Raw genomic sequence first — 144179 nt, forward strand, 5'->3', positions numbered from 1 at the left:
GTGTTTAAAAATTTTTTGTTATAATTTTTTTGCTACCTAAGTTTATTTGTCTTATACTGATTTTTGGCACTAATGAGGCTTGCTTTTTAGCCTAGTATGTGATCAATTTTAATAAAATTTCCAATAAAATTGAGAAGAATTTTTATCTAAATCACTTGTTGGATACAGGGTTCTTTATATGTCTAGTAGAAACCTGATAAATGTTGGAATCCAATCTTTTGTATCCTTAGCAAATTTTTATCTTCCTGCTCTCTCAATTATTCAAATACTAATGTTATGAACAGAATGAGGCAGGGTCGTTACTGGATTGTGCCGACCATTAAGATCCCAGGTTAATGTTAAAGTATTTTGGTATAATGGTACATTTACCAACTTCTCTTTGCAATTCTGCAAGTTTTGCTACAGAATTCTGCTATGTAGTTCTTTATAACTACATATCTATCTTTTCTCTTAGGTATATATATACTGTTAGGTACATGCAAGTTTAAAATTATTATATATTCCTGGTTTAATAAAAAGCTTCTTTTATCACCATTTAATTCACTACTTCTTAACAATGAAGTTTGGCTTGAAATATATATTGTCAAAAGTATATGTAAGGTAAATATTGTCAAAAAGACATCAGCTTTTCTTTTTAAAGTATTATCTCAGTATAACACTTTCCTTTCTTTTATTTTGAATTTTAATGTACCCTTATGTTTGGGATATGTCTCTTTTAAAATAGCATACAATTGGGGGCACCTGGGTGGGTCAGTCAGTTTCAGCTTGGTTTTGGCTCAGGTTGTGATCTCATGGGTCACTGAGATCAGCAGGGTCAGCCTCCAGACTCAGTGGGATTCTGCCTGGGGATTCTCTCTCTCTGCTCCTCCCCCCTGTGCACATTCTCATGCATGTTCTCTCTAAAAAATAAGTAATCTTTTAAAAAATTTATTAATATTACATTTGGGTTTTTAAAAAATCCATTCTAACAAAAATATCCATTCTAGCAATCTCTTAGCCAGTCAATTTTCCATTTACATTTAATATAATTACCAATTTATTTCTAATATACTATTTTGAACTTTGTCCTACTGTATCTGTTCTTCTCCTTTTCTTCTCTTGCTCTTTTCTGACTTAGAGAAACAGAGTGAATCCTCACCCTCAAATTTTTAACACATTTACTTAAAGTCTGGATTAACAATCAGCAAACTTCAGCACACAGGGCAAATCCAGCCTGCTGCCTCTTTTTATAGTCATATATATATATAGTCAACAAAGATTAGTTTTTGCTTTTTAAATGGTTGGAAAAAAAATCAAAACAATATGTCATGGGGGCGCCTGGGTGGCTCAGTGGGTTAAAGCCTCTGCCTTCGGCTCAGGTCATGATCCCAGGGTCCTGAGATTGAGCCCCACGTCGGGGGAGCTCAATCTCCTCTTGAGATCACCTGCTTCCTCCTCTCTCTCTCTCTGCCTGCCTCTCTGCCTACTTGTGATCTCTGTCTGTCAAATAAATAAATAAAAATCTTTAAAAAAATATAAAAAAAAACAATATGTCATAATATACGAAACACATGACATTCACATTTCAGGGTCTATAAATAAAGGTTACTAGAGAACAGCCAGTTAATGAGCCACTGTACTTCAGTTACATGTAGTCTGTGGCTCTTTTGCACTAAAATGGCAGGGTACTTGCAGCAGGGATTGTTGGTAGGAGAGAACACTTTCTCTGCCAGGGCCCAAGCCAAGACAGACACATTTCCCTGTTTTCTTGTGCTGGTGGCCAGGTTTGTCAGGTGTTCTTTGTCAAATTCAATCTTTCACGCAAAGTGAAACTCTTCAAGAGTCCTCTCTTTTATCTAGAGGCAACTTTTCATCTTGTGTAATAGAAGGTCATATCTCTCTGCCCTCACTCCACTTAGTCCACATCCTTGTCCAAGGGTTCACTAAAACCTAAGAGTGCCCAGAGCATTTGCTTTCTGTTTTCTGAGGGAGTAGGTGTGGTGATAAGGAACTGGTCTAGCTATATTTTATATGCACTTCAAACTCAGTGGCTCATCCCTGTCCCCTATAATCACTGGACCTCCAATTCCTGAGACTTTCTGGTGTTCTGCAGGGTAAACTGTCTCACCCTCCACTAGTACACTCCTCTGCCCCATGTAGACACTTAGGGAGTGGTCGTCCTTCACTCTATGAAGTCATTGGCAAATCCTAGGTCTACTTTTTATCTTCAAATGTTGTGGTGCAGGATGATAGATTCACTTCACCATGGACAGAGTGTGTGCTTCTGTTAAAAGTCCCTCTGTTTTGGTGTGTGATTATCAAGACAAAGAAGAAATGGAAATGTCTTAACCATTCCTGACACTAAAATTCTCCCTTTATTCAATTAAGCCCCATAAACTATTTCCTAGGCAACTACAGCTTAGTCACTCTTCCTGCAATTAACCATGGCCAAGTCTTGCTGATTCAGCATTGAGACATTGGGTCCCCTTCTTTTTCCTCACTTCATGATTTTGACACTAATTTTAACTGCTGTCTAATTTAAGATATCACATATGACATCTGTGCTTTGTCCTATTTCTCAAGAAACTATTTTTTCTTTTATTAGGTCTTCAGCCTGTATCACCTACTATCTTTCAAACTGTACATTTGTATTTAAACATATTTTACCTATTAAAATGCCTCTTTTCTAACAGTTTTTCCAGTATTTATGTAGAGTCCCCATGTGCCAGTTACTAAAAGAATATAAATTAAAAAGACACAATACCTCTTTTTAAGATGTTAGTCTTTTGAGGAACTAGATCAACTAACAATCCATATCCACTGTTGTATGTTAGACTGTACTGAAATTATATACTGTATTGAATGCTGTATGTTGGACTGTACTGAATTTGCACAGTTGGAATATACGCTGTTGAATGTGGTACTGTTGGGATGTGTTGTCTTGAATGTTTTCTGTTGGACTGTGCTGAAGTTGCATAGTTGGAATGCACAGTATTGAATGTTTTATGTTGGACTGTATTGAATGTTGCAGTGTTAGGATATATTGATTGGATGCTGTATGTCAGAGGTGTACTGAAGCTGTAATGTAGACAAAGGAAGGAGCACCACGTCAACTGAGGAAAGGTGGCACTTCTCTGAAGAGAGGACACGTGAACAGATGCCACATTTGTAAATAAAGGTGTGTGTGAAGGCACATTTTAGAAAAATAAAAAACTTGAGCAAAGTTAAAGAGGATGTTACAGGAAGGGCTAAATTATCTTTAGAGGGAATCAGGTTAAGATAAGTCAAGGAGATGGAGAGAACCTACTCAGAAGTGGCGGATATTTGAAGACTGGGACAACTGACAACAAGTTGACAGGTATGAAATCCTAGACAAAAGAGGTGACCCAGGAGCCCACACCTGAGAATGCTCGGATGAGTGGCATGGACAGAATTAATGGCGTCAAGCTTCCAAACTTCACAAAACACTCATGTTTTGGAGCCAGAATGGCTTAAGGTCTTAGGACTGTCTGAAAGACATTCAGGCCCTTTCTACAGTTGCTGACCTCTCCACTCCTAGCCCTGAAAAGCAATTGTATTCACGGATATATACAAGGGCTTCATTTCAAGGAGGATGATAATACTAAAACATAAAAATGGCTCCAAAGCAAAAATTAGGACTCTCCTTGTTGGGAATGACAAAAATATATCCTTAAGTAGGTTTGACAAAAATATATCCTGAAGTAGGTTTGGCAAAAAGGCCAATTAGGCTGTGGAAACAAAAGCAGGAAAAGCTGGGCGTTATCAGATCGGAGAAGACTAAAGCCCACAAAACTCTTTCTCCCTGCACCAATTTTTCACTACTTTCTGCACAGCTTCATTTCTTTCCTATTGCAAACCCCCTTTTCCAAGCATCAGGAGCTAACTTGGGATTCCTAATCTCCCATTTTCCCCACCAGAGAGAAAAGGTCAGATCGACATTGAAAAATGCTGGAGGAGGATTCAAATGCTTCAATCCAGCATTCCATGATGATAGCAATTTGGATACCTGAGGTTTATTTGGTGTCTTGAGGTTTCTGAACTATACTGTAAATACAAATTCTTGAGTTCTGTGCCCAGCCTACAGACGAGCCACTGGTACAGAGAGGTGATCAATTCATCTTTGATCTGGGTCTATCCCTTGACTAATCACTGTGGCCAGAGAGGGGAGTTCATATAAAGATAGGGCATCTCATGTTCCGAAGGCAGTTAGTGGGTACAAAGGGGTGGTGAAGACAAAGAGGTCCTCAGAGGGGAGAGCTTGTCTGAGGAATAGGTGGTAGAAAGTTGAAACAAAAATCCACTTAAACCAAATACAGGATAGGCTAAACTGACTGTGATACATTCTCACAAAGGAATGTTGTGCAGTTCTTATGATCTTTGTAGGAGAATACTGAATAATGTGGAAATATACTCAGAAAATTTAAGCGACAAAAACAATGTGAATATGACTCCATTTTAAAGAAGCAAATACGTTTTTAAAAAATACATGTAAGGGGTGCCTGGGTGGCTCAGTGGGTTAAGCCTCTGCCTTCAGCTCAGTAATGATCTCAGGGTCCTGGGATCGAGCCCTGCATCAGGCTCTCTGCTCAGCAGGGAGCCTGCTTCCCCCTCTCCTTCTGCCTGCCTCTCTGCCTACTTGTGATCTCTTGTCTGTCAAATAAATAAATAAGAAATCTTTAAAAAAAATACATGTAAAATGTGATGAGCACTAGGTGTTACACACAACTGATGAATCACTGAACACTACACCTGAAACTAATGATGTATTATATGTTGCTAATTGGATCTACACTTCTAAAAAGGGGAAAAAATACATGTACAAATACAAATAGAAAAAATACTGGAAGGCTGCCACAGGCTGAATGTTTGTGTCCCTCTCCAAATTCATATGTTAAATCTCAGTGCCTAATGTGATGGTATCTGAAGGGAGGTCTTTGGGAGGAGATTGAAATCATGAAGGTGGAGCCCTCATGAATGAGGTCAGTGTCCCTATAAAGGAGGCCCCAGAGATCTCCCTTGCCCCCCTTCCACCATGTGAGGTTACACATGTCCATCTGGGGACTAGGAAGTGGGCCCCCACAAGACACCAAGTCTGCTGGGGCCTTGACATTGCACTTCCCAGCCTCCAGAACTGTTAAGAAACAAATTCTGCTGATTATAAGTCATCCAGCTTGTTCCTCTGTTAAAGCAGCTCAAATAGGCTAAGACAAAGGCAATACATAAATGATTCACAGACCTGTGCCCCTGGGGCAAACAATACATTATATGTTAATAAAAATATATATTTTTTAAATGCTGATAATGGTTATCTCAAAATAACAGTGATCATAGATGATTTTCAATTCTATTTGGAAAGAATGGAAAGGAATTCTTTTTTTCCTTTTCCACGTTTCATGTTTTATAGTAATATACATACACTAAAGTAAAAATACTTAGTTTACATTAAATTTGATGCAATTTCCATTTATCACACATATATTTTCTTCCTCCTGAAGCAGAGAAGGTGCTATCCATCCACTAATTATATTCGTCCTTTCTTTCTGTGGGGTCAGAGAAATGTTCCTCTTAGTGGGAATTCAGGCCTTCTTGATACGAATATATAATGATTTCAAATACCTATTTTACTGCACTTACTACAAAATTTGGTTATCCTGCTTTCCTCGTTCATTTTTAAATTCCCCAGATGAACTTTCATTTTCTATTTTCATTTCCTAATTTCATTTTTGCATCATGTTCCCCTTTAAGGTAGTCAACACTGACTAGTCTATACTTTTAAACTTCTTCCAAATTTCCTTACTTTCCAGTTTTATGGCTCTACAGCTTGTTTTCACTCTTGTTTGAAACCTCTAGCAATCTTTTAAAATTAGAAAGGATCTAATTTCTATCAACAAGGAAATAAATAAATCAGCTAACAAAAACTGGAAGTAGAAAGGTAATTTCAAGGCACCTGGGTGGCTCAGTCAGTTAAGCATCTGACTCTTGATTTCAGCTCAGGTCATGATCTCAGGGTCGTGAGATCGAGCCCCCACATGGGGCTCCATGCTGGTTGTGGAGACGGGTTAAGATTCTTCCGTCTTTCCCTCCCAGCCCCCACTCCCCGATCTTATGTGAACTCTCTCAAACAAACAAACAAACAAACAAAAACATATGTAAGTTAAAAAAAAAAATACCAAATGAAGCGCTGTATTGTTTATGAATCTGAAGCAAATCTGAGTGGTAAATGAATTTATATTGCTCTCTGAACTTCATATTTGAAATATTTTGTAATAAAAATGTGATGTGCAAAACCTTTTAGAAGAAACAAACCACGTTTAGAGTAAAGCACTCTTTGGTAGCCTTGGCTCTGAATTTTTAACTTTATTTCCTATTCCTGCTCAGAAAAACAATAAGATAGATTAAAGAGTATGATGGCCATGGCTAATGTGAAATATCTCTATGGCATATCTAGCTTACTATAGTCTTCATGGGCTTAAAAGAAGATCAACTTGTCTAAGCATGATATTTTGAAAAATTCAAATATAATAAACAAAATAAACAACCTCCCACATTCTAGAACTTTCTGGCAATGTGCTATCAACTATTTCAAGCCTACCTGCATACATCACTGTTTATGAAATATTCACTTCTCCACTAGTCTTGCAACTTTAGCAGCAACATTCTCCAAAAATATATTGTAATCAATAATGTTGTTAACCTCTAATTCCTAATACTGTTTCTCTTTCTCCTATTCTCTACAGATTTCTTTCCTAGGCAACTTCACATTTTATAATTCTACCTTTGGAAACAGTAGCCAAATGTAGCCAAGTAGCTCAGCCTTTAGCTCTCATGGCTTCTCTTCTTCAGGCTGATAACTTCAGTCTATCCTTTTCTTGATCTATAAAGTCAGCTCAGAATTTGTCTGGTCCTTCCACCTCTGAGGGACATCTTGAAATAAACTCACTTTCTCCCCTTTTATTCTTCACCCTTGAAAAAGTTCCATGAAAAACATTCCTCAGCTATCTCCATTTTCCTATTCAGATGATCTGTTCTCTACTCTAGGTTAACCCCACAAGTATTTCCTTTGTGACTATGGTTCTCCCTTCACCTTCTCTCGTCCATCACCTTCACCAGCCACAGTATTTTTTTCTCAGTTTACAGTCCATGATCCAACACACATCCATTAGAATACCAGAGCAGTATCACCTAAAAAATCCTGTCTCTTGCAGGAATGAATATTTTGAGATGGTGAAACACCAAGTTACCCCAGATTCCCAGTCTCTTCCTACATAAAGGATCTAATAATAAGTTGTGACCCAACTAATACTTAGAAACTGTTTCTTATAGATTTTCAGCAAATCATAAACCCACCAAGGACCTCAAAGAAGGAAATCTAACTCATACCTTAAAAAAAAAATCCAGAGGAAAAGATAGACATGCAAAAAAAAATTACAATATAATGTAGTAAGTGCATCAGCCATGCAAAAAAATTATAATGTGGTAAATGTATCAACAGATGCTTATATGCACATAGCTACTCATTTATTGATTACCTACTTGTACCAATTAAGTGGGGAAACAGTGGTTCACAAGACAAACCAAATCTTTGCCCTCACAGAGTTTATATCCCATTGGTAGGTGGGGCTTGTAGTAACCTAAATATTTTCACGGTGTTTAGTGACTGAAATATGAACGAGATAAAATAAGTTGTGATATTGGGCAGTCTCTAAAACAGGACTGAAAGGTGACAACTGGCCTGAGAGAGGATAAGGAGTCGATTAAAGTGAAAAGTTATTCCATGTCCAAGGACAACAAACACAGCAAACTGGAACAGTCACATGCTTGGCAGAAATCTGCCTAATTTTTCTAGAACAGGTAGAAATGTACAAGTAAAGGCAGAATCAAAAGAGCTAAAGTCAGAAAGGCAGGCAGGGACCAAGTCGTTTGGGGCACAGTAGGTCAAGGATGGAGCTGGAGGCAAGTTTGATTCATGGTTTTTAAAAAGAGACCCCTTTGGCTGCTGTGTGGATTAAAAAAAAACAAGAGTGGAAGCAAGCAGGCTAGTTAAGAAGCTTCAAGCGTCAGATGAAAAATGGTGGTACTGACTGAGGGTGCTGACAAGGGAAATAGAAACAAGTGGATGGATGTAGAATTGTGTCTGCAGGAGGAAAGGATGAGATGTGCTGACTGACTGGCTGGGGTGGGAGGGGAGCAGAGTTTAAAATAAAACAGTGGAACCATGGAGAAAGGGTAACTCACCTCTCCTTGGTGGAGTGGAGAAGTATGTCAGCGAACACATTCTCAAAGAGGTGACTTTCACAGGTATGAAAAAATGGAAAATAACAAGTGTGGGTGAGGATGTGGACAGACTAGAACCTGGTTCATTGCCTCCAGGGAATGTAAAATGGTGCGGCCACCATGGAAAATAGTAGGATAGTACTCAAAAACTTAAATATAGAATTGCCATATGATCAAGCAATTCTATTTCTGGGTTTCTACCAAAAGAATGAAATGGAGAAGGACTTGAATGGTTGTGTGCCATGTCCCTAGCAGCATTTTTCATAGTCGCTAAAAGGCAGAAGTACCCAAGTGGCATCAGGGGACAAAAGGCTAAACAAAATGAGTTCTAGAAATTCAATGGAATAGTATTCAGACTTAAAAAGGAAGGCAATTGGGCGCCTGGGTGGCTCAGATGGTTAAGCGACTGCCTTCAGCTCAGGTCAGGATCCTGGAGTCCCGGGGTCCAGTCCTGCATCAGGCTCCCAGCTCCATGGGGAGTCTGCTTCTCCCTCTGACCTTCTCCCCTCTCAAGCTCTCTCTCACTCTCTCTCTAATAAATTAACCAAAAAAAAAAAAAAAAAGGAAGGCAATTCTCACACAAGCTACAACGGGGAAAAACCTTAAAACATAATGCTAAGTGAAAAATGTCAACCACAAAAGGACAAATAATGTATGATATCACTTATATCAAGTACCTAGAACAGTCACATTTGTAGAGGCAGCAAACAGAACAGTGGTTGCCAGAGGCTAGAGAGAAGGAAGGGTTTTGTTTGTTTTTTGTTTAATTTTGCGTAATCTCTATCCCCAACGTGGGACTTGAACTCATGGCCCCAAGATCACAGGTGAATGCGCCACCACCTGAGCCAGGCATGTGTCCCAAGGAGGGAGTTGTTAAATATTTGTTTAATGGGTATGATGTTTCAGTTTTCCAAGATGAAAAGTGTTCTATAGATAGTTGTAATGGTTTCACAACAATGTGAATGACTTAATGTCACTGAACTTAAAAACGGTTAAGATGGCAAATTTTATGTTATGTGATCTCACCACATTTTTTTTTTTTTAAATAAAAAGGGAGAGGGGCGCTTGGGTGGCTCAGTGGGTTAAAGCCTCTGCCTTCAGCTCGGGTCATGATCTCGGGGTCTTTGGATCGGGCTCTCTGCTCAGCGGTGAGCCTGCTTCCTCCTGCCTGCCTCTCTGCCTACTTGTGATCTGTCTATCAAATAAATAAGTTTTAAAAAAGGGGTGGGGAAGAGAAAGCAAAGCAAAGCAAACAGGAGTCCTCCAGGCAGCCATGAGATGGAAAGAAAATTCTAGGTAGAAGCAGCAGTGATGTGTGAAGGCACGGAGTTGGTGAATTATGAACGGTGACAGTTGTTTTTCAGTGGGATATTTAAAACATTATGATCATCATTTCTATTCATTTAAAATCCTGATGCAGAACTCTGGCTTAATCAGATTCAAAAAAGCCTGGATCTCTTTATGCCGCATTTCACATTCTCCTAGATGTCAATCTAGTGGTGAAGACCCACATCCAATTACAAAATTATGCAGCCCCAGTTTTGTTAAGTGCAGTAAAGGAAAAGCAGTTGTGCACAGAAATTGGTTCCAAAAGAGAGCTTAACTGGATAGGAAGTGAGAAAAAATTTCCGGAGGGAAAGACATTTAAATGTAACACCTGATTGATGAGAAGCAATTAAATTAACATCTGACTCAGACAAAAAAAAGTCTGGGATCTATACCAGCCAGTAAGACAAAGGGTAAGACTGATAAACAAAGGGGTGGGGGGATGGAGTTAGGGAAAGGGTAAATGTGATCTTTTATTGCAGTGGGTAATATGTTTCCCAACTTTCAAAACTGCCCAACTTGGATTTCCAGAAGCAGACATCAGAAGCTACAAACCCAGTAAAATAGGTTTGCCAATAGGCTCCTAACGTGTTTCCTGGACCTTTTATCTTATGGAAAATACCTTCTTAAGCTCTCATTCAGAACTCAGAAGGTGTAAAGAATATCCCTGCCTCCTTCTAACACGGCCAAGGTTTCCCCCTGGGGACACAGCCTTGAGAATGAGGCCTTGTTCTCGGAAGGACAGAGCATCCCTGGAAAGGTAGAGCCTGGCTTTCACGCATCCCTCCCACCCCCACCCCTGTCCCCATTATCCTTCCTTAACTTTCGGGTGGGTTTCCTACTTCAGATCTCCGACTATGATGAGCCACCCATCCAGCAGCTCAGCACGATCTTAAGGGCACCGTTAACGGGACGCGACGCCGCGCCCCTCCCACTTCGGGGCTGGGTGCGGGTGGGCTCTGTGCGCCGGCTGGAAAGTGCGCAGGAGGCGCCGCATCGCGCGTTCACGCTGCCCGCGACCCCCCAAGGCTCCGGCTCACCTTTCTCCTTGGTTACGAGGGAGACCAGAGGCACCCGCGGGCGGTCGCTAAAGATCTCGGCCTGCTGCACCAGCGCCTCGCGCACGCTGTGGAAGTCGCTGAGGACCACCACCAGGTAGTGGCCGATGAAGAAGCTGAAGACGTTGCCGTAGACGCGGGCCAGGTCGGCCAGGAGCAACTGCGGGCTCAGGGCCGAGGGCTCCGTCCCTGCGGCCCTCGCCCGGCGGTGCAGCCAGCTCTTCCGTCGGAGGAACGAAGGCAGCAGCACGAAGCCGAAGTTGCCCACCACGGGCCAGGGCGTGGGCCCGGGAGGGATGCCCCGCGCCCGGTGCCGCCAGAGCCAGCTCCAGCCGAGCAGCGCCGCGAGGCTGAGCAGCCAGAGCGCGCCGCCGGTGGGGTCCAGCCGCAAAAGCCCGGGAGGCGCGGGCAGCAGGCGCAGAGGCCAGGGCGAGCCCTCGGCGGGGGGCTGCGGCAGCCCGGGGGAGGCCATGGCCGGGCGCCGGGGTCCGCAGCCTCGGCTTCCTCGGACGGACCCTTGGAAACCGCAAGCTGACAGCGGCGCCGCTCCCCCGGCGCCCGCAGCTGACTGCGCCGCGGGGCGGGGGGCGGGGAGAAGGGCGGCGGAGGGCGCCCCGGATTGGCCGCGCGCACCGCCCGCCTCCAATCAGCTACGCCCGAGCACAAACGGGGACGCGCTCGCAGCGTGGCAGAAGCGGTCCTCTGGGAGGCGGGGCGCGCGATCCGAAAGTTTGACCCCGAAGTCCTGTTGGGCTTCTCCTCCGGTCGGGCAGGGCAGTTACTGCCCTTGACACAGAGATGCTTGCGTTCCGATTGGCTGTCGGATTTCCTCGTGTTACCCATGTGTCATTTGAGTGTATGAACTGTGCCTGGTGAACAGGCCGCTGACATGACTCAGCCTCAACACCAGCGCCTCTACCCTAAGGGTCCCCGTCCCCCCTCTGTAGCAAAAAGTCCCTGAAGCAGGACTCAGGGAAAGAAGAGGCCGTTTCCTCCCTTCAGAAAGAGGAGGACGATGGGAAAGCAAAGTGCAAAATTTGCAGGTGCAGACAGCTAACGTTGCGGGAAGGATGGGCGGGGTGGGGGGATGGGGGAGTAAAGCTCTCAGAACTTGCCTCTGGCAGAACTTTGTGCGGAGAGCGAAAGCTCAGCGTTTATTTAAACATGCAGCCTGGGTAAAGCAGCGAGCCCAATCCAGGGATAGAGTAAAAAAAAAAAAAAAGAATAGACTTGGAAGATTAAAGTAGCTAATACTATCGGGTGAAGAGAGATGACGATATTATTATTGGTATGAGGCCAACCCTGAAATGCTGAGATTGCGATATTAAGTATGAATTGTATAATACGTTTAAGGCAAAGTCCTTTAATCTTCCCCATAATGGCTCCTAAGAGCTTTCCTTTCCATCTCCTATAGGCTAAACCTTCTGATTTCTCGTCAATGTTAAGTTGACACATAGAATTGTCGATAGCAGATGACTTATCTGCTGAAAGGTCAGTTTCTTAAGATTCAATTTAATTGATCGTAATGAACAATGTTCTTTTCCGAATTTCAGATGCCTTTTAATTGTTCCCCATACATAGACCCTAAAAGTTTGAACACCACGGACTACTTATAAAAGACTGACTAAAGCATAGTGAATCCTCTCTATTCATTCTCTGATCTATTCTGCTGTTTAAATACCCAGTGCATAGCACTTTGTTAGGGCTGCCCTCACAAACTAATAGAGTAAGCTAATTTTTTCATAACACCATGGATAAAACTTTTTAAAATATTTTTAAAAAGATTTTATTTCTAAGTAATCTCTATACCCAACAGGGGGCTGGAATTTACAACCCCAAGGTCAAGAGCTGCATACTTTACCAACTGAGTCAACCAGGTGCCCCTGGATAAACTTTTTTTTTTTTTTTAAGATTTTATTTGACAGAGAGAGAGCACAAACAGGGGGAGCAGGAGAGGGAGAAGCAGGCTCCCCCGGAGCAGGGATCCTAATGCGGGGTCAATCCCAGGACCCTGGGATCATGACCTAAGCCGAATGCAGATGCTTAACCAACCAAGCCACCCAGGCACCCCTGGATAAACTATTTTAACCATGTAGCTCATCCAGTGCTTCTTAGGGTTAAATTTCCCCAAATTATATGCAGGGCTTTCTTGCCAGAAAAAAGAAGACTTTCTGCCCCACTCTTCCTATTTTAAATGGGTGAATAAAATGTAATCCTTTGCAGTTAAGGAAGAGAATACTAAAAGATCTTTGGGTAGGGAGCGAGAGAAAGGAACACAAGGAGAGCACTGAGAAAAAAAAATCATTTTTTATTGAATCCTCAAGGATAATTTTACACTAGTCTCTTTCCCACTGAAATCCTTCTTACTGTACATGAATTTCGGTCAGAGGTATTGGTAACAGTATATCTAAAATATCTAAGTACTTACTGTTTTGTTTCCAAGAGTAGTGTTAAATTACTTGTGAAACAATAATTGCCCAGCTGGTTTATAATTCCCTGGAAGTAGAAACTGCACAATACACCCATCCAGTCAGTGAGTATGAACAGAGAGCTTATGGTTCAAGAAAAGTTTGCAAAATGTTGATGAAAAGAGAGAGTAGAAATACTCTTTATACTATTTAGATGCCCAACTCCACAAGGCACTTAAAAATTAACTCCTTCTGTCATCATCAAGACAGCATGGTACTGGCACAAAAACAGACACATAGATCAATGGAACAGAATAGAGAGCCCAGAAATAGACCCTCAACTCTATGGTCAACTAATCTTCGACAAAGAAGGAAAGAATGTCCAATGGAAAAAAGACAGCCTCTTCAATAAATGGTGTTGGGAAAATTGGACAGCCACATGCAGAAAAATGAAATTGGATCATTTCCTTACACCACACACGAAAATAGACTCAAAATGGATGAAGGACCTCAATGTGAGAAAGGAATCCATCAAAATCCTTGAGGAGAACACAGGCAGCAACCTCTTCGACCTCAGCCGCAGCAACCTCTTCCTAGGAACATCGCCAAAGGCAAGGGAAGCAAGGGCAAAAATGAACTATTGGGATTTTATCAAGATCAAAAGCTTTTGCACAGCAAAGGAAACAGTTAACAAAACCAAAAGACAACTGACAGAATGGGAGAAGATATTTGCAAACGACATATTAGATAAAGGACTAGTGTCCAGAGTCTATAAAGAACTTATCAAACTCAACACCCAAAGAACAAATAATCCAATCAAGAAATGGGCAGAAGACATGAACAGACATTTCTGCAAAGAAGATATCCAGATGGCCAACAGACACATGAAAAAGTGCTCCATATCGCTCGACATCAGGGAAATACAAATCAAAACCACAATGAGATACCACCTCACACCAGTCAGAATGGCTAAAATTAACAAGTCAGGAAATGACAGATGCTGGCGAGGATGCGGAGAAAGGGGAACCCTCCTACACTGTTGGTGGGAATGCAAGCTGGTGCACCCGCTCTGGAAAACAGCATGGAGGTTCCTCAAAATGTTGAAAATAGAACTACCCTATGACCCAGCAATTGCACTGCTGGGTATTTACCCTAAAGATACAAACGTAGTGATCCGAAGGGGCACGTGCACCCGAATGTTTATAGCAGCAATGTCCACAATAGCCAAACTATGGAAAGAACCTAGATGTCCATCAACAGATGAATGGATAAAGAAGAAGTGGTATATATACACAATGGAATACTATGCAGTCATCAAAAGAAATGAAATCTTGCCATTTGCGACGACGTGGATGGAACTAGAGGGTATCATGCTTAGCGAAATAAGTCAATCGGAGAAAGACAACTATCATATGATCTCCCTGATATGAGGGAGAGGAGATGCAACATGGGGGGTTAAGAGGGTAGAAGAGTAAATGAAGCAAGATGGGATTGGGAGGGAGATAAACCATAAGTGACTCGTAATCTCACGAAACAAACTGAGGGTTGCTGGGGGAGGGGGGTTGGGAGGGGTGGGTAGGGTTATGGACATTGGGGAGGGTATGTGCTATGGTGAGTGCTGTGAAGTGTGTAAACCTGGCGATTAACAGACCTGTACCCCTGGGGGAAAAAATATATGTTTATAAAAAATAAAATTTAAAAAAAAAGTAGAAGATAAGGAAAATTAAAAAAAAATTAACTGCTTCATTTCCTTTAAGTTTCTATGATTTACTTTATATATATTCATTTGAACATGTTCTATGTATAGTGTTAATGAATTTCTTTCTGGTCTCTCTGAGCATCTGTGTGCTCTACATGAAATTGGGATAACAAATGTACTGACCTCAAGCATAAGAATTGGACGGAATAATTAACACAATGTCTAGCATTTAGTTAAAGCTTGGTAAGCACAAGCTATAATTTTAAGAATTATCGTTGGGGCCTAATAATGCCTTAAACTCTGTAAGTTGGTACTCTTACTACCCTTTTATTTCTTTTTTATTTTTTAAAGGTTTTATTTATTTATGTCATAGAGAGATAGTGAGAGAGGGAACATAAGCACAGGGAACTGGAGAGGGAGAAGCAGGCTCCCCGCTGAGCAGGGAGCCCAACATGATGCAATATGGGGCTCAATCCTAGGACACTGGGATCATAACCTGGCCCAAGGCAGATGATGAACAACTGAGCCACCCAGTTGCCCCTCTTACTACCCTTTTATCACCATTTTCAGCTTTTTCTACCCTTTCCAAAATTTGATTGTGAAACTGGACAGAATATTAACTTGTTTTCAAATTCAGCCTTTATGCCTTGTATTAACAAATAAACTTGCCAATCTTCAATGTTAGCGACTTCATTCCTCTCCAGTTGCGTGTATATACTATGATTTTTCTGCAGAAGGATTTAGTGAGGGAGGTCCTGAAAAATCTGAGTATCAGTGGAAAACAGAATCTCAAAAGTAATGAAATCCAATTCCCAAAACTTCTTTTTGTTGGGATAAAGGGGTACCAGGACTGAAACAATTTTTTTTTTTTAATTTAGTGCCTAAACTGGAAATAGTTCACGTGTCCTTCAACAAAAGAAAGAAGGATACTGTGATGGGTTTATAAAAGACTACCACTCAGCAAGGCAAAAGAGATCAGCTATGATACACTCCATGATGTATCTCAAAAAACATTATGCTGAGTGGAAAAACCCGGACACGAAAGAGTGTGTCATGGGCACAATATGAAGACGCACACGAGACTTTTGTCTTTCCACTGTGTCAGTTTTATTCAGTCATAAAGCAAGGTTGATGTAATTACGAAACAGGCGCAGGATTCCAAACTCAATGACATTTCACCATGTGGTTGAACTTGGCTTCTTATACAGCACACAGAACAGAACGTAAGACAGACCACACAACAAACGAGATAGCAGAAGGGTGCAGGAAGTTAACGACCCAAACTCTGAAGTCAGTCTGTGGGCACTCGGTTGAGATAAGGCCTTGGCCCCCGCCGGGTCAGCTCTGGGCACTTCCTGCTTATTATGTCCAAGCAGTGAAGGAGACGAGCTGGGCAGAGCCTTCGGGGCCAGCTGCTTTTTTCAAGTAGGCAAACATGAGGTCATGTCTGAAGAATCTGACAGTTTGCTGCAAAACCCCTCCTCTTTTTAAAAGGATTTAATCAGTCTCTGGCCCCTGCAGACCTCCGCTGGTTCTACTCGTTATTGGTTCTGGGGTGTCAGCTGACACAGGTCCCAGGGATATCGCCTAGCTACAGTAACTTTCACTGCTCGTGTTCCCTGCTTGACGCAGGCCCCTGCTTGACATGAGTGACAATCTTGTTCGCTACAGAGTACACACTGTATAACTGAATTAAATGAAGTCTTAGCATAGGCATAACTCATCTGTGGTGAAGAAATCAGACCAGGAGGTGGGAGTCACTGGGGAGGGGCATGAGAAATTTTTCTGGGGTGGTGGAAATGTTCTCTATCTTGATCAGAGTGTTGGTTACTTGGGTGTATGCATTTGTCAATACCAAACTGTATTTCACTGTAGGCAAATTATATCTCAGTAGGACAATTTTTTTTTTTTTTTTTTAAGAAATCCAGTATCTTGGAAGGAAAAGGCATGGGGAAGTAAGAAGACAGTTACCAACTGTGAGTGCCAGGAGTAACAGGTACATGATACATTGTTGTTATAACAGTGACCAGTGGTTTAGTATGTAAGTAAAGAGGTGGTTTAGTATGTAACTAAAGAGGAATGTCAGAGAAGCACTTGGGTGGCTCATTTGGTTAAGCCTCCAACTCTTGGTTTCTGCTCAGCTCAGGATCTCAGGGTTGTGAGATCAAGCCCTGGGTGGGGCTCTGTGCTCAGCATAGAGTCTGCTTGTCCCTCTCCCATCCCGTGTGTGTGTGCACTCTCTCTCAAATAAATAAGCAAAATCTTAATTAAAAAAAGAAAGAGGACTAGCAGAAAAAGTGATTAAAGAATGACAGTCCTTTGAAAAAGTAAGTGTTCCCTTTACTTTAGTTAGCCTGGCTATAATTGCTAAAGATTCCTCATATTTGATTTTTATAGGCTGAAGCGTGGACAAAATCCCCGCTCTTCTTTTCTTCTCCCTCCTTTGCTTCTGTTTATTATGCATCAATCATTGTAGAAACCACACAGGAGCTCTGGCCAAGCCTAATTGGGTTGCCATGGACAAGTTGTTAATCTTCTGACTTGTTTTCTTCTCTTGGTAAAATGAGGGAGCTGTAACGTCAGGACTCTGAAGATTCCTACCGTCCTTGATGTTCGCCCTCTCAATCAGATTGTCAGGACTTTGAACTTGGCCCTGGTTAATAATGTCACAATTAGTCAATAAAATCTGAAAAAAATAAAGTGTATTTACAAGGTAAACTATAAGCTGGTTGCCTAACAAAAGTAGGGATCCTGACTTCCTATCGCAGGTGGCATGGTTGGCCCTTCGCCTGAAAAGGAAGCCTCATTTCTAAGGGTCTTGAAGAATCACATTTTAAGTAGGACACGGAAAGTTATCTACTCCTTCCAGGGTGGCTGGCTGGCTCAGTCAGAAGAGTATACAACTCTTGATCCTGGGGTCATGAGTTTCAGCCCCACGTTGGGTGTATTTTTTTTTTTTATTTTTAAATAAAAATAAATTTTTTAATTTATTTTTAAATAAAAGCTTAAAAAAAATAAGTTACCTATTCCTTCCTTTAGTCAAGAACATGCTCATAGCAAACCAGATATTTGAAAGTCAGTCTTTAAAAAGTCAGACTTTAAAAAGAGTAATACATAAGTTTTTTTTTAAGAAAATTTTGAAAATGCAGGAAACCATAAAAGAGGAAAGAATCATCTTTTAATTTTTTCCACTTAGGTAATTTGTAACATTTCTGCATGTATATTTCATCTTTCCCCCCATGTATCTATGAGATTTTAAATCTTTATTAATATTTCTATTTAGAGTATCACATATTTGATAAACATGTGACCAAATATAGATCATTAACATTTGCATGTTTTTTCCCCACAAATAATTTTTAATTACTATATTCTAGTCCAGGGGGATCAGCAACATTTTCCTGTAAAGGGCCAAATAGTAAATATTTTGGGCTTTGCAACCCATACAGTCTCTCTGACAACTACACGACCCTGCTCTGGGAGTGGGACAGCAGCGGTAGACAATACTTGGAGGGAGGGGCATGGCTATATTTCAGTAACATTTTACTTATTAAAACAGCAAAAACAGCAGCTCATCATTATTTGCTGACCTCTGGATTAAGAAGAAATCCATTGTTTAGGAGTATCTTTTTTTTTTAAGATTTTATTTATTTATTTGACAGAGAGAGACATAGCAGAGAGGGAACAGAAGAAGGGGGGTGGGGCAGGGAGAAGCAAGCTTCCCACCACAGAGGGAGCCAGATGCAGGGCTCTATCCCGGGATGCTGGGATCATGATCTGAGTGGAAGGCAGACACTTAACTGACTGAGCCACCCAGGTGCCCCCATCGTTTATTTTGAAATTTATCTGAACAACATGCTGTTGTTGACACATAGTCTATGTCAGGGTTTGTTTAGTTTTGTTTTGTTTTGCTTGCCATTGTGAACAAAACTGATGTATACATCTTTATTTCAGTAGGATAAATACCGAGAAATAGAACTGGTACTAAGGTTGTTGCTACATAAAACAAAGTACCCACACACACTTTGCCTTTCTCCTCTCAGAGATGACCTCTGGTAAGTGTGAAGTATGTCCTTTCAGACTTTTTACCCGCTGTGACTCCTCCTCCCCCATCAATGTCAACACACTATGCTTTTGGTTCCCTAACCCGCCCTTTCTACATGACAGTGTAATTTGAGGATCTTGCCATGTCAGCGACTATTGATTTATCTTATACTTTTTAAATAGCTGTTGGGTATTTTATTAAATGGACTTATTCTCTCAATAAATATTCATGGAGCACTGAGCATCATACTTTGTTCTCAGCCCTGAGAATACCATGTGAACAAAACAAAGTGCTTGCCCTCAAGGAGCTTACTTTCTAGTGCAGGAAGACAGATGAAAGAGGAACAAATGTAAAGTGTCTGTTGGGGACAAATACCATGAAGAAGATAAAGCACACTGGGATTGCTATCTTTGTGCATGTGTGTGTGTGTGTGTGTGTGTGTGTGTGTGTGTGTGGTGGGGGGTGTGCACTGTCTCATATGACGGATACAGGGAAATCTCTTTTGCATGGACAGTTGGTCACCTCATGAAAGGTTTGTAGGTATTTGGGGAAAGAGCATGCCAGACAGAGGAAGCAGCAAGTGCAAAGGCCCTGAGGATGAAGTATGCTGCAAGTTTTCTAGGAACAAGAAGGCCATGTGGCTGGAGTGAAGGAGGTAAAGGGGAGGGTACAAAGAGATGACTTCAAAGAGGTAGGCTTGTAGGCATTGTAGAGACTTTGGCTTTTATTCTGAGTAAGATAGTCAACGACTGAGGTGCTTTTGAGAAGGAATACCATCATCTGGCTTAGGGTATTTTATTGTTGTTGTTAAGATTTTTTTAATTTATTTGAGAGAGAGGGAGCATGGGTGCGAGCATGTGAGTGAGGGGAGGAGCAGGAGGAGAGAGGTAAGTAGACTCCATGCGGAATGCGGAGCCTGCATGGGGCTCCATCCCATGACCTTGATATCATGAACTGAGCCCAAATCCAGAGTTGGGCACTTAACCGACTGAGCCACCCAGACGCCTTTGGCTCAGGTTTCAACAAAGTCCCTTTGGCTGCTCTGTAAAGGGCCAGAGGTGAAACCAAAACCGTTAGGAAATCAGTCTGGCATGTCACACTGTATTAGCCAAATCTTTTGTTAATAAATGCCTAAGTTATTTCCAGTATCTTTCTATTAAAAATAGTGATGGAATAAACATTAACGAGGATTGTTTTTTTTTTAATTGTGGTAAAAGTTACATAAAATTTACTATTTTAATCATTTTTAAGTGGCCTTAAGTACACTCCCAATAACAGTCACAGTTATGTAACTACCACTGCTATTTCCAGAATGACATCATTCCAGATGGAAACCCTGTACCATTAAATAGTAACTCCTCAGCTGCCCTGGCCCCTGGTAACTTCTCTACTTTTTGTCCTTCTGAACTGCAAATATTTTCTCCCATTCTGTTTTGTTTTTTTTTTTTTAAAGATTTTATTTACTTATTTGACAGAGAGAGAGAGAGCACAAGCAGGGGGAGTGACAGACAGAGAGGGAGAAACAGACTCCCCACTGAATGGAGAGCTTGATGCAGGATTTGATCCTGGGACTCCAGGATCATGACCTGAGCTGAAGGCAGACACTTAACCAACTGAGCCACCCAGGTGCCCCTCTACCATTTTGTGATTGTCTTTTTACTCTCTTGTTATTGTTCTTTGTGCAAGGTTTTTAATTTTGATTAAGTCCAGTTTATCTTTTGTTTGTTTGTTTGTTTCCTGTGCTTTTGATGTCATGCTTAAGAAATGATTGCCTAAGGGAGCCTGGGTTTTTGTTTTTTTGTTTTGTTTTGTTTTGTTTTGTTTTAAGATTTATTTATTTGAGAGAGAGAGCAAGCTCAGGGGGAGAGGCACATGGAGAGGGAGAGAATCTCAAGCACACTCCCCACTGAGCGCAGAGCTTGATGCAAGACTCAATCCCATGCCTGAGATGATGACCTGAGCTGAAACCAAGAGTCAGATGCTCAACTAACTGATCCACCCAGGCACCCTAGTACCATACTATTTTGACTACTGCACCATTATTTTAAAAAATGTTTTTATTTATTTATTTGAGACAGAGAGATAGATCATGAGCAGGGGAGAGGAATAGAGGGAGAAGCAGACTCCTCACCGAGCAGGGAGCCTGATGAGGCACTCAGTCTCAGGACCCTGGGATCATGACCTGAGCTGAAGGCAGATGCTTAACTGACTGAGCCACCCAGGAGCCCTACTATCATAGCTTTATAGTAATTTTTGAAATCAGGAAGCATGAGATCTCCAACCATTTCTTTTTTCAAGATTTTTTTTGGCTATTTTGGCAAATTTGGCTACATTGGCAATTTTGCTCTTATTTTGACCCCTTGAAATTCCATATGAACTTTTGGATGAGTTTTCTATTTCTGTAAAAAGCACCATGAAGATTTTATAAAAATTGGATTTGTAGACTGCTTTGAGTAGTATTCTCTTAACCAAATAAATCTTCCGATCCATGAACATGGGATGTTTTCCCATTTATTCAGTGCTTTTAGTACAGAAGTCCTTCATCCCCTTGGTTAAATGTATTCCTATTTTATTCTTTTTGAAGCCATTGTAATTTTTTAAAAATTTCCTTTTCAGATTTTTGTTAAAATACAGAAATGGGACTGATTTTTGTGTGTTTATTCTGTATCCTGCAACTTTGAAGTTATTTATTAGATCTGATAGTCCTTTTAAAAAAGTGTTTTTATCAATTCAAAATAGGAGACAATTATAAGCTAAACCAGACTTTGGCTGCTTCTAGTAACATGGTATCCACTTGTTTAATATTTCAGACAAAGGGCTCAGTAAGGAGCTGAGGTCCATTTCTAGGCAATCCCTGCATCTCTGAAAAGAGAATTTATAAGAGAAGGCTATTTCCTCCTCTCCAAACTCTATAATATGTGTAAGACAATACAAAATGCAACAGAATCTTCATACTTTAGTGTTTTTCTGTTGTTGTTTTTGTTTTTTTTTTGAGAGGGGTCTGATGGGCAGAGGGACAGGAAGAGAGAAAATCTTAAGCAGGTCCCATGCCCAGCATGGAACTCAATGTTGGGTTCAATCTCACAACCCTGAGATCATGACCTGAGGTGATATCAAGACTTGTACGCTTGAGCAACTGAGCTATGCAGGTGCCCCAGAATGTTTGTTCCTAAATATCTATTTATTCCACTCCTGTATATCTTCTAAGTATTGACATTTGTATGACTTGGTCTCTCCTAAATAGGTAAATGCCCAGGTATACACACACACACACACACACACACACACACACACGTAAAATTTAATATATAAATTATAAATTTAAAAAAATATATATATAATTTATATATCATTTTAGACAAGTCTATATATGAAATCTAGAAGTTGTTACAAAACTCATTTTCCTATTTGAGTCTCCTATCAAGTCTATAATTGAGAAGCCTGACCCTTCTGCAGTGACCTGGCTTTTTCCTCTTACCTTGGACACGGGCTTTCAGTCCAATGGTTCCATCCAGTTTTCTCCCCACTGGAGCTGTATATGGGTCTTACAGTTCCAGGATAATGCAGGTGAAGGAAAATAATCATTCCCAGCCCAAGCTCAGAATTAAGTATGTAAAGGACAAATCTCTCTGTTGATTGCACTAAAATAATTTCCAGACTTGTTAATTTTTTAATTCCAGTTAGTTAACATACAGTGTTATATTAGTTTCAGGTGTGCAATATTGTGATTCAACAATTCCATACATGACCCAGTGTTCATCACAAGTGCATTCCTTAATCCCCATCACCTATTTAACCTATCCCAGACCCCACCCTCTGTGGGAATCATGAGTTTGACTTATAATTAAGAGTCTTTTTCTTAGTTTGTCTCTCTCTTTTCCCTTTGCTTGTTTTGTTTCTTAAATTCCACGTAAGTGAAATCATATAGTATTTGTTTTTCTCTGACTGACTTATCTTGCTTAGCATTATACTCTTTCGATCCATTTATGTCATTGCAAATGGCAAGAATTCATTCTTGTGTGTGTGTGTGTGTGTGTGTGTGTATCACATCTTCTTTATCCATTCATCAATTGTTGGGTACTTGAGCTGCTTCCATAATTTGGCTGTTATAAATAATGCTGCAATAAATATGTGGGTAGTATCCCTTTGAATTAGGTTCTTGTATTCTTTGGGTAAATATCCAGTAGCGCAATAGGTGGATTGTAGGTTCTCATTTTAAATTTTTGAGGGGGTCGCCAAAATGTTTTCCACAGTGGCTGGACCAGTTTGCATTCCCACCAATAGTGCACTAGGGTTTTTTCCTCCACATTCTTGACAACACGTGTTGTTTCTTGTGTTGTTGATTTTAGCCATTCTGACAGGTGTGAGATGATATTTCCTTGTAGTTTGGTTTTGCATTTCCCCAATGGTAAGTGATGAACATTTTTTCATGTGTCTGTTGGCCATCTGGATGTCTTCTTTGGAGAAATGTCTATTCATGTCTTTTGCTCATGTTTTAATTGGATTATTTGGGTTTTGGTATGGAGTTGCATAATTTCTTTAATATTTATGCATTTGATACACACATACACACACACACTCTTTAGAGGGTATTTCATTTGCAAATATCTTCTTCCATTCTGCAAGTTGCCTTTTAGTTTTGTTGATTGTTTCCTTTTCTGGGCAAAAGCTTCCTATTTTGCTGAAGTCTCAATAGTTTAATTTTGCTTTTGTTTCCTTTTCCTCAGGAGACATATCTAGAAAAAAGTTACTACAGCCAATGTCAAAAAAGATTACTGCCTGTGTTCTAGGATGTTTATGGTTTTAGGTCTCACATTTAGGTCTTCAGCCCATTTTGAATTTATTTTTGTGTATGGTGCAAGAAAGAGGTCTAGTTTTGGGGCACCTGGATGGCTCAGTGGGTTAAAGCCTCTGCCTTCAGCTTGGGTCATGATCCCAGGATCCTGGGATCGAGCCTGGCATCGGGCTCTCTGCTCAGCAGGGAGCCTGCTTCTCCCTCTCTCTCTGCCTGCCTCTCTGCTGTCAAATAATCTGATTTCTCCCTGTCAAATAAAATACCTGATCTCTTGCTGTCAAATAAATAAAATCTTAAAAAAAAAAAGAGAGCTCCAGTTTCTTTTTTGTGCTGCTGTTCAGTTTTCCCAATACCATTTGCTGAACTAATAGTGTGTGTGTGTGTGTGTGTGTAGTCTTTAGTTTTCTACATATAAGGCCATATTACTTATAAACAGAATTAATTTTACTTCTTCCTTTCCAATTTGCATGCTTTTTCTTTCTTTTTCTTGCCTAACTGTTCTGGCTAGAAGCTCCAACACTTATCGAGTAGAAGTGGCAAGACTGAGTATCTTTGTCTTTTTTCTGATCTTAGAGGAAAAACACCACCTATGGTGTTAGCTGTGAGGTTTTCATATATGGACTTTATTAGGTTGATGTAGTTTCTTTTCATTCCTAGTTTGCTGAGTGTTTTTATCTTGAAAGGGTGTTGAATTTCATCAAATGCTTTTTCTGCATCATTTGAAAGAATTGGTTTCTTTGTTTTTCCTCCTTCATTCTGTTAATGTAGTAGGTTGATTTTCATGTTAAATCACTCCTGCATTCCAGGACTAAGTCTCTTTTGGTTTTGGCATATAATCCTTTTAATATGTTGCCAAATTCAGTTTTGCTAGTATTTTATTGGGGTTTTTGGTGTCAGCATTCATAAGGGATGTGGGTCTGAAGTTTTCTTTCCTTGTAGTGCTTTTGTCTGCATTTAGTGTCACACTCATTCTGGCCTCATAGAGTAAGTTAGGAAGTGTTCCCTTCTCTTCAATTTGCTGGAAGAGCTTGAGAAAGATTGGCGTAATTAATTAATTTTTTATTTCATTTTTATTATTATTAGACAGGGAGAAAGTGGAAAGGGGCAGAAGGAGAGAGAGAATACCAGCCCTACTATGGAGCTTGATCTCACAACCCTGAGACCATGACCTGAACCGAAGTCAAGAGTCGGATACTTAACTGAGCCACCCTGGCACCCCTCGTGTTAATTCTTTAAATAACTGGCAGAATTCACCAGGGAAGCCATCTGGTCCAGGGCTTTTCTTTGTTGGAAAGTTTTTGACTACTGTTTCAGCCTCCTTATTAGTTATAGGTCTATTCAGATACTTTATGTCTTCATGATTCAGCACTGGCTGGTTTTTTGTTTCTAGAAATTTGTCCATTTCATATGGGGTATCAATTTGCAATTACTCATAGTGCTGTTATGAGCTTTATCTCTGTAAAATCACTAGTAATGTCCCCACTTTCATTCTTCTCGCCCTTTTTCATAGTCATTTCAGTGAAACGTTTTATCAATTCTGTTGCTCTTTTCAAAGAACCAACTTTTGGTTCTGTTGATTTCGCTGTTGTTTTTCTATTCCTGTCTCTGCCCCACTCTGTTTCCTTCCACCTGCTCGCTGGGAATCGAGTTTGCTCTTCTTCATCTAGTTCTTTAAGGTCGACAGTTAGGTTATTGATTTAAGATCTTTCTTTTATAATAAATGCTTTTACAACTATTAAATTCCCTCTTTCACAGTATCCCATAAATTCTGGTATGCTGTGTTTTCATTGTCATTTGTTTCAAGGTATTTTCAAATTTCCTTTGTGATTTCTTCTTTGACCCATTGGTTCAGAATGTCTTGGTTGGTTTCCATATTGTGAATTTTTATGTTTGAGCAATTTCATTTTAAAATAGCTCCAGCAGTGGATTTCTTATTTCTCCTGGGAAGGTTGTTGATAGCAAAGCAGCCTTTAATGACTTTTTCTACTTTTGAGTTCAACTCTCTTTAATACAACTTAATCTCAAGTCGGTTTGGGAACTGCCCAAATTCTGGTGTTCTCCCCAATATATAGGCAGGTCATGTAGAAGTCAGCTCTCTCGATTAGTTACTGGTGAAATCTAGTAACTTTGTTGGCAGCACAACATTGAACCAAGCCTTGATCCCACTGTGATGAACCAGCTGTAGCTTCACATGACTAAGATAAAACGATCACTCTTAATTTCATGGTCGGGGTGGTAGGGCCAGCATGAGCCATGGATTATTTTATTGAACGAATTATTTTTATTAGAAAATCAGAAAATAATTATTTTTTCCTAATAAAAAATTCCACAGCAGCAATTCATTTTTTTCTGGATGTTTCTAGATAGAAACAATTCATGTGTCTGATTAGTGAACAAAATGTGGGGAAGGCAGGCAGAGTGGGCCCTTTGGAAATAAACAAACACCTGGCATGTTCTCAACTGAAATCCAAAAGCTTGTGTAACATGACAAGTATTTGTGTCACATATGAAGTAGAAAATGCTTCATTTTTAAGTTCTTAAAAGTTAAAGAACCCTCATATTTACAATAAAACTAAAAATATTTTAAAATTCCATGAGTTATATTTTCCAATTAGACTTTATTAATGTGAGTCAAGTATCAAGTGCTTTATTATATGCGTTACCTCTAATCCTCGCCATGACATTAGGAGATTAAGCTTCTTTAGTCTTATTTTATAGAGAGGACATGATGTTCCAGAAAGATAAAGTAACTTGCCCAAGGTTAGATGGCTGGGAAGCAACTGCTTTAGGAATCAAACACAGGGGTCAAGCCAAAGTCTTTGGATTTTCTGCTTCAATCTTTATTTTTCAATCCATATTTTTGACCAAAATATTGCAAAATACATATGATATGATGGCTACTGAAACAATTTCAAGTTATAAACATTTGGTGGTTTGGCAAATGTCCCTATTATTTTAATAGCAAATTATTTGGTGGCATCATGGGCAATTTACTTTCCAGTGAATCGTTAGGAGTTCTGTTAATTCAAATACACAAAACATTTAAAAACATTCATTCAAGTATTTGCTTACTATCTTGTATGTGGTAAGAACTTTATTTGATACCGAAATGAATACTAAGACTCCCTCCTTTCAAGGAACTTTAAGTTGGCATGGAAATGGGATTTATTTAAAAAAAAAATCAACCTTATAGCAGTGATTTGAACAATTAGCTTGTATGTGCATTTTAGGGAGGAATTCAGAGAACGTGAAGATAAAGCTGAAGTTTTAGGTGGGCAAGACCTGGATAAACATTATAAATTTCAGTGCTGGAATCATGGTGCCTAAAACACTTGTTAACTGAATATAGTTTGCACTTACTAAATGTGTGTAATTACTATTTTTCATTTAGTCCTTCCAACAGCGCTGTGAGACACAGACTATTATTTTCATCCTACAGATAGAGACTGAAGCACAGAGGTTAGGCAACCTGTTGAACTTCCTCTAACGCACAGCTTATTCTGGAAGAACTGGAACTTGAACCCAGGCAGCACAGGGCCACTGTGGCAGGCTGCCTTCCATGGGGGGTGGCAGATATTCTGCGTGGGGGAACACACTGTGCAGTAGGACTGAGCACCGCCATGCAGAGGATGGGGATGACCAGAGGAGCAACCACACCAGGCAGAAGGCACTGTTCATTGAAAACTGTGGGAGGGCGCCTGGGTCACCCAGTCTGTTCGGGGTCTGCCTTGGCTCAGGTCATGATCCCAGGGTCGTGGGGTCGAGCCCAGCATCGGGCTCCCTGCTTGGTGGGGAGTCTGCTTCTCCCTCTGCCTGCTGCTCCCCATGCTTATACTTTCTCTCTCTGAAAAATAAATAAAATCTTACAAAAAAAAAAAAAAAGAAAGAAAGAAACAGTGTGGGAAAGTACCACCCACGGACTGGGCTCACAGGTTAAAAGAGCGATGGGACCCAAGACACTTTAGACTTTATGCTTTAAGCAGTGCACTCTGCTTTAAAAAGAGAGCTTTGTATATTTAAGAAATCCAAGTATTATAGACCATATGTTCGTGTCCCTAAAATCTTGATGTTGAAACCCTAACCCCAATAGGATGGCACTAGAAGGTGAGGTCTCTGGGAAGTAATTTGGTTTAGAAGTCAGGAGGGTAGAGGCCCCATGATGGAGCTTGGTGTCACTGTAAATTGTAAGAAGAGGTAGCAGAGAGCTCGCTCTCTCCCTCACCCACCTGCCACCCCTCACATGTGAGGAAACCAGAAGGAGGTCCTCACCAGAACCCGACCATGGTGGCATCCTGATCTTGGACTTCCTCAGCCTCCAGAACTGTGAGAAATAAATGTCTGTTGCTTAAGGCACCTAGTTTACAGTATTCTGTTAGAGCAGCCCAAAAGGACTAAGACACCAGGGAAATGTCTTTTTCCCAGTGTCCGATGTCAAACAGTCCCTTCAACCATGGGCTGGGAAACTGGATGTAATACAAAATATGTTCAGAAGTGCCATCTCCTCCTGGCAAAGAGCTGCATGGCTGGGAGTCTTAGGTTTGCTCTGGGGGGTGTCTGACAGGCCCAGAGCCCCTCTGCCATTGCCCTCACACAGGTGTGCGATGGAAGGAGGGGGACGGGGGCAACAGGCTTTTGCCCCACTCGCCACATCAATGGCCAAAATGTGGGTCAAAGATGCTTACAGGGCTCACTCTCACGCACTCCTCAACTCTTCTCTCCTCAACACAAAACCTGGTTGTCAAAAGATTTCTAGAAGAGGTTTTTCTTCTTGTCCAGAATTCCTCACACACGGGTGACTCTTCTGTGACTTTGGAGCAACAGGAAAACTATGGTTTCGGCATTCCTGGCCTTGGTGTCGCTGTGAGCCTTGGTTCCTATTTACCTCTGAGTTCCCTCAATTAGAGAGGGAAGTGAGGAGGCCTCCCCAGGATGAGGACGAGCACTGTGAGCCTTAAATACCAGTAAGCCAATTAGGGGCACCTGACACATTGTGGCTAACTCAAATGGATCTTCCCTTCTCTTTACCCAAAGAAACACGTCATTTGGGGAAGGCTGAAAGAAAGAGACAAATGCTTGGGTGTGAGCATTGATGTCATGCACCCAGAAACTTGTCCAGAAGCAAGTGCACATGTTGGCTTGGGCCGATTATTAGAGAACTCACCAGCTCATGGCAGGACCAAAAATTCCTAGGGATTCACTTTGGTCCTATGGGGAGTCTAGAATCAACCCAGACTGCAGTGATTCCCAAGAACCCTGGTCCATCTCCTCAGACTGTTGCTGTCCTTTGAAAGCAGGTCAACCCATCTCTCCTCCTTTTGACCTTCCTCCAGGAATAACCCTGAGAGTCACAGTTAGAGATAAGGCCCTTATGCACTTTGTTGTCCCCTGTGTTAACCTGTTTAAGACAGAAGTGTATAATCGTGTGCTATCCTGTAAGTGATACTCGCAGTGAGTTTGCTTTCGTCCAGCAAATCTGTGAGCTCAAACTCTTGGGAATTCTTCTGCGTTCAAGGCTTTTTTAGTGCTGACTTTTCTCCCCTCCAATATGCAGTAAATTGCAAGTATAAGAAATAGTAGTATCATTTGACAGGAAAACTGTTCCAAGGACCAGCTTCCCTCTTAACAAACTAACTGGCTGATAAGGGACTAAACTCCTTCTCAAAACACACACACACACACCCCTCTAACAAATGGTAATGGCGGCCGTAGTAATTATGACAGGAAGGCAGCAAAAGAGAGAAAACAAAACTCAAGTTCCAGCTCTGACACTTCAGAACTCTTTCATCTCACAAAATGGGGTCACCGCTCCTTTCCTTACCTACTTCACAGGGTTTTGTGAAGATTAAAGAATGTATGTCAAGCATAAAATAACTAAAATGTTATGCCTCATTACAGGTGCTGCACAGGAATTAAATCTGCATGACACAGACACACAGTAGCCCATAATCCATTCCTATTCTAACTGACATTAGGGAGTAATCCAGTATTCTGCTTCTTGAAGTCTCATCCGTTAGAAGCAAAGGAAATGTTACATGTCAAGGTTTACAGAGCATGGCAGCAGTTCCTTGTGTAATGCCTTCTAGACGAGGGCAGTCTTTGAGCTTATGGCCAATGAAACCTGCCAATGTTCCATGCGGGAAAATGGGATCATCAGTGAAATGAGCTTTCCATCCAAGGCTCGGATGTGGGTGGCAGAAAGACTATTCCCATCTGTACTGTGTTCAGATCATCTAAAGAAAAAACGTGACCTGTATCCAACACCTTAACCTTTGAACCATATGATCTTACTTCCCCTTGTCTCACTGAACCGCCTTTACTAAGTCTGTCCTTGCTGGGGTCAAGCCTTCATCTTTCCTCCAGGCTCTGGAAACAACTTGCTGCCATCTGAGGCAGTGACAGTTGCCAAGTCTAGGAGAGGACATCACCCCAGTGCCCCATTTAGGGAACCCAGGATGCCGCCATTTCTTTCAGAACTGAGGAACAGGAAGGACTCTGCTTTCCTTCAAGAATTAATGATTTTGTTCTTTTGCGAACAGTGGAGATCAGAATCATGGAGTGTGTAGTCGATTTTTTTTACTTCTCCACAAATGACCTTACATTGCTCTGAATTATTTTTCACCTTAAGCCCAAGGGTGGGAAAAATAACACAGTCCAGTCTACTTACAGTTCTATTAATTGAAGGTTATCACCTTATTTTTTAAATAGTGCTTGGAGAAAATAATCCTCTTGTGGTTTTAGTAAGTACTTAAAACCAAACAAAAATTTAAAACCTTTAAAGAAAACACATTTTTTTTTAAAGTAGAAAGAAACAGTAATACTAATTTTGAAAAGACTGTTGATGTCACTGTGGTTTATTTGTAAATACAAAGTATAGGCTCTTGTTTTTTTTTTTTTTTTTTTTCTTTTTTTTTTAAAGCAAAGCCAAGGAGATTAGAAACCAAGTACACATATCCTCTTTAGAGTAGAAACATAAATTAGTTTTTAACAATTAGGCACTTAAAATGTAAATGTAAAATGGCATTTTTAGAAGTATAAACTATAGTTCCACTCCTAAATTCCTCCTGAAATGTTTTTACGAACACAGAAGCACAAGCATGGGAAACATTTCTCAACAAAGATAATTTCCTCTTTAAAAAACAGCAACAACAATTACAGCAACAAACCTGAACGCAAATCCCATAGGAGAGACAAATGATTAAGGTACTGACTGGGGGTAGGAGAAAAGAGCTTCTGAAATTTACATGTTTGATTAAAATATAAGCATTTAATAAAACTATTACAATAGCATACAGTATATATTATAATGAAAAATATGTCAAGAAAATAATGAATTCTAGACTTAAAATTTTACTTTACAACAAGGCACTTAACACATTGAAACAGTACAGTAAATTTCTGAAAGAATGCAACTGGCTAGCTCTCACACCTTGTAATGATATTTCTTTTATGAATATACTGTAACATAACCATACATTTTGCAGCATTAATCATTGCATAGGAGGTAAATTAAATAATGAATTCCAACTTGGCAACTAGATTAGCTCATGTTTACAGTTTCTTTCTTTTTTTTCTTTTAAAGGACAGTTTTCAATAATTCCATAATAAAGAACTATTCTCATTCATGATTCATTTAGAACACCACATAATTAGGTTAATGAGTAATAAAATAAATCAGAACTTATAAGGTGTGTATCTGTATAAAAACTTATCTTTGGGTACCTTTGACATGATTTTCAGTGTTTAGGTATTGAAGTCAAGAGCACTTCTTAATAGAAATATTCTTAGCAAGTAAGTCAAAGGAGTTAAATTATTGCAACACAATGACATTAAAAAAAATACCAGAAATCTTTATACATACAAATAGAAAAGCCTTCATCACATGGCATATTACTTATAACATGCTCAATTTAAAACTTGTAAACTCATTTATCAATAAATTCCTTCTTACACTTCCTTGCAGTACAGAAGTGAGTAGGTTAGAACCGGCTTAAATTTTTAAAGAGTTTTACAGTGCAAAACAAAAATGACAAACAAATAAGGAAATGCTTAAAATATTGAAGAAACAAGATGTGAACTTCTAATTAAAAAAGCTGCTTGAGATCTAGCATGTAAAAATAAAATACAAATCAAAATAAGAAAGACTGCCAACCTGGTGTTTCAGAGTAAACAAAGTATAGGTAGTTATAAAGGGAGACATTAACGATTGTGATAATGAGAGGTAAAATGGTCTGCAAATTTTCTTTGATCGAATGGACAAACGATTAGAATTGCAACTCCCTGGGATCTAAGCACATTTTCCCTTTGGGAAAGGTTTAAAAGACCTTTAAAACAATCCCTTTTGCATGGCGCTTTCAGATTACCGGCGAAAACAAAACAAGACAAAACAACACCACCACCAATGCCTTTTAAAAACTTGAAAATAGAAACTTTAAAGTGGCAAGTCTGCGTTCCAAGTCATACAACATATCTCCACTAGGCGGCACTGCTACACAGCAAAGAACCTTAGGCAAGGTCCTCCTTACACCAGACCAGGGGCTCAGGCTCGCTCCAATCAGGCCTTCTTTACTCAGCACAACTTGTTTCCCAAGATGCCAATAAATTAAATAAGAAATTTAAAATCACTCTGGGTGGAATCAGGAGCAATGCTTTATTTTCAGAGCTTTGGAGGAGCTCAAAAAATAGAATCTGAATTTCCATCTGAAAGAATTTAGAAAAAATGTGCCATAATTTACGGGAATCCTGTTATAGATATTGCACAGGAGGACTCAATCCCAAGAAAAGCTTCGAACGGGACTACTCTGGTTTACAAAAACAAGGATAATGGATAAGATCTCATATTGCAATTATCAAGGAAAAGGAGCTCCAAAAATTCACCATTTCAAAGGCATGATCATAATTGTTTAAGTTTTCTATCCCAAAGGAGCGTATTAGGTTAAGCCTCAAGTTTGCTTTGCTAAATGTAAATGAGTTTCTGTATTTCCTTCATTTTCCCATCTTGAAACTTTGATGTTTTCCCTCCTTCTTTTCAAATCATATGCTTCCTTGGTGTCTATTAGACACTTGTGACACATACATGTAAGGAACATGTGAGGTCAGAGAGGTTTTTAAAGTTCTTTAAAAGGTGATGGTATTTTTTTAAAAAACTGCATCACCCGACGAAAATCCAAGGTTTACTGTTTCAAGGTTCTCCTACAATCAACACATCATGATTTTAAAATCTTAAATACTTTTCCTTATTTAACTTGAAGAAAATTAGGTTATCCAAGACACTGCTGAATAAGGCTCTCAGGTCTATCAGGTTAGGAATTAGATGCTCAAGGAATAGATCAAGGTCAGGAGCACAAAACCCAGGCTTCAGTGTCAGATGCTTTTCTTCATAATTGGACAGCAGGAATGGAAATTCAGTATTTAAAGCATGACACCTTACATATCACAAGTGTCAATATTTAGCAAACGAAAGACAGAATTCTGGCTTAAGCACATCAGTAAGCTATAGTTTCTTATTGGTTTATTTAATAACAAATACCAGAAAACTCCTTGCATTTCAAAGCCTGCCAAGGATATTCAGGATTTCCATTCTTGTTTTAAATACTCTTTCCCTGCCTTTGAATTCAACTACCTTTCCTTTAGTGATTCTTCTGCTACTCAGAGAAAGAGATGTACTGAATACAGACACAGAATTTTAGCACCAAAAATAATGACCCTTCTGAAAAGATTTGTATTGTGCTTCTCTCAAGCAATCTGAAGGTCAATTTTGTATATCAAATCATGGCAAACTAGTTTATAATGACAAATTCAGGGGTATATTTCATTCCTATGGGGAGGGAAATTTTTACCTTCAATATAAATGTAACTGCCCCTTCCACACCTCATTGGCCTGTCTTCTGATTTAGTGTTGATGCTTCTGTAACCACAAATCTTGTTCTGGCGTTAGTAGAAGGCTCAAGAAATGGACCAACTTGGGGGCACCTGGGTGGCTCAGTCGTTAAGCGTCAGCCTTCAGCTCAGGTCATGATCTCAGGGTCCTGGGACTAAGCCCTGCATCAGGCTCCCTGCTCAGCCAGAAGCCTGATTCTCCCTTTCCCCCTCCCTCTGCTTGGGTTCCCTCTCTTGCTGTCTGACTGTCAAATAAATAAATAAAATCTTAAAAAAAAAAAAAAGAACCAACTCTGACAGCATTAATCTGATTCAATTTTTAAAAACCCATCTTCTTTTTGCATCACCTCAAAGAACTTTAGAAACGAAGATCCCCCTTTACTGGGTCGCTGTCCCTGTCTAACAGACTGATTCCAACAGTAGATTATATACAGCACCGTGGTGTAATTTCAGGATCAAAGTAAAATTACTCAATTGTGGCATATGTCCTTAGGACCAGTTTATAGAAGCTGAGTCTCTTGCTAAAAAGCAAGGATACACGACACTTTTAGACTCCATCTTGGTTTTTCCAGAAAGTACAATGTACCTAAGAAGAAAGAGTTTTCAGTGAAACGTGACCAGCTGTGTTTCTGAGTTCCAGTGAGCAGCTCTAGAACATCTAGAACATCTCACACAGGGTAGGATGGGAGAGAAACGCCAGCTTGTCCCTCAAGTGGCATGAGTTTCTGTTCACATACACACGTGTTTTTAGCCTGTGCTGGAGCAGCTGTCTGCCCTGGGGTGGGGGGATGGATGCAAATTTACCAGGCAGAGAGCACACACATGTGTGCACAAAGACCACTCATTTAACAGAAATAGCTCCATGTTTCCTGTGTATCTGTCATAGAGATTTTAAAGCAGAATATTTACACACACATAAAAGCTGTGAGATGGGTCAAATTCTTCCACAATAGATCACTTTTCTTTCTTTTTATAAAATTATCAGTTTACAAAAAAAAGTAAAAGTGATACATGGTGCAGTGGGTGGTAGCAGCAGGTGCACATTCCCAGACCTGACCTTGACCTTCCCCAGGACAAGGTGGAAACGAAGTTCACCTCAAGTTCACTTACAACTGACAGATCTTCCCCTCCTTAAAAAGCCTAATGCTAAAACCACTCTCAACATGAGGTTATTCTATTTACACAGTAGCTGTATGTATCCAGACATTTTATTTAAAACATTAACAAATTCTTCTGACCTCGGAGGCAAAAAAAAAAAAAAAAAAAAAAAAAAAAAAATCCTGAAAAATTTCTGTAGAGGGCATTAGTGGCTAAAGTATAAGGAGAAGGAAGAGTAGGTTCTTTGGCACCTCTTTAACAAGCTCATTAATAAAATCCCAGTTTGGGGGCTTGTCACCAATGAAGGAAGAGCTGCAGGAGAATATGCTTTTCTCAGGATGAATAAAAAAACGGTCAAAGGGTAATACTTCGTTCATCTCTCTAATCGTTTACACGGAATTTGGTGCATTTCTTCATTTACCAGTCAGTTCTTCTAAAATAAAAACCCAAAACTATACCTTTGGTTACAGCGTTAACTCTTTTGGTTTAAGAGCTGATGCCTTTGTTTTTGCTCCTCAGGTAGATTTCTCATTATCTTCGCCGATCTTCTGAACCCGGGAATACTTTTTGCATGAAGACTTAAAGCAGCCAGGGGGCCAGGAGAGCGGCCAGGAGAAGCAGCAAGGAATTGAGCCTTGTACGTTTTTCTCGAAAAAATAAAAGATGGGGAACCACCAGGCTCGGGACAAGAAATTAGTCTGTGAAGAGACCTTCAAGTTCTGCAAATAGTAAAAAAAAAAAAAAAGAAGAAGAAGAAGAAGAAGGAAATGAGACCCTATTTTTCATCATTTGCATCCTATCTTTTTTCTTAATTAACTTGTCATTCATTGTACCGTAACAGAGAAAGCAGAGGAATCAGGATCAAGGCAATAAGTGTCTTTGTTTTATTTGTTTTGTTTTTTTTAAAGATTTTATTTATTTATTTGACAGAGAGAGAGACAGATAGAGACATGCAGCACACAAGCAGGGGTAGCGGGAGGCAGAAGGAGAAGCAGGCTTCCTGTTCTGCAGGGAGCCTGATGCAGGACTCAATCCCAGGACCCTGAGATCATGACCTGAGCTGAAGGCAGCCGCTTAACCTACTGAGCCACCCAGTCATCCTGGCAGTAATTGTTTTTGAGTCTTTTCCTTGATTCTGACACGTTTCTGGTCTCAGGCCCCTTTCCAGCTTATGTAAATTCTTCTGCCTGCAATCCTAGTAAGAGACTCGGGCATGGATGTGAGGGTCGGCAAGGAGGACCCGATCTCAGGACATGTGAGCAGGTGGTCGAGGCTGAGGAAGGTGGAGGGGTGAAAGGCGAGCTCACAGGGTAGAGCAGATCTAAGGTGAAAGGTGAAGGTTTCAGGTGGATGGTGTCAGGAGACACCCAGATATAAGTGTAAGAAGGAAGAAAGGTGGAAATGGGAGTCTACAAAATGGGAGGAGAGCTACCCACTGAGAGGGCATCTATCCGCGGATACCACTAAATGAGAGCTGGAATTAGACCCTTTACAGAGGACATCTGCTCACAAATTGTATGCACTGGACAATATGGCGAGACTATCCAAAGAAAAATTGTGCTACACGGGCTCACTCTCTGACACCAGGCACACATACACACCCCTAGACTAGGAAAACAGAGAGAAGGGGAGGAACCATCCCATCCTGGGATGACAGGAAGAGAGCAGGAGTTAGGGAGTCTTCCCAGAAGACATAGCCTTTCAGTTAGCTCTTACAGCGTGAGCAGCAGAAGCAAAGACAAGGTTGTCTGGGGACAGAAGGCAACAGTAACAAATAAGGAAGTATAAGAAGGGAGGCCAGAGAGCCCAGTATCACCAAAAGATATACTAAATCCAGGAAGCCACGGACTACTTATTTTGCCTGAAGTTTAAAAATAATTGCTGTTCTTTTCCTCAAAATTAGGTTCTTTGAGGGCAGGGAGCACGTCTTACCGAGCTGCAGCACAATGCTTCTAGAGAGAAGGTTCCTGTATTTCAAGTTAGCATTTATACTTCTTCAGTTCTAGTACTGATTAGTCAAATGAGGAAAACACTGTGCTCTATAATTTTACGGAACTTTGGTCCTTAAATGTCATTTATATTTGTGACATGACTTGGTTGAAGAGGCCATTATGGGTCTACGTTTCGGTGAACTGACCCAGACCACACACGTGAGTGGCCACCCCATGGTCATCCCCACAAAGCTATCTGAACCCCCGCTGTATGAAAAAAGGGCCACTGCACTGAAAGAAAAGAAATTACCCAGGGATGACTTCACTGCTCTCACCTTTTCATTGGCCATTGAATGGTACCACCAAAACAGCCGTGTTGTAATGTAATAAGCAATGATCACATCAACAGTATAGTGTTCATGAGCTACAAGGATGCAGATGATCCCGGCGGCACTCAGCAGCCAGCAGATTAAATGATACCACCAGAAGTGACGAGGCGAATCTAGATGGTAGAAAAAGCATAGCGTTAATGGGGTTCCCAGAGATGAATTTAACGATTACCCATTACCATCTACGCTAATGACCTTAAGTAGAATAATCTAAGATCAGGAAGTCAGCGGAAGAAGGAAACCGATTAAACCCCCCAGACAGTCACTGTCAACCCCTCAGGATTTGCTGAGACAGGGAGGAAGCAGGAGGGAGACCCCTGGTGGCAGGTGGAACATTCACTGGAGAACAGTCCTCTAGATATCCTAGACCTTGCCCACTGCTAAGCCATTCAATAAGTAAGAGAGCAGAGTTGTTTATTAGGGTGGTTGGAACTGGCTCATACCGGCTCACGGAAGGGATCCCACTGGGAAGAAAAGCAGTAGGCGTCAAAAGCAAGGGTAGTTGTCAAGGAAAATATGGAGGAAAATGAGAAAGCAAGAGTCATTTCAGGTTGTACAGAAACTTACTCTGATTTCTCCAGAGGGAGAAAAACAGCATTCGGCTAGCAATATTTTGCTTCTCAGCAGTTTTATACTGTTATTGCTAATATCAACTATAAATGCTCCCTATATAAAGCTTAGGATCCTGGCTCATTCACTTGTGGATTTTAGCCTTCCTAGTGAGTCCACTAAGAAGGTCATCCTATTGATCGGCTGTAAGAGAGAACCAGAGCACGCATCAGGTGAGACAGGATCAGGCCCACAGCTTGCCCCCACAGGTGCCAAGGCCACACAGGTAGAGACGCAACCTCTGGTTCATTGCCAATATCTTTCTCTTTTCTTTAACAGTGGTTTCCTTTATTTCATTTTATTTTAAAGATTTTATTTATTTATTTGACGGAAAGAGACACGAAAGAGGGGAACACAAGCAGGGGGAGTGGGAAAGGGAAAAGCAGGCTTCCTGCTGAGCAGGGAGCTCATGTGGGACTCAATTCCAGGACCCTGGGATCATGACCTGAGTCAAAGGCAGATGCTTAATGACTAAGCCGCCCAGGCATCACCCGCCTCCTTTTTTTTTTTTTTCTATTTTAAAGCCTTATTGGCTCACAATGTTAATATTCTCACAAACAGAATCATTTCCTATTTACCTGTGTCTCTATTCATAGTGACATTTATTTCTAAGTGCAGAACTATGGTCAAAGACCAAGAGGGTTCATTTCCAGAAGTTCAGAGGAAATACCAAATCAGGTATCTTTCAAATGAAAAACAATTTTGGTCCCGATTTTGGTCCTTATTCCTTCTCAGTTGGTTCATCCTGCCTCTAAGTTTTAGCACATAACTGACAGACTCCTAGAGTTTTAAAGCTGGAAGAGGCCTTACCCTTTATGGCTTGGGTGGCCAGATCCAGGCCCCACAACTGTTCTGTTAGGCGGAGAATGCTCAAAATGGATCCACCATTTAGAAATCTGGAGCCTTCCCTAACTGTGCCTTCTTTAGAATTCCAAACTCCACCCCTTCCCCAAGGTCTCCCACCCACCCAGTTTCCTCCGCTGATAGGTCCCCTGGTACTTATTGCCTTAGAAGTGGGAACTGATTGGGCAAGCCAGGACCATTTTGCCTTTGTTTATCCACAAGAAGCAAAGCTGAAGCAGACAAGGAGTGAAGGGGTGAGCTGAACGGTCATTTTACTGCTTGTGGAATTAAGAACCAAGTTTCAGGAAGGGCTGGAAATACTACCGCTGCTCTTCCACAGAAACGTGTTCCCCGTTATGCAGTCACATTGCGACCACGGCTCACTAACTGAGCACAGTGGCTGACCCGAAGAAAAGATTTAGTATAAATTATCTTGAAATAGAAATGGGAAAATGGTAACCCCTTTCTGCTTTCCCATTCTTCTACAGGAAGAACTGAAATATGGTGATACAAATATTAATCCACTCCACTTGTCTGTGTGGGATCCTAGCCCTAGCTGTCATTGGATAATCATACAGACAATGGGTTTTATGTAGTAGCAAGGTTTAAAAAAAAAAAAAAAGAAAGAAAGAAAGAAAGAAAAGAAAAATTTCCCCCTTTCCTAGCAAGACATTTGGTTTTAACCACTAGGGCTGACTTCTTCAGGCTAATTTTATAAGGAACCCAGGCCCCAGTGATAATATTTACATAACTGTGGAAAGCCCACAAAAACGGTCCTGGTCCCACGTTTTCATCTGTTCTCTTGACGCCATTCAAATCTAGTCATGACAACCACGCAAACAAGGAAAGAGACCAAACAGATCAAAAGGCAGGACGACAAAAAAACATAGGAAAGATGCATCGAATTCTAGAAACAGACTGCTCAAAGAAGCCACTGGGAGCACGGCTTACTCAGAAGGACAACACATGGTATCATTTAGAAGGTGATGGTTTTTCCTAATTGCACAGGAAACAAGTACACGCATGCAATGCCCTGTTCATTGGCAGAACTGATTCTAGAGCCAGGTTTGTATTAAGCATCACAGATCTGCCATTTCATTTCTCACCAAAAATGAGAAAAAGCAGAACGTAATTCTTTCACAGCTGTATGTAAACTTACACAAGTTTTAAAAACCTCAAACCAACATCATGCCAGGGGAAGAAAATCTCTCTACATACTGCATTACTATTGCTCTAAAGTAAAAGAAAGATCATCAGCAAGAGACCCAGACAATTCCTTAGCAATTTTATAAGCTCAGACAACTTGGGTTCCCCAATATTCTAAACAGAGCCAAGAAATTAACAGCATAACCTCTGGGGTCAGCCTGGTTAAGTTGGAACATCCCATCCTCCAGTTACCAACTGGGGACTGTGGGAAGTCATTCACTTGATGTTTAAGTTCCCCTCTGAAAAATGGGGAAAATAGGGCTTCTCTCTTGGGGTGGCTGCAGGGGTGAGTGAGTTATTTTGCATCCAGGGCTTAGAATAGTGCCTGGCACAGAGTATCAGGTTTCTTTGCTATTGCTGACAACAGCCCTTGGTCTTTGGTTATTTTATACAATTGGTCTTCGGTCTTCTGGGGTGGTTCTCTTCGTTACTTTGAACCCACAAGGGCTTTGCTCCAACACGAAATTCTTCCCCATCCTCAGCCTCATCTTCTTCTGTACGTTTCCTATGATTTTCAGATTAGAGAGAAGCTTCTATAACTCCAATACACCTCCAGACTGGCAAATAATGGATCTTACACACCGGTGGAACTTTTTCCAACAAAAGTTAGAGTTAGAATCATAAATGACCCAGATCACTCTATTAGCTCATCAGAACCAGTAACCAAGACTTAGACATGTAGTGACTGACACTTAAGGAAGAGACAACCCCCTGATTTTGGTGCAGAAACAGACTCAGGTTTCTTCCCATTACCACCTCCCACAGCGTGAGGGTGAAGGCAGAAATAAGGGGAAAGTTCCAGAACGCCCTCTGCCATAAAACAGATGTGGCAGATGCTGTGCACTTAACACGCTATACTCTCTGTACCCCAAGTGGGCGTGTGGCATTTACAAAGGAAACAACTCAGAAGCTACACAATTCTTACCAAAAAAAGGCTTCAGTTCATCTACTGTAAAGAACCTCAGTTCTTTGTCATAATACTCTCAAAGCAGAATTTAAACCTAAAAAAAACCCCAGGAAACCTAAAGGACAAGAACTCCTTTCTGGGGGTGCCTGGGTGGCTCAGGGGGTTAAGCCTCTCTCTATGGCTCAGGGTCCTGGGATCGAGCCCTGCATCGGGTTCTCTGCTCAGCGGGGAGCCTGCTTCCCCCTCTCTCTCTGTCTGCTGCTCTGCCTACTTGTGATCTCTCTCTCTCTGTCAAATAAATAAAAAAACTAACCCCCCCGCCCCTCCCAAAAAAACTTCCTTCTGTACCACTAACAGATAAACTCTGACTCCACACTGCCACTGGGCGAGGCTGAACCTGTTTGGATTAATGATAGGCCAAGAGAGGGTGGAAGAAGCAGGACAACAGATGGGGAAGCATCCTTCTGCTGGTCTTTGCCAGAAGACTTCCTTACAATGCTGCATAAGTGAAGAAAGTTGAGATAAAGCTCTAAGAAACACTGGAGAGGATCCTGCAACTAAAGGGGAAGGTTAACCTGACCAGTGTTGCAAGGAAAAAGTATCACTCACTTTGAAAGGACTTTGAGATAATGGGTCTAATTAAATCAAACATCAGAAATCGACAACAAGGGGATCTGCCTGGTGACTAAAATACAGAGCCCACAATGAAGGAGACCTTATACCAGCCCTGAAAACTGATGGTATACACAAGGATTTTGTAGAATGGGAATTAAGTGTATTATTATGGAAAGATACTTCACGTTCTTGCCTACACATTGTTTTGTAGAAAGAAATGATCAATACTGGCAAAATGTTCCTTAAAGATGCCTACTAAATCGGGTCACCTGGGTGGCTCAGTGGGTCAAAGCCTCTGCCTTCGGCTCGGGTCATGATCCCAGGGTCCTGGGATCGAGCCCCGCATCGGGCTCTCTGCTCAGTGGAGAACCTGCTTCCCTTCCTCTCTCTGCCTGCCTCTCTGCCTACTTGTGTCAAATAAATAAATAAATAAATAAATAAATAAGTCTGTCAAATAAATAAACAAAATCTTAAAAAAAAAAAGATCATAGAACTCAGCTGGAAAATGGTGACACTGGAATGGGACAAGAAAACATCTAAAAAGGGGGAAAACATTAAATTATTTGGAATGATGGAATGGACATTCCATACAATGGAATTTTCACTCGTAAGTCATTTACATTTCCAGTGCACTGATTCTTTTTGCAATAAGCCAAACACTTTTTCTTAGTTCCAACGCTATAATAACTTTTCATACTTTGAGAAGAGGAGGGTGAGAGACATTGTGGCGGCATGCTAAATGTTAGAGAATCCAGGTTTTAAGCCTCCAGTGTCCAAATCACATACGGCTAGTTGAAATGATTTAAATATGCACATACACACAGGTGCACACCTGTCTCTTTCATAGCTAGCCATCCTAATGGAACAAGGGTTCCCAGCAGTTTCCAGGCTTCGGGATCCCTCCCACGACAGTAGTCAACAGAGTGGGAAGCAGTTAGTACTCACATTCTTTGATGAACAAATAAGTAAGTGTCAGCACAACGGTGTGACCGCTGAAGAGGAAGTCTCCACACAGGATATGGGATCCAGTTATGGACAGCCCACCACCGGAAATCAATCGTAGAATTCGTTGTATTTTCGCCTGTGAGTCTCCGTTGAGCTGAAAGACACAAGGTCAGGAAGAAAATTTATGAGCCAGTAAAATCACACTTCAGCCTAATTTGTGTGATACTTAGAAGAAAAGGTTGTGCTTTTTTCCCTTTTAACTTAAAAAAGTCAAAAAGAAGCCAAGGGGGAAGATCCTCAAATTCAGTTTGTTGTACTGGAGAGTTTTAGTGACACGTTTTCAATTATTCAGTATGTTACTAATAATATGTTCAGTGGTGGTGTGTCCTTGGGCAAAGCTTTTAAAAATATTAATAACCAATGACTTCACCACAGCTATGCACTAAAAAGATCAAAGCTACTTTCTTTCCTCTTTGTAGGGGGATGTCAGGGTTTCGGATGGTTAATATTTGATTCAGCTGAATACCACATTACTAATATTCTAAAGTGTGTTTGGGGACCTTGTGTTAAGTGGGCAGCCTAAAGTGTGCATAGAGCTGTATTAATATCTGATCAAGACATTTACAGTTAGGAGCTGCAACACATTACATAATTCAAATAGGTTTGCAAATGGTGCATTAGAGATGTATTGAGCTTTAAAAGTGAGTAGCTTTGGTCAGGAAAAACATCCCCTAAGGAAATAATCTGTTGTTGCAGAGGGACAGAGGAGCGCTCTGGTGGACAGTGGTACAAAAGCCCCTAGAAGCCACCATGATGACATAGGAAAGAATGACGGGCTAGGACAGGAGTTTGACCCAATAGCCAAAAGTTTATATCCCATTAAAACTGACGCATATACGAAGGAGTAGACGGAGTGGGTCAAAATGGTAGGCATGGAAAACTGGAATACTGAAATGCTTGGGAGCCAGAAAGAAGGTTTCAGATCAATCTAGTATCAGGCGAGCAGGCATAGAAAATCAAAGAATAATCCTCAGAAATATATTTGGGTAACAGTACACATGAAAAGAGAAATATAGAAAGGCCACTAATAATTAGTCATTGGGGACCTAAGGGGCCAGTTCTAGGACATGCTACCTTTTATATTCAATGATGATCCTTTAGGCAACTGGCCCCTGAAGCATGGCCAGTCCAGCCTTGGTAGTGGTTTAACAGGTGCTGAAAACAGGCAGAAGCCCAAGTAGATGCAAGGGAGTGAAGGAGGGTAGATGCCTACGGGTAGATGGGAGGAGGGTCTGGGAGTAGAGAAATTCAGTTAGCCTCTAAAGCAACTGGAAAACCATCCTATCCAGCAGGACAGGAATCGGGGCAGGATTCCCTGCTGAAAACATGACTCCTGGGGACCCTAGAACCTTCCTGATTAAAAAAAAAAAATTCATACAGATCTGGAAAGCTTTCTGGTATTCAGATGACCCATGTAAAAAGGCAAACACACCGTGATTGGTTGATAGTTGAGAATAAGGCTCTGCGAGAGAAAATGCCGTAAACCAGGATTAGATGGTAAAGTACGAAGTGACTTTCTTCAAAAGTTTGCTTAGGCCAAGCACAGGTGGCAAAACCAGAACATAGATATTTTATCAAGACTTCATAGTCCTTGGGGTGCCCGGGTTGCTCAAACTGTTAAGCAGCTGTTAAGCTCAGGTCATGATTCTAGGGTTCTGGGATCAAATCCCACATCCGGCTCCCTGTCAGTGGGGAGCCTGCTTCTCCCTCTCCCTCTACTGCTGCCCTCTGCTCTGGCTCTCTCTCTCTCAAATGGATAAATAAAATCTTAAAAAAAAAAAAAAAGAAAGGACTTGAGAGTCCTTAAACCAACATGCCAGGGAGCAGGTGATCCTGCCTTGAAAAGATAGGATCTGGAAGGCAGCAGAGGATCCCCACGTGGGGAAGGGTAAACACTGCTGATGGAGTGGCAGGACCCCCTCCAGGCGAACCTTAGGGTGGTGCACTGCAAACTACATGACATAATGTGACACGCCTTGAGGTGGAAGACAGTCTCCACCTCGGGCTTTATCGGATCAGTCACAGTCCTTCAGGAACTTCTCATCACGTGGTTGGTACAAACAACCGTTAACACCGAGATAAAATTAAAAAGTACACATGCTGCCCAAACCCTGTGTTCCCAGTTTAAAAGGACACATTCTTCTTCATTTCAAAACTCTAACATATTTTTTTTAATCTGCTCACCTATCCCAACTCAATACTCTAATTCTCTAAGGGCAGAAACACTTAAAGCCATCAGTCCCTCCCCTGACCCCGGATTAGACGGACCCAAAGGTCTCAGCAGACCAGGGGCTGAACTATTGCCACACATGGTCTTCTCCCCTCTTCCTTTCAGCAGCGAGGGTGAATGGAGATTTCTGAGAGCCCTGGATTCATTATGCCTTTACAGAACAGACGAAGCACGCTCTCTTCTTGCTCTGTCTTTTCGCAGTTCATAATTCCTCGATCCTGTCATTGCTATCCTAGATGTCCATTTGTGCTCCGTGTAAATGCTAAATAGCACCTCAAGAAAGTGGGGGTGAAGAGGTAGAAAGAAAACTGGGGAGAGTGGGGGAGGCTAATGGTGAGGGTTGGGGTTAATGTTTTTCTTTTTTTCCCTCTAATTCTGTTTTGGTTCACTGGGACTGCATTACTCACCACTTAAGACTCTAGTTCTTATTAATTTCCTCATTTTCTCAGACACCATTCCACACCCTGACTGGGTAGGAACAGAAGATGTAGATGACTAAGAGGACAGGCATCGTCGATCACAAGCACCCAGAGCAGACAGAGCTCGGTGCTCTTAAGGGTTCCTGGAGCTGTCCCTGCCGCACGCCATGTCCCACAAGAAAGTACAAGAGAGACCAGACCGGCTGGTGCCAAACCAGAAAACTCACCCTGCACTTCCCTTTAGTTCAGAAGAAAAGTCCTCTGGGCACCCATGGCCAGGAAAGCTTTCTCAGGAAAGGGACTAGAGCTATCCCAGACCAGCATTCTTGCCTGTGGCAAAATGGGTTGGAAAGACTCCATCATTTCATTCAAGTTCTAATGACGGGGCCAAAATGTATTTACATACACTTCTCTGGACACAGGTTTTTGTGACTGCAACCCCAAACTCGGACTGGTGGGCTGACAGCATCTGTAAGCAAAAGCCTGAAAGGGAGCCCCAGGCATAGATAAGGGAGAAGGCAAGGGGAGAACCAAAGTCCGAGGGTTTCCCCAATCTTGTGAAATCACGTGTGGGGACTGTATCCACCGAGGAACAAGCTGTTTTAAGCAGTGAGGATGGTGTTTGACAACCCCTCCACCCCCGCTACCCGAGTGGTATCCAGAAACGCGGTCCCGTCATCGCTCAAAGGCTCACAGAGCAGTCCACTGAGTCAGCAACAGAGAAGGCAGGTAGATGACCTAGGAGCCTAGGAACTGCAGAACTCTGAGCACTCAAGGCCTGTGGCTGGCCCACGTTTAGAAAGCAATCCTGACTTCTGCTCTGTACCACCGTATCACCTCCAGTCGAAGTGATCTATGTGTCCGTGTTACCGAACCCTCACTCAAGCACCCACAGCCAGCCTGCTTATGTGGCAGCAAGAGGTCTTGACAACGGAACGTGGGGGCGGACTAGTCTGGAGGCCACCAGGGCTTCCACTGGGAGTATTTGTAGCTCGGTTAGCCAGTCGTACATGTACTGATGTGGCTTCTGAAAATTGCAACTCTTCCGGGGGGGTGACCTTTAATTTGCTTTCTTTCTGTAATCACAGCAATTCACCTCTGCAAACCTCACCCATTACTGGGATGGGCTTGCCTTCTTTTCTGTGCTCGCTTCTTCATTTAACGCATAGCAATAACCCCCTTCGGAGTGTTTATTATGTTTCTGAGCTTCTCCCATGCCTTAAATTAGTTTCACTAAAAATCGGCCAATGTTTAAATTCAATATGTACACTGTTTTAATTATAGATACTTTCTGCTTTGATGGCTTTGTAAAATTATAGCTTCTCCAAACCACACCTATATTTGGCGAGGGAGACTGTGGACTTCCTTAGAACTCTATTTTTTCTTCCACCTTGGACATCTGCTTAGTGTTCAGTAAAATATGATGTTGGATTTCACTCCCTTGTCCAGAAATCACATGATTTGTAAGTTTCCTTTTTTTTTTTTTTTTTTTTTTTAATAAGCCAGGGCCTCCTGGGGTCTAAGATGATTAACGGCTCCCTCAAGAAAGGACTCTACCTGGAGAGACTGTAAATCCCGCTCAAGACAGTTTCAGTATTCATTCCCAAGTGTATCCCAGCAAAATACCATTCCGTCTTTCCATGTGTTAAAAACTTTGGGGTCCTCCTTGGCTTCTCTTACACTCATATCTGACTTTTAGCACATCCTGTTGGCCTTACCTTCCAAATGCATCCTGAATCGAACAACTTCTCTTCACTTTAGTGGGCCACAAAGGGCCTAGGGGACCCACGGCCTGGGCCACCTCCACCTTTCCAACCTCCACTCAGCCACATGGGCCCCCTGCCATCTCTTGAGTCCGCTGTGACCTGGGGTGCCGCCCAACCACACGGCTCACTTCACCGTGTTGTGTCTTGCCCCAAGGCTTTCTTACTACAGAAGTCTCTCTCTCTCTCTCTGAAGTCGTACCACCCACAGCGTCCCAATTATCTCGGCTCACCTTTTCTGTTCTTCATCTGATAGTGCCTGACTTATCATCACGTCACAAGGGGTGCCTTTAGTTTTCGGCTGCCATCCCTCAACAGAATATAAACTCTCAAAGGACGATGACTTTGCTTTGGTCACTGCTGTGGCTACAGTGCCCGGCCTGGTACACAGCAGCAGCTTTAACGCGTGTAGAATGAAGAAGTGCATGGCCGAGTACATGAGAAGGCCAAAACGCAGAGCTGAAAATCCTGCCCTAAATTTTAGTTAGCAGCACATGAATTTCTAATGCACCAAGATACAGGTCTTGCGAACACACTGGAATGTCTTCCCTCCAACTCCAAAGAGAAACAAGAAATGGACCAGACTGCAGTGACCAGCTCTAAGAGTATCTAAAAGAACCTGCCACAGAGCGAGCAGGTGTCACCAAGTGTTCTCTTCATTCCCTCTCCGCGCGAACTCCGAGGCGCTTACCTTTGGGGCACACTGGAAATGCATTCCGGGCACAGGGAGAGTGGTGACGTACATTGTAATACAGCGATACAGGTATAAAGTCCCAATGATAAAAAAGAATCTGCGTCCCACGATTGACCTGAAGGAAGAACAGGGATGGGGAGAGACAAGTTGACTCGTGGTTTCTGCTCTGAGTGCAACACAAAACAACGTTTAACAGAATACAGAATTATTACAGAGTGGGCACGAGCAGACCCACTTTAGAGCTCACACACAGGCTTACGTGTGAACGGCCCACCCACCGTTCCAGAAATGAAGGTTCACCTATTGGAAGAAATCTGGGAGGGTTAGGACCCAAAAGGAATGTCTGTGGGGAGTGGGGAAGTTATAGCAGATGAAGGTTCTAGACAACCACCTCTCCTTAAAAAGGTGCTCTTCACCAGAGAATTCAATGAACTGGTCTATGTTTTCTGTCAACATGGTGCATTAATAAAACATTCTCTTGAGAACGTATCGAAGGTATAAACGAGCCACGGTCGCAGAGGAATTCAGTAATGAGCTAAGGTGATATTACATAATTGGACACACAGGGAAGTGGGGCAACTAATTTAACCTGAGTTATATAAGCAAGGTTTATTTGGAGACCATCCAAAAGTATTTTCACAGTTTGGGCATGAACTATTCTGTCTGGGATTATACAGATCTTCAGAGGACTAGATTCTGAAACTGTCCGAAGTACCCTTGTGTCTTTGTGGGCATTTAACGGTGAGCTCTAGGCTGATCAGTTTACCTTGAGCTTAATCGACCTAGATCAAAAAAAGCAAAAAAAAAAAAAAAAAGATAAATCCCACAAGTACTTTTACACTTTATATTTTTTGGTGGAGACTATGGTCTTGGAGTAACATTAGCTCTTGTCCTGTACCCCTGAGTCCTCACTCCAAGGCAGTGGTTCCCAGAGGTCTGACTTTGTGCACACAGAGGCGCCTGTTGGCGCCACGGCTCCATGGGTTATTTGAGTGGGCTTTGAGGGTTCTGAGTGTCCTTATGTCCAGCTGAAGATGACAGCTTGTTTTCTGCTGTGTAATTAGGGGTGGGTCTATAAAGTCTGGGTTCTGGAGAGTCAGAGATGGGGGGCCCTGAAAGCTCCTGGAATTGCTAGCTGTAACTTTCCCAGCACATAAACTATATTCCTACAGGTCTCTCATTTTCAGAGTCTCAAACTTTCAAAACTAATACTGATCAAAGACTTCTGGAAAACTAGGTGGTTTCAGGCATGTGGCATATTTTTAGTTTTCTCCAAGACTGTGGTCTGACGTGGATCAAAGTCTAATTCAGGTAACTGCTGGGACTTCTAATTTACAGAATTATGTATGAATCTAATTTTAGTTGCTTGTTTCCAGTAGCTATTTTCAGAATATTCCAGGATTTCTGGGGTCAAAATATACAGTAGAAGACTACCTAGACTACTAAATGAGGGGCGCCTAGGTGGCTCAGTTGGTTAAGTGTCTTGCCTTTAGCTCAGGTCATGATCTCGGGGTCCTGGGATTGAGCCTCATGTTAAGCTCCCTGCTTAGTGGGGAGTCTGATTCTCCCTTTTCCTCTTTTGTGCACTCTTATGCACTCTTTCTCTCTCAAATAAATACAGTCTTTTAAAAAATAGACTAATAGCGTGCCTGGGTGGCTCAGTGGGTTAAAGCCTCTGCCTTCAGCTCAGGTCATGATTCCAGGTTCCTGGGATCGAGTCCCACATCGGGCTCTCTGCTCAGTGGGGAGCCTGCTTCCCCCTCCCTCTCTGGTTGCTTGTGATCTCTCTATCAAATAAATAAAGTCTTTAAAAAAAAAGACTATTAGGTGAAAGTATTTATTTTGTATAAGGCCATTTCTTTCTTGCTATACGAACTCTGCCTTTTCTACTACTGAAAAGGAATGGGTGATAATCAGGGCCAAGTCTCTCCATCTGGTTAAGTGAAAAACAATTCACCCTTTGCTTCAACCTTAGGCCCAAAAAGAGTGTTGAACTGTGTGCTCCGTGCTGTTAGACAAGGTGAAGTAATAAGCAGGAATTATTATGAGTCAATTATATTTATTCCAGCATTCTGAGTTCAGCTGTATTCAGAACTGAAAATTAACTTAGAAAGTAAAATGTGCACTCTGAAACCTTATTTAGAAAAATAACTACTGCTAATGATTTTTTATAAGGTGCTTTTATAAGAGAGAGCAAGTAGGATTTCTCACTCAGCTAGGATGTTCAAAGCAAGTTATAAAAATTATTCTATTAGTTACTGAAATGATACAATTCTACCTCAAAAGCAAAAAAAAAAAAAAAAAAAAAGAAAAAAGAAAGAAAAGAAAAAGCATGATTTCCCCAACAAGTTTCTGATGACAGATTGTGACCAAAACAGTGGACATCATCACAATGTGTGGCCAGCTATATGACCACAAGTTTGTTTGGCGGGGAGAGGACAGACAGAGGGAGAGGGAGAATCTCAAGCAGGCTCCACGCCCAGCGCAGAGCCCTACTCAGGACTTGATCTGATGACCCTGGAATCATGACCTGAGCTGAAATCAAGAGCCAGACGCTTAACTGATTGAGCCACCCAGGTGCCCCCACGAGTTTTGACATGGTAAAGTCCAAGGTGCTCATGGAGAGGCAGCTCATAACTTTCTAGATAAAGATTCAAATAAATTGAGACTGTGCTCTGAAGCACAGTAGAAGCCAGCTGCTTACCAGACCCTGGAAAAGGCCTCTTTTCATATATATATACACCTATATATAGGTGTGTGTATATATATATACCTATATATATATATATATATACCTATATATATATATATATATACATGTCTATTCATATGTGAATATGAATATATATAGTCATATATATGCATATATATGAATAAAAAGTTGATCTAAATTAAGGGAGAAAGCAAACACCTTTGGCTGAGGCAGACTCTTATTTTCAACAGAAGTGTCAACAGAAAGAGAAACGCTAAAGTTCAATAAATCTATTGTTTGTTTTTGGCATAAAGCATACCGCAGCTTAACAACTTTGGCAGCAAAAAGTTCTAGTAAAAGACAGTTGGTAGCTGCCTTTTACTTACACACATGAAAGAAAATGTTTAGGAATGACTTCAGTTTGCAGAACAAGCTTTCAAAAGTGCAAACTTGAATTTGGGGAACTCTGGACTGAAGAGAGATTGAATACCACTCTAGAAGCAACAAACAACTGAAATAACAGTAGAGCATAAATTCTCTCTTCTAAACATGATCTTGTGGCACGAATGCAGAAATCCCATTTTGAACAGTATGGACTAAGTTAGTAGACATTACATTTTTAAAAGCCTCCGCGTATGGACAATGTTTTGATCTTATATTTTAGTGATTTAATTGCTAGCATCTTAGTAGAGAACAAAACATCTGAAGGAGAAATGAGATGGAAAAGGAATTGAGGGGCCTTGTTTTTATGGACTAGCAGTCAGATCTCACAGGGAAGCAAAAATAACCACTTCAGAGCTATGTCCTATTTTTAAGCATCTTTAAAGCAAAAGTGTGTGGCCTCACTCCTTCCTGATTGCCCCTGTTCCAAAACAGGGAGACCGAAACTGGTGAAATAAGAGGTCCTTTGTGGTGCCACAGGGAAGCTGGACAGCACGCTTACTTTAGAAACCTAAAACCCAAACTGCGGGGACCCACGCCTAAATGCAGTTTCTTAAACTCTTGTGACTCGATTGCCAACAGGCTACAGGAAAGAAATGTAAAATTTGTGAACTCAGAGAATGCTATTGACTACAGACCAAACCACCTGTCACATTATGAGTTAACAGAGGAAATTTCCCAGCCACTCCATTCCCCACCTGTTAAAAGCCTAAAATAACAAAAGCATGATGAAGGGAATGTTGTTCCTTTCTAAGTCTCTTGATTTATCATGCAGATCCCACAGCACCAAGGAGCCTGAAACCCTGGACTGCACCTTAAATTCGTCAACTCTGAATCACCAACCATAGTACATCTGGAATGTCCTGATGGTTACCTCTCATACACTGTTGCTCAATAAATGCTTATTTATTCAACACGGTAGATCCTTCTGTTGCTTCCCGTCATCGAATGCCCGGATAGGACTGAATTTATCAGACAAAACCGAGAAAGACCATTTCAATTACACATCTACCCCCTCAAACACACATGTAGGGTAAGCCCTCCCCACCAAATGGGGAAGCCTACTTACTTGTATCTCAGAAACAGCCACTGGGTGATCCATAATCCAACTAATATAATCCCATTGATTTCTGATACAGAAAATGCCCATTTTACCCGATCAATGTAATCAAAAAACTTGTCTGGTAGCGGGGGGCTGAGCTCCTTGGGAGGTACCCTTTCGTGTACAACCGTGATCATGACGGTGGTTAGGACGAGGTTGAAGAGGGCGTACACGAAGGCAATGCCTGTTTTCCACCACTCCAGGGGGAATTTGTTCCTGGATTCAGTGGGCATAGCAATCTGGATATAGTCCGGGTACTTTTTGGTGCCCTTTCGCAACCCATTGGATAAGCTCTTAGGTTTACTGTTGCCATTTTTGTTTTCTTCTTCAGCAGGTTCAGCAGGTCTCGTGTAAGTGTTTGCGGGATCATTGGTTTGATTTTCCATATGTTCTTCGAGTTTTGCTGTCTCTATAATATCCATTGTCCCCCAGTCTTCAGATCAAAAAGGAGATGGGAAAGTTCTTGGTTTTTGTGCAAACTTAACTTTTCTAAATCCTTCTACTTCCGAGATCAACATGGATTCCTATAACTGATTTTGTTTCCTAGCACAAAATGTAGAAGGGAACCATCTGATCACTGTTCCCTCCATGTAGCCGCCTGTGGTCCACTCACCACCTTCGAGAGAGGAAGACAATTTTCTTTCTCCCAGAGGTGTTACTATCCCACCTGCAAAAAGAAAACAAAAACTATGTTCAGAAACTGCGCTTGTCCAATTGTCAACCATCCAAAACAAAAAACATTATTAACATAAGGAAGCAAATACCAGAGCCATTTGCTTTGAAAATATATCGTCAGAACATGGTTAACATTGTTGAGATGGAGTTTATTTGTAAAATATGGAGTTATTTTATCTTGGAGTTCTTGTCTCTTTTTGAGCTGATGTCAGTATAAATAGAAACATTTTAATCATCAATTCCTTTAAAATTTCTTTAAATAAAAGTCAGGACCCAACTTTGCAAACCCTTCACCAGACACTATTACTTGTTACTAACCATGAAGTCATAATAAGCTAGAACCTCTCCAGAGATCACATCACTCTTTCCTAAGACTGCTGCTTTCCATGAACCTGGAAGAACACAAAACTGGGATGAGTTGCTCACATGGAATGGATAACACTCATTCTCTCCATTTGTCAAGTCCGTTTTTTATTTCCCCCTGAAAAAACTGGAGCCTTCTCAAGTGACTACTTTCCAGAACAGATTCAAGAACCACACATTCAAGACACTTAAATGGTATTGCCTCAGTTTATCCTTTGATAGGTAGAGACAGCCACACGCTCTACACTAGGAAAGCTGACAGCCTTCAAAATAATACAGAGAAAAAAGAAAGCGTTAGCTATGTCTCATTGAGGGAACGAATTCTACTTATTCCTCGAAAGGCAAAATCCTACGATTGGCATGGAAAATTAGAAAGGAACAACATTCCGGGACAGCCACCGCAAGATCTACCAGGCAACAGAAACTTGACGCCCAGAGGACCCGCTGCCGGCACTCACCACCAGGACACAGAGGAGGAGAGGGTATCTTTGGCTCAAGCTTCCCCAGGCTCCACAGAGAGCAAAGACTTTGCAACACGGAGCACCAGCACCAACTCTTTTATACTGGGCGGCAACACAGCCCCAGCTGTTCTCAATTTAGGAAAGCCGTATTTTAGTCCCTGCTGCAGAACCCAGCCACCTGAAGAAGTTTCCAGACCTCATAATTAGTCCCCACCCTGAGTACACTGTGCAACTTAAGCATAATTTTAAAGGCCTCCCTTTCAGGGGAACTTTAGGAAAAAATAGGGAGAGGGGGGTAAAAAAATTAAAGTAAGCCTTTCTTTAATGAAAGAAAAAGGGGGAAAGTTAAAATGGCATAGTCAATAACTATAAGCAGTATTTGTTGACAGGATGGACAGCAAATAGAGTGACCACAAGTGTCTACTGTGCATCTGAAACCCCCAGAGCTGAGGGAGCAATGGGGTGGCAATTAAAAAGAGCTTAAAAAACACGGCTGACCTGAACTTTCAATCCAAAGAGCTTGTAGTCTAACTGAAGAGCCAGAATGCAAGTGACCAAAAAACTACTGGGGAATGATCACTAGGTAAAAATGTAGTTTTAGGGACACCTGGGTGGCTCAGTTGGTTAAAGCCTCTGCCTTCAGTGGGTTAAGCTGCCTTCGGCTCAGGTCATGATCCCAGCATCCTGGGATCGAGTCCCACATTGGGCTCCTTGCTTGGCAGGGAACCTGCTTCTCCCTCTACCTCTGCCTGCCTCTCTGTCTGCCTGTGCTCGCTCGCTCTCTCTCCCTCTGTCCCTGACAAATAAAATCTTAAAAAAAAAAAAAAATGTAGTTCTAGGGTCATCTGGGTGGCACAGCCGGTTAAGCATCCGACTCTTGGTTTCAGCTCAGGTCGTGAACGCAGGGTCCTGAGACCGAACCCCAAGTCCAGTTCCGTACTCAGGGTGGAGTTTGCTTGGGATTCTCTCTCCCTCCCTCCCTATGATCTTCTTTTTTTGTCTCTCAAATAAATCTTCCAACAAAACAAAACACAAACAAACCAAACGTAGTTTTAGTTGGATCCCTGCTCCCCTGACAGGATGTGTCCACAGAGAGGCACTGCCCTTTTTCGGGGAAGTGAAAGCACGATGAAAGTCGACCTGCAGAGCAATGGAGGGTCACTGGAGGATGGAGATGGGCTAAGAGATTATCTCTGAGAAGCAGACATCACACCTTTCTCTGGTCCCTGTGCAAAGCCACAGACACTAATATGCTAGAGAAGGATGAGAAGGGACTAGTGCCCCTCTTGGGAGACCAGGATTGACAGATATTCTTTGTAAGATCCCAACACAATGTGGTAGGAAGGGTAAAGACAGTGAAGAGGTGCCTCAGTAAGGTATTTGCAGAAACAAACCTCTGACACCAGGGATTACCACTTCTAACAGAGATGCCCAAACACGAAGTCGGCCATTGCCTGTCTTCATCAAGTTCAGGCTAATCCACACAGAGCGCCTTACCAAACTCCTCAAAATTCCCTCCAACTTTACTACTCCACATCTGCTCCTAGCCTGGTGTTTGTATGCGAAACAAGCTTGAGATTTTTGAAGCCCAGGTCCACTGGGGGACATACTGGCGGTCTTTATAAGGTAGCTACCCAGTTCTAGAACATAGAATGTAGAACCGAAGAAAATCCAATTAGTTACCTGTTTGGTTTTTTTTTTTTTTTTTTTTTTTTTTCCCCCTAAGAGGAAGCACTCAGCCACCCACCTCATGGGACAACTGTGAGGATGACTGAAATAATTAATCATGAAGAGATTTGTGCTCCCGGGAGTAAGAGCACTTCGTGAATGCAAAGCCCATTTATCGTCATTAGTAGTAAGATTGATATTTTCCTTGGGATCTCATTAAGAAGACTGAATATACAGAGCACACTCACCCTGTGTCAACCAATCTTAGGACACAATGATCGTCATCAAGATGACGAGTACTGGGGCGCCTGGGTGGCTCAGTGGGTTAAAGCCTCTGCCTTCAGCTTAGGTCATGATCTCAGGGTCCTGGGATTGAGCGCCGCATCAGGCTCACTGGTCAGCATGGAGCCTGCCTTTCCCTCTCTGCCTACTTGTGATCTCTGTCAAATAAATAGATAAAATCTTAAAAAAGGAAAGATGACGAGTACAACATATTCATTCCTATGGTGATCCTTTCCCACCCGTAAGTATCTGGGAAAGTGACAAAAGCCACAGGAGTTTCTCTCGGTGGATGGCAATCCCATCAGTTTATCTGTCCAGGGTACTAATGCCAGAGCACAAGGCAGATGAAAAGCTTTTCAAGTCCTCTTACATTGCAAAATATCAGAAGCTAACCTAGAGACTATTTTAAAAGTTAAAGACCTCTATAGACTAATCTTCCTTTGAAGGCAAGTGCAAAACTCTGAAAGTTTTAGTACACTGATATGGTTAGGTTTTTGGTGGGGAAACAAAGGATGATGCATTCTAGAAATGCAATTAAGTTTTCCAGTTAGGAAAGGGCTGTAATAAAACACAAACATGTAAACAGAAAAGACAGGATTATCTGGAGTGAAGTTAAAAAGGCGTTTGATACAAATCAATATCCACTTGGTTTTGGGGGGAGAAAGTATTCAATAAGGGAACAGAAACCTCTGTAGAGCCACGTTCTTCAATGCCAGGAGCACATCGTATGTGTGCCGACTACCTAGTAGAAAAAATCTTCCACTGTTACTCCTCTTTCCACCCCTAAGCGAAGTTTAGAATCTTTTTTTGTCAAATTACAAGAAAACACGTTATTAGCTTCTATTTCATTTTTGTCACCTCTATTTTGTAATACCATGTTCATACATACATTAGTCATTTCCCCTTAATAATGTCGATAAGATTTTACCTGTAATTTGATAAAAGGATTCCAAGGTTCACACTGGTAGGTATTAGGCTACGTGACATTAAGTAATTATGCGGTAATGGCACCCAGTTATTCTACTCTGAGTTCACCCAGAGGGAATAAGAATGTACACAACATATTTCTACAAGTATGTTTTCAACAGTCATGTAGAATAGAAAATTGAAAATAATCTAAATATCCGTCAACAGGGGATTAGTTAAATGACTTATAGTTATCGTAACATTATAAAATATTATGTTTGAGATAGTAATGATAAAAGTATGAGACAAGTATATAAATACTACATAAGAAGGACGCATTATCCGATTAAATACAAACTTAGCACTGAGTAGGAGACGAGGAATCTCAATAATTCACATCAGAGGTTATGGTTTTTAAATGGGAAAGGGGCCATGTGATAGATACTCAAGGCTATCAGAAAAGGTACAAGTGTGAAACTCGTGACGCACGTATCTTGTCGGCAGTCCTGACCCATAGCTCACTGATGGCGTCCTGGCGCGGGGACTGAGTATAGACATGAGCTCCCGTCAAAGGGCTCAGAAATGCTCTGCTGGCTAGACTTGTATGTCAGCCTCGTCATGCATTTGCAGTGGTTGAGAAGACATATTAAATATGTAAATATACTTTAAAAATTAAAGAAATTTATCTGAACTGAAATATGGATTTTAATGTTTAGAAAGAGGTCATCTGTTGAGGAAAGACGTTGGACACCGATGAGAGAAAATGCATTTAACATCTGCAAGTTGGAATTATGAATAAAAGAAATTTATACATGGAGCTTAAAGGCTTAGGAAAAACTAGGTCTTGAAACAATTTTATTGAATTGAAAATCCATGGAAATAAACACCTGGTAAGTTTCTTAACACACATAAAAGCTTTCTCAGACTTAAAAAAACTTAGTTGTCAAAACCATAGAGCCATTAAAAAGTCAAGTTGTAGAACAAAACAGCCACACATAGTTCTCAGAAAATACTACCTACCTAATTAATCCTCATTATAACTGGAGGAAGTATTTTAAAGAAACTGAGATAAAATGAGATCCTCAAGGTCAGACAGGTAGAAGGAAAAGAGCCCAGACTGGAAGCAGGACTCTCACCTCAGGAGCCCTTTTTCTTTTTTTTTCCCCTTAAGATTTTATTATGTATTTATTTCGAGAATCGAGGGGGTGGTGGTGGTGGGGTGGGGTAGACGAGAGGGAGATCTCAATCAGACTCTTCAGTGTGCAGAACCTGACCCGGGGCTTGATCTCATGACCCTGAGATCACGACCTGAGCCAAAATCAAGAGTCAGATGCTTAACTGACTGAGACCCCCCAGGAGCCCAAGGAGCTCCTGTTCTTAGCGGCACACCACCACCTCCAGTGCCAGTACATGTAAGACGTCAACAATACAGTCAGCAAGTAAATAAATAAAAGAATGAATGAATGAATGAATAAATAAATGATAATTAGTTATGAGCTTTTTTTAAAAAGAGATACGTAAATACATAGGAAAGTCTCCTAGATAACATCGGAGGCATTTTTAAATCTGTAATTTTGCAAAAATTTGTTAACACTTAGAAAAAATTTAATATTTATAATTCACCCCTCTTGTGGGAGAGGTGAGGGGAAAGGTGCCAATTAAGCATTTCCCATTATTCACACCTATAATGTAACTATAGCTACTGTTACTAATAACCTATGATTTAAGTTTTTATCACTTTATATTAATAAGATCCATTTTAGCTAAGATATTACATGCCCATAGTGTTCTTCCAGAGACCAAGACATCTTAGCTTTTCTTAATTAACAATCTCAGAGCCTAGCTTCCTTATAAAACTCATCTAAAGTGAGTAAGTAATAATATGCTTGCAGATAACAAGGGCATCCTATCAGTCACAGGGCTCTATTTCAAGCACTCACAAAATGTGCTAAATATTTTCACTAATGAGTTTCTGAAAACTGAAAAGAAAGAAAATAATTACTAACAAATTATCATGTATTTTTGTGAAATACTTTCCCCAAAAAAGTAACATGAGCACGTGTCAGACCTTTCTAGCATGTCTTTATGCTGCCACTAGGTCCCCTGTCTGTATAGGTGCAATGACAGACTTAAAACTAGGGAAATGGGCAGGCTTTGTAGGCTGAAAACATTCTGAGAATGGAGTGGAAAAAAAAACAAACACTTTTTTAAATCTAAAAGATAAAACCGAACTTCTGAATTTGGGGAGAGATATGCTTGGATAGAAGACAGATGTTTTGATTTCTGGTGCTGATTTACCATCCCTTATTAGGGAAGGCTGGACATTAGTTCCGTACCCCATTGTTAGAAGAGAAAGATCCAACCTACAGCAGTGGTTGCTTGGGGCTGCTGGTGGGAATGCAGAGGGACTGCAAATGGGCTGGAAGTTTCTTTTGGGGGGATGGAAAGGTCCTACATTAGACATGATGGTTGCACATTTCTGTAAATTTATTAAAAAAATCATTTAATTGTGCCCTTAATGAATTTTATAAATGAATTTTAGTATAAATTAGTATAGAAATTAAGTGTAAATGAATTTTATACTATGTGAGTAATAACCCCCATTAAGCTTCTTAAAAAAAAATACAGCCTGGAGATAAGTTGTTTCTAAGGAACCAGAAAACCAAGGGCTAGTCCACACTCTGTTATTACATTTCCAGGCTCAAGTCTCCCTGTCAAGGCCAGTCCTCACTACTTGAGGACTTCTTTAGTAGTGATTTTGCAATGTGCATTGTCTAAGTTTTCCACAGACAAAATCAAGAACCAACCAATGAAAATCAAACTACTTAAGAAAATTTGTGTCAACTATGCTCCAAAAAAAAAAAAAAAACCCTTCCCGTAACTAAATGGTATGAAGTGACAAAAAAAAAAGTTGGATTTTCTCTGACATAATTAATCAGAATTTACTGAGTTGTATTCAAAGAGAACAAGATGGTCTGTTTCTTTCTCACACACACACACACACACACACACACACACACACACACGGTCACTTTAACTGGTGAGGTAGACAATTTTAAAACCTTTTGAAAGGAATACTTATTTACGCCGAGCAAATATTAGCTACGTAAATTGGAAAACAATAAACCGTGGGACTGGGAGTATTTCACAAGAAGGGACCATCTCCAGGCCACAGTGCAGCTTGAGAAGGGGAGTAGTTCTCAGCTGGCATTAATTGTTTCTGACCTAAGTTTGATACAATAAAGTAGCTTCCCTAAGCTTTGACTTGCAAAACGTTCCATAGGATGTTTTAAAATCTGGGCTCTATTTTCTAGCTGCTTTTTTTTCTTAAAGGTTTATTTATTTATTGGGGGGGAGGGGAGAGATTGTGAGCGAGCACCCAGGAGGGCTAGAGGCAGACAGAATCTCAACATACTCCTCATTGAGCGCATAGCCTGGTGCGGGGCTCAATCTCATGACCCTGAGATCATGACCTGAGCTGAAACCAAGAGCTGGATGCTTAACCAACTGAGCCACCCAAGCTTGGTACCCCAAGCTGCTCTTCTGCAGAACTCTAATGATCAGATCTGATTCCAGTGTGTTTTGAAAGACAAACTGCCATCCTGGGGTTGAGGGACTGAGGTTCTCCAATAGGAGAATAGGGGACTTGGAGAGATGGAGTCACAGGGAAAGACAAAGAACAATGTGTGGGACAATGTGGAACATGTGGTGAGGCAGATAAATGAGTAACTGAATCAGTGTGTAGACAGGTTAGATAGACACACTAGAAAGATAGGTACATGGACAGACACTGACCGACAGACCAGGCACCTGCACAGAGAAGAGGGCTGTAAAACGAGGTCACAGACAAGGGGGTATTTAAAACACCTTTTTAACTTCCTTTAGATTACTCTAAACCAGACTTTCTAGAGTGAAGGGGTAGAGCTGGGGACACATCAAGCACTTTGCCCAAAGGCTGGCTTGTGCTTGCCCTAAGACCCTCTCCCCACCTCCATTCTGGATACATCTAGGAATGCGTAGAGTTCCCAGAGGGTGGGGATAGAGGGACGCCCTTGGTCTTGCCTTCCTCCTTTATCAGGTGTTTTCAGTGTTTCATAAACGAGGCTAGAGTTTTCTACCTCCCACTCAACTTTTCTGAACTCACTGCCAGTGAAGTATGATAAACCCGTAGTCTCAGAGAATGAACTGGATTGAAGTCTTGCCTTGGTGTAAAAAATGCTTCTCTACTTTAGCACGTGAGCAAAAGAAGTCCCTCTCGTTTAAACAGAAATGTGTGCTCTTGATAACCTGAGCCGTAATTACACCATAATTAGGATAGATGTTTGGTCGCTAGCCTCATTCCCGTGCCCCCTCCCCTCAGGACTGGCACTACAGATCCCTGTTTAATTGTCAAACAAAAGCAGCCAGATCTTGTTTAGAATCAACACCCTGGGGCTTGATCGGAAAGGTTGTATCTACAGCCACACTGAACAACAGCGGTGATTACCTGCTTCTACATTCCTCTGTTTCTTTCTTTGCCCCCAAAGATTTCTATACCTAGAAACTGATTCCCTTGGGTTTTAATACTTAGTACTGTGGACTAGGAGCACAAATTACCTATTGAAATGAGGGCTTTTCTGGGAACCGCAAAAACTCCACTTAATATTTTCAAAATATATTTAAGTCTGATATTGGAGCTTGCATTTTCTCTGAAGAACACATGGCAGGTCTAAAAGTAAGTAGAAGCCGAGTCGAACAGTTTCACGTACTCTCCAAACCACACAACGTATTCTAAATGGTATTAGAAGACCTCCTTCTAATTAAGTAAATAGATCACAGTCAACAGTGTACTCCCTCATCGACAAAACCAAATATGTATTTTAGATTTGGAAGCATATCTGGTTACTGGAAAACTGTGATTAAAAAAATGAGAAGGAAAAAAAAGAACAGTTCCTTAAAAATAATTTCATGATTCTCTAATAAAGCTTCTTTATTCCGTATCCTTCATATTACTTAGAAATATACCTATCAAGGACCCTGGGTGGCTCAGTCAATTAAGTGTCTGCCTTAGGCTCAGGTCATGATCCTAGGGTCCTGGGATCGAGCCCCACACTGGGCTCTCTGCTCAGCTGGGAATCTGCTTCCCCCACCTCCCTCTGTGAGCTCTCTCGCTTTCACACTATTGCAAATAAAGAAATAAAACATTAAAAAAAGAAAAAAGAAAAAAAAATAGACTTGTTGATCTCTCCCTCTACCACATGGTGACCAAACTGTGAGGATATTTAATACAATTTCATAGCCTATTTAAATGGGTATTTAAAAACAATATCTTGAAACTTCGCTTGCTGTTTACTAGAATATTACCACTTTGAGATTTGAGTGAAAATCACTTGCAAGCAAGAACGACGGAAGGGACTTAATGGATCTGGCTGGGGGCTGGAGGCCAAGGTGAGGCTTCAGGAGAAGCCCTGAACCAGGCGGTTGCAGTTGGGACATACTGTGGTTACAGCAGGGGACAGAGGCGGAAGAACCGGAACCTGACTCAGTCCCCAGCGATGTTGGGGAAATGACACCCAGATACACTCCAATACAATTTCCTTGAAGAGGTCTAAAGTCTAGTTTCGATACTTATTTAAAATACAGGGTTATTGTATTTCTGCTTAGTGCTGTGCCAACAAACAGGTTCAAGAAATAGCTTAACACACACAACCTGAGAGATTTAGGGGGGCAGGCACTTCCTCGTAGCCAGAATTAAGCGCTGAAAAATTAAGAAGGAAGCTTCTAGAATCTGCACCTTCAGCAGGTTTGCCCCGTCTGCTTGTTCGGATGTGGGTGTGGGGTTATACAGCCTTCGGGAGAGGTCAAAGGTGCGTGGGGAGGATAAAGGTAAGGCACGTCTTTGTGTTTTAAAAAAAAAAAGTCCTGTGTTCCAGCCACCTGGGTTCCTCAAGGTAGAGCACGGCTTTCACTATAAGGCAAAGAAAAAATAGGAAAGGAAAGGGACGGTGGAAGACCCAGAAAGGTCTGTATAATGCCTACATTTCTCATTTTCTTGCGCCAGCCACAAAAATGTTCTTTTGCATGACTGGCCGAACAAGCCACTGCTTTCAAATGGTATGAGGCTATAAAAAGCAATACTTTCACCAAAGCCATTAAGGTCACTCTATTTGGCTCCAGTGTCTCTCAGAATGTAAGCTGCTATGTTGTATTCAAATACATTACTTGTTTCTCAAAAGCGCTTATTTGACCAATGCTCCTAATCTAGGATTTTGTTTCTGCAAAAAACCCAATAATGGTGATTTATGTTTATCCTATGTTTATTCTAATTTTGGGTCTTTGAAGAGGGACCCAGATTTCCAAACCCAACCCAACAGAAGGATTAGCACAAAATGCAGAAAAAAAGTAACTTAAAAGATTAAAATCCTGAGTCTAACAATGCTATTTTAACAATTTACAGGAATGCAACAATTTCAGTGTCATGTTGGTTTCTGAAATACATCTAAAAATGTTTACCTCTTGAATTTTCATTTATCCCAATGAATTAAAGAGAAACTGTCACAAAGTACACATTTCCATAGTTATTACCAGAAAGCTGGCATATTAAAAATTCTTCCGGGGTGCCTGGGTGGCTCAGTTGTTAAGCGTCTGCCTTAGGCTCAGGTCATGTTCCCAGGGTCCTGGGAGCAAGGCCCACTTCCGGCTCCCTGCTCGACGGGAAGCCTGCTTCTACCTCTCCTGCTCCTCCTGCTTGTGTTCCCTCTCTCTCTGTCAAATAAATAAGTAAAATCTTCAAAAAAAAATTTTTTTTTCATCTGGAGGAAATAAAGAAATCTGGTTTATATATCATTATGTTTAATTATTGTCTTCATAAATATTAGTGACTAAGCGTCTGAATAATCAAAATGACTGCCAACAGATACGGTCTGCTAGGGAAAAGGAGGCGCTTTAGAACCAAATCCAACCCATTCAGCAAGAGCAAATAATCCAGGAACCTTCAGCTACATCAGAACACCAGGACGCACTTCTCTCTCAAAACAGGACGCAGCTCCCTCAAGACTTTTGTCTACTCTGCTAACGGCCCCTGTATGGAGCTTGAGTGCTCCCACCCACAAAGCAGGGGGGCTGCTGGCATAGTGAGGATAGCAGAGTGGATGTGTACATAAACCACTGATTATGTAGCAATCCTTGGCCAATTGCCTGTTTCCCTTCAGCAAAAATATAGAACAGGATATGTATTTCTTTCATGTACATCATAGCATGAGACATTTAGTTCCAACATACCTAAGCTGTCCCTCCAGGATATAATTAGAAAAAGAGGGAAGAGTTTGAGAAAGAAAAATGATAGCAGAAAAAGAGTAAGAGGGACTCCTTGGGCTGAGGTCATGATCCCAGCGTCCTGGGATCGAGTCCTGCATCGGGCTCCTTGCTCAGTGGGAGCTTCTCCCTCTGCTGCTCCCCCTGCTTGTGCTCCCTCTCTCTCTTTCTGACAAATAATTTTTTTTTAAAAAGGAAAGAAAAAAAGTAAAAAGAATTTTACAATGAGCCCTTAAAAGAGAAAAAAAATATGGAAAATTATAGATATCTGGGCTGCACTTAAATGGTTCTTTAGGGACCCCAAATAAGCTTTGTTCTGTGTAAGGGCATCTTATAGCTGGGGGAGTGCAAGGAGGCACTGGATGGGAGCCCTGATCCTTATTATCAAAAGCAGGAGAGCCCTGAGTATTTGGATGGGAAACCAAACTGGGAGGCGCTGGGGATAGGCACGGTGACCCAGCAACACAGTGCTGGAAGTCTGGGGACCACCTAGGCTGGAATATTTCTACCAAAGCAATAGAAACATAACCACAATAAAACTTAGCATGTGATAAGGGTCAGATGTTCATTTAGTCCAAACTATTATATGTAAACATATGTATAATTATCACATACATATACACATCTTCTACATAAAGAGTATATAAAATACAATTCTTTAATCCAGGGTCCCATGTGGGGCCTTGGATCTCTGCTTTCTTTGTATATGAAGTCAGCTTTTCATTCTCACATTCTTTATGTTAAAGCCAGGTGCTTTCAGGACACTCACTGGGAAAAGTCCACCCTCAAACGTAATTGGGAAAGCATGGAAAGAGACAGTTTGGGAACAGAGAATAACTTTCCCAGGGCTATCCACAGGGCAAGTGGAAAATGGGCAGGAAAGGAAAGACAAGGAAGGGATAAAATTGCCAAGGCCTGTCTCATAGCCAGAACTCATTTCCTTACTTTCTATTTGGAGCTGATTTCCCCCACACCTCCTCTGACACATCCTAGGCAGAAGAGTTCCTGTGACTAAGTATCTCCCAATTACTAATAACAAACACTTCCTACAGAATGTTTCATTGACAGATTAACATACCAACTTCTACTCTATTTCATCCCTGCATGAGAACACTAGAAAGTGACCTTGAAACAAAGTCCATTAAATTATAATTTAAACTGTAATTGGAAAAGAGCATAAAAACTGCAACGAGGGGCACCTGAGTGGCTCAGTAAGTTAGGCATGCAACTCTTGATTTTGGCCTCGGGTCATGACTTCGGGGTTGGGGGATCAAGCCTCATGTGGGGCACACTGCACTGAGCATGGGGCCTGCTTGGATTCTCTCTCTCCCTCTTCCTCGCTGCCCCCCCTTTACATGATCTCTCTCTAAAAACAAAACAAAACAAAAATCTGCAATGAATTGCTGACAGGATCAGAAATTGATATAATTCTTTTGAAATTGTCTCTTTTTAATCATGTCGAGAACCCTACAAATGCTTTTATCTTTTGACATAGTAACTCTACAACGGTGAATTTATTTTAGAACATGTTTTAAAGAATACAGAAAAAACAGTATCCAAAAATATATTCAGTGAAATAACAATGTAAATGTCTAGAGGAGACATTTAGAAGCATCTGGGAAGTACATTAAAACGTATATATAAGCTTTGCGCAGTGGCCGTATCGTAGCCAATGAGGTTTATCCGAGGCGCGATTATTGCTAATTGAAAATGTATATAAAACTTTAAACACATCTAAATGTCTGCGGCAGACATTCTGAAGCATCCATGAAATACATTCAATTTATTGTTTAAAAAACAACACTTGGGGCGCCTGGGTGGCTCAGTTGGTTAAGCCTCCAGTTCTTGGTTTGGCTCGGGTCTTATCTTGGGGTCCTGAGATCGAGCCCCAGGTCAGGCTCGGTGCTCAACAGGTAGTCTGCTTGAGAGGCTCTCCCTCTGCAAAAAAAAAAAATCCTAAAAAAACAAACAAAACAGGGGCACCTGGGTGGCTCAGAGGGTTAAGCCTCTGCCTTTGGCTGGGGTCATGATCTCGGGGTCCTGGGATCGAGCCCCGCATCAGGCTCTCTGCTCAGCAGGGAGCCTGCTTCTTCCTCTCTCTGCCTGCCTCTCTGCCTACTTGTGATCTATCTCTGTCAAATAAATAAATAAAATATTAAAAAAAAAAAAACAAAACAAAACACAACACCCCCCCAAACCAGCACCATATTATTTTCATAAAAATGTAAATGTATGAATTTTTAAAAACCAAGTTGATAAATACGCCAAAAGAGTATCAGCTGTTAATGTTGGTGGTGAGATTTACCAACTATTTTTATTTTCTTCTATACTTTTTTTTTTTTAAGATTTATTTATTTGACAGAGACAGAGACACAGCGAGAGTGGAGCACAAGCAGGGGGAGTGGAAGAGGGAGAAGCAGGCTCCTTGCCGAGCAGGAAGCCTGATACAGGACTAGATCCCACCATACTGGGATCCTGACCTGAGCTGAAGGCAGTTGCCTAACCACCTGAGCCACCCAGGCACCCCTCTTCTGTACTTTCTTATTTTCTCCCAGTTTTCTGGGATAAAAGTATTCATCCACATATTTGAAGGAGTATTTTCAAATAGTTCTATGAAGACTATGCTTATGATTTTATTGATGAGGAAATGCAGTATGATTTCAGCAATGTAAAGATATATATTACATAGATATAGAAAAAAATCTTAAAATATACCAAATATTAATAATGCTTAATGAATTTAAGATGATTTTAATTTTGTCCTTCCTCCATGTTGTATTTTCTTAATTTTCCACATTCATCATTCTTACAATCAAGAAAATGCTGATGACTATTTTTAACTACAATAGTATTGACAGAGTTAAAAGGGAGAAAGTGCCAGTTTTTAAAAAGGTATTTTGTGTTGTACAATTTCAAGTATGCAAAAAATGCATGTATATAAGAGTCAGAGCACAAGTACACTAAAATATTAAGAATGGTTGCAAGTGGTAGGAGTATGGGATTTTTTTTTCCTTCCTACATCTGTGTATAGTACACATTTCAAAATGTTTTCATTATAAATGTATTATTTTATAGCTAAAAGTATCCCAAACCATAGTGGTTGCTGTTGTTTTCAGGGAGGTACTTATCAAGTGAAATCTCTTTATTTCCTGTCTTTCCTCAGCCTCAGTTAAGTGCAATAAAAAATACAAGTCTACGATGTTGCATTTTTTGTCTTCTGCATTGTTGCTGCTGCTGGGAAGAGCCTGGTAAACTAAGTTATTTAAAGTGTTAACAGCCCCCACTTGACATACACATATAATGAAATCAGTCTCAGGGTCAACTTTAAAAAAGAGACTAAATTGTAACGCAGGGTACTATCTTCTGGGTTTGTTTGCAATAAAGGGGTAAGGACTGCTTTATAAATTTCCATATAATGGATGTCACTCAATATTTCACAAAACAAAACCAGTCACTAATTCGGTACTGTTTCTCCTGAATAAAACCAGGGGCCAGATAGAAGACAATCAAGCCAAACTGGATTTGACAGATGAGACAATTCAGTCAAAAAAGCAAATCCCCAAACCCTCTTTTCAAATATTGGTGATTTTCATGCACTGTGGATGTTTTATAAGCTTGTGTATTTAAGCATTTTTAAAACATTTTTTCCCAATATTTGGTGGATTTTTGCTTTATTGTACTCCGTATCAGTTCATAGTTTTTGTCATCTGTTCTCTGTGACAATAAAACTTTAGAAATAAATTGAAATTGCCTGAAGATCAGTTAAATAAATTACGGTTTTCAAAACAACCTTTGTTCCATATTAAAAAGTTTTTATGAAAATTATAAGAATGATTGGGGGTGCCTGGGTGGTGCAGTCAGTGAAGTAGGTTTTGGCTCAGATCTGATCTCAGGTTTGTGAGATCAAGCCACGAAGATGGGCTCCATATTTAGTGCAGAGTCTGCTTGGGTTTCTCTCTCCCTCACCCTTGGACCTCCCTGCCCAACACCCTACTAAAATAAATAGATAAACCTTTAAAAGAAGTTTTTAAAATAAAAATGGAAAGAATGATCAGGAATATGCATTTAAACCAGTCTGCAAAAATCTATAAATACTACTGAAAATCCCAAGTACTACAAAACTCTAATTCCATATCTCTCTCTTTTTTTTAATTATATTACTGCTTTTCCCTCTAATTCCCAAAGGTATATACTACACACTTTGGAATTACTTCTAGGAGTTTAACTAAAGATACCTGCATAAGCATGAAAAGACTGTTTTCCAAATATGCTCATCAGAACTTTTGGGCAACAGATGCATTTTAAAATTTGGAGCTTTGACTTTCAGAAAAACTGTATGTAGGTATAACATGTATTAGTTCCCAGAGCTCACCACGGCCCCCTTGCAGGATCTGGGAAACACTAGAGACTCAAACACTGATACATCTAAATCAGACATAAGAAAATATTCACACCAAGTTGGGTAAATAAAGACTATAAAGAGCTTTTGGTGAATTCAAGAAGTGTTTAAACACCAAGGGTTATTGAGGAGAGGTAAGGGAAACAGGAGATGGGGAGGAGGGAAGGAGGAACAGACAGGAGGGGAAGGCCTTTAGGTTTTGGAAGTTTAGTTTTTGAAACTATAGATAAGTGATTCTGGGCCTATAAGACTGAAACCACACTGTCCATCAAGATGGGCCTATTACATCGTAAATACGTTTTATTTGTACGATAAAACACTATCATACCATCATGCCATGTTAGATGAAGAAAGGAAGTTGCAAAATGGTGTACATTTATAGCATGATTCTTTTTTGTGGGGGACAAACTGTGCTGTGTGTGTAAATAAATTATATTGTTACTGGAAAGGTGATATTACATGGAACTAAATTTACCTTTTTGTACTAAAAAAATAAATTAGCAGCATGTTTTGATCTTACTGCCTAAAAAGACGAAGATCATTATTTGCTCAAGGGTATTTAGTGTTTACTCTAGGAAATACTGTAGGGACACCACAGTTTAAAAAAAGTCACTTCTCTCACTGAGCTTCCACTCTGCTATGTACAACAACAATCAAAAGATTAAAATTATTATAAAAAAATGAACCAGGATGGGTAAGAGAGTCACAGGAGGGATATTCAAACTAGATCTTTGGGATGATGAGGTAACAGTTCATTTAAACATTTTACTTGAATACTCTTCATCAGAAAAAAAAAACAGTGTCTCATCAAGTCAATGGTACATCAAGACACGTACGTTCCAACCTGCTGAGACCCAATTCATGCAAACAGCTTCCAGAAACCTGTACAAATAATAACTTTTTACAACTTTTAAAAAGGAATTCTACTGGAAATGCTCCAATCATTACTCAATTATGGATTTTTGCCTTGAGTTCTTTTCCCTTTTTAATAGACCAAAATAATGTGTTTAATATTTTAATTGTATTCATCATATGGACTTTTAATCGCTCACCCCAATGCCATCTTCTAATAAATGTTTAACCCACATGACACTTTGAAGGAAAGGTTAAAGATGCAATTTTATAATCACGGGAAGAATAGAAACAAAGGCATTATGTGGGAACAGAAAGGTTGAAGGTAGCAAATACCTAATGAGGACTTGTGACACAGAAATTTCATCACTGAGTCCTAAATAGGTAGGATAGAAACTACAAATATAGAAAATTTCAAAAACTGTACCCCAAGGTTAATGACATAGAGTGACTAAACTCAAGATAAGCAATCCTCAAGGGTCAGATATGTGGTAACTGCTACACTTATTATAGATAGCCTGGAAGGTAAGGCAAACACATGGATGGCCAACATAGAAGGCAGAATTATTTCTGGCCTTCCGTTTTGTGCAGAACTTGGCTCAAAGTGCAAAGGAAAGTAGCAAAAGAGAAGGCTGCCTCCTATTCTCAAGGGATTTTTTGGTTAAGTAACTCCACCCCCCCTCCCCATCTTTCCAACCAGAAGTGACTTAAAAAAGACCAAAGAGCAATAAAAACAACTTTTATAAATTAGATTAGAGCCTGAAATAACATGGGAAGTTTAGTAAAACCATACACCGTGTAGAAGTAAAAGTGAAAAGAAAATTCAAATAATAAACATAAACTGGGGGAGCAGGAAACACTGGAGACATAAAGATACAGATGTATATTAAAATATATGTAACAGAAATTTTAAAAGTCTAGATAAAAAGATGAAAACTGAGAATGTTTTTGAAAAGAAAAAAAAAAAATATATATATAATAGCCTTTAAAAATGCCAAACCCTACCTGGTGTTGTATAGAAGTGTTGAGTCACTATATTGTACACCTGAAACTAATACACTATATGTTAACTAACTGGAATTTAAATATTTCTTCTTTTTTAAGATTTTATTTATTTATTTGACAGAGACAGAGATCACAAGTAGACAGAGAGGCAGGCAAAGAGAAAGGGGGAAGCAGGCTCCCTGCTGAGCAGAGAGCCCGATGCAGGACTCGATACCATGACCCTGAGATCATGACCTGAGCTGAAGGCAAAGGCTTAACCCACTGAGCCACCCAGGCACCCTGGAATTTAAATATTTCTAAGAAATAAAAAGGCCAATCTCTACAAATCAGGTGTGAATGAAAATCAGTGAAGGGAGTGCCTGGGTAGCTCAGTGGGTTAAGCCTCTGCCTTCCGCTCAGGTCAGGATCCCAGGGTCATGGGATAGAGTCCCACATCCGGCTCTGCTCAGCAGGGAGCCTGCTTCCTCCTCCCTCTTTCTCTGCTTGCCTCTCTGCCTACTTGTGATCTATGTCTGTCAAATAAATAAATAAATAAATAAATAAATAAATAAAAAGAAAATCAGTGAAGTAATTATCCTATTCAGTTTAGCACTGGTCTATCCTTGGGAGTAAAACTGTGGTCAGAATTATTTTCTACAGAGTGAAGCAGATTTAGAAAAACAGGATGATTAAAAGCACGGTCTCTAAACCTGAACACGATGCCATGAGGTAGCCATTAAACACTAGAAACTCAATGTTCAATTAGCATCAGGAAGCTGAAAGATGTAATTCCATACTTAATCTTATTTCCACTGAATCTAATTTTCATCGATGACCCTACATAAATAAAAGTATTTGACTATGAATATTACCTGAAATAGTCTTTTTAAGTTATATACTTATGCTATCAAAAACCTATATTTTAAAAATTGAAACAAAGTAACAGGCTCAAAAAAAAATTTTTTTGTGGGGTTATTTTGTGGGTTTTTTTTCCCCCCGAGTTTGGCCTCTTTTTTTTTTTTTTCCTTTCTCTCTCTCTCTTTTTTTTTTTTTTTTTTTTGCCTCTAACATCTCCTGTAGCATAATCTGCAGCAATATTAGGAGATTAGGAGCCTGCTTTCAAAGTTTATACTGAATGAGACCAAAAATTACATTCTGGTTAATATGTATCTGTACTTCAGAGGCACATTTTGAGAATGTCAAAAAGGATAATGGGTTGATGAGAACCTTTGACGGAAAACAGTGAATTCTACCTGGGAAGGTTTACCGCAGAAATAAAACCTCAGGTATCATCTCTGCTTGCAACTCCTTCCTCCGCTCACTGACAATCACTCCAGGTCCTTTCCATTTTCATCCTCCATCATCTACTTAACTGCTCTCTCCCGCTTAGTTCAGGTCCTGAGCATCCTTCCTTACAGAGGGCAGGATATCAATAGCCACAACAAATTTGAAATGGATTAAATCCATCCACCAAAAGGATACATAAAAAAATGATTTTTTTTTTCAATAAAAAGGAAGCTAATATTGTACTAGGAACTTTGGGCACCACTGGTGTTTTGTACTATAAAGCACCAAGTCAAAATATCATGACAGGGGTTTGCGAAGAAGCTAGGAAGTCATGAACAAGAACGCAGAAGGAGAAAGTGAAGGGCCACCGTATTTGTGGGGAAGGACTGACCACTGGCTATTTGGGGCAGCCCTTCCTCCTGCTCTGGTTTTGTTCCCGGTCCATTTCCTGCTTTACTGGCTCCTTTAAAGCCCTTAAATGGCTCTCTGTGGCCCAAATCCATTGCTTATTTTGATTTTAGAAACAAACTGATAACAGAACATTTCAAATTTGTTCTACTGACAGTGGAGAGAACAGTGTAGTGAACCTTATCAGCTACAACAACTGTCACAGGAAATCTTTTTCATCATCCCCCACCCCTGCCCTGGATTTTTTTGAAGCAATCCCAGATATCTCTTCATCTCATCCGTACATATTTCAGTCTGCCTCTTTAAGATAAAGGTTTTATTTAAAAGCAACCAACAAAACACCTTAAGGACCTCCTTATTGCCAAAATTACCATAATTTCCATAATAATAAACACCCAGTCACATGACCTTTCCCCAGTTATCTTTTTTTTTTTTTTTTTTTCCTAGACTTCTTCTCAGAGGGTGTTGCCTCCTTTGTTTGGCATTGCTTGCAAGGACCTTTATAATCCGGCCTCTGCCTTCCTTGACGGGCTCAATTTTTGAGAATAGTTTTTTTTTTCCTTTCCTTAAATCCTGTGCTTCCAGTGACATTTACTTAACTTCTGTTCCCTTCACATAAGATATCCCCTCTCATGAGGCCTATACACATAGTTTTTTGTTTTTTGGTTTTTTTTGTTTTTTTTTTTAGCAGCCTAAACCTCCTCTCACCCCTGCCTCCTTCCTTATATCCCTGCCTCTCCTGTGCCTGGTCTCAGAGCCTCAATGTCATTTCCTCCAAGAAACCTTTCCTGCTTTAATTTCTGGACTCAAATGAATTGTACATCACTCCTGGCCCAGCGAGGTTACAAAGCCTAGTCCCCCTTCAAGTCACCAATTTTTTTTATGTTTTTAAAAAATTTGGGGTAGGGGAGAGAGCACAAGCAAGGGGAGTGGCAAAGAGAGAGTGAGAAGCAGACTCCCATCTGAGCAGGAAGTCTGATGCAGCACTGGATCCCAGGATCCTGAGATCAGGACTGGATCTGAAGGCAGATACTTAGCAGACTAAGCCACCCAGGGTACTGCCCCTCCCCCACCAAGTCCCCATTTAAAAACAAATGCTGATTTATAACTTATGGCCTGTTAGAAATTAACCTTCCTCCTGGGGTCCTTTGTGTCCAATATTTTCAGAGTATGCCTACCATTCTTCACATAGGCCTCTGACCTATGTATTCATGCACAATTATTAGGCAAACCTCTTCTAAATGATGTTCTATAGATAAGTCAGTTCTATAGTTCTATAGTAAGTTCTATAGTAAGTCAGTTTTGTCCAGGTTAAGAAAATCCACAGTATTTTAACTAAACATTATATTTAATAATCGCAAAGCCTTTTGAAGGTGGATGACATATTTAGCAAATATCTGGGTGTAATAAAGACAGGGACAAAAGTGCCGGTGGAAATGGAAGACCCTAACTCTCAAGGCTCTGGACTCCTGCCTGTTGTTACAGGAGCTGAAAACTGCCCCATTTTATTCTCAAAGTGCCACCAACTCCTAAAACCAAAATGTACTTATAGTGCGTCTGGGTGGCTCGGTGGGTTAAGCCTCTGCCTTAGGCTCCGGTCATGATTTCAGGGTCCTGCGATCCAGCCCCACATCAGGCTCTCCGCTCAGCAGGGAGCCTGCTTCCTCCTCTCTGCCAACTTGTGCTCTTGCTCTCTGTCAAATAAATAAATAAAATCTTTTAAAAAATCCACTTATCAAGGCCATTACTGTTCTTCAGCAGATAACGGCCTAGGTAAACAGATTTTCTCTGCAGAGAATTTCACCAAAGCGCAAGCAAAAAACCGTACTTGATTACCGACTATGAAAGAGTTTTCTAGGAAATGTTGGTTGACTACTTTGTGCAGCTTTTCTCCCATATGAAAAGATCATGCATAACAACTAAGTAAAAGTGAACCTTTCTCTGTTAGTGAATCTAACTTACCTTATGTTTTGGGCTTTGTATTATTATTATTATTATTATTATTATTATTTTTTAAAGATTTTATTTATTTATTTGACAGATCACAAGTAGGCATAGAGGCAGGCAGAGAAAGAGGAAGCAGACCCCCTGCCAAGCAGAGAGCCCGATGTGGGGCTCGATCCCAGGACTCTGGGATCATGACCTGAGCCAAAAGCAGAGGCTTAACCCACTGAGCCACCCAGGTGCCCCTGGGCTTTGTATTATTTTAAGAAAGCTTCTCTTGGGAAAAGCTTTACAAATACATACTTCAAACAATGTTATCAACGTGACAATCTTGCAGAGCTAGCTGGGATTTACCACTACTATGCTTGATTCTACCAATAAAATTAATTAATTAACATTTTAGTTAATGAGGGTTGGAATATTTAAGTGTTCAAAATTTTTTGAATTTCTATCCCATTCATGATTTAAATTTATATGACTCAGACTTAAGAATAAGAACTGTAACTAACACTGATACAGTATTTACTATCACCCAAAAGCTACTGTAAATGCTTTACTTACCTTATTCAATCTTCACAAGTATTAGATAGATATTTTATTATTACCCATATTTTACAAAGGAGCACAGAGAAGTGAAATGAACTGCCCACTTCCTAGTAGTACTTCCCAGCTACTAGGTAGAGGAGCCAGCATTTGGTATTTTGGTGGTTCTAATTCAGTATGTCCTTTTGCTACTTTTTGAGAAGGAAAAAAAAAAAAATCTAGAAGAGTGCACAGGGCTTCAGGATGAATTCTTGCAGCCACTTAAAGGAAATGTGATGGCACCCCCCCACCATGCCCTGCATTTGAGGAGCTAACCCCAGAGCTCAGGAGATCCCCACAGGCAGATCTCCTGTGCTGTTTCCTCCTGACACAGAGTGAGAATGTTCCAGAGTCAACAGGGAAGACCTGACATTTCCTTTATGGCTGTGACTCCCAGGCTGGGTCAACTCGCCTCCCCCAACTTTTCCATATATAGTCTCTTTTCGATACAGGGGACAGAAATGATCCAGAAAAGTCGAACCAGACCAGGTTTAGTTTGTTCTACTAGGGACGTGCTTGGGAAGGAGCGAAGGGCCGTACATTTCATCTGTGCTGTGAACCATACTGAAGAGAAAGAAGTACATTGCGGGGCAGAGGCTCAGGGAGACCTTGTGGATGTGTCTCCAGGCCCCCATCTTCAACTAATGGAGCTTGGCTTTTCTTTCTGTTTTGGATGGGTTACCCAAAACCTCATCTAAAATCTGGGTTCTGTGGCTGAAAGTTTAGCCAGTAATGTCATGGTGACGTGCCAAGGCCCTGGATCGTACAGACCAGAATCCTTATCTCTGTATTTGGCCAAAAATAGGCCATGACTAATCCTGGGTACATAATTTGCAAAACTTGGGTTTCAGTTTCATTTGATACATCTCCATTATTTTACTTCTAAGACTCTTTGCCATATTTAAAAAAAATACATCATCCTATGAAAAGAAAGTAAAGATGCATTAGCGATCTCCATAAAGACAGCTAAAAAAGGCAAACAAAAATCCCATTTCTCACATTGAGAAGGGGGGTGAGGTAACTTATTGCTGAAGAATGAATGATTTAGATACTCTAAATCATTCTAGGTACTTCGTCTTAGAGGTCAGGACCCCCATGAGATTAGTCCTACTGGTAAGGAATTGATTCTGTCAAAGATACAAAAACATCTGGTATTTTAATTTAGCCTGATGTAGATAATTATGGGTAATAGGTCTGCAGGGGTTTATTTATTAAGGTCACAAATGACAAAAGTTTACTCAGCAACCACAGCCTCTACATGTTCTTGAACCTACATGATAGTATCTTGGAAATCTAAAACAACCACTTGGTAAGAAGTGAAACAATCTCTTTGGCCCCCAGATCCTTTGGCCTCACAGCTCTCTCTCACATTCTCAAATAAGGGACTATGTCAAATGATTAGCCATTGGCATAGTAAAATAAAAAATATTGTTTATTTTATATCTTTGTTTCTTGTGATCAGAAATCACATTTGCCAAAATATGTCACATGAGGAGGGAAATAAATTCATGGAAGAAACATCCATTAGGTTCTGTTCACTATTCAACCTCTAAATGGAGTTAGGAGACTATGGGGATCTGGCGGCTGATGCAGAACCCTTTCCATACCAGGACTGAAGCCAATTAAATAAGATGTTAACAGAGAGCTGCTGATCTCAGCTTAATGAAGGAATAAACAAGACATTAAAACTGAAGAAAACAATTTTATAATGTTGAAGTGGAAGGTTACATCACATAGAACAGTGATGGTTAATTTAGATGCAAGGTACAACAAAAAACTACTGGGTGAGCTCAGAGGCCCATACCAAAAGATACAAATGAATCAAGTATTGTGCTTTATTATACTAATTCACCACTAAATGGGTGCAGATCCAATATTAAGAAATAATGTGGGGCGCCTGGGTGGCTCGGGGGTTAAGCCTCTGCCTTCGGCTCAGGTCTCAGGGTCTTGGGATTGAGCCTTGCATCTGGCTCTCTGCTCAGTGGGGAGCCTGCTTCCCCCTCCTCCCTCTGCCTGCCTCTCTGACTACTTGTGATCTCCCTGTCAAATAAATAAATAAAATCTTAAAAAAAAAAAAGAAAGAATGTAATACAAGTCAGTATAAACTATATTTAAAGTTGTTTTTAAAAGAGAATTTTTCTAAAATACTTAAAATTGAAAAGTAAAAATATCCCAAGTAACTTGAAATTGTCTAATTTGATTTAAAGAGTGTAACTATCTATTCTATTAGCATTAATGCTTAAAGGCAAAAACAATTTACAATATCAAAAAGAATTTGTCGGGGCGCCTGGGTGGCTCAGTTGGTTAAGCAGCTGCCTTCGGCTCAGGTCATGATCCCAGCGTCCTGGGATCGAGTCCCGCATCAGGCTCTTTGCTTAGCAGGGGGCCTGCTTCTCCCTCTGCCTCTGCCTGCCACTCTGCCTGTGCTTGCTCACTCTGACAAATAAATAAATAAAATCTTAAAAAAAAAAAAAAAAAAAAGAATTTGTCTTCTCTGGTAATGGATTAATAATCCTAGATTTGATTTTTTTTTTCTGGGTAGCAGCTATTCCAGTTTTAACCTCGGACATCACATATTCACACATACACACACCCTCAACATTCATACACACAGACACATATAGACAAACACACGCACATGTGTGCGCATGCACACACACAGAGCCAAATAAACAGTAGAGGATCAAGTATTAAAGCTTTGTTAATCAAAATAACAAATTTCTCCCTCAAAATTTTAGAACAGAGTTAAGTGAATGAACTCCATCAAAGTTTATTTGAACCATTTGAAGCATTATTTATGGCCTCTTCTGTTTTTGAACATAAGTTCTACATGTTCGGTCATCTTTTAGGAATGATTAAGACAGTTTTTCATCAAGTAACAGAGATTTCTGATGAAAGACTGAAAATCTAAATTAACAAAAAAGACTCTAGGTTCTTCATAAAGCCAAGCTTTAAAGCATTTCCCCAGGGGCACCTGGGTGGCTCAGTCCTTAAGTGGCTGCCTTCGGCTCGGGTCATGATCCCAGGGTGCTGGGATCGAGTCCCACATCGACTCCCTGCTCAGCGGGAAGCCTGCTTCTCCCTCTCCCACTCCGCCTGCTTGTGTTCCCTCTCTCACAGTCTCTCTGTCAAATAAATAAATAAAATCTTAAAAAAAAAAAAAAAAGCATTTCCCCAAATCAACCTTCTACCCTTGAGTTATTCTAGGTATGAGACTGCCTATAAAACAGGGATTCTACCTTCAGTGCTAAATTCAGTGAGCTCTATTGTGGCTTCAAGAAAAGTCAGAAAATTTTAGAGTTAAATAAGCTCTTCCCTTACATTTTATAGAGATCCAAAAATTAACCCGAGTTACTCAGCTGCTCTTTTGGTAATACATCCTTATAGCAGCTGAAGAAAATGGTGATAGTTACTTAGATTTTGCCACTAACCCAGGCTTCCAAATTATTTTATTTATTTTTCTAAATAATTTTTCAAGAACGAATGCTGTTAGCATTTGAGATAACCCTGAGAGCCACTCCCCTAATCCCTTTCTTCCCCTTGGTCTTATAGCAGATCCTCCCTCGGGGAAACACTCCCACCTGACAGAACCAGAGAGACTCTCTGCAGGTTCAGGGAGAAGAAAGGCTCCTCATCTCACAGCACTGCTGAATCACTACAGAACATGGAACACCATGGGGGCTCGGCCGTCCCACTAGTCCGAAGGGCAGGAACATACTCTCAACACAGTCTGGTAACATTCTGGTTTTCCTTCAGGAAATACATTGGATGGAAGTTAGAACTCCCAAAAGATCAAACTGGGGGAGCTGCTGGGTGGGTCAGTCAGTTAAGTGTCTGCCTTCAGCTCAGGTTATGATCCCAGGGTCATGGGATTGAGCCCCACATTGGGCTCCCTGCTCAGTGGGAAGTCTGCTTCTCCTTCTCCCACTACCCCTGCTTGTGTTTTCTCTCTCTCTGTCAAATAAATAAACAAAAATCTAAAAAAAAAAAAAAATCAAATTGGGATTAATGCTAGGGCTTCCACCCCTTACTTAAGCTCCTCCCATTTCTTTAGTCCCTCACCAGAGAGCATACAGTTCAAAGCCTAGGGGGCTGTCTCCTCCGTGGGGAGTGGGGGTGCCAGTGGGGGGGGGGGTACAAGGGCAGTCCCCATCTGACTGGGGTCAGTGTTGTTGGAGCCCAGCCAAGCGGCTGGGTTCTAGAGTCCTAGAGTGGCCATGAATGAATGTGTCGGCTTACACACTCAAAGACACCAGCTCTAGCTCACCTTTCTCCAAAGAACCTTAGGTACCTTTCTTTTTCTAAAGGAGTCAGTAACGTAGCTGCATAATTAGCATTTCCAGATGTGCTACAAAGCCCCCCAAATTTACCCAACTTAGGATGCTTTACTTAGTGTGACTGCATTCTTTATTATAATGTATCTTATTTAAGAAGGGGGATATAGGATAAGGTATAAGAAATAGTAAAGCAAAAACTCGTATGTTGCTTCAGAACATGATGGCTCAGAAAACCACAGGCAACCTCTGTGATTATATCCCCTTCCTTCTACACAATTCTAATGTAGTTTTTCAATATATAAATAACTTTCAAAAGTATATAATGCTGAAAACTCCAGGAGAAGTTTCTTAAGGATGCTATGATTATAATTTCTATTAAGTGCAGTTCTCAAAATCATGAAATAATCAATGAATCCTTAAAAGTTCTCCCCTTCAGGTTTGCCTTCATTCCTTGCCAATTCTGCCCCTACCACTTAGATAGTTGTCTGGAGGGCAGGAGGCAGGGTAATATTCCCTGAAGCTTATGATAATAGACATTGGTGCTCCCCAAATACTAACATGTTAATATGCACAACCATTTTGTGGGGGAGGTACCATGATCACCTCCGTCTGAGGCATGAGGAAGGAAACCTAAAATCAATCTAGCAAGTAGGCAGAGAGGCTATGAGCCTAGGCAATTCGGCTCCAGAGTTTGTGCTCTTAGCCACTGTTGCTATGTTGTGATTCTCCAAGATCTTGGTCATTTTTTACAATTAGGAATGAGCAATTTTTTCCCCGAAGACAAATGGATTTCCTTCCTCATGAATCCTTCCAAGGAGAGTTCTTCTCTCCCTCCTCTACCATTCCGCCCCAGTTAGCATGCAGGTAACAGTCCATTTGCCCTGTGAGGTGACTTCCTTTCAAACATTAGGCAGCCCCACCTTCTCATAGTTACTCGCCCTGGGTCAGCTGGTGCCTTCAAGGGCCTCGGTGAATGTTTATCCCACTCCCCATGACTTGTGAGAGGGACATTTCCTGGAAATACTGTGGATGGACATGTCACTGTGGTGAGGTGTCCAGAGCAGCTGAATCACTCCTGTTGCCTAGTAACCTGTTAGTGTTTGGCAGGAAGGTGACTCAGACACAGGTACACTCAGACACAGGACAGATAATTATTCATCATGACCTCCTCCTCCCAGCCCTCGACTGTTGATTTCATGTTTAACCTTCTTTCACATGTCCCTGTTAGTAGAGGCTCCTTCAATTTTTCCAAGTCAGGGGATTCAAAATACAGAACTCTGTGCAGAGCATGGACAAATCCCTTATCGCTGAACTATGGGCCGTGTTATTTTCCCTGCTGAGATCTGAAGAAAAACTTTAAGACAAAAGCAACTACCAGATTCTTACATAAGAAAAGTGAATTGAAAGTATATGCTGTCATGGAAGTTCCTTTCCATTCCGCTGACAATCAGCTCATGAATTCTGTGAATGTAACATATCCCCGAACAGTACTGAGTCACTTATTTCGACCTCTTGCTGAAGAATTTCTCTCAGGCAGACAGGGTTGACCCATCTGGCAGGCCGCACTCTCGGCCAGAAAATCTTTTACATGTATAACACACCTGGCTTGTTACCTGAACGAACTGCTACCCAAATACAAGTGGCTTCAGAACAGAAGGGACTCACTCAAATACCAGCACGAATAGAGAGATGTCGGGGTGCGCCTGAGGTCCCCTCACTGACTTTTGTCTTCAAATTTAAGATATCATGTGTGCCTATGTCATTCCAGAAGCCGAAACACTTTAGAATTAAACACTGTGGACTTGCACTACATGTAAATGCGCCAACAGTTATTACTACTCCCCAGATACTTTAGGGACCCACCATTTTTCCTGGGGATGTCCATTCTTTAAATATTCAATGGAGGAAAAGCGGTTCTGAAACAGGCACATGCGTACACACATACCAGAGAAGGGGGTGTTTTGGCCCTTCTTTTCAGCTATGCCCGCTCAAGACACAGAAAGTAGGACCCAAGAATGTATGTGAATGGTACCTCTAATCTTGGTGGGAAAGTCCTGAATCCTAAACTTATTTAATGCTCACGGACTGAAGGAACAAATATAGTTTAGGAAGTTGTCTTTTTTCTTCCCTGTATCCAATAATATTCATTCTAACAGAGGGGTTCCAGTAGGACTACTATCTATATAAATACTATTGAAAGTCTAATACGTGATATAAATTTTACTTTGTTCTTGACAGCTGTAAAAGGGGTACGTAACTATACTTTGCAAAGATTTTCATCTTAAACATATGATACAACTTAATTTTCTCCAACCTTTTTTTTGAAAGGTATATTTTAATGGGGGGGGGGGTCTTCCCTTGTCTAAAAACTTCTTGAAGTCTGCCAGACAAACTCCACAGACAACTGAAGAAAAAAGGTGCTGGCCGACTAGTTTACAGTTACTACTGGCAAGCAATATTGGGGTGAACTGCTCTCCAAAATATTTTTAAGTCCTTAACCACACCTGAAGTCAGTTCTCCCAATATGGGGGTCACAGCTGATAAATGAGCCTGCTGAGAGCACTGTAACATGTTTGGGCTTGTGCAGACAACTAGGGACGGTCAGCTCTGTTCCTCAGATTCCCAAAACAGTTATTCTTGGGAATGAAGCTTAGAATTTAAGTTCATGAATTTGTTGCTGAGGATCTGCTTCGTGCAATTAATTGTCAGTCACAAAAGAACATTCATTATGGTCAGGGGAGCAAGACAGACCTTTGCCCCTGGCCTCACAGAGCCTGTGGTCTAGCTGGGGAAACAAGGAACTGTAATATAGGGAGAGAAATGTTTGGAGAATGAAAATCAAGATTCTAGGAACACATTGCAAAGGCAGACCCCTTGATTCAAGCGAGGCTTCGAGAAAGGGCTTCTGAAGCCAGATCTGAAAAGTGATGACAAGTCAGGCAAGGTGGAGTAGGGTTATTTAAGGCAGAGAAACAGCAGGTGCAGAGGTCTTAAGCAACAAAGGAAAATGTGGTCTGTATGTATGGGAACAGAAAGAAAGTCAGCGTGGCTGAAAGGGAGAGGTAGGCTCTTCTAGAACCTGAAAACGCTTTTTTATGATATCTGGATTTTGCCCCAGGATAATGGCATCAGGGAGTGACGTGCCCAGTTTTGTATTTTGCAAGGATCCCATCGAGGATTCCTGACACTTAGAGACCAAGGGAATGAGCATTTCTTACACTCAGCAGAAAATGATCAGGTCACTCTTATACCCAAAGGTAAATGTACAAGGTTCTTCATGTGACCTCTTTCCTGTTAACACCAGCGAGATGTTACCATGTGTCCCAGGAGAGTAGAGCGGCTAAGCACTCAGCCTGTGTAGACAGATGACTCACATTCAAACTCTACCTCTATCCTGTTCTACCCAACACTTAACTCTGGGCACGTCCCGAAACCCTCTGCATCTCGAAGGGGACTTACTTAACAGTAGCAACCTTATAAGGCTGCTGTGCAAATGAAGCCCAAAGGTGAGTCCGGAAGAAGAGCAGTGGCCATAATGCCGTTCAATCTCAGTCATTACCATCACAAGTATGTCGGCCAACCAACCGCAAGCCTTAAGAACCACAGCTTCAGACTACATTTAATATTTTTAAGCCATAGAAACCCTCTTCTCTAGAAGCTATCTAATTTCTTTAGGAAAAGTAGCTTGCACAAATAATTCTTTGTCTTTAACACTTACCAGTTTTCCATTTGAATATTTTAACATGGAAAATGGGATGCTAAGATAATACAATTATTTAAAAATAAGCTTTGTTTAAATCTTGGGGCCTTATGTCCTATTCGGACAAAGAGCTGCTGTCCTAAATGAAGTTTCTAGGACTATTTGCAGGTAAGCTTCAGGATCAGAGCATAGTCAGAAATCAGACTGCCTAACTAAACTTCTATGGGCCAGGAGTCTGAAGGAATTTGAATAAATCCATTTATCTAATAATCAGATTATAGAAAATTCAAACAAAAAGGATTTAAGCCTAAATACAGACATTGAGAGGACCAAAGAACCAGTTGTGGACTCACCATTAAACGGAAACCCTCCATTACCCAGCAGCCTTCTTGCTGCCTCTATTTGTTAGACGTAAATGCTAAATCACTGTCCAGAAATCTGAGGAATTAGACGTGTTACAGCAGAACACAGACTACAAGTCAAGACACAATGCCAAAGGTTAATTAACTGCATTCTAAAAATATCTGTGTCACTTACTACTAATACTGCAGACAGACAAGATATTAAAATCTTTGCAGAGCCGATTTGAGTCAGGGTCCAAGACCACTCCCTGCTCAAGGATTCACAAGGAGGACTCGCAGGACCCTGCCTATACTCCTACTCATGGCTATGATTTGTTACAGCAAGAGGATACAAACCAGCAAAGGGAAAAGGCCCCCCATGGGATGAAGCCCAGAGGTGATCAGGAGCAAGCTTCCAAGGGTCCGGTCCCAGGGGAATCACACAGGTTGTGCTTAATTACCCAGCACTGAGTTTTGACAGCTCCTGTGAAATACTGTCTACCCGGGAAGCCCATTAGTGACTCAGCGTCTGGGGTTTCTTTGGGGCTGGTCACACAGAAACCTGCCATTGGGCATGTACCCAAATTCCAGACTCCTGGAATGCAAGCAGGTGTTCAACAGAAACTGTCTCGTTTGCACAGTTTAGGCACAGTGAGCCACACTAATGAGGGAATGGTGGGAACCCTCCCCAAAAGAAGTTCCCAGAGGCCAGCAAAGGGCCAAGGTTGCCACAGGCCTTTCAAAGAGGCTGGTCGGCCTGCTGTGTTAACTCATATTTGGCATACTATCCTATTTCAGTTAGTAATATAGGACCAAATTAAGGAGAAAGGTCTTATTTTTAGCAGGTCACCCAGGTACAGCATGAGCCTGAGAAGCACCCTTCTATATATTTTCAGTACTTAAAATGTAGCATTTTTAGTGTGGACAACCACGGTCTTCAATTATATAACAGAAGATTTAAGATGGTCTCTTGTACAATAAAAACAAAACAAAACTGACTTCTAGTCCTATTTACTTTTCTAAGCATTTTCTTTTATAAAACACCACTGAAAATTCTGAACAAATAATGTTCCTAAACTGACAGGACTCTCGGAAACCATTTAGCCTGTGAGACTGGTGATGAAATTCAGACCCAGATAACAGCTACCCCCACAAGTTTTTAGCAGGGATGGGACTAAGAAAAACTCCCTCTGGGAGGCATTTTGACAAGGTATCTTATCAAAACTATACATACACCTTATGACCTACAATTCTGCTCTGCAAATGTATACACATCAAATTGTGTCCATGCAGAATAACCTAGGTACGAAGTTATTTACTGCAGCATTGTTTAAGAGCAAAGGACTGGCCACAACCCAAATGTCCATCAATAGGTCACTATTTAAATTGTGGTACATCCATACAATGGACTACTCTGTAACTGTTGAGGGGAAAAAAAAAAAGAAGAATGAGGAAGCTCTCTTAGTACTGATTTGTTAAACCCTCCTACATACATTCAGAGAAAAACATACATGGCACAGAAGTACAGTTTACTATCTTTTCCCTTATGAAAAGAGCAAATGTGAGTATCAACTCTGTACAGAGAAACTCTGGAAGGATGTTTCAGATCAGATACTGATAACAGAGGCTGGGAGAGGGTCGTGGAGGCAGAATTTGGGCATTATCCGTGAAACTAAAAAAATACATGAAAAAGACATACTTGACAAATGCTGTTTCTTTGTTTTCTAAGTCCGGGTTATATCAACCTGGCACCTTTCTGGCAGGTGCGGATCTCTTTACAAGGCTTCTGCAGCACTTAAATGAGAGCATAAGACCGCTTTATCTCACTTTCCAGATCGGGTTTCCACTCTCTTCCTTTTCGGAGAGTCTGCCTGTCAGCTGGAAGGGGGTTTCCCCAGGACACCTGCCAGTAAATAAAGTCCTCTGTGCCTTCCTTTGCCCATTTTTCTGCTGAGGAAATGTGGGAGCTTCTTAAAAGCTCCATTTCTGAAAGCAGGGATTTTGTTTTGTTCACTGCCTTATTCGCAACCCTGAACAGAGCGCCTGGCACACAGAAATTGCTCAGTAAGTATTTGTTGAATAAATGAGTTCCTTTCTTCATCCAGCTTCAATGGAACAGACACTACCAGACAAAGAGAGAGATATCATCCGGGTCAAATATTCAGAAATAGCTGTCATTCCTAGTATTGGCTCTATATAGGCATTCTAAATCTGAGCAACATTCCTAGAATTATTTTGAATTTTACAGAAGACAAACAAATAAGTCTACAGAATGCTGTGCTGAACAATGATTCTTAAATATTCATAAAAATTTATTTTTAATTAACTTGGAATTACAAGACCCTGGAGTCCATCTTAGGGCTTAAGTCTTATTAGGCAAACACCATACTAATTTGGTAATGATATAAAAAAGAATGTGTTTTAGAAGAGTCAAATAAGCCCCAGTCATAAGGTGCCCAGAAGCTGTATAGAAGAAAAAATATTTTGCATTGAAAATGTAACTGCTAGGATGCCTGGGTGGTGAGGTCAGTTAAACCTCAGATTCTTGGGACACCTGGGTGGCTCAGTGGGTTAAGCTTCTGCCTTCGGCTCAGGTCATAATCTCAGGGTTCTGGGACCGAGCCCCGCATCGGGCTCCCTGCTTGGCGGGGAGCCTGCTTCCTCCTCTCTCTCTGCCTACTTGTGATCTCTGTCAGTCAAATAAATAAATAAAATCTTAAAAAAAAATTTAAACCTCAGATTCTTGGTTTCGGCTTGGGTCGTGATCTCGGGATCATGAAATTGAGCCCCACATGGGTCTCCAAACTCAGCATGAAGTCTGCTTAAGTTTCTTTCTCCCTGTTCTTCCACCCCCAACTCATGCTCTCTCTCTCTGAAAAAAAAAAAAAAAAAAAGTGAATAAATCTTTTAAAATAATGTAACTGCTCTTTTTATTTAAGAATAAAATTATCCTTCAGGGCACCTGGGTGGCTTAGTCATTAAGTGTCTGTCTTCGGCTCAGGTCATGATCCTAGGGTCCTGGGATCAAGCCCCATCTTGGGCTCCCTGCTCATCAGGGAGTCTGCTTTTCTCTCCCTCTGTCTGCTGCTCCCCCTGCTTGGGACTTTCTCAAATAAATAAAATCTTAAAAAAAAAAAACAAACTTATCCTCCAAATGAGATTCAAATTAGTCTAGATAATGAAATGAATTGTACAATGTCCATCCTAAAAGAGAAAACTTTCTCCTCAGTGGGCACAGAATGGGTGTTAACTACCACATCTTTTAAACCTTGGTTTAAATAACTCTAAAAACCAAATAACGTTGCTAGTAATAATTTCAGTATGGGGCCAAATAGGTGTGCAGCTGACAAATGTTTCTTTGGAGATTTTTAGAGCCACAGACTTTTCTGAAGGCATGGGTGAGGCGGTTCCTGAGGGCTATCATTGGGTAGTAATGCAGCGTGGTTAAGAGGTTTTGGTGTTCCTCTAGTTCTCTTACTGTCATTTAAGGCAACAATCAAATGAATGAGGAAGCATCCCCTCACCTGGACCAGCGTGAAATCTAAGACTTTCTCTCCCGAGGAAATTCTCAGCTAAAGCCTGACTGGAATGTCTTAACTGGAAAGGGAAGATAGCGGAGAAGTTGCAGGACAACTGCTAGGTAACCAGCCTTGAGCTGATGCAAATCACACTCATGACCTAGCAGCGTGAGGGAAGCATCAAACCTGCTAGGTGCAGATGGGAGGATGCTGAACCCCACCTTGGTTCTCGTACCAATCAACACCCCCTGTCTCAGGGCAGACCTTTTCAGTGGAAGAGTGGCATGGGGCTGAGGACGATGGCTCTAAAAGATGGAAATAGTGAGAGGCTCAGTAAGAAAGATGCTCTGTTATTTTTTTCTGGGGTTTTCTGGGGACGGAGGTGAAATGAAGAGCTAATCCTGTCCTCCCGGAAGCGTCACCAGGAAAACACGGACTCTACCAGGCATCTGAGGAGGAGAAAAGCAACCTGGCCATTCATTCCACTGACATTTACTTAATATGTGCCAGACCCTGTTTAGAGGGAGAGCAGTGAAGGTGGGCAGATTCCCGTCCCTCACCATGCTCACTTTCCAATGTGGAAACAAGCAAGCAGATAAACAAGAAGACCGCGAGAGATGCCACCAAGAGAGGGCAATCAGAGACAGAGCAAGGCTGATGGGGCTCATTTAGGGCAAGTGGTCAGGGATGCTGAGGGGATGCTACTTAGGACAATAACAGTGGGGGACCTGGGGGTGGGGCAGCCAGGGAAGAAGAGAGCTCCAGCCAAAGGAGCAGCTGGTTCAAACGCCCCGAGGCAGGATGGAGCCAGGCAGGTTTGAAGAATGGCAAGGCATGCACTGCTGAGGACTGTCATCAGAGGAGTAGTGACATGCTGGGGAGGACAGAGGCTGGGCGCTGAGGGCTCTGCCGGCCAGGTGGACCGACTGCCCACACAGGGCACAGAGTTCAGTGTCTGGAAAGCCCCGGCTGCTAGGAGGCGTCACTCTGTGGCTTTCTGAGACAATGCTGAAAGATTCTCTTTGAAATACAGACAGCTGCTGCAATCTTTTAATGGATTTTTTAAAAGACTTTAACTGTTTATAAGTTGATATTAATGACAGTAATAATATATTCAGCTTATAGATTTTTTCAATTACATCACTAACGTGGTGCTTTTTGTCTAGTCAAACTCAGAACGTGTGTCCCCTTGTCAAAAAGAAGAATGGGTAAGAGGAGGGTGGATGGTAGAATGCAAATCCATGCTTCCTACGCCCAAAACTCTATGTACACATCCTAATGTTGAGTCATAGTAAGAATGGACCCATTTTAAAAAATGTCACAGAAGCCCATGATTTATTTTAATTTGAAATATATGTACCATGCGTAACTTCATAAAGAAATAAAGTAAATGGTAGAACGTATAAAATAAAATGCTACTCTAAGAAGAGTAACAGAGAATGAGAGCCAGGTGAATACACACCAGGGGTTCTTGGTCACAGGCTACATTGGAAGAGGGTGGGGTCCCAGCTGTGACTGAAGATAGTCCCTCCCTGCTCAGGGGATCGAATCACTGCTAAGGCAGCACAGCTGGGAAGTGGGGTGCTTAAGGAACAGGGCTCTGAAATCCAACTCCACACTCAGAACCCGTATGACTCCAGGCATGCTCCTCAACCTCTCTGTGCCTCAGTTTCCTCATCTATAATTGGGAATAACAACAGTACAAACTCCGGGGGGGCCTTTAACAGGTCTGAAGAGGTTAATATTTACAAGGAGGTCAGAAACAGCACCTGGTATATTGTGCACCCTTGTTAAGTAACTAAAATAGAGAAAGACAAGGGGTAATCGAATGTACTAACTCTTACAATGTGACAAAGATGGGCCCTGCGCTGGCTGCAGTTACCTCATATCCTTTGTCCACAGTAAAGCAGGAGATGAAACCGGGTTTCCTAAACTCAGAGAGAGAATGTGTATGTATCTTATACCCGTAATTTGGGAGAAAGAGGAGTGGGGATCTAGATTTTCTTCCCCAGGGGAAAAAGCTTTTCTTGACCCTGAGCTCAAGCATTCTGCCGCAGCGGGTCTGCACACAGGAGGTGGGCCATGGGCAACAGCGCAGACCGGGCAGGCCATCGCATGACGTCATCCGATGGTTTTTCTGGGGGTCCCTCAATACATTCCGAAGCATAACTCTCTCGAGTTGCTTTGGTCGGAAGCCAAGGCGACATGGTACAAATAAGCAGCTATGCGGTCCGGCTCATTTCAGAGACACAACTGCACCAGAAATCCCTCCTGCCCCTGCATTTCCTTCAGCCATGCTTCTGATAAGAGCTGAGGAGCAGACAGCTCCAGATTTGTAAAACAATTTCTCCAATATCAGGAGATGGACAGAAATCAGCCACATTAAAAAACCCAAGTAACTGGATGCGTTGAAAGCAACTTTCCCCAGAAGCATCTGTTTTTAAGTCTAAAGGACTTGAGAGTCATTGTCTGGCAAAGAACAGCCATAATTGTCTCAGGGGATTTAACAATTTAAAAGAATATTCCTTTTGTCATAGTCATTTCAAGCTCTACCTGGCAGTAAAACGCAGTTTCCAAATGGCAAAAGCCACCATGGTTAAGACGCCTTTTATTGCAAGCTGGAATGTAAAATATAAGATGGAGAAAAGATGAATTTTTATTTTACTAGAGAGCAAACCTTAGCTAGAAAAGGACTTTGGCTCTCCAGCTATTTCCGTCCTCTACACAGAGATGTGGGACCGCTGAACACAGTTATTCCCCATGTCTGCGAAGAATAAGTGTCCCCGTGATCTGTCAACCTTTTTCATTCCAGCAGGCTAAGTATGTTGTTCTTAAGGCTCATTAGTTAAGAGTTTTTCTTTAGTGTTAATCTTCAAATTCTTACTCAACTCTAGCGGTATTATTTTCTTGTTAATACTTGTGAGGTATTGGGGCACCTGGGTGGCTGTGGGTTAAGCCTCTGCCTTTGGCTCAGGTCACGATCTCAGGGTCCTGGGATCGAGCCCCGCATCGGGCTCTCTGCTCAGCAGGGAGCCCACTTCCCGACCGCCCCCACCCCCCCGCCTGCCTCTTAAAAAAAAAATACCTGTGTGGTATTGTTAAGCCACCAAAGAAAGCAGAAATAGATGAATTCGCGTGCAGGTCACAGGCAAGGGAGAGCCAGGGACAGTGTGTATCAACTCTTCCAAGGCATGCACAACAGGCATCATTTCCTTAGAGAAGGCTTCCTTCGTTCCCAGGCTACATTAGGGCCCCCTTCACCAAGGCCACATTATCCTCTTTCTCCATCATAACAGTTCAGTAAGTATGATTATAAAGTCAATTGTTAGTAAAGATTTACTTGTCTCTTCTCTGGACACTTCATGAGGGAAGGGACCCTATCTGTCAGGTTTTCTGCTGTCTCCTCGGCACACGAATCAATGGGTATCTGTTCCCAGCCTAACTCCCTCTGTGTAAGACAGTCAGCTGTGTTCCCAAAGAGTCCCGTGTAAGCTCCCTGCAAGTCAGATAAGGAAGTCACTGAATAATCCTCTAAAGGGCGGGCAGAGGGAAAGCACTGTAATATTATACAACCAACAAATGTGATGCCATGAGTATTTTCAGAAGCAGAGTCCTCGGATGTACATACAGCAGATACGAATGAGAGAGGGAAGGAGACAAGGAGGGGGAGGAATGACCCACCAATTTAGATGGGTAACTTAAGAGTAAAATTATGAGAACTCAAGTAGTGTTTTCTAATTATAGACTCTTAAACTTAAAATATCTTGAAAGGTCACTCTGTACTTCCCTCTGCCTCATACACACTGCGTTCAAAATATCCCAGAAATAGGAGTCAAATTTTTTTTTTTTTTTTTTTTTTAGGCTAGAGGGAAAGGTTGAGCAACAGATTAAAAAGCCCTATGTCTTACAACCTCCGGTTTCTATAGTTTTTTCTATTAGGTCTTCCAGAAATCTAGTCCTTTCCTTCATGAAGCAAAGGTATTACTGTTCTATCCAAACTCCTAAACAAGTTAGAGATTATGTCATTAATGTCATTAAGAAATGACAAAAAGGTACAACAGTGAAACTTAATTATTTAAATTTAAGAAATGCCTTCCGATCTTCTGCAAGAACAACAAAAAAGAACCCTTTTGTACTTTCATACCGAAGGTGAGAAAATGTTTAACCTTGCTGGTGAGCAAAGAAACCCATGTCAAACTGAGATGTCATGCTCCCATAGATCAAAGTGGCTAAAAAACAAACCAAATCATCAAGCGTCTCCAGGACTACAGCAAAACCTTTCTTATGCTTTACAGACAACCTAGGAATGTGAACAAAGATTCAGCTCTGAGCCTCTAACATTGTTGACAACAGTAAAAAGCTGGAAATAACTAGGTGTCCAACAAAAGGGGACTGCTTAAATACATGGTGATGGATGAACACGATAGGGACTGAAACTCTTCCTTACCATGTTTAGTGGGGCATGACAAGAGGTTCATGATATATTCAAGAGTACAAAATAGTACTGTGTATAACCCCATTTATCCTGTAAAGTTGCCTGTGTAAACACAATGCTGGAAAGACAATGCAAAGGAGGAACAGGTGACAGATTTATATGTGACTTAAACTTTCCTTCTTATCCAGGTTTAAATGTTTCTAAAATAAACACGAGTTGTTGTTACAATTAAAAAGTTAGAAAAGATGAGGCAAAAATCCCAACACACATTTCCAAGTATCAGTTACCATATTAACAGTCTCTAAAAAAAAAATTTATTGTAAGCACAAAGTCTGTTTAATATCATTATGTATTAAGGATAAAAATAATAAACCCTACTTTTCATTTTGGTCACTGTGTGTGGTAAGCAAATAAAAATGCTCTGTCCTAGAAACTTAAAAGTTTTCTTTTTAGCAAGATGCCATTTGTGGTAATGCCCCACCAAGTAGCAAAGAGGTCAGCCTCTCTGGTTAAATAGGGCATAATTATACAGCTCATAGAATGAAAGCAAAATGTACATATGTACCATGATTACTCTGGCTCAAATAAAATTGTGTCTTTTAAAATAAAAATGAGGCTAGAAGTAAAATTGAAATGAGACACGAATAAACATGAACTAAGATGGAAACAAATTTGGGAGGGGGTTGTTATTAGGAAGAGACCACTGGAACATTCACCTCTGGTCAGGGAGAGGGTACATTTGCTGGAGGCAGAGTAGCTCCTCAGGATACACGTATTAGAATGCAGACCAGCAGGATCCTACAGTACCCTGAACGTACCTGAGGAGCTTCAGAGAATGAGCAACACATGCTACACCTACATCACTTAATCCAGCGCTAAACTGTGCGAACCCTCCGTCTCTTGCTCAGGAATCTCCTTCAGATTCCCAGCCATTCCAGTCTCTTGGATCCGGGACCCTTTCCTCCAGTTTTTATTTTTCTGTCCCACTCTCTTGTACTTGCTCTTAAGATTTCTGTGAGGTGGGTCACTCCCTCCTTAGCAGTTTGCTTCTCTTGTGAGAAACTGGGTTTTAAAAGTGAATAACTTATTCTTCCTTCTACTCATTTATGAAGAGTTTACCCAGGGGACACCTGGGTGGCTCTGACGGTTAAGCGTCTGCTTTCGGCTCAGGTCCATGGTCCCAGGGTCCTGGGATCAAATCCCACATGGGACTCACCCGCTTCTCCCTCTTCCTGCCACTCCCCCTGCTTGTGCTCTCTCTCTTTTCTCACTGACAAATAACTAAAATCTTTAAAAAAAAAAAAAAAAAGAGTTTCACTGGTTTACCTTGTGCATCATTACCCATGATCAGTCTCCTCCAACAGGTTTCCAACATTCCTTCCAAACAATGCCATGGCAAATTACAGACTGGCATACTTACATAATCCTTATTTCACAAAGCAACATCTTTTAAGGTCTTTTATTTATTTTGAGAGAGAGAGAGAGAGATCTGAGAGCATGCCTGTAAGACTGAAGAGAACAGGAGAGAGAGAGAATCTCAAGCAGACTCCATGCTGAGCCCAGAGCCTGAGGCAGGGCTCCATCCCAGGATCCTGAGATCATGACCTGAGCTGAAATCAAGAGTTGGACACTAAACCGGCTGAGCCACCCAGAGGCCCCAAAATCTTCTTTTAAGAGGAAGGATGATGTTCAGAAAACAAAAGGAGAGTCAAGAAAGCACACTCTCATGACTCCAAAGAGTTATTTGGTGTCCAAACAGAAGAACAATTGAGTACCAGGATAACTGGAAAAGAGGAAGAAGAAAGAAAGAAGTGAAACGAGGGGCTGACTAAAAGAACTTTTTGTAACTGAATCTCGAGCAAGATAAAGGAAGATGAAGCAAAGCACCCAAAGACCTGGGATGATGAACACTTTTTGGGGGCGGGGCCAGAGCTGAGCATTAAGATGCAAGATTGAAGTCCGGACGGTGGAAGCTGAGGCACCAGCCAGGCACTAATGAGCCCCCACAGAACGTGATGGGGACGCTGACTGAACAAAAGGGATCAGCCACATGATTCTGTCTTGAGCTTCTAAGTCATGCACGGTCAGAGGTTACACCTCAGGCACAGAAAATGAGAACTGGTGGAGGAAACATGAATGTCATCATTAGTGACCATGCCTCTCTCTCTTGCTTTCCAAGTACTATGTATGGGTCTGGACACCTCAGATGCCACCCTGACCTTAGCAGATGCTACCTTCAAGAGGAGGAGGAGGGTCAGCACATGTAAAAAGAACCCCAGAGTCATCTGCCCCCATCTCCCTAAAATGTCTAAAAGCTTGCTACAGGGGAAAGTAAACAGTAATTCTTGACTTATCCTTGCAGATACATATATATATATATAATATATATATATATCTGTATATATATATTATATGTATATTATATATACATATATGTATATATATCTGTATATATATTATATGTATATTATATATACATATATGTATATATACATATATGCATATATATACATATATGCATATACATGTGTATGTATATATATTATATATAAACCCAGTTTTCCATCAAATCTTTTTTTTTAAAGATTTTATTTATTTATTTGACACAGAGAGAGAGATCACAAGTAGGCAGAGCAACAGATAGAGAGAGAGGGGGAAGCAGGCTCCCTGCTGAGCAGATAGCCTGATGCGGGGCTCAATCCAAGGACCCTGAGATCATGACCTCCGCCTCAACCCACTGAGCCACCCAGGTGCCCCTGCCATCACATCTCTAAACAAACAAAATGAGTAAAAGAACTGCACGCATGTCAAAGGCACTTTTCACGGTAGTTTTGTTCAACTGTAATAGTATATTACATATATAGTAATAGTATATTAGTGGGTGAGCTACTCTCTGTCAGCAATAGGAAATACAATGAAAACAAGAAGCAAAGAGGCTTCCTAGGGGAAACATCACGGGCAAAGAATATTTCATTACAATTAGGAGAACTGGCTTTCATCTGGATTCTGATATTGCTAATTGTGATCTTTTAATAGGTGATTAAAAGATCCACTTTAATAGGTGCAGCAGGCAGGAAATCAGGGAGGACATAGTTGAACCCAACAATAAAAATCAATCAACAGTGGGGCACCTGGGTGTCTCAGTTGGTTGAGCATCTGACTCTTAAATTTCCACTCAGGTCATGATCTCAGGGTTGTGAAACTGGGCCCCATGTTGGGCTCCGTGTTTAGTGTTGAGTGGGCTTGGGATTCCTTCTCCCCCTTCCCTCTACCTCTCCCCCAGCATATGTACTCTTTCCCTCTCTGAAATAAATACGTCAAGCAACCTTCTACCAAGAACCTTCCATCAGTGAATGCCAGGAGTTAGGGCAAGGGAATGAGAAAGTGAAGCACTGGGAATTTTTAGGGCAGCGTAACTATTTCATATGATACTGGGATGGTGGATACATGTCATTACACATTTTTCAAAACCCATAACACAAAGAGTGAACTCTAATGTAAACTATGGATTTTCATTAATAATAATGTATCAATACTGGCTCATCAATGATAACAAGTGTATGACACTTAAGTAAGACATTAATGAGAGGGAAAACTCCAAAGTCTCTGCTCACTTTTTCTGGAAACCTAAAACTGCTCAAAAAAAAAATAAAGCCTATTAATTAAAAAAAAAGTACTTCTTAGATTTACCTATAAACTCATTCATATTTAAGACAGTGATAATGTTTTAAAAGTATTTAAAAAATACTCCAAATATTATGATTCAAGCTGTACAGCAATATTCCTACATTAATGGCAAAAACCGCTCTGGTTATGTCCTTCGAGAACAAAGACGATTTGCTCAAACACAACTGCTGATCTAAATTTGCCCTATAATTCAAAAGCACTTAAGCCTTCTAAATGTAGAGAGCGTTCTAAACACTACTTAATGTGGACGGAGCAACCTCTGTGGTCAGGGCAGCACTCCACTTTGTGGTAGAACATGTTTAGATCTGTAACTCCATCACTGCCCTCACAGGTTTTCATATGCCACATACATATTTATCCCAACCAACATGGAGGCTGTGCTCTGGATACCAAATGGCAGGGCCCAGCTCATGCTGAAATTAAAGGCCTCATTCAGTGCAGCCTACACACATGGGAGGAGGCACTTAGCACAGATCCATAATGTGCCATTTGCAAAACTGTACCCAGATGAAACCACACTTAAGAGAAGACTTGTTTTGCTTCCAGGAGGACATCTAAGATATCCCTTAAGAACATCCTTGTAGCCAAACCCTCATGTTAATGGAGCTCTCGAATGGAAGAGTTCCCAAGCTGTGTCTGCCTCAAGCAACCTTCTACCAAGAACCTTCCATCAGGTAAGATGCCGCTGACATGAGGCATATCTGCCGATAAGATGGAAATAGTGGCCAGGTCCAAGAGATATTTTTCTGCCATTCTGCCTCCTACTGTGATCTTAAACATGTCCATTTCAATCAGGCCTTCTTAAGGCTTCTGTGAATTACAACTTCAGTTCACAACTGCACATGGAACCTGGTTATCCTGAATGCCTTTTGTCAAGTAGAACCCTAACTCATGACGATTTTACTCTTTAGTCCTAACCCAAAAGGTGTGGGACCTTGGAACCTCTTCCTGTGAAAGCAGCCTCTGTTTGGAGGCTGACTCTGGGGAGTCTGGGCCTCATACTTCCATTTCCAATGTCCTGTGGCTGGCACACCCTCAGCATAGTCCACTTGTCATTAACAACCGTGTGTGTGGCAATTCATAGCTGACACTACATTACTTCCACTACTTCCGTTTCCACACAAAACATTTAGAACTACTAGTAACATGTATGGTTTATAAACAAATAATAATAAAGGTGGCTTATCAGACAGCTATATTTGTTAAGTTCTGCCTAGGTTTAAAGACTCAATCCAAATCCTCTGTAGAAGATAATCAAACCTCATTTTAATGAATAAAAATGTTTTTGAGGACAAATGACTCAAAAAGGCATTTTAGCAACATTTTTTTTTTCATGTTGGAAGGAATCAAAGGATTCTTAGAATTCAAAACTAGGTAATTAATTACTTGTATAAAAAAGTATGTATCCAACCCTGATTGTTTCATAAATCGCATTTTAGAAGCGTGGTGCAAGTACATAATTTAAAACAAACAAATTCAGGGCACCTGGGTGACTCAGTGGGTTAAGCCTCTGGCTTCGGTTCAGGTCATGATCTCAGGGTCCTGGGATCGAGCCCCACATCGAGCTCCCTGCTCAGCAAAGATCCTGCTTCCCCCACCCCGCCTGCCTCTCTGCCTACTTGTGATCTTTGTCTGACAAATAAATAAGTAAAATCTTTAAAAACAAACAAACGAACAAATTCAGTTTCATTTTCTTAATGATGGCTGGGTAAGGCCAGGGCTCCCCTGCTTGTGTAAATGGGGCAAAAAGAAGAGAAATGAGGTTTAGGGACTGATACCATACTTCTACTTTCTGTCTTCTCCACTTTACCCTTTGGAAAGAATTTATAAATTACATCCATCTGGCTGTAGTTTCATACTTTTTCTACTCCTTGCTCACCTACTAAAGGTGCTGGACTTGTCAAGAAGGTAAACAAAACAACTAAAAAGCACGATTAGAAAGGGTTGGGCTGAGGGGGAGTAGACTTGGGTTACACCACTGAATACAGATCTTGAAAAAAAATTAAAATTAAAATTAAAAATTTTAAAAATTAAAATTAAAATTAAAAAAATTAAAATGTGACTGATGTGGATGAAGATACAGTAAAAGGAAGTAATGGCTGCAAAATTTAGAAGTCTGTGTCATCTACTGAGCCAACCTCCAAAATTCACTAAGGCACAAGAGGAAATTACAAGACAGGTTATGAAGACAGCTACACCTTTCTCCAGTTTCCCTAACTATGGGCCAGATAATTAGAACAAGCTTGAACGAAATTTCTCTCTCCCATACGTAAACACATAGAGACTGATACAGAGAAAGAGCCAGACTAGAGGTTCCATCACCTAATTTCAGATATATTCTCTGCATTTCTCCCAACCTTATATATTACATGAACTATCCTTGATAAACCCATGTCCTTTAGACATGTATGATCCCAACCCTAATGATGAAAAATCTGAGTGGTAAAGAACAGTGACATCTTAATTCCTTCTCTTAAAAAGCTTACTAGTATCCTCTATCTTTAGTTCACTTTTCTCCTACATTCCTGTAGAGCTGCCTTTTAGACAGATGTGTGGCCTCGGAAACACAGAAGTGATTGCTAATCAGATTTTCCTTTTCATCCTTGTTTTAGAAAAGTATTGGAAGAATCTGCCAATCTCATCTCCCTAGGTGGGATTGCAACTTTGTGCACACATGCGCACATGCAAATTTTCAAGCCAAACAATAAAACCTGGACTGCTCCTGATGATCACCACCTTCCTAAATCTGCTCCTTACCAAGAGTGTCCTGGAAATGGCGCCAAAGTGGATTCGAGAGACTGATTAACCCCAGCCTTCCGAGTAGTCTTTGTTTCTTTATCTAAATAGGAAATTAGATGAAATAGGCCATTTAGGGCTTTTCTACTCTACTTCAGATGCTTTTATTTCCCCCTTCCCAACCTCATGGATGTTTAAAAAAAAAAAGTGTCACAGTCAGTGACACATTATTACTACTGTCCTATTGGAGATGGTCTCTGCCTCAAGAAACTTCAAATCCAGTTGGAGATCCAAGGATATTATGTTAACTCAATAAAAGCCCATTTCTGACTACCCTAAAATGCACCCCGCAGACAATAACTGATAGAGTTTGCATTCTCTGGCGAAAAGTGGTGCTCTAAGGGTGGAAGAAATGGTTTGTGATCCTCCGAAGGGCCTTAAAATTTCACACGGAGGAAGGGAATAGTTAGAAAAAACTATCTAAAAAAGGCAATAATGAAAAAAAAAAAGTTGAGAAACACTGACAGAGGAACCCAGAGGGCACCTTATTTGCTACTAATTGACTAAATGATCCAGAATAATTTAATCTGAGTCCCACCTTGACAGAGCAACACCATCATTGTTCTATCAACACCACACAAAGGGCCAGAATCTTCTCAGCCTTCTCAACTTTAATGTTCCTTCCCCAAGGGCTGTTTTCATGGCCTAAAAAAAGTCTCCCCTCTTATTCTCTCTCAGCACTATTTCACAGTTGGTGATTATATACTTGTTTCCTGGTTTTAATCGGATGGCTCCCACAGTAGGTGGTAGGCTCCAAGAGGGGAGGGAGCATGTCTGTCTGCCTACAACAGCATAGCCAGCCTGGCACAAAATGGCTCTCTCTGCTTCCTACCAAACCCCCTCCCTTCCACGGACTTACATTCCCTGACATTCTGAAGGACATGTCAGCACCCTTCTCCAGAGACTATCCCAAGAGCTTGCTCTTCAATACTGGCAATTCACTAACTCTTACTTTTCAAGCCACTTCAAAATCCCCTTGGCCTCAGAACATAAACTCCCAGAAATTTCCCCAAGGATCTTGGATCAATTATAAAAACTTTAATATGGCTTTCAGAGTTTTTACAATAATAAACTTGACACTAACTGGGATGGGTCAGGGAAGGAATGTGTATATTTTTAAAGGTAAGTTTGAATATCAAAATGGTACTTTTTACTCTTCAAGGTATCCAAGATTTTAAAAGACCTTTCTTTTTTTATTCTAATGGCTGTTGTCCTACCTTTGGGTAGATCAATAACTGAGCTGCTAATAGACGATACAATGGGATAGTCTAGGATATACACCCAATTCTAACACAGGCAGGGGGTAAAAATCTAATGTTAACAAGAGGTGAGCATTTGTATTGGACAGAGGGAAATCAAATGAGATATGAGAAGTCATTTCAAAACAGAACAGTCAATATTTGGACATTAATCCTTGAAAATTGATCCTGTCCATATAGGAGGAGCCAGGTCAAGCATTATTATAGTAAAATGAATTTGAGTAAAAATATAACATAAGGGAATTATGAAGATGAGAAATTCATATATATATGTGTGTGTGTGTATATATATGTTTCTACATGTATGTATAAGTATATATGTGTCTTTCTATAGCATCAAGACATTTGGCAAGTTTTAAACCATCAGCTGGAGGAAGTGAAAGAAAAAATATATACACATATATGTATGTGTGTGTGTATACAATCTACACATGTATACCCATCTCTATCTATCTAAATATATGTATGTATATGTTATCTGGATTAAAACAAGAATATATAAAATACTTCATTCCCTTAGTTTCCTATTAAATGTGGTCTTTAGGGGCACCTGGCTTAGCCAGTTCAGCATCCTGCTCTTGGTTTCTGCTCAGGGTATGATCTCAGGGCCCGGAATGGAGCTCCAAGTTAGGCTCCATGCTCAGCGAGGAGCCTGCTTGAGATTCTCTCCCTCTTCCTCTCCCTCTGCTCCTCCCCCCAAGTAAATAAATCTTTTAAAATTACCAAAAAAAAACAAAACCCAAATAAATGTGGTCTTTAATTAGGGTGACCATATAATTCAACATCCTAAGCAGGACAGTTCTGAGAGTATAAGACAGACTCATTAGTAATTACACCAGGACGACAGTTTACACACTGGGGCTGTCCTGTGTAAACCAGGGCACATGCTCAGCTTCATTATAATAAGTCCATGGAGGGGTCCCTGGATGGCGCAGCTGGCTAAGCATCCACCTCTTGGTTTCTGCTCAGATCGTGATCTCAGGGCCATCAGATGGTGATCTCAGGGCCATCAGATGAAGCCCTGCATCAGGCTCTGAGCTCAGCTCAGCGAGGAGTCTGCTAGAAGTTTCTTTCTCCCTCTCCTCCTGCCCCTTCCCATGCTCACACGTGCTCTCTCTCTCTAAAATAAATAAATCTTAAGGAAAAAAGTCCATTGAAACTGTAAGATTTCATGAAATAGAAATGAGATGAACAATATTAAAATGTGTATCCTTTAGTAAAGTTTTTTAAAAAGGATTTTTTTAAAAAAATTTTAAAAAAGCTTTTAAGAAATAAATTTTAGGGGCACCTGAGTGGCTCAGTGGGTTAAAGCCTCTGCCTTCGACTCGGGTCGTGATCCTGGGATCGAGCCCCGCATCGGGCTCTCTGCTCCATGGGGAACCTGCTTCCCCCTCTCTCTCTGCCTGCCTCTCTGCCTACTTGTGACCTCTGTCTGTCAAGTAAATAAAAGCTTAAAAAAAAAAAAGAAAGAAAGAAAAATTTTAAAAGATGAAGTCTACAAAAAATTTGGTCTATCTGGGACAACACCCTCCTGGACAAAGAATATAAACTAAAGAATGAATAGTAAAGTATTAAACTAGGGAATTAATCTCTAAGAGGACCAGAAGCTTAAATTAATATTTTCTTTCATTAAGAAAGCCAATCCTTTTTAAAAACATAAGCCAACCCCATATAGACATTTCTGCACCACAGTCTCTATTACCACTTAGTTATTTTTGTTACTAGGAAACATTTGCACAAAAACAAGATTTATATTCTCCTCTTGCTTCTATTCTTCCACCTAAAGGAATAATCCTCCATTATTAGCAATGCACTTAATATCTCCACAGCAACTAGTATAATTGCGGTGTTGCAACAGGAGGATAATGAAGTGGAAAACAAAGTGATAGAAACAGTGTAGAAGAAGAAAATTTTCCACACAGCCCTGGTGGGAAAATAACCACACAAACATACACACACACACAAAATAAAAATAAAAACAAAACAAAAACAAAAAACAAAAAGTCCCCAAAACAAAACAAAAAAAGAAGAAAAGAAAAAAAATTGCTAAAAAGACCCCTCTTGAAGCTGCTATGATCAGTTGCTTCGAGGCCTTTAAGACACGAAGTATGCAATGGGGTAAAAGTGGTAGGTAAATTGTATGCAGTAACTGCAGATGACTTCTCCCAGAGAGTCTAAAAGTGGGGAAGAGATGTAGTTCCTGAAACAGGGACGTGATCTCCACAGGTGCTCGAATGTGGCTCCCAAGAAGGTACAAGGTATGATTGAAAGGGCGAAGAAGAGAGGATCACAGGGAACCAGAGCTAAGCAAGGCTTCCAGAGCAGCCACTGGCCAGGGGCATGGGGGGAGGAGGGGGCAGTCCTGGGCAAAAGCTAACCTCGGCCCAGCAAGACCATGGCCGTAGAAGGCAGAGGAGAATCTGAAAACCTGTGCTCTTTGTTGGCCTGTGCCTGCCACAACACAGGGGTAAATAACACAAGCAAAACCACAGTATTCAATGATCTTCAACACTTTGATTCAGAAAACATGTACTGAGTGTCTGCATCATGCTAGGAAATACCAAAACAAAAAACAAAAGAAAACAAAAAACCCACCAAACAAAACAAAGCAAAACCCACCTATAAGTTCTGCTGTTAAGGAGCTCATTCTGAAAGAATCTAATTTCAACAGAAAATCATGTTACGCTATGGTAGTCCAGGGACAAAGAAAGGCCTCAGTACTCTGGAACAAAGAGAGAACATCTACCCGGTAGGGGTGATGTTGAGAAGGGAGAGGGTGAGGAAAGTTTGCTGCAGGAGACAGCGGAGGTCAATTTATTTGTGCCTTAAATCACGTCTCTAAAACACAAGACCATTACCTACAGGAATCCTCCATATAAGCAAACCCAGCGAATACTGTGTTTTCCTCTTACCCAACTTGTCAAGAACTTACAACAGCACCAATTACTCCATCCTGCTCTAGACACTCGGTTCTGTCGGCATCTGGAACATCCTTCCCTTCTGGTCTTCCTCCTGCCTCAATGGTTCCTCCACGGTCTCCTACTTGATCTCCCAACTGTCATTGCTTGAAGCCTTATCTCTCTCTCTTCTCTACCTGTGAAGTCTCCCTAGGTGACGGCAGATTCCTCAAACATCTCAGAACCCAACCTCACCCCTGAACACAGGTCACTGCTGGCTGACATCTGTCTCCATGAGAAAGGACTAATAGGCAACTCAAACTTACCAGTGGCCAGAACAGAACTCTATTCCCCACAACCCTCTTACCTACCTACCACCCATTTGGCAGTTCTGCTTGACTTCTCCTACTCTCTCGTGTCACTCATCAAAGCCTAACCATAAGTCTTGTCAACCCTGGGATGCCTGGGTGTCTTATTCGGTGAAGTGTCTGCCTTGGGCTCAGGTCATGATCCCAGGGTCCTGAGACTGAGTCCCACACTGGGCTCCCTCCTCAGCAGGGAGCCTGCTTTTCCCTCTGCCTGCCACTATACCTGCTTGCTGTCACTCTCTCTCTCTCTGATCAATCAATCAATCTTGTCAATCCTATCTCCATCCCTCTCCAATCCATCCAGGGCTCTCCCTCTTCAAAACTGCCCCCTTACTGCTGGCCACATACCTTCTCAGGCAGTAGCTTCACAACTGATCTTGCTTCTACTCTTGGCCCCTTCTACTTCCTTCTTTGCCCAGCAGCCACAGTATGTCACAAATCTAAATCAGATCATGCCGGCTCCGTCTTAGACCACTTCTTGACACCTTCTCACTGCATTTGCAAGGAGGCTCATGCTCCATACCAAGTCTGCAAGCCCCACCCCTCCTGATCTGGAGGGGCCTGGCCACTTCTCACTCCCACTCCTGGTGTGACCAAGCACTCTCGTCCTCCGCCTGCTGCACACGCCCTTCCCTCTCATCCTTTACACTTCAGTGCAAGTCCCACTGCTTCCAACAAGCCTCTCCTGACTGCTGGCACAGGCTTTCCCAGTCACTCGACACCAGGTGACAGAGCTGCCTTTGAAGAATGGGTCCAACACTGAACTTTACCTTGTTTATGTACTGGTCTTACTTGTTTACATTGCTCAACCTCTCTGTGTAGCATCTTTTCTTCCCTCAACACATTAACTCCAACAATCTCCATGAGAGTAGAAACCTCAACTCCTGTTCACTGAATCCCTAGAATCAAGAATAAAGTCTAGGGGTGCCTCGGTGGCTCAGTCGGTTAAGCATCTGCCTTGGGCTCAGGTCATGATCTCGGGGTCCTGGGATGGAGTCTTGCTTCGGGATCGCTGCTCAGCAGGAAACCTACTTCTCCCTCTCCTACTCCCCCGCCCCGCTTGTGTTCCCTCTCTCTCTCTCTCTCTCTGTCAAATAAATAAATAAAATCTTAAAAAAAAAAGAATAAAGTTTAGCACATAGCAAGTGCTCAAAACATTGTGTCGAATGTACTACTCAATTTCAGAAGGAACTGAGAAGGGCCTGGGACCATGTCTCAACTGTCTGTATCCAAGAGGCATTTGAATAAAGTCAATACATCTGTGAAACCCAAAGCAACCCATCTTGAGAATTTCCTGACAACAACGGCTTGCCCAGTAGCTGGAGAATTTTTTGCTATGAGATCCTCTGCTTGTAGTCATTTTCCCACACAGGACTGCGCTCTTCCCTTCCTTCCTCCCTTCCCTCCACTTCCCTTTCACGCCCACCATGCCTGGGCCTTCTTATATTCTAACCTTAAAGTTCCTGGCGCATGGATATTTGATATCAAGTAATGATTTCCATCATCCTGTTTTTACAGGAGTCTTGCTTCTCAGATTGCTACAATAAGCAACGGAGTAAGGGCATAAACTAGAGAGCAGCATTATGGATATAAACAGGGCGAGGACAGGACGAATATAACAGGACAGGTGGCAGATAAACAGGTCAGACAGCAAGGTGAGAGACAAGAGGAGTTAAGTGCGCTGAACCCTGAGGGGCTGAGGCCAGGCCAGACACCCACACACAGCCCATGGATCACAGCTGTAAGCTGTCATCTCTTCTGTTTGCATGAGCCTAATTATCAAAATAATTCTTTTCTAGGCCCAGAGACACCTCCTGACATTGAAATTCACACATTACGTCACCAGTAACTGTAGAGGCGTGTTCCACCATAATGCTGAGCCTGCTCAGTCTTCTAGCAAAAGGCACGGGAACCAGCTTTCTCTGGGGCTCACCAAGGTGACTCCATGACATCATTTAGTTTTAGTTTTTGTTTTTTGTTTTTTTGCCACTGAGGCATTTTATTCGCACATATGTATTCTATCCCTAGAAAAAGAATCCCAGGATTTTCCCTCCTCTGTGTTTTCATCTTGCTCCTTCAGGATCCATGATGCCGGTGGAGGCTGTCAGGACAATGAAACCAAAGTGGCAGGATGAGAGCAGGTTATCCTGCCATTTTTCTAGATCTTTCAGTTGTACATCAGATCTCGGGCTGATCACTCCACACTTGTTCAACCTGCCTGTGAGGTTCACAGAAATTTCCCTGCTCTGTGATCATCAATGATTTCAAATTCGCCAATGCAACCAGGCTTCGTCATCACGGCGAGAAACCAGGCGATGACTTTGGAGCTGGGCCTATTAAGAAGCTGGAGTCTGCCTCCTTTCCAGCATTGTTACTGCTCCTGACAGCATCTGCCATGACATTCCTGCACACCACTATGGTGGCAAGGAAAGATGGCGGGAAGAGTGACATCACTCAATTTTTACACAACACACCAGAATCACTGGATGGCAACTATTCAAGAATTCTTTCCAGATTCAAGGAGGGTATCCCTGCTTAAGGGTAAAGCTGGTCAGAGCGGCACTGCCTGGTAGGGTAGCTGCTAGCCACATATGGTTACTAAGCCCTCTGGATGTGGCCAATCCATGGAGAGATGTGCTATGAGTGCAGATTAAGGAAAAAAATGTATAAACATGTCAAGAACTTTTAGACTGATCATAACTGATAATATGAAATAGAACATTTTGATATACAGAGTTAAAATATGTTCTTAAAATTAAGTTCACCTTTTTTAACTTTTTGTAACAAAAAATGTGGCTGTCGGAAAACTCAAATTATGTATGTGACTATCATGTGTGGCTCATATATACTTCTACTGGACAACCCTGGGTTCTTAGTGGATGGTTATCTCCTGGGGTAAGGGTGGGAGGGCAGGGCAGCACACTGGTCCCAGGTCTGGGCTTTGCCCAGAAACTCTTTCATCAGTTCACCCAGGAGAGAGACACTAGGGAGCTGATTCATGCTAATGAAAGATGCAACAGAAAATATCAGTCTATTAACTTATCAGTAATGGCTAGGGGACCGGACAGATACCTGCTGGTATGAGCGAAGGTTCCTAGGCCTCTTACATAACCTAGACATCCTCATTCTGCTATGGAGACACTGGCAGGGAAAAGCAAACCATTCACCAAGAATTACTTGATGGGGATAAAATGCAAGCGAATGAGTCAAGGGTCAGATAGGAGCACTGCATGCACAGAGCCGAGGCTCAAGAGGTTCCTATGCTAGAGAAGGGAGAGCCCAGAAAACCTCTGCCCAGAGCATGTAGAACACAGACAAAAACTTTCTTTCTTCCACATCGTTTTGAGTTTTTTCCAGACCTTCCTTCATGTTTATAAGAGGAAATCAATCCTACTTTTTTATACATCTATAATTTCCCCCCCTAAACTAACAAAGTGACTCCAAATCTAAAAGGGTATATTTAAAGGAGATGCAAATATGAATATGTCCTACCTCTGTGGTTTTTAGGAGTTTCCATTTTTTTTTTAAATTTTTTTTTAAATTTTATTTTTTATAAACATATAATATATTTTTATCCCCAGGGGTACAGGTCTGTGAATCGCCAGGTTTACACACTTCACAGCACTCACCATAGGAGTTTCCAATTTTTAATGCATTTCTATGCAAGGCAGTCTCCTCCTCCCAGAAACTGCCATATATATATTTATGCCATCCTGTTAATTTTCCACTCATATTTCTTTAAAATTATTTTTAAAAATCTTACATTAGCCTTTGTTTCATTTTTTTATATAGGAAAATGCCCAAGATTTTATTCCTTACACTGCTATTTCTACATTGTAACAAAGGAGAGACCCTTAATTAATCAAAGTTGTCTCCAAATCACAATGTAAGATTAGGAGATTAGTTACTGGAGGAAGCCTTAAAACAAACAAATAACAACAACAACAACAAACACTAACCCCATCCATTAAAACTATTATCTTTAAATACCAATAATTGATACTTTGATTCTAAGATATCACCTACTGGGGGGCCCACAACCCTCTGGATACTTGCTATAGACGATCCGATGAACGATATTATCTTTTATTTAATGTGTTACAGTTTGGGAAGTCTTTGCCTAGATGTATCCTTGCTCTCCGAGAATGCATATTAACATTGTTAGATAAGCAAAGAGCTAATTTTAAAAAATTAAAGCAAATCTGTAGTCAAAACTCAAGTGATCATCTCCACCACATTTGGGCTATCATCTTACCCCCAGACAAACGCTGGGTGGTGACAAGTACTCTGTGGGATGCAGCCGCATTTCTGTCCAGCAACTCTGATGGGTAAGGCCCAAGGGCCACTACTTGCTCCATAGACTGTTTTTTGCTAAAATCTTGGAACTGGCATTTTAAACATTGACCAGGTGTAAAAATGTATAGAATTATCGAGTCAACTCCCTCTGCCCCTAAAGTGGCTAATTTTGCCACTTTGTAAAACAGGATAATAGGAAAATAGGATAGCCCCCAAAATGTAAACACTCACCACACCTGATGTGCCCCTAACCGTAAGTCATGAGATTAAGCAACTTTCCCGGGGCTGGCAAAGGAACAGAACCGAATTTGCCAAGTGTTCTGATAACTCTATTAGTTTCCCTTCGGTGCTTTAACAGGTTACTACAAATTCAGTGGCTTAAACAACATGCATTTATTTTCTTACACTTCTGGAGGTCAGAAGTACAAAATGGTTTGCACTGGGCTAGAATCCAAGTGTCAGCAGGGCTGCATTCCTTTCTGGAGGCCCTCGGGAGAATCTAGTTTCGCCTTTTCCAGCTACTAGAAACTGCATCCATTCCTTGGCTCGTGGCCCCCTTCCATCTTCAAAGCCAGCAATGGTCCTTTGAGTTTTTTAAACTCAAAGCTCTGTTAGTTCTGACTCTCTGGTTCTGACTCTTGTGCTTCTCTTTTCCACTGGGTCCAACCAGACAATCCAGGCTAATCTCCATATGGTAACATCAGCTGATTAGCAACCTTAATTCCCTCTTGCCATATAACATAAGGGATACACAGATTCTGGGGCTTAGGATGTGAAACCTTCAGGGGGCCATGACTCTGCCTAACACCATCTCCAATACTTATGGGAAAAAAGTCAATGAAACCTCACGTACAAGCTACTCTCCCCCAACAGAACTTTCGACTGTAATTGGTGAAAGAACTAAAACTGAAAAAAATAAGTATCATTAAAGTAGCAGGCATAAGATTGCAGATCTTCTTACTGAGCTGAATGCACTAATCAGGGGACAGAAGAATGTACTTCTTTCCCAAACTCATCACCAAGCCTGACTAAACACTCAGAAACTTCTAGAGAAAAATGTCTGAGGGGCACCTGGGTAGCTCAGTGAGTTAAACATATACCTTTGGCTCAGGTCGTGATCTCAGGGTGCTGGGATATGGAGCCCCACATTGGGCTCCCTGCTCAGCTCTCCTCTGACCCTGCCCCACTTGTGTTGTCTCTCTCTGCCCCCGACTCCTCTTGTGTTCTCTTGTGCTCTCTCAAATAAAATCTTTAAAAAAAAAAACAAAAACTGTGACAAAACTGTACTGAAAATTAAGTACTGCCATCTTTCAATACTGATACTGAAATATAGGACCTCATTTAACCCTCCACACAGTAAATCACAGGGATTTGATGGCATGTTTGGACAGGTGTGAAGTTTCCTTTGAAAAAACTGCACATGTAAGGACACAAAGGGGACCCACATTGTGAGATACATGCTAGATTCTATAATCAACAGTGTGGTGGTTCAACTCTGCCACTAAACTGTCTCCTTTCAAAACCTAATTCTGCCTCCTCCCAGCTGTGTGACCTTAGGCAAGTGACCTAACCTCTCTGTCTCAAATGGGGATCCTTAAGATGGGGATAATAACATGCACTTCAGTATGTTTGGGGAGATGTAAATCAGTTCTAAGTGCTCAGAAAAAAACCCCTAACAAATAGTGAGTGCTTTAAGTATTTGGTAAATACGATTTTAAATGTTTCTGCCTGCTGCTTAAAACTTGCCAATCAAACTATATTTCAAGGGAGTGTACTTCTGAGCACTAACCAATCCATCATAAAGGATATATTATACATACACACATATACAAATATAATTTAATAAAAACAATGCCCTCTGTTGCTATTAAAGTTTGGTAGCTATTGGGGGCGGGTGGTAGTCACAACTGGAGGTTAAACAACTTGCAGAACAAATGCAAATGTCAGAAAACAGTAGCATCTGTGTGAAATAAACCATCTCAGGGCCTCCTAGAGAAAGACTCACAGCATCGGGGAGGACAGTGGGGTCTGTGATTCTTAATGGCCCCAAGCATTTTCTGGGACAGTGGTGTTCATGGTACAATACTCCTCAGAAGGCTGAGCTCTGTGGGGCACAGAGGCGGCTGTGCGACGTGAACGCTCCCAGCATCTGCTGAGAGGCCTGGCATATGGTGACTGCGGCTCTGAAAGCTTGTCAGCATTCACAGCTGACGTGATATACTTCTTATGAAAGTTCTTGAATTCAGTGGTGGTGTACAAACAACTTCCGGGATTTTATTTTAACCTCCACAAGAAGGACGAGGGAAGGCAGATTGACAGAACCCAGACCCTACCAATAACGGGCATAATGTGACAAATGGCTATTTTATTACAAAAGAAATAATAAGCGATAATTTGATTTTTGAGATAATAGGATGGAAAACTTTGTCTTTAAAAGTTAGAGATGCAGCTTGTCTGCCAAAAAAACAATGAACACTAAGCCACTGAGTAGTTATACGAACCAAGCATTACCCTCAATGTTTCACTCACAAAGTTTTTTATACATCATAGGGTCACCTTCTGAAGTAAATACTTTATTCCCTTGTTAACAGCCAGGAAATGGAGGTGCATCTGAGGAAGCTGCCCAAGGTCACCTAGTGGTGAGCAGCAGTGTTGGGTCTCACAACACCCCACTGCCCTCCGGGAGGATTGTGTCTTTCTCTAGGAGGCCCTGAGACCTGTCTTTTACACAGCTGCTCTTGTTTTCTGAGATTTGCCTTTGTCCTGGTGGGGCAAGCCTGTGTGGGTTCACCTCTCTGGCACTCCTTCATGACCTTGAATCAGCTGCGACCAGATAAGCATCCCACGGTAAACATACAATCCTATATCAAAAGGTATTGTATCACCTGCCCCACCCCCTCAAACTGCCACATCTCCAGAGTGAGTGGGAAGATTACAGAAAGCCCTGAGGGATATTGGGCAGTGCAGGGTCTCCCCTCAAACCCTTGCTCTACTTCTTACCGGCTCTGCCACCTTGAGTATGTTAACCTTTCTAAAAATGGTTTCCCTACCTCCACAGCGGAGAGCACACAGTTTCTATTTTGCAGGTCAGTCTGAAGATGAAGAGAGGTTCTAATGCAGATGTGAAAATGCTATCTCCGAGTCTCTCCCATTATCTAACCATTACTATTTCACCGGATTCGCTCCAGCTCTGTTTTCAAAGGCTTGAACGTTCAAGTTCAACAACGGCCGCAATTATTTTCCTGAGAAGTCTCTGCTTCTCTTTGGAGACGGACTGCCATCTAAAGGTTTGCCTCCGGGGTACCTCAATTAGCTAAGTGGTCCATGATCCAAAACCACGTATTCTTTCTTTGACCCACTTCTCTAGACCTAAATGAGAACTCATTCCTTCACGTTTTCTCTAGATGTTAAGTCAGATTACCTACTTAAAGTAATTTTTAACCCCTTTCCGTGGAATATGTGTTAAGAGGTGCCTTCCCAGGATGAGTTTCATCAGCTTGTGACATGTGTTTGCACCCCTGCCAGGCCAACCTCTGCAGAATCTCTCAGGACCCCATTTCCAAGATGGAGGAGCCAATTCCCCCTCCCACCCCCCACACCCCCCACTTCACCCTGCCAGGTGACACCTTGAGTTACCTCTGGCACATTCCCAGCTGTGTTTCTGCAGTGGTCTCTCCACCTCCAGAGCTCCTCCTCCCTTCAGTTTCTTCCCATTCATGGAAAAGCTTTTCAAGAGTGTAATTCCTATCACATAGTTTGCACTTCTAATCATCTTAATAAAAAGAGGTCATTAAGTTCCAGGGTGGACCGGCATACCCCAATTCTCCATAATAGGATGCCCCCAGTTCCACGGTTTCAGTTGGAGAACAATCTGCCGCTATTCTGACACTCATGGAGACTTTCTCGGGGTGAAGCGAGTATTGCCAGGTAAACTTAAGAGTCAAGGATGCCGGAAGGTGGGTATCTCAGCTCCTTCTCAATTCTGCCTGAGGCCAGCCCTGACAATTGAGCATCCTCCTTCCCACAGTTGAAATGTCTCATGATAAATGAACCTCAGCACAGGCACTACCAGGGAAAGAAGTGACATTTGCCTGAAAGGGTCCTTCCAGAGTCTTTCTCTTTAACTTTCAATAGCTGAGTGTCTTTTCTGACTCTTGGGCTTTGAATTTGTTACCTTCCTTTCCTTTCATCCCCTCCTCTTTAACAATTTTAGTATGTGGTTTTATTCTTTAACAGTACGGAGGGATATGTTGAAAGAAAAGATGCACATATACAACACTCAATCCACTTAATGCTTTTTAAAAAAAAAAAAATCTAGGAATGTGCCAAGTTTGGTTTGAAAATTTTAAGTGACATGATCAAACTAACACACAGAATTGTAAAGCTGAATCTTAAATTGTAAGCAAATTACCAAATTAGGTTTGGTAGCAGGGAAAACCAGTCAGCAAATAACACATTACCCTTTTTATACCTTTTTTTTTTAAGATTTTATTTCAGAGAGAGAGAGAATGAACACGAGTGGGGTGAAGGGCAGAAGGAGAGGGAGAAGCAGAGTCTCTGCTAAGCGGGGAGCCTGAGGAGGGCCTCCATCCCAGGACCCTGGGATCAGGACCTGAGCCAAAGGCAGCTGCTTAACTGACTGAGTCACCCAGGCTGCCCCCTTTTTAAACTTTCATTCTATGACCTGTTTCTTTACATTCTGCTTTGAATTACAAGTCATTGTTAGAAATTAATAAATGGAACTGATTCGAGTTTCTGTATGAAGAAGCTAAACTGATCACTACTCATAATCCAACACCCTTTATCAAAACCACGAGGGGATAAAGTAACTAGCATTGGAAATGGAAAAATAAACTCAAAGCAAAATTTAAATCCTGATTCAGGGTAGCAAAGAAGGTATGATATTAGCATAAAACTTGAGAATGCTTAAATGAAGAAATGTTTTATACCTATCATGAAAATTAGCAAATGGAAATTTATTGCACTTTCATTAAATCAATCCCACCAAGTCTTCCCGATAATATGCTTTTCAAGAGTTCAAACAAATGCATAAGGCTTTTTAAAAAGGTGACCTACTTAAAAGTGATGGAGCTTGGTTAAACCTAGTGTAGTGATAAATCTGCTAAATGCAACGTCTGAAATTTTTAACTTGTCTACCTTTACGGGGACTAAGGAGGCAAATTGTGGAAGTCGAATTTCTTATAGAGAGCTACCTGACAAAATCAGCGGGGCTCCACTCTGCTCTATTTGCTCACAAAAGATTAGCTTTCTGGCTAATAACAAAATACAAGCCCAAATATCTCTTTAAGAAAGCCTGCGTGTTCTGTTTTCATCAGATAAATCCCTTGTGTAATGAGCTACTGACCTATCGTGCAGCTCCACAGAGAATGTCGATCCTATTGCTGAAATCTTAAGAGAAACACTAAAGGAACACTGAAATTAAAACTCTTGAGTTTTAAAGAGAAAGCTTTCTAATTCTGAATATGATTTTTTAAAAGGCAGCTACATTAAACATTATAAGCCACGTTTTAAAATGCAAAATGACCAAAATCATCATGGCCAGACACATAGATACAGCTAGAAGAATACTTAGTGCAGAGTTGCTGAAAATAATAAAACTGGAAACTAACTGTCCCCAGGTAGAGGATTGGTTCAGTTGGGATGCAGCCATTGAATAGAAAACTATCAAAGCTGTTATCCAAAAGTATTTTATTATAAAGATGTCCACACCTGGATGAAAAAAAGCAAGTTAGAAAACCGTGAATAGGGAACAAATTTGGTTTTGTAGAGAATGACTTTCTAGCAGGTGCAACCTCAGGCAATCTAAATCAGTGTTCTCAATACACGTTAGCTCCTTGTGTTATACGTCCTCACAGGCTAAAAAACAATTTAAGGATATAACGCTAAGTGATTTTCTGGGGTGATTGTTGGTTTGTTTAATCTGTACTTATAAACTTCCATAAGTAATATACTACTATACAGGTAAAATTTAACAAATTGCAATATTCTTACCCAGTGATTATCTTCTTAAATATCTACCATGGGGCGCCTGGGTGGCTCTGTGGGTTAAGCCTCTGCCTTCGGCTAAGGTCATGATCTCAGGGTCCTGGGATCCAGCCCCACATCAGGCTCTCTGCTCAATGGGGAGCCTGCTTCTCCTTCCACCCCCTCCACCTGCCTCTCTGGCTCCTTGTCATCTCTCTGTCAAATAAATAAATAAAATCTTAAAAAAAAAATCTACCATCGTGCTTTGCTCACAGTAAATCAATCCTGGTATAGCTGAATTTACCCTTCAGATTTCATTTAAACAAGTTTGCTCTGGTGTCCATTTAAAATTATTTTAACGGCCTCACTTGTCTCTAATATTTTTATTGGGCAAAGCAAGGCATATTTGCATTGTTCATCCTCGTAAGAATTTATGATCCCCAATTCAGGACTCATTGTAAAGTCACTGGATCTTGCATTATCAGTGGCAGGCAGCCTATGGGAGTCTACTCACTTCCTGTTTCCTCCCAATTCCTCATCCTCTCCTCCTTTTTGGCTCCTTTTACCCCCTCCATAATCAAAAGCAAGGGGCGCTCTCTACTGGACTGTAAGCTTCAAGGACAAAAAAATCTCCTTCATGTTAGCATTACTAGTACCTAGCATAGTGGCTAGAATATAGTAGCTGCTCACTAAATGTTTAAGAATGGAACGAAGTAAATAAATGTCTGATAGCTCAGGTTAGAGGCTTCAATTCCTCCATAAGAGACTAAGTAAAGGTAGGCAGGCTACTCTAGTCCAAAAAGGTCTAGAATTCTCAGTAATTGTCACCCCTCCCCCCAAAAAAACTCACTGCAAAGTAGCACTTTTGTAAAAAAAAGTTCCCATTTATATTCCATTGTCTATTTTAATAGATGTAAGATTATTTCTATTTTGCCCTATATTTTGCTTAAAGTCCCTCCCAAATCCAAGAGTTTAAGTCACTTGCTCAAATATGGCAAATAAGTTAACCATACAGATAGCCTCAGGTCTTCTGGATTTCAAAGCCCAAGATCTTTCCACATCATGTGGTGTGAAAAATTCCCTGTGACCTTTGACCCTAAAAGCTGTCACACCTATGGTTAAGAACAAATGTTTTCAATAATTCCCAAGCAAATACTTCCCATCCTTCCACATATTTCCTTGAGCTTTTATAAGATCCCAGGAGAAGAGAAACTGAGGTCAGGAGGCAGCAACCCAAGGGTTTCCAGTATTTCCCTCCAGGTTGCTAAGTCAATCCGCTTTACTTAAAAATGAAAACTAAAGAAACCGAATTAAATATTAACTTGTAAGACAACACTTCAACGGAAGACTACTGTGGGGTGAGACTAGCAACAAACCAAGGAAAGGACTATAAAAAGAAAATTCTGCACTGCCTATTTTGAATAAATAAATACGTACAAAAAAGTTAAGGTTAGAGTTTTCCACCCCTCCAGTCTTCCTCCAGATTCCATGTTTGTCACTTTCTGGAGTTGATCTCTGTTTAAACAGTAAAGGGCAGTTCCACTGAAATGGGGTGGAAACCAAAGACCCTTTCAGGCATCCACAATGAAACGCTTAACTTCCTGAGGAGCTAAGGAACTTGCCAAAGGATCTCCCACGCGAAACCTCAGCCCACCAACTTTATAAGCAGGAAATTTTGTGGAACTTAATTGATTATCACCCATGCCAGCTCTGGAACACACCATGATTTATATACATAAACAGTTACAACCGGTTGGGGTCCAGTTTGTGCCGAAGTTATGCTAGGTCTTTCTCACTCTAACACCCTCGTTACTACCATCTATAGTGACAGTCCCATTTTACTGAGTCAGTCTTCAATGAGACCGAGAACCCACCGTTAATAGAGGAGACTCCGAGTGACGCCAAGGATTTGCAAAGTTAAGTTTAAATTGAAAATCCATGCCCAACCTAGAGTCACTAAACAGTGGAACCTCTTCAAAATTTAGCAGACCCGTCAAAACGTTTTGAGGTCACTTCAGAGCAGACGAGATGAAACAGAAGAATGGCACAGATTGAAAAGAGAAATTAAAGATTACAGAACGTTTGAGTTCTTTCAAGAGGCGGCCGCGGGTTACTGATGATTATCCGACTCTCGGAGAGGTAGACGGGTCCATACCCACCCATTTGCGCGGAGAATCCAACCCTCCTTTCCCTTAAGCAGAGTGGCTGGGGAATGCCAAACGTGGAAAGGTTTCGGGGTGGGCAGCCCAGGGCCGGGCTACTGCGGTTCACACATCGTCAGTAAGCGGCTCTGGGAAAAGAAAAAGACAGTCCCTCCTCCACCTCCTGAACTTCAGTCCTGCCCTCCCGGGCGGCTCTGGACCTTGTATGGTTTAATCTGTGTCCTTCCAACGCCAGCACCGAGTTCCCCGAAATGGTCGCAAATGAATGAGACGAATGCTCAGAGCCAGGAGCCTCAGCCACGCATCCACCCCCTTACCAGGCAACACCAACGAAGGATGCCCTGGGGCGGGGCGCGCGGGGGCCGAATTAGAGCCACGTCCGCGATCGCCATCCACCTTCCCCCTCCCCGCGCGGCGCCCGACGCGCGGCTTCTCAGCCCGGTCTCCTCCCCGGCCCCCTCCGGGCGCTGCTCACCCGCTCTCGGCTGGGGCTCCCGACGCTCCCTGCCGAAGGCACCGGCTCCCGGGCGGGGACCCGCCAGGAGACAGAGCCCGCTGCCGCAGCCACCCCCGGACCGAAGCCGCTAGAAAGTTTGCTCGGGGTCTCGCCGTCTGCACCGCGGCCCCGCTAGGCAAGCCGCTCTCCGGGTCCCCCCGCCGCCGCCGCCCCCGAGGCCGCTCCCGGCGGCGCTGCAGCACGGGCCGGGCTCGGCTGCCGAGGACGGCTCCGTGCGCGCCGAGGGCGGGGTCTCCCCGCCCGCTCGGCCCGCGGCGCGGCGCGGCGCTCGCTGTTTACCGCGGCCCGGCGGCCCGCTCTCCCCGCCCGCCGCCCTGCGCGCTCCTGACATCATTCATTCTCTCACACCCTCGCCCGCCCACTCCATTTCCAAACAGTGACTCACCCGCGGCCCGGTGGCGGCAGCGCTCGCTCCCGCCGCTGTGGCTGTCCAGGCGCAGAGCGGAGCTCGAAAAACCGGTGCGACTTCTTAAGAAGAAAACCCCAGCCGACCCTCCCCTCTCTCAGCCATTGAAGGTGCAGGGAAGGAGGGGCTTGTCCCGCTGGGCCGATTGGCTCCCGGCGGAAAGCCTGCGGGCCGGGAGCAGACCTCCTTGAGCGGTGACGGAGATCAATCTGGGAAAGTTCTTTGGGTCCCACTCCCGGCAACTTTGGAGAATGGGCCCGGAAAGGGATCCCCCACCCCGTACCTTGCCTTACTACCTGACGACGGCGTGAGTGGGCTTGGGGACACCAGGCAACGCTTGTTCGAAGGGTGCCGCCCAGGCCTAGGTCAAAGAGGTGGGTTCCCAAACCTCAGGAGGTTGCCTGGCAAGGGTAGTCCTAGGTCCGCTCTGTGGCTAACTCTAGGTGCGAGCTGGAAGGGTTCTCCAAGTGAATGACGCTTATAATACTTTCCCTTCGGTGACTAACTACCGTGTCACTCGTCCTAATCAATGTGCTTTTCTTTAAGGACAAGCGACCGTAACCAAAATAAACAGTGAAAAACTAGTTCTTTGCTCAAGTGAACGTTGCGCTCTTCCGCAGCTTTTGGAACACAGGGCACCCGGGCTGTGGTTTCTTTGATGAACTCAGCAGTTATGTTTTTAGAAGGGTGTTGCCTTCCTAAAAGATAGTCAAGGCTCTAGATTTCTTAGAGCTGCTATTCATACACCTGCTGGGCGGTTCTCTAAACAATGGCTGTCTCAGATTCTAACTGGGATGAATCAGAATGCGGCCCAAACTTTATTGAATTTAAATGATAAATGTTTTATGTTCATTTCTACTTCTGGACTGGGTAATGATGTTTAGAATTTGCACTGACTTATGGGCGATTCCGTACAATAAGGAAAAATCATCCAGAGGCATCTCTAGGTGCCTATTGCAGAAATCATGTAGCTAAACAATCATTCATCTATAGTAATTAAAAACTACTGTAAAAACAACAACAACAACAACAACAAAAATGCAGGACAGCCCCCAAACACACAACTGTGAGAGGCCACTACAGAAGTTTCCCCCAAATGAAGATGCTCCTGAAATTAATCAAAGGTTCAGCATCACTATTGTGAAAAATGCACTCATTTAAAGCTACCGCAAAGTAAGGGGCACGCCGGTGGCTCAGTCTGTTGAGCTTCCAACTCTTGGTTTCAGCTCAGGTCATGCTCCGGGGGTCATGGGATGGAGCACCCTGTCCCCCTCCCACACTCCTCGGGCAGTCTGCTTGAGATTCTCTCTCTCGCTCTGCCAATCCCCTGTTCTTTCTCTAATAAATAAATAAATACATCTTTAAAAGAAAAAAAAAAAACTATGGAAAGGTAAGAACCCAGAAGAGAACACCAACAACTGAAGTTTATTTTCCTCAGATTTATTTTTCCTTTTCAGTAGGAGTTCGTTTTCGATTTTACAAAGCCCAGGCATTTTGCCCAGAAGACAATAGCAAATAGATTGGTTTGCTGGGATGCAGTCAAAGTAAATGGAAATTCAAATGAACAGTTTTTTGTAAAGACTCACAGACCTAATCAGAAGCTTGAATATCCTGTCCACTGGTAACGCAGAGGGACTGGATTCAAGTGCGTAGCCACAGGCAAGTTTGGGTGACTATCTCACTGACTCCCTACTTTATAATGGTCAAATATTTGGACGTTATAGAGATAAGTATCAGTAAGGTTTTCTCCAGTTCTCAAAAAATGATGCTGTGGGCTTTCAGGCCTAAGCAGAAGGATGAAGTTAAACAGCTCAGAACAAAGCCTGCCACCCTGCTGTCTTCCTCCATGATGCAAGTCCCGCAGCTTCATCCCAGAGGGTCGCCTGTCCGGAAGGCAGCTGAATGGATAGTTCTGGATTTGTGGTTATTACTCGGTTTAAATATTGTGAATTAAATAACGATGTCATTTTATTACACACTTAAATATGCTCCAATAAATGTAATAGTGTAATTGTGATTGAGTTGCAAGTTTTTACATTTTTTTCATTGTTAGCATATGAGAAAGCAAATTATTCATCTTAATTTCTGTGTCTTGAAAAATGGTGACTTATCCTTCTCACAGAAAAGTGTTTTGCTTTTTTTTTTTTTTTAACTTTTTGATCTTAGAATGTATCAGAGTTTCCTAAGTCCTTGCTGTAGTCAGCTTCCAAAAATTACAGTGCTACAGGCTCTAAGGGAAGGAAAGGGCTGGCCTGGCCAGTGTGTTCTTGTCAATTTTTTCTAAACCAGTGAATACCATAAATACCATTTTACAGATATTTCTTTGTTATGATAAAACATACTGATTAAGTTAGGGAAACATTTGTAGTTCTTATCTCCTCTTATAATAATGCCTACTCTGGATATAACATAAATCATTGACTCAACCAACAATGTTAATATACTGAGTTCCTACTTTGTGCCCATGCTTTTTATCTAAGAATCACCACATGCACTTCTAAACATTGGTCTCAGCAATTGGAAAATTTTCTTAATTTACACTTTTTCCAGGATCTAGCATAGTGCCTAGCATGTAATACTCAATGAGTGAAATAAACAAATGAACAAGCCTTAAACAACAAACCAATAGTGAAGTGACTCCATGTTAGGGGATACTCTGTAGGCAATAAAAAAACAAAATAGTCCCATAGTCTCTGACTTTAAATGTGTCCTTGCTGGGGCGCCTGGGTGCGACAATTGGTTAAGCATCCCATCCTTGGTTTCAGCTCAGGTCACGCTCTCTGGGTTATGAGATCGAGCCCAGAGTTGATCTCTGTGCTCAGCACGGAGTCTGCTTAAGCCTCTCTCTGCCCCTCCTGCTTTTGTGCATGCTCTCTTGCTCTCTCGCTTTCTGAAATAAACAAATCTTTAAAGATTTTTTTCTTTTAATTTATTTGACAGACAGATTGCAAGTAGGCAGAGAGGCAGGCAGAGAGAAGGGGGGAAGCAGGCTCCCCACCGAGTAGAGAGCCCAATGCGGGACTCGATCCCAGGACCCTGGGATCATGACCGGGGCCGAAGGCAGAGGCTTCAACCCACTGAGTCACCCAGGCACTCCTGAAATAAACAAATCTTTAAAAAAAGAAAAGAAAACGGTCCTTGTTAGTGACAAATATAAGCAGTGAAGGAAGCAGAGGGAAAACACAACACACACACACACACACACACACACACACACCCCCCAACACACACACACCATTTTTGTGAAATAAACACCACTTCTATGAAAAAAATCTAGAACCAAACTACATTACCTCTTGCCAGGGAGGTATCGAAGGGCAGAGTGTGAAGGAGAAACTTGTATTTTTGGATTACTTTTCAATAAACCTGTATTTTGGGAATTAAAAACAGCAACACAAGCAACGTTAAAACTTAAGAAGACAATAATATAGTCCATGACAGGGGGTTGATGCCTCATTGCAGAGACAGTAACACCCAGAACTGTTAGAGAATAAGGCTGTTCACCTTCTGGATTTGGAATTTTTTTTTTTTTATTTTTTGAAGATTTTATTTATTTATTTATTTGACAAAGAGAGATCACAAATAGGCAGAGAGGCAGGCAGACAGAGAGAGAGAGGGAAGCAGTTCCCCTGCTGAGCAGTGAGCCTGATGTGGGACTCGATCCCAGGACTCTGGGATCATGACCTGAGCCGAAGCCAGAGGCTTAACCCACTGAGCCACCCAGGTGCCCTGGATTTGGAATTTAGATACTCACTTTGTGCCGGGACCATCCAAGGGCCAAACACCTACCATTTATTGAGTACTTATTGTATGTCCGGGACTATGCACATTGCTTTAGCTGTATTATCTCATTTAATCCTTTAAGAAATGACCTCAGGTAGGTGTTCAAAATGCCCTCGTCTTCATAGGAGGTAACCAAAGATAAGAAAGATTATCATTTTGATGAGCTCAAACCCAAGTAAGTGGTATCACTAGGGCATAAAACCAATACTTTGGCTTCAAAGTGCATACTTTGTTTTTAGATTTTTATTTATTTATTTGAGAGAATGAGAGAGCCCGTGTGCGAGCGAGAGCGCATGTGTGTAGGAGCAGGGGAAGGGGCAGAGGGAGAAGGAGAGGAAGAAGCATAGCCCCCCAATGGGCTCAGAGCCCGATGTGGGGCTCCATCCCAGGATCCCAAGATCATGACCTGAGCAGAAGGCATAACTGACTGAGCCACCCAGGTGTCCCGAAAATATACACTTTTTAACTACTATTTCTTAAAGTATTTTTTTTAAGACTTTATTTATTTGACAGAGAGAAATCAGAAGTAGGCAGAGAGGCAGGCAGAGAGAAAGGAGGAAGCAGGCTTCCGTTGAGCGGAGAGCCCAATGTGGGGCTCAATCCCAAGACCCTGAGATCATGACGTGAGCCGAAGACAGAGGCTTAAACCACTGTGCCACCCAGGCGCCCCTACTATTCCTTAAATTGCACCTACACAGATACAACTCTGATTTAACAACACTTACTTTTCTTTAGTTTTTAAAACATGTTTATTTTAAACTTTAACAATAAGGTACTGTTGCCATATTAGAAAGCAATTGAAAAATGAAAAAAACATAACCACTTTTAACATTTTGGTGTCCCTTCCTTAAACTTCTACTGTTTAAGATAATCCCAGTGACATCGTACAGAGGATTCTTTTTTGGATTTTTAAAAATTTAGCACTATGTCATGTATTCTTTCCTCATAATTATCATATTAGTGGCTCTATTGTAGGCCCCCAAAATGTATGTGCTTGTGCAGGTATGTGTTTGTATTGAACTTAATCTCAATCTGGTAGTCTGTTAATTTGGGAGTTCTGGATAATATCTTCACATTTTTTTTATTCATGAAAAGTCTTGGACTCTCTTTTTTCTATTAGTACTACTATAACTTGTGTGCCAATGTTCTCATTAAATAAAAATGTTTTGAGTTTTCAGAAAAGTGAAAGGTACCATGGACCACATTTAAGATCAGTGTCCATCTACCTCTGACCTGAAGGAAGACAGGGAGGGTGGAGGGAGGGGAGCTATGAGCTTTGCAGCAGTCCAGGTGCAGAATGTAAGCATCAGGAAAGTGTCTGCATGAGGAGATGGGAATGCAGGAAGTGGACTGGATTTGAGGTGTAATGAACAGCATTTGCAGATTGATCAGCTTCACAGATAGAGCCCAAAATGACTCGGACTCCTTTTTGTTTGCTTAAGCACTTGGGTAGATGGGGGTGCCCTTTACCAAGACAAGGGACACCAAGATAGGAACGGTTTGTGAAGACAGAGACTGAATTTTAAAAGAGGAGTTTGAGATGTGGTTTGTGTAAATGGAGTTGTCAAGTTGGCTGCTGACGTTAGTCTGGAACTCAGAAAAGAGGGATGACCTGGAGATACAAATTTTAGGCTACTCAGCATGTGGATAATAAGGAAGCCACTGGAAAAAATGAGATGGCCTGGAAGCAGTATCCGGAGTAGGAAGAGAAGAGGTCCAAGAGAGGCCAAATACTACAACACTGGTAAAGGAGAACACTGCAAGAGGGACCTGAAAATACATAGCTAGGAAGAAAGCTAGGGGATGTAGTATTAAGGAAACTGAGTAAAAGGCTATCTGAGAAAGATGGAATGGCCATCTCCATTAAACACTCCCGAGTGAGCAGGTAAAATAAAGACTGAAAAAGTCCCTGGCATTGCTGACATGGAGGTCACCCCTTAACCAGGGTGGGAGTGGGGGGTGGGTTTTGCAAGGTGGAGTGGAATCTGATTGAGTGGGAATGAGAGAGAGCTGGAGCCCACAGGGGGCCAGCTGGGGTTGAAGCTGACCTGGCTTTCTGGAGAGGAGAAGGAACAGCTCCTCTCCCACAGGAGGGAAAAGGGGGAAAAAAAGAAGCATGGGAATCATGTTTGTAGACGCATCTAGGAAGTTGCAATCCTTGCCCTCCATGCTTCTTCTCTGTGAGTTCAGAGGTATGTATGAGCTTTCAATTGCTGCTGTAACAAATCACAGGTTTAGGAGCTTGAAACAACACAAAGGATTAGCTCCTGCTTCTGCAGGTCAGTAGTCCTCCAGACTCTGCTGGTTTCTCAGCTCCTGATTTTCCGAGGACTGCAATCCAGGTGTTGACAAGCTTGGCTCTTATCAGTAGGCTCTGGCAAGCTTCCAAACATGTTCCGGCTGTAAGCGGACTCTAGTTCCTCCCTCTAGTTGCAGAAGCAAGGTCTCTGCTGCCCTGGGCTTGTCAGCTGGGGGCCCCACTTGGCAGCCAGAGGCATTTGTCCCAGAGCCAGCAACAGAAAGCTGAGCCCTTCTCACACTTGGAATCCTTCTGATTTCTCCTTCTGCCACATCTCTTCACCTGAGCTGGGGAAAGTTTCCTGTTTTTAAAGGACTCCTGTGACTAAATTGGGTCCACCTGGATAATTCAAATACTCTTTCTATAGTGAAGCCCATAATCCTAATTATACTTACAAAGTCCCTTTTGCCATGTGATGTTACATATTCACAGATTCCAGGAATTAGGGTGTGGACATCTTTGGGGGCCCATTCTGCTGACCACAAGGTGACATCGTCAACTGAAAATAAGGAAGTGGGAGCAGTGGGTGGTTTTAGAAAGAATGAAAACAGTTTGAAGTAGCCACACTGGAGAGTAAGAACACTAACTAACTAGAAAAACATAAATTTGGCAGATGGAATGAAGATTGAAGTCCGGGCCATGGAGGTAAAGAGTGTCCTTCTCTAATAGGGGCCACAGGCACAGAGAATGGGGCCGGTAGATGGGAGGGAGGGAGTCTCTCTTAGTGTCAATGAAGCAATGGGTTAGGGAATAAAAATGGTCAGGGAGAGAAGCAGAAAGAAGAGGGGGATGATGGATAAGGGAAAAGTAAAAGGATCAGTAGCCTAGAGATCCTGGAGACACTGCAGAGATGGGAACCGGGGGTAAGAGATAGAAGAATTTGGAAGCACAGGGGATTGGGTGGTGAGATTTACGAACTGCTTCTCTGAGCGGTTTGGGCAACGGCAGGGCCTGAAATGTGGCTGTGAGTGGGTGGATGGGGTGGAGGGAAGGAGAAGAGAAAGAGTTCTGGGAGCTAGAAGAGCAAGTCTTACGGATGCCGAAGTTACCCAGAATGAGGGCCAGACAAGGGGGAGAAAAGACAGCTGGGAATCAGGTGCTAAACAATTAATAATGAGTTGGAATGAGGAAAGGAAGAAGATAATACGGAAGATGTGAATGCCTCAAAGAAGCAGGGCATTTTGTGAAAGCCTGGTATCATCTCAGTCCAGAAGTATCTCTAGAAATTAAAGAGACACAGACCCGACTTTTCAACTCCAAGATAGAGAGAGTGTGAGAAGATCACTGGATATCCTTGACAGGCTGCAGAGAAAGCCTGTCCCATGACTGAAGTTAAGACCGAAAAATATAAGGAAAACTTAGAGACACAACTGAGCAGATAGGAAAATTCGTGATTATAAAGCAGGAATTTCCAAAGTTATAGGAGAAGGGTTTAGGGAGCCATGGGTAGAGTCAGGGAGATCAGGGGAAATAAATCACAGAGTATTACAGAAATAAGTATATGGAACTATGTACATAGATGGAATAGGCAGCTAAGTAGGGTGGGAGGAGGTTTTCTCTCTAAACTCACCCTCCACCCTTTCTGGAGCTGACATTTTGGACCTTTTCTTAAAGCCAGGACAGTAAAAGGTAGTCTTGTGTAATATAACTAAAAGCTGAAAAGGGGACATACTTATTTAAGGTTATAGAGTTCAGGAGATATATGAGATTAATCTCCATGCAAATGGTCTTATTTCATATTGGTTGTCCCATTCAGAGGCCAAACTACTAGGAGGATCCCTGCTCCTCTCCTCTTCCTCCCTTAGGATCCAAAATACACTAACTGGTCCCTAACCACCTGCACTTAGATATACTTGACAAGGAATGACAAATCATGACAGTGTTTTGGGAAGAGGCAGGAGAAAGGCAGCTCTTCTTGGGGAAGAGACAGAGATCCAGTAGGGGTGGAGGTTGGGGGTGGGTGGGTGTGGGGATGCTTTACTGCTCAAGATAGGAAGCCATGGAGTCAATTAGGTAGTACACAGCTGTGGATGGAATGGGAGTGGGAAGGGAATCAACTGATTGGACTGAACAGTATCGAGTCCTCTCCCAGTACTACTCAGGAGAATCCAGTTGGTTGAAATATAGTACTTGAACCAGAAGTTAGGGCTGGTCTAACCTCTGGGGTCTGTGCATATGCTTGACTGGCTAATGTGGAGATTGCTTTGTTTTTACTGTATAGCACTTCTACCATAAAGGCGTGAGTGTTGGGACCACAAGGGAAAGGGCAGAGATAGTTCTGAGACTCTTGGTGGGTAGTGGGAACAAGTGCTTTAGAAAACTCAGCTGCAGCAGCACCAAAAAAAAAAAAAAAAAATTAATGACCATGATATGATTCCTAGATAGATTAGCCTGGAGCAGCATTGCCCAAACTTGCCAGTTTCCTAAGAATCATCATCATGTGAAGCCCACCCATGACTTTTGCATCTTCAGGGGGAGGGATTCCAGACACCATTTTAAGTCAGTGCCTGAAATGATTCTTTTTCTTTTTTTTTAATATTTTATTTATTGGGGCACCTGGATGGCTCAGGTCATGATCCCAGAGTCCTGGGATCGAGCCCCGCATTGGGCTCCCTGCTCAGCGGGAAGCCTCTTTCTCCCTCTCCCACTCCCCCTGCTTGTGTTCCCTCTCTTGCTGTGTCTGTCAATTTAAAAAAAAAAAACTTTAAAAAAAAAGATTTTATTTATTTATTTGAGAGAGAGTGAGCAAGAGACAGAGAGGGAGGGAGAACACAAGTGGGGTTGCGGGGGGAGGCAGAAGGAGAGGGAGAAATAGATCTCTCAAAGAGAAGGGAGCCCAAAGATGCAGGGCTCAATCCCAGGACCCTGGGATCATGACCTGAGCCAACGGCAGACACTTAACTGACCGAGACACCCAGGCACCCCACCTGAGAAGATTCTAATGTAGAAAAAAAAAAAAAATTGGACAGTTCCAGCCCAAGGCAATGATTCTCTACCCTTTTCCCTATATTGTTTAGCAAACTGCACTCTTCCTAAAGAAATACTAGGCAGAGTTCTTGATCTGGGATCATGCCAACTTGGAAGGGGCTATCGCAAGGCAGTCTGGAGTTAGGTAAGAAGGAGGTGGGAAGGGAGGTGGAGGCCGCTTCAGCTTTAACCAGTTTCACCAGGGACACTGAGGCTCCTTTTCGATAGGGAAGGTCGTCCCTCACCACTCTACTGCCAACCTCCTTCTCTGTGTGAGTCATGGGTCCAGACTAGTCTGTGGGAAGAGAATTTACTAACAACCTTAATAGTTAAATTCTAATGTTTGGAGTGTTCTGTGACTCTGATTCTTGTGAGTCAGTTTCCAGCAAAGTTGAATTTTAAGCCATCCAGACTAAAGACCAGACTTCGCAGGCTGGTGCCCACACCAGGAAAGTGACCCCTTGGAGGACACATCTGGCAGCCTGCTCACCTTCCAGGCCACACAGACTCTCTCCATTGGCTGCCTCTCCAATTGTTCCTCCTGGTTCTATTCCAGTTAGAGTGTGTACACATACAACCTCCTCCATGCGCTTTATTAGGGCACTGTATGGGATTGTATCACTTTACCCCAACTTGCCCTTTTTAAAAGGAATTGCAAATTAGACTTGCAATTGCAAATTAAAACAGGCTTTTTTTTTTCTAATTTAAAACATGAAGGAGAATGATGTTGCTGGAGGACTTTATGCTGATCTGACATTCCAGCTGTTAGTTCAAACCAAAACGTCTAACGTGCAAGTACAAAGTCCACCTGTTTGTCCAAGCCCTTGCTACAATGAAGGGAGGTAATCTCTGTGTAGTATTGTGCTTTCTATGTGGAAGTATCCAGCCAATGACCTTAATTATGCAATAAATTTTGTATCAGTTATACCTGTATCATATACAACTTCCTAGTAACTAAATATAGTCAGGAATAAGGAGACATGGAAGGTGAATAATAACAGAGGAAAACCTTTGACTTCTCAGTTTTTCAATTCTTCCGATCTTTGGTATGTTTTAGGCAGTGGCTAGTAAAGATAATATTATATGTAAAATTTGTAATTTTGATGTGAAAGAACACCTGCTTTTACACTAATGTTGTCACTGAAAAGAAGCCAGGATACTTTCATATATCATTTACTCATTTATTATATCTTTGCAACATCCTCTTAAAATATGATGGCTCCTTAGTCTGCATTCAATATTTAATATGAATGCTTTAAGATTCAGAAGAAAGTGATTGCCTATAATTTTTAAAAACATTTTCTATTTTTTGTGTGTTTTAATTTTTTAAAAAGAATTTATTTATTTACTTCACAGAGAGAGACACAGCAAGAGAGGGAACACAAGCAGGGGAAGTGGGAGAGGGAGAAGCAGGCTTCCCACTGAGCAGGGAGCCCAACACAGGGTTCAGTCCCAGGACCCTGGGATCATGACCTGAGTGAAGGCAGACACTTAAGGACTGGGTCACCCAGGTGTGTGTTTTTAAAATCCACTATTTTCTGTTTAACTTCTTAACATTATATCACTTACTCCCACCCCTAACCTAGCATTCTTCATTCTCCCCTCTCCCCTGCCCTTGCCCTTTCTTAACTAGTTCTCATAAATTAACCTGGTCCTTCTTTTAACCATCTGTTCCTTGGTCTGGCTTCATTTACACATTTACTTTTCTTCTGATTAAATCTGAAGGAAAAAAATTATCTATTATATATATGTTCTAGATTTCTCCACTTAGCAAACTGCTGCTACTCAATAAATACATTTGATTTATTGTACTTTTCATCTATTTTGACTCCCTCTGTCCCATCAACATTTATCCAGTACCTACTGCATGCTGAGTTTTATGAGGGAGACCAAAGGTATAGCATATATCCCTGGTTTCAAAGTGTACTCAATACAGGGCACCCAGGTGACTCAGTAGGTTAAGGGTCAGACTCTTGATTTCAGCTCAGGTCATGATCTCAGGTTGGTGAAATCCAGTCCCTCATCAGAGCCCTTGCTCAGTCTGCTGGTCTGCTGGAGACTCTCTCTCTGCCCTCTCCCACCATCCCATGTGTGTTTGTTCTTTAAATAAACCAATCAATCCATCCATCCATCCTCAGAGTTGGGAAAATAAGATGAACATATTACAGTTGGGAAAATAAGATGAACACATTAGAATTACATTGATCAGAATGGGATCATATTTCACCCAGAAGTAACTTAAAACTTAATGTATTTATTTCACATTTGTTTTCAAAGGTTTTCACCCCAACTAACGGACCACATGACAATCTGCTTAGAACCCACTTTGATTTTGTCTACCAGTGCCAACCACTTCTGGCCTCCCCTTCCCCTTCGTTTCTAGGATAACACCCTTAGCCACATGCTAGTTAATTTAAATGGTATGTAACTAAATTAATAGAAAAAGTTAAGAGGAAAACATAGAACAATAGTAATTATATTCACCAAAATGCTGTACCATAGGCATAGCGTTATCCATGTACTCAATATAGTCAGGGTCTTGGTAGGACAAAGTTGTCAGACTCAAAGAAATTAAGTGAAAAAGAGTCTTAACGAAGGGACTCTGTATAAAGGAAGTAGCCATAGAGGCCAGTACAAAAAGGAAACAAGAAATGATGACTGGAAGTCAGTATCACCTCTAGGGAAAGACATCTGCAGCACCAGTAAGAGCTAGCGCCACGAGAAGGGGCTGCTAGACAGAAGCTGTGGCCTTAGGGGAGGAATGTAGCCATTCAGACTGCAGAGAGTCAGGTGAACAGTGAACCTGACCTCTCCCTCCTCTGCCCGCAGACTTCCTGCCGGTAACTGACCTGGAGAGAGGAAGGCCACATGGTGCAGTTAGTAAAGTTCAGGGTCCAGGGTTATAGAAGGGTGAGAATGGATCTGGAAGGGCAAAGGGAGAATAATCAGCACAGCTCCCTTCAGAGTTTTGGGAGTCCATGAAAGGCCTGTTTATGGTAAGGTATTTCTAAAGGCTGTGAACTCCATCCAGATCCTCCACTGGGAGACACAGTAGGACAAATTAAAAAGACCAATGACAGGATGCCTGGGTGGCACAGTTGGTGAAGTGTCTGCCTTTGGCTCAGGTCATGATCCAAGGGTCCTGGAATCAAGTCCCACATCAGGCTTCCTGCTCAGCAGGGAGTCTGCTTCTCCCTCGGTCTGCTGCTCTCCCGACTTGTGCTTTCTCTCTCTCTCTGACAAATAAATAAAATCTTAAAAAAAAAAAAAAAAGACCAATGACCTCAGAGTTTAGCTTAGCCAATCACTCTCCCAAACCCCTCCAGTATACCAACTACTATACAGTTTAAATGTAGCCCAAGTTGTTAACATTGTATCTGCTGTTACTGAGGTAAGAAAATGCTCTTTGGTCAGGCTTCACCTTATCTTTATAACAAGGGCCTATTAGGAGAAAAAGAAGCCATCATGAAGGTAAGGTGAGCAGTTATGCAGGTGTGTCCTGGATAATCCCAAGTTAAACCACACATTCAACAAAAACCATTCTAAGCTGTGTAATTCAAAGAGTCCGTAAATATCCTTTCCTCTGAAATTTGCAGATAACCCATACTCAGGATCTTAATTAATTAGAATCAATTTGTGGAAACATTCTAAGGGGTACAATGTCACACAAAATGATTCTTGAGCGTCACGATTTGCCAACTGCTTAGTCAATTAAGAATCCGGGGCCCTAAAAAAAAAAAAAAAAAAAGACTCTGGGGCCCTTTGCCTGTAGCAAATGACCTTCTCTCGGCTATGTAATCTGACCACGGATTCCCAGGCATTGTCTGTTGATAGCAGAGTTCTCTGAAACAACTGGGCTTTCATCAAGAAGACGGTGAAAGGAAAGCAGCCCGCTCTTCCCATCTCCGCCCACTTCCTGGCCTCCAGTTCCACATCATCTGGACCAAACTGTAGTCATTTTAAATACGGAATCATCATGATCAATACTCTCTGCTATAGAGCGGGTGAGGATAGGGAATCAAGTATCGCATTCATCAGTGAGGTCACGGGTCCCCTTTGCCAGAGCAAAGCAGAGCTTTCCACCTGCAGCGTACACCTGTACTATTTTCTTTGTTAAAGAAGAGACTGAGTAAATGGCTGAGAGGAAGAGAGGTAGGACCTCAACAGAGGGTTTTCAGAGAGAGATAAAGATTTGAGGTAGCTGCTTTCAGAAAAGAGAAAGGAAACTGGCAAAAGATAAGTAAAAATTTGCCAATGTTGAGAGCCAGGCTGAGGAAGGAGCTCATAAATATATCATGAAGCGAATCCGCAGAATGATATCTTTAACACAGCTGTGCCAGGACACCAGGAGAGGCCATTAGATGGTTTTATCGAGGACCAGCACTTGGAAGAGCACGTTTAGTAGAAGGCTAAACTGGTGAGAGTATTAGGGAGGCAGGCAGTAAGAGGAGGGACAGAATTTGAACTTCTCAGAATAGGGGCCCTGCCTTATTTTCTCGGTCATTGCTGTATCTCTGGTACCTGGAGCAGCAGTCTCTAACCTCATCTGTGGATTAGAATCTCCTGGAGAGCTTTAGAAATCCCTGATGCCTAAATGGCACCACAAACCACTTAAACTGGAATCTCTGGGTGGGTCCCAGGCACCGTATTTTTTAAAGGTCTTTGAATGAGTCAGTGTACAGGCAAGGATGAGAACAACTGGTCTAGAACAGTATCTAACAAAGCAAAAACCTAATACATTTAGTTCAGTGAATGAAGTAATGGAATTCGGGGCTGAGACTAGGAAAATGGATAAATACCGAAGTCTCTGTGAACTTGAAGTGCAGGTTTGAGGCCACTGCTCTCAGAGGGAGAGAGAGGGATTGCAAATTTATCATCTTGGAATGGACACAGTTGCAAGAGATACGATTTAACAACGTTGGCCAAGGGGACTTTGCGTGGATACCACAGAGTGACGCTTGCTACTGTAATAGCAGTTAAAGATCTGAAGTTAAGGGGCTCCTGGGTGGCTCAGTGGGTTAAGGCCTCTGCCTTCGGCTCGGGTCATGGTCCCAGGGTCCTGGGATAGAGTCCCGCATCAGGCTCTCTGCTCGGCGGGGAGCCTGCTTCCTCCTCTCTCTCTGCCTGCCTCTCTGCCTACTTGCGATCTCTGTCTGTCAAATAAATAAATAAAATCTTAAAAAAAAAAAAAAGATCTGAAGTTAAGGTATTGGAAGTTTTGTGGAGTTAAATGTCAAAGCTGCACAGGGGATTGCCAGAGAGGAGGGGAGGAAGACTTGATGTTCATTGCTCTCAGGTTGGACATTGACCTCAAGTGAACTGGTTCTGATCTGGACTTCCTCCTGTTAGCTTAATGACCCCCAAATTCCTGTTTTTCAGCAAATTCCTCAGGCCCTCTGAGTCTGAGATCACCTTTGCTTCCCTGGGACTGTATCCATCTGACACTAATACAAACGTACTAAAGACGTATTGGGAATTACTTCATTCATTTTCCTGCTTTCAAAAAAGTATCAGGCAAAGGCACTGAAGGCTGGTGATGCAATCGTGAAAAATGGGAAAGGCTAAATCCACTTCCTTCATCTACTAATTTTGCCTGAGGCTATTGTGACCCAGGTTTCTATTGAACAAAGATGGCGCCAGAAACCAAACCCATAAAACTCTCTCCCACAGTGGTTTAGGAGAGAAATACGAGGCCAATAACGTCTAAAATGTCATGTCTTCTTATTTGCATAAGATATTTATTGCTTACTTATCTTATCACAACCCAGGACTTCTGTATTGGATTATGCTGGGTCACATTGAACTCTCATTGGGAATTAAACGACTGGGGTGGGTTGGGTTCCCAGGAAAAAGCTAGATACACCCTCCCCATTGCCCAACACCCAAGTCGTTTCCAACGAACTATTTTTAAGTAGTTGGATAAAGTATGGTCAGGTGGTGAAGAAGTTGGTAACTCATTATTTTATTTCATGAAGAAGTACTTGTACTTCTCCTCCCAGCGAGGTAAACATTAACTTTCTAGATGGAAAACTGCAGTCCTAGTCATCTCTGCAGCACTCCCGTCACATGACATGTCTGGGGGCAGCTCCAGATGGCAGCACACAAAACAAATGGTATGAGCCTCAAGCAGTATTTGATTAAGAATTGTTCGCAGGGTGCCGGGGTGGCTCAGTGGGTTAAGCCTCTGCCTTCAGCTCAGGTCATGATCCCAGGGTCCTGGGATCGAGCCTGGCTCTGGGCTCTCTGCTCAGCAGGGAGCCTGCTTCCCCCTGTCTCTCTGCCTACTTGTGATCTCTCTCTGTCAAATAAATAAGTACAATCTTTAAAAAGGAAGGAAAAAAAAAAAAAAAAGAATTGCTCTCTTCGTGGGAGACAATCAGCACTCAAACCGGCAAACTTGCTGGTGGACTCTCAGAAGCATGCTGCCCTGGTGGGATGTTTTGGGAAATTGCAGGAGAACAAAAAAAATACCCCTCACTGTGGTAGGTGAGAGGAGGTAAGCCAAATAAATGGTCACAGGAGACTCTATATAAGGGGGGGGGTGTAGAGGACTTCAAACTGAGGCCGCAAAGTGCTCATGAAAGTGGCAGGATTAAGGAGGGAAGCATACCAAGTCTCTCCATCCCATTGTCCTTCTCCTGTCCCAGGCCACCACTTTCCATTCCTCACTTAGAACCTACAACAGGCAGCAGCTTCCAAAGGATGGAAGGTGCCTCTGGAGGTGGCCTGCGCATTCCATGCCCCTTTCTTGCGGCCATCAGGCTCTTTCTAAAAGGCGGCTCTGGTTTTATCACTCCCCTGCCTGAGCCCATTACATGTCACCCATCTCTGACAATGGCTGAAAAGGCCCACTAGAGTTTGATTTCTGCTTACCACTCCAGTTTTAAAGCTTGCCACTACCCACTCTCATTCTTCGCTCTCTGAACCTTCCAGTTTACTTAACCCAGTGGCTTCACCTCTCTGGAAACAGTGTCTTCCACTTCTTTTTCTGGCTAACTCATTCTTACTTACCAGGACTCAATTCAGATATCCTAGTGGGTGCCGGTATAGCACCCTAAACTTCCCTGCCAGGAGTTATTACAGCCCTTTGACTGTTATAATTATCTGCTTTTCTTGCTGGCCAGTATTAGCGCACACTGGCTATTTAATATTCGGGCCATACCCTATCAAGCATTTCCTTAGTGTATCTCCTGTGATTCCCACAATAATCCTGTGAGGGAGACACTTGATTACGAATCATTAAGCCGTGGCTTATGTGAAGTCATTTGCTTAAGTCCTATAGCTAGAAACTTCCATAGAGCAAGATGTTGGTCTTGCCTATCATTTGATCCCTAGCATCAAATGTATACCAAGCCTTTAGTAACTAGCATTTATGTTGCCTTTAAAAGGTACTGGGCATGTCACAATCTTGTATATCAATAGCATGAGGAACCTGAGGGATAAAAGTTAAATGACATGCCCATGGTCACAGAGCTCAGCAGCCAGGCTAGGATTTAAACCTAAGCAGCTGGCTTCAGAACCACTACACTCTTAACCACTGCCGTGTTTTTCCTTTGCATGAGCAGAAATATTAAGCAAATGAATTAAAGAGTCAATAAACCCAAGCAAATTGAGGCCTCCATTTACTAAGGCAATTCATTAGTCTTAGGACTGCTCCCATGAAGTCCTTCACAGCACCAACAACAGAGGAATGAATGCACAGTTCCTATAAAATGAAAATACGTCTAAAAGAAAACTCTTTTTTAACTGGCAGCATCCTGGGTTACTGAGTAGTAAGCAGTGATTTAAAAAAAAAATCAACTAAAGTTTCCTTCTTCTTCTTTTATTTTGCACTGAAATATGTACTCAAATGACATTCTCTAGAGAAAATGGGGAGAGAAATCCAATGGAATTATGGTGAGAAGTGGAAGTCAACCAACTATACTGGAAGAGGACTGCTGCGGTCTAGGGAGGAAAAAAAAAAAAAAAAGAATGGAAAAATCCTTGCAGTTCCTAACAAGGCAAAAAGTTTAGTTTGGCCTTGTCAAGTACAAATAGAACTTGGGTGGCAGAGAGGAAAAAAAGTAAAGGAATGCTTTCCTAGTTGTGTTTTTCTCCCTTCCCCAAATGGAAAATTTTATTGGTGTTTCTTCTGCTTTCTGCATTGTTTTGGTGGTTTCTCCCACAGTGAATTGTTTTAAATGATCATCTCAGCATTTTTTTTTTCTTCTTCTTTATAAAATAGAAATTTGAATTAATGGGAATTTTTTTTTGTTTTTGGAGGATAACGACTTGGAGCCTATGAAGGCAAGAGTGAGAGGGCCCCTCCCCCAATCATCAAAGGATATGTCCCAGTGGTGTTGGTGGTTTCCACATAGGAGACCCTTAGTAATTGTCATGAATTTGATGCCAGGACCTTATTTGACTTGGTTGCTCTCTCTCTCTCTCTTTTTTAAGAGACAAGAGATAATGGTTATTGACTAGGGATCTTGGCCTGTAAGTGGGAAGGAGTTCAGAGATGAGGGTAGGATTTGTGGGTGTGTGAGAGATATAAAATAGGCAGTTGGAGAGATGAGTCTGTAGACCAGAGGAGAGATGAAGTCTGGAAATATTCATGTAGGGGGTGGAAAATAGTTAAACCAACGAGAATTTAAAGAAATTACCCAATGGAAAGTCATGACTAGGAAAGAGAGGGTTCCAATATTAACACCTGGGAGACTCCAACATTATGTCCTCAAGTAGAGATGGAAGATGGAGAAACCAATAAAGGGGTGGGTGATTAGAAGCAGCAATGTGGGAGAAAACCAGCAGATGTCTGGAGAGAAGTGCTGTGTGAAGGAGACAGGGACCAACAGAGTCCTCTCCTACTGGGTAGCTTGGTAAGAGACATTTAAGAGCCTCTACCACAACGGCAATCACAGATATTTGCCGACCTTGGTAAGGACAGTTTCTGGGGAGATGGAAGCTAAGGCGGAGTTTGCCAAAAGAGCTTGAGGATTTGAGACGGCCTGTATCTTAATACATTTCCACCAAGTAAGAAAAGAGGAACAACAAGAGAAATAAACCACAAGGTCAAAACTAACGGGAAAGGAGACAACAGCAGGTAAGGCACTGTCGACACATTTTTGGAAGATGGAAAGCATATGAAGCAGAAGCTGACTTGGCTCAGCAGGGCACGCGGGATATACGCTTAGGTAGCTGGGGGCAGGGGCAGGGTTGGGGAATTTTGAGGAGAAACAAATCAGTTTGCTCTGTAGAGCTCTTTAGATATACTGTGCTTGAATCCGGCAGGTACTTCAGAAGGTGGAGGTGAGTGCCTGGATGAAAACAGAGATGCTGGTTGAAAGTTTTTATACAATGATGGAGCTCACTGATCCCTTTCCTTACATGATCCAGCCAGCTGACTACATTCCCACGTGCCTCCAGCCTGCCCAGGGAGTTTTATTCTCTGGAGAAATTGGATTAGGGAGAGACTCTTGACTTCAGGACATCTAGTCCAGTGAAAGAACAGGACATGGCGTGGACTTGTAGGCATGCAGATAGAGTGAAAATGTTCATGCTACATTCCCAGAATTCTGTCAACAGACTGGAAAGCATATTGGAGGATTCTTCTCTGGAGAACCTAAATTAACCCTAAGAAAAGACTGACAAAGATTGACATTTTCAGATTCATCCAGTGAGAAGCTACTGCCTTAGTCCCCTTAGACCACTATACCCAAATGCCATAGACTGGATGGCTTAAACTTGTATTTTTTCTCTCAGTTTTGGAAGCTGGGAAATCTGGTGAGAGCCCTCTTCCTGGCTTGCAGACAGCTAGTTGTATCCTCACATGGTGGAGAGAAGGATTTCTTTCTCTTCCTCTTCTTATAAGGCTACCAGGCTTATTAACTTAGAACCCCACCCTTACCACCTCATTTAACCTTAATTATCTCCTAAAAGCCCTATCTCCAAATATAGTCACCTTGGAGGTTAGAGCTTCAACATGAATCCAGTGGGGGATAGAATTCAGTCTACTGCAGTAAGTAATAAATAAATGTCAATAGTGAGTCTTTTAATACATTTTGGGATCTATTATCATGGTGGGATGATCACAATCAATGCAAGGGGATCCAACAGAAGAGAAGAGTGAAGAGGTTGTCATGCCCCAAGCTGTTCCAGAGGGCAACTAAGCTCTCCCAACTAGAAGAGAAGACAGAGGGCTTTAGGAGTGAGGTTTCTAGGTGAAAAATGGAATGAATATGTTCAAATGTTTGGGAAGAATTATTCAAAGAGGTTCAGCAGATCTCTTGGAAAGAATTTAGAACAAAATAAATGGTAGACATATGGGAAGCTAAGAAATGGCAATTTTGACTCCAGGAAAAAAGAAAATGTTGCATGGAAAGGAAATATTATGTGCAACTTGGGTTGGACAGTGTATATTTTCTGGTTATAGCAATGTAAATGACTGCTGACAGCCAAAAAGTATAATAAAGCTATACTGAGAGAATGAAGAAGGAAAGAGGTGTGAGTTTGTGTGTATATGTGTGTGTGTGTGTGTGTGTGTGTGTGTGTGTGTGTGTGTGAGTACATCTCTCATGACATACCTTAACTTCTGTAACAGGAAATACATGGAAAATGTTTAAAACAGATCAAAAAACAGCAGTATAATCTTATAATTTTAAAATATGTAAATAATTACTAGTAGAAACAACATAAAAGTTGAAAGTGGTTTCCACTTCAAGTGGGATGGGGGGCAGGATTGTGGACTGGACAGGGGAGTGTTAATATTCATTAAAGCCTTTTAGTACTGGCAACCCTGTACCTGATCAATGCAAGGGGATCCAACAGAAGAGAAGAGTGAAGAGGTTATGATGCCCCAAGCGGTTGGCTCAGTTGAGTGGCTCAGTTGGTTAAGTGTCTGCTTTAACTCAGAATGATCTCAGGGTCCTGGGATTGAGCCCATATCGCTTTTCCCTCTACCCCTCACCCCATTCATGTTCTCTCTCTCTTGCTCTCTCTCAAATAAATAAATATATATAATCTTTTTTTTTTTTAAAGAAAAAAAGACTTTTAGTACTAGCTGGATATTTAAAAGCTGTATGTATATACTGGATAAAAATCAGTTATACACTGTAACTTTGTAAAATACATGAAATGAAAGGAGAAAAAAGGGGGATGGGAAGTGTGGAAAGCTCTTTTAGGAAGCTTTGCCCCCAAAGGGGAACAAAGTTATGTATACAGCAGCTCCAGTATTCAAGGGTGGACTTAAACATTTTTTAGAAATCAGAGTAATAATACTTAGTTAACAAATCAAATAGTGCAGAGTTTATAATGAAAATCAAAGTTTCCTGCCCCACCCTTCTAAGATCATAGCTGTCTGTTCACTTATAAAAGTTTAAACATTTAACATTCTCTTTCAATGAAGTTCGGGTATACATTTTCCCACCCTGGGAGAGGAAGGCTCACATAGGATATCCACAAAGGGAGAGGAGGGTCTCATTAGCCTGGGAGCCATGGCTGGGCACAGTCGCTTTGCCCAGGTCTTACCACCCGGAGCTGGGTGCCCCTTCAGAGGGAGGGACGCTCAGAGGGGAAGGAAGGAAGCAATCAGGACATTTCTGTGATCCCTCAGAATCGGTGTCCTCATTAGGAAGAAGCCTATTCCAAGAGGAAGGAAAAACCAGTTCCGTGTGTTGCACAGCTTCAAATGAATTCCAGAGGGGAAAGGAAAAAGAGGGATTTCGAATCTCTGTCCTTCTTGAGAAAAAAGGTGAGGAGTGGCTCACAAAAGCTTTCTGTTGGTATCTTTGTCCAGACCCTGTGTGGCCATACCCATGAAGAGACACAGAATAGTTCTTGCGGTCACAGCCCTACGAGAGTATTGTATGTAAGGACAGATTTTAGTTTGCTCCAGTCATTATAGCCAAAACAGTATGTTGTAAACACATACTGTTTACCTTCTGGACATTAATGAAGTTACCATATTAGTTTAGAAGAACAACCCAAACTACCAAAGATTTCAAAACAAACCTAAAGAGCCCTTAAGGGAAATGACCTCACTGGCCTGCAGATCATTAACTAATGATTTTTAAAGATTATATTTTCAATTATTTGGCATCCTATGCTTCTCCTGTTCCCAGCATATTTTAAAGAATGACAGATCTGCCGAGTTTAATGTAATATAATCCATTATAAAAATTACTGAACTCAAAGGCTGTAAGCAGGGCCAACCACAGGTAGGGGCCACTGCCCAGGGATATGAATTCAGTCTGGAGGGAGGTTGTCATAACCAATTTGGGAAGAATCAACCAACTGTTTCCAGAGGGATATTTCATAGGTACGCCCAATAGAGACCCAGCTCTCGAGTTTTCCAGGATTCTGTCATACTGACATGCTGGTAGGGGAGTAGAGTCCCTGCCTCTTTTAGCTGTGACACATGGTCACACCAGCCTGGAGGAGGGACACTCTGATGACTTCAGGGACCAGGCAGATAAGTAAAATGGAATTGATGTTGGGACCCAAGAGTACATGTATTCAATCGAACCTACACTTTTCCGGTAATCCCCCTTATCTCTGGGGCATACCTTCCAAGACCCCAAGTGGCTGCCTGCAAACCCAGATAGCAGCACCGAGCCATATCTACTATGTTTTCTCCTATACATGCATGCCTAGATAAAGTTTAATCTATAGACTAGCCACAGTAAGAGATCAACAACAATAATAAAATAGAACAATTACAACAACATACTGTAATCAAAGTTACGTGAATGTGGGTCTCTCTCTTTCTCAAAGTATCTTTACTTGCCCTTCTCCTGATGATGGGAGATGATCAAAGGCCTGCATGATGAGAGGAAGGGAGGCAAAAGACATTGTTTGTCGTGACATAGCATCAGGCTACTGTCGACCTTCTGGTGATGTCAGAAGGAAGATAATCTCGTTTCAGACCCCTGTTGACTGTGGGTAACTGAAACTGTGAAAAGTGAAACTACAGAGAAGAGGGAGGAAGGCTGTACATACATATACACGTATACATACAAAAGTCACTATGTTTGCCAAACAAGAGTCCTTCTTAGGGGCTGCCAATCTGTGACCCTTGCTCAGCTGAGGGAATGCCCCCTGTACAAATGCTAGGATCATAACCAACCTCCAGAGTCGCCAGGGTTTCTGACCCTATCCTGGGACAGAACTGATTTAGGCTTAAATAGTTAATCCAAAATAACTGCCTATCCTTCAAGTCCTGCGCCAACTCCAACTCGTCCGTGAAATTATCCCTCTCTTCCTCAGAGATGTAGCCTTGTGTTCTGCTGACCTTGCTTTGTATTTGTTACAGCAGTCACTGTCCCTTACCGCAATGGCTTGAGTATGTGTCAGTCTCAGCCCCTGAATGGCCCAGTCTTACCTAAAAAGTCATATAACTCTTTGTAGAATTCAAGTGAAGGAATTGCTTAGTATTTTTACTGATATATGGAAATTACAAAAAATCCTGTATCTGTATCCAAACCAAAGAGTATCTTCCCCAAGTACTCTCTCCATGTTTCCCAAACTGGGGTTCCTCAGAACATTAATCCTGAGAGATGCTCCTTGATGAGTGCTCTGTGGCCAAACGGTGAACTCCATACCCCGATGAAGAATCATAAAGCACACTGACATTGTGAAAGCTCTGAAATGATCAGGAGAGACTAAAGAAATGTTTACTTTTTTCATCCAGAGTTCTCTTCATATATTAGACCACGAGATCCCTTTTTAATAGGATTACTTAATGGCTTGCTCTCAGAATGGAGCCTTTGCTGGGGCAGAGGGGACAGACTCTGGCCCCAGGCTGCCTACCATCCAATCCTCAGCATTCATTGTCCTTGGTAAACTACTTGGCTGCTTGTTGCCTAAACTTTATCATCTATAAAATGGGCATAACAATAGAACGGACCCTTATAGGGCTGCTGTGAATATTAAGGGAGTTAATACGCACAAACTATGTGTCTCTGTCTAGATGTGGAATTTAGGTTAGAAAATCAGGCATCTGGTCTTCAAATTCAACAACTGAGAAATAAGATACTTATCTAACTGGTGGCTTTGCTACCAATAAACGCTATTTAGAGAAGGAAGCATGTTGATGGGTTTGCTACTATGACCGCCACATCTCTGCCTTACCCACCCCACTCCACGCATTTTGATTCAAGGGTCTCAGTCGGAGGCCAGGAAGAACATGCATTCCTTCTTTGTAGGGGCAGAGTGAACAGGGAAAGTGTTTGTCAGTAGTGGATTCGTTTGCTGGGACTACCGTAACAAATTATCACAAATGAGCAACAGAGCAACAGAAATTTACATCTTACAGTTCTGGAAGATAGAAGTCTAAAATCAAGGTATTGACAGGACCACAGTCTCTCTGAAACCTCTAGGCAAACAATCCTTCCTTGCTTCTTCCAGTTTCTTGCAACTCTGGATGTTCCCTGGCTTGTGGCAAAGTAATTCCCACCTCTGCCTTCAACCTCACATGGCATTCTCCCTTTTTCTTCCTGCGGACTTTTCTCTATGTGTGTGTGTGTCTCTGTGTCTAAATTTCCCCTTTTATAAAGACATTTGTCATGCTGGGTTAGAAACCACACCAAGGCCCTCATTTTAACTAGATTATTTTGGTAATCTAGACCTTATTACCAAATAAGGCCCCATCCTGAGATGGGGGGGGTAGGGGTATCTTCTTTATGGGGACACAATTCAACCCATAACATCCCGAGACCAGGTGTCTAAAATAGAGGAAAAGGGACTGAAGGTAAATTCTGAGACTTCATCACCAATCAGAGACATAATTTCTCCTTGCTTGGGAATCCAGTAGAGAATCCAGAAGTGCTACCAGTCCTTTCTCTCCTTCTAGGACTGGAATTTATAAATTTACCCTATCCCAATGGAAAATGAAGAAGTAGGGAAATGTTCTCCCCACCCCCAAAATGTAGCCCAAGGATAACTTTGGGATTACATAAGTCTTTTGGAACTGCTTATGGTCCTGCCTTAAAATTCATTAGTTCCATGCCTCCTGGGGCTCAAGGGTATATCCGTGTGTACTGAAGAAAACACTGGTTACCTAGACACTGGAAGACTTGAGTATTCCTTGGTGCTGCACGTGGGGCCACCTCGATTGGCTCTGCCCTTGGGACCTACGTTCTTTCAGGTCTGATTTTTTTTGGGGGTGGCAATATCCTCGTTGGTCTTAGAAACAACCTTTAGCAACTAATCACAACAATAATAGGTATTTCGATTTTTAATAAAGTTTTGCGGGAGGGGATGGCTATTTAATAATGAGAAGAAAGTGGAGTTACACATGGGGCCGACAGTGTTTCAAATAGCAATGTATAGAACAAGCTAGGTATTTTGGTCCAAGGAGAGGAGCTGGCGAGTGGCCAATGTTTACAAAGTGTTTGACTCATACTGGCTCACTCAATCCTATGCCCTGTGAAGCCTGATGGTGGGCTGCGGATAGGGAAACCTGTCTTCTGAGCTTGCCCTTTTAAGAACTGAGCTATACACCCTCCTCTGCATGAAACGGAGGACATTTGATCTTATCCTTCTGTCCCGAGAGAGGTTTGTGTGAGTTCTTTCACAGTACTTGAGACATTTGGAATTATTCCCTCCCTTGATTGTGAGACCCTCTAGAATGGGAACTGGTCTACCTCGTCTAATTTGTTGTCACCATGCAGGTAAGTTTTCAGTTAAATGAACGGATAATTTTTTGCCAAAGAATCCTTTGGGGATTTTCCTGATCTCCACAGATATTACACTCTTGAAAGTACAATGATTAATGAATTGTGATTGCTTCACACCCAGAAACAAAAACTTCCAGGCTAATGATCAGAGAAGAGACATTATGTTGACCATTCTTTGTCATTACTAGACTTTCCCCACAGTTTAAATTAGGAAAGCCCAGTTTCTTCTTGGGTCTCTTTATGAAATTGTCCAGGAACAGGTGCTCAATGTTGGCGCCTCAGTATCTTCAGGCAACCTGCTGAGTGGTCACTTATATGGGCTCTTTCTAGACTCAGTGGGATAAGGTGACTCTCTCAGTGATTGTCAGTAGAGAAACAGGCTAATACGGTGCCCCATTCAAACCTGAAGTTCGTTTATTTAGTGGATTTTAGAATGCAAGGAGTCGACTGACCCTTGAGTTACAGTCTACTTCCTGTGAAGCACCTGATTTCTGGAGCCTCTAAAGCACAGGCTGGGTCTAATCAATTCACAGAAGGAAATGCATATATTAGAAGAAGCTCAAATCAAAATCTGACGGTAACTGACCGTGTGACTAACTCAGGGAAATGGAAGGGGGAGGAAGCCCTGCCTAATTGCTTATTAAACCCAGTACCCTGGTCCTTCTGTTACTCTAGACAATCTGTTCCTATAGAACAAGGGGAAATAATGTATTCATGGGAAAATAGGTACTGGAGGCTGGTTGGGGGCCAAATGGTAGGAATGGTGGCACAGAATGTGTCTCTTCTGTTTTCTGAACTCAAGAGAGAAAAAAATGGATATGGCTTCTGGGTCTGGTGGTTTCTGACATGCCTAGATCTTGAAATATTTGTTCAGTAGCTTCTGTTTCTTAATTTAGTCATTCACTTATTTATTAGTTTATTCATTAAATAACTTGAATAATAAACATTATTGTCTACCTACTATGTGTCAGGCATGTAGCAGCACACTTTGAATATAGAGATGAATGAGACCTATTGCCCATCTTCCAGAGTTTAGGGAAGAACGGAACCATGGAAACGGAGTAGACTAGAGAAACACCTTGAAGGCAGGAATACGATTTACTCACTGGGTAACACCAACACATGGCATGGTGGCTGGCACAGAGTAGGCATTCAATAAATGTTTATTGAACGTCTTAACGAAGGTATTGGTCATCCATTAAGAAAGCAATTATCACCTTTTGGTGTTAAATGGCAAAATACATGTAATATAGTCAAGGACTTCAATAAATGCCAAAAAGTGATTTGCATGGTAGTGATTTAATTAGATTCGCTACTCCCCCCACATCACCTATACAGTAGACATTCTTTAATATATTGAAACCTCAACTGCGCCACAGTGCTGCTGGGTTCGAACTACGCTTTCAATGATTCATCCTGAGTTAAAAGTCTCAGGGTAGAGTACTCTTCCTTAATACTAGCTAATACTTCATTCAGCGGGGGCTCGACCTGAGTGAAACAACCAGATATAAAAAGGGCATCAATCGTTCTAGTTACCTCTGTGAGAAGAATAGCATGGCACGCATGACAGTTGCTATGAGGACATTTATAACAGTGCTGTGTTTATATTCTTATTGATTTCTGATAGCACTTTTAAAATAGAAGCCATGAATTATGTATAGCCAAGACCTATTAGGAACTGCAAGGGAGCTACACTTAAAATAAATGGCCCAAGAAATGTACCGTCAGCTGGCTTAGAGGGAGAATTTCTAACAACAATTTATTCGTAACAGCTACTAGTCACGATCATGGCCTTACTGGCTGCTGAGGAGTGTCTCCGGTGGGCTACAGCTGGGGGTCAGAAACCAGCGGCGGAGAGTGCACATGTGACCCAGGGCGGCCAAGCACTGGGAGTTGTTATTACCAGTGGTGGGACGATTTTGCTCATCTCTGTAGATGACTGCCTAGAGAGGGCCACAAAGTCCCCTTCACGAGCCCGCGTCCTTTATAACTGAGTAGCAGTCTCTTCATATCATGATATGGACGGAAGAACATGAGATAGGGCCGCACGTGTCCAATGTCAGGGCCAGTGACACTGCTGGCTTGAACACACTTCAGCCATGGCTTTCCCCATAGCTGCAGACGGAGGTCTTGAGGCAACAGCTGTCCCACAACCACGTAGTGGCATGCACCTTAAGCTCTCCTAGTCAGAGAACTCTGTGGATAAGGGATTTGACTTGGCACTTCTAGGAAGAGGTCTCTTTGGAGTTTAGGCTCAATGACATGAGAAAACTGGATTTGAGGCATTGCAAAGATAACATTCCTTAGCTTCTCCTATCATGCGAAGACATACAAACACATGCTGGAAGGGCTTGGATGTCTTCTAACTGTACAAGCGGAGGAAGATGTGCAGGACGAAGTGGGAAAAGTGAACAATCTGTGTGGAGACCAGAGGGAAGCATGCAAGTAGCCTCTATCATGCACAGGGACTTTGTGGCCACCTGGACTCAGCGTCTTCCTGCTAGCACCAGTCAGGGAATGAGCCAGTGGTTCTCTTGAAGGATGGTTGAATGACCAGCCTAGATACATGTCTGAGCATGAGCTGGCTCTATGACAATTAAAAGGCACATCTGGGCCCTTTTCAATAGCTTCATCATAGGGCAGGGACCTGGAACTGGGAGCCTGGTTGGCAATGTTCTGAGACCTTTCCTCCTGGCATGTAATGTGGAAGCGAAGTGCATTCTTTCAACAAATATTTATTTATTGTTTGCTACATGCTAGTTGCCAGGATTCCAGAGGTGGGAGACCTAGATTACCTTGATAGAGTTTATTATTATTGTAATGAGGAAAAAAAAAAACAACAACTTTAAAACTAAATCATAAAAATAAATAAATACATATTTTCAAATAGTGATACGTGTTTTAGAAGAGAAGTATGGGATACTCTGAGGCATTGTTTTAAAAGAGGCTAAATTAAATTTGGGGGCTGGGGAAGGCCACCATATTTTGAGTACATTAAGCTGAGAGTTGAAGGCCAGAGTTAAAGTTAGCAGAGACAGAGAAAGAAAGAGAGAGAGGACTTGTGCCTGCATGTGTGAGGGATGGGAGATGAGTGCTGGGAAGATGGGAAGAATCCTGGGCTGAAAGAACAGCAAAGGTCTTGTGGGGAAAGCCTGGCCCTTCTGAGGAATGAAAACAAGCCAGGGTGGTTGTCATGTGGTGCCTGAGACAGAGATGGGCATGACTTGAAGCTGGAGGTAGTTAGAGAAAATGCCATTCATGGTTTTGTAGGCCCTGTTGGGCATCTGATTTTCTCCTAAGGATGGAGTGTGGTTGTCAGCGACCTGTAGTGGGCAGATGGATTAGGGGACACCCCAGCTGCTAACCTGAATGGAAGTGCTTCTCAGTAGTGTGTGTGTATGTGTGTATGTGTTTAAAGGGATTAGAGTGTGACCTTGGGTACAATACCAGAGAAACAAGGTGACATTTTATAACCTATTACATGGACTATCAATGACAGTGATAGTGCTTTATGAAGATTGTGAAAAGGGTATGCAATCGTGCAGGAAAATACTTCATGCTGACTTGATCTCCCCCAAACCTCATATGCCAGGAGCACAACGGTAGACTTCCAGAAAGGAGGAGCCAGGAAACAGAGAAGGTCTCTGCCGAAAGGTGAGTCTGAAAGCAATCGTTCAACCAACATCTGGCCCTAACAGAACCTCTCTTTGCAAGCTGCTCCCTCCCACCTGTCAGCTCAAGAAATTCAAAGGAAGTTTAAGTAACTCCTTAACTGACCCTTCTTTTAAGCCTGAAAAATTCTTTTCCTGTATGTTTCTTAGGAAAGAGTAACCAAGAAATACCAAGCTGCAAATCTTTAACACTCCAAAGAATGCGTGTGGTGCTGCCCACATTTGCAAAACCTGAGCTGGGATTTTGTTTTTTATTAAGATCCTAACAATAATCCCAAGGAGCATGTACTTTATAAGATGCTTTTTGCAAGTATGTGTAATTCAACATGTTCTGCATTTCACCTGGGAAGTGATTTCTTTTACTTTTAAATTTGGTGTGTGGAAAGCCTGTGTATAAGTAGGTGTCAAAACTTCAACCCCAATGAATCAGGGAAACAGCCATCATTTCAAGTTATGTTTTTATGAGTCCAACCAACAAATATTAAAAGAGGAAGTTGTTGTCTAAAAGCATTATTTATAGACTACCTCATAAAATATATGATCTCTTATTTACAGATATATTAGGTCAGAAGAACAATAAATTCTTGGGTTTTATTTAAGTATTAGAAATGACAACTATGACTGCTCCAGAATGAATCTGAATGTGTTGGAGAGGCAATGGGCTGTTTCAGAAGATTGAGAATGAGAACAAAAAAGTGCTAGGATTGCACAGTATATATGAACTCCATACACTGCCCAGTAGATGACTGACGGGCTCCAGTCCTAAGTCAGTAAATCTGAACTAATGCTTAACTTATTATGTGCCTTACTTCACAGAAAAATCACTTCACTTTCCTCTGTTACATCCGCATAATCTTAAGAGAAATGGGAAAGTAATAATAAACCACTTGACAACTAGAAGTATGGTCACAAAGAAAAATGATTCTAAACCCTTTGGCAGATGGGGGCTGGATCCATGGAACTGAGCAGAATGAGGCTTAAGCAAATATTTCTCAAGTTCTATATGCCACAGGATTGTGCAGTTGGCCTTCTAGAAAGTATAGCAGGCCAGTCTTATTCCCAAGCTCATCTTGGACCATGAAAAGTGGATATAACCAGCTTGACTAGGCAGTCTACCCATAAAATGTGATATGCACAATACAGTCTCAGTATTGTATAAATGCTTCATCATTACTGAGTCTTGATTGTCCATTGAGTCCCATTTTATTTTTTAAAAGATTTATTTACTTGAGAGAGAGAGAGAGAGAGAGCGCACGCGTGAGAGAGCGAGTGCATGCATGGGGGCAGAGGAGGGGCAGAGGGAGAGGGAGGGGAAGGGAGAGAATCCTCAAGCAGACTCCCTGCTGAGCACAGAGCCTGACATGGGATTCCATCCCAGGACCTAAAGATCATGACCTGAGCTAAAATTAAAAGCCAGCTACTTAACTGAGACACCCAAGCGCCCCTTCTTGAGTCCCATTTTAAAACTCCAGAGATTCCATACTAGAGTGCAAGGGAAATGAGCACTTTCTTAGCTGTGAACATGGCTCAAAGGTGAGAGGATAAAATTTAGACTACCATTCAGAGCCCAAAGATTCCCAAAGTTTGAACCATAATTTAATTGAAAATTAATTTTTCAGGGGCGCCTGGGTGG

General features: G+C 41.8%; 2 protein-coding genes, 1 non-coding gene and 1 pseudogene across 8 annotated transcripts in view; 1 reads left to right on the forward strand and 3 right to left on the reverse strand.

Annotated features, from left to right (window-relative positions):
- Nucleotides 1-11183, reverse strand: part of LOC116869216 (cytochrome P450 2U1) — a 19619-nt gene extending 8436 nt beyond the window's left edge. For both annotated transcript variants that reach the window (XM_032860269.1, XM_032860274.1), the window contains exon 1: nucleotides 10641-11183. In XM_032860269.1, the coding sequence (XP_032716160.1) occupies nucleotides 10641-11130 (490 nt within the window). In that variant the 5' untranslated portion in view covers nucleotides 11131-11183. The remainder of the gene's footprint in view (nucleotides 1-10640) is intronic.
- Nucleotides 11184-34415: 23232 nt separating this feature from the next.
- SGMS2 (sphingomyelin synthase 2) lies at nucleotides 34416-114442 on the reverse strand. 5 transcript variants are annotated; one of them, XM_032860285.1, is made up of 6 exons: nucleotides 114153-114442; nucleotides 51393-52092; nucleotides 47188-47305; nucleotides 42025-42178; nucleotides 36846-37012; nucleotides 34416-35298 (listed from the first exon to the last, which is right to left on the reverse strand). In XM_032860285.1, the coding sequence occupies exons 2-6, from the start codon at nucleotides 51845-51847 to the stop codon at nucleotides 35095-35097; spliced, it is 1098 nt and encodes a 365-aa protein (XP_032716176.1). In that variant the 5' UTR covers nucleotides 51848-52092; nucleotides 114153-114442; the 3' UTR covers nucleotides 34416-35094. The 5 variants fall into 5 exon arrangements, with proteins under 5 accessions (XP_032716176.1, XP_032716178.1, XP_032716184.1 ...); XM_032860287.1 differs by lacking the exon at nucleotides 114153-114442 and adding an exon at nucleotides 113726-113959; XM_032860293.1 differs by lacking the exon at nucleotides 114153-114442 and adding an exon at nucleotides 77111-77165.
- On the forward strand, nucleotides 64717-64863 carry LOC116871987. Its single transcript, XR_004383574.1, has one exon. It is a non-coding gene; the product is annotated as a U4 spliceosomal RNA (small nuclear RNA).
- Nucleotides 102731-103258, reverse strand: LOC116867417 (annotated as a pseudogene).
- Nucleotides 114443-144179: the final 29737 nt, after the last annotated feature.

The sequence above is a fragment of the Lontra canadensis genome, unplaced genomic scaffold (assembly GCF_010015895.1).
Source record: "Lontra canadensis isolate GAN:19392208 unplaced genomic scaffold, GSC_riverotter_1.0 scaffold1, whole genome shotgun sequence".
Taxonomy (NCBI): Eukaryota; Metazoa; Chordata; class Mammalia; order Carnivora; family Mustelidae; genus Lontra; species Lontra canadensis.

Coding starts and splice junctions, on each gene's coding strand:
- SGMS2 (XM_032860285.1), bottom strand. CDS start 51,847: ATGGATATTATAGAGACAGCAAAACTCGAAGAACATATGGAAAATCAA. Junction 42,179..47,187: donor ATTTCCAGTGTGCCCCAAAG/GTAAGCGCCTCG, acceptor TGTGTCTTTCAG/CTCAACGGAGACTCACAGGC. Junction 35,299..36,845: donor ATTCAATGGCCAATGAAAAG/GTGAGAGCAGTG, acceptor TACTATTTGCAG/AACTTGAAGGTCTCTTCACA.